Genomic DNA, 144,179 nt, shown 5'->3' on the forward strand with positions numbered 1-144,179 from the left:
TAAGATTTTGGTTTAGATTTAACATTTAGATATAATAGAGTTGACATTTCCTTTAAACTTAAATGTGATGAAATGAGTTAAGTCTTAGAAAAGTGAGTTAAATCTGCTGGAAAATTTTGACTGAACTTTTACATTTGTCACCCCATAACTTGTTTCTAAGTTTTCCCTTCGCTGCCACAAGATAAATTGATTATATTTGACTTTTCTTTTCTCACCTATTTTTTGACCCAAAATGTTGATGCTTCAATACAGGACTGTCTCAGGAAATTTGAATATTGTGATAAAGTCCTTTTATTTTCTGTAATGCAACTAAAAACATGAAAATGTCATACATTCTGTATTCATTACACATCAACTGAAATATTGCAAGCCTTTTATTATTTTAATATTGCTGATTATGGCATACAGCTTAAGAAAACTCAAAAATCCTATTTCAAAACATTAGAATATTTCCTCAGACCAAGTAAAAAAAGATTTATAACAGCAAAACAATATCAAACATTTGAAAATGTCAATTAATGCACTCAGTACTTGGTTGGGAATCCTTTTGCACGGATTACTGCATCAATACGGCGTGGCATGGAGGCAATCGGCCTGTGGCTGAGGTGTTATGGATGCCCAGGATGCTTCAAAAGCATTATTTGCATTATTGGGTCTGGTGTCTTTCAGCTTCTTCTTCACAATAACCCACAAATTCTCTATGAGGTTCAGGTCAGGGGAGTTGGCAGTAATGCCATGGTCAGTACACCACTTACTGCTGGTTTTGGCACTGTGGACAGGTGCCAGATCATGCTGGAAAACGAAATCATCTGCATAGAGCTACTGAGTGTATTAATTGACATTTTCAAATGTTTTAGTTTTGTTTTGCTGTTATAAATATATTGTTTTACTTGGTCTGAGGAAATGTTCAAATTTTTTGAGATGGGATTTTTGAGTTTTCATAAGCTGTATGCCATAATCAGCAATATTAAAATAATAAAAGGCTTGCAATATTTCAGTTGTGTAATGAATCCAGAATTTATGACGTTTTCATGTTTTTAGTTGCATTACAGAAAATAAAATGACTTTATAACAATATTCTAATTTTCTGAGACAGTCCTGTATTTTGCACCACACTGTCAGACAATTTTTTTAAATTTTAAATGAAAAAAGCCGTAATATCAAGCATTTTGTTTCGTTTTTTTACATGCAGAATTTTACTACAAGTAGTCTTAATCACAGACAAAAGGAAATAAAGCAACTAAAGTAAGACAGGGATTAATTAAGAGTCTTAAACGTGTAAAAAAATGGCTAAATTACTAATAATTTGCTGTCGTACCAAATTTGTCCACAAGAGGGCAGAGTTGTAGCTACAATAGATGAATGGTCCATAAAGGGCAGGGGTGTCCAAACTTTTTCCACTGGGGGCCGCACACTGAAAAATCAAAGCAAGTGGGGGCCATTTTCATAATTTTTATTTTAAAAACCAATACAATAAATGTATGAAAAATATACATTTAGGCTTCCATTCAGTTTTTGGTCCAAAAAAAAAATAAATTAAAATGTGTCATTATTCAGTATTATTATTTTTATTATTATTATGCAAGTTTTAAATCTCTAGATCAACATTAGAACAAAAAAAAAAAAGAAAAAAGAAAAAAAAACACAAAATATGCAATATTTTCACCCAATAACTTTTATAGGTGGAATATTTGGGATTCATTTTGGATTTGGATTCATTATTATTTGTTGAGCAATGACACTTAGAAACAAATCACACTAAAATAATTTGGGATCCAAAAGTTGTCCTACTCATTAAAGTGCTAAAAAATAAAATATACTTTTTTTTTATTGTTTACTTTTAGCACAATAATCTCGATATCAACTTCAGATATATCCGTCAATTTTAAGTTTTATTGTTTATGTTTTGTTTGTTTAAGGCCCTTCTTTAAAAAAAACAAAAAACAGCTCAGTTTTTTTATATGGCAAAACACAAAATATCCTACATTTTCCACAAAAAATATCTCAAAGTGGAATACTTAATGTGACGTAATTGAAGCCTTGAATAGGTCAATAATTCAAAATGACACTGACTTTGATTCATTATTATGTTTTAAAGAAAGAAACAGCCTGCATGGCAACTTTGTGTTATTAAAACATTGCAACATTTTCTTGTTACATTTCACCTGTTTGCACTTTTATACCACTTTTTATGTTTTTTATTTTTTTCCCAATTGTATTTTTAAAATGTGGGGCTGTTAAAGAATGACCTGCGGGCCCCAAATGGCCCCTGGGCCCGCACTTTGGACACCCCTGATAAAGGGCTATTGCCATTCATGCAAAAATCTTCAAATTATTTTTGCTACAGTTCTTTTACAACATGTAGTGTATTAAAGTATAAGCTTGAGAGTTAAATTTAAGTGCTGCACAATATAAAGAAAAAACAATATCCACACATTCACTGTACAAAACTGTTGTTTTTTTTATCGTTTTTACCTTTAACGACATACAACTAGCGACCCATGAAACAAAAACAAAACAAAAAAACAGGGGTCTCATTTGATACAAGCTAGAATGCAGTTCAAAAATATATAATAAACCAAATTATTATTAATAATAAAAAGCAGGTCTCTTATCCCTTGTAGTGAAGAGGAAATTGTTTGAATACAGTTTAATATGATGTACAAAGTATCACACAGTGATAAATTGCGAATAAAAAAATAAAAACACAAAAAGTTGAGTCCTTTAACTTGGCCTCTGACTGGTATTTTTTTTTTGTTTGTTGTTTTCTTGATTTTTTTTTTTTTGCATTTATGTTCATTTTACAAGTTGTACATTGTCATCAATCGCAAGCAAGTCCTATGCCGAGTAAAGGAGGAAAAAATTTTTTTTTATGCTTCTACGGAATTCTTACATCTTCATTTCAATCGAAACAGATGGAAAAGCAAAGAAAAACACTTTTTTTTTCTCCTCGGCGCTCAGTTGGCCTTCAGCAAATCTCGCTGGATAAATACTGAATTGTGTTTTAGACAGGAAGTCCAAACACTAAACAAATATCCTTTGCAAAAAAAATCTGAAAAAGGCTGCAATGTGCATGCCCGGCCAGTAGTTGGCGATGTGGCGCATGCATGGTAGGAGGGAGACCCTGTTTTAAAATGCTCTTGGGTCTTCTCGATGATTAGGAATTTTTCCGACCTCGGAGGTACCCTGTTCTCAAACTAGTCTCGTAAGGATGGGCTTGATATGATTGACAGCTTGAGTATTTGGTGTCGTAACCGAAAGGTGGCTGGTTCGATCTCCGCCTGAGCGTCCTCGAGCAAGACACAGAACCTGGAACTGCTCCTGACGGCTGGTGCAGGGCAGCTTCCACAATTCCGCAATTTTGTCTTTCCTAACGTGCAATGACGATAAAAGCCGATTCTTAATTCTAATCCTAGGAGTGCAGTACTTGGCTGCAACCAGCAGGGGCGCTGTCGTTCTGGCCTGACTAAACTGTGGCCTGAAGAAGAACATAACAATAACAGCGAGACTTCTCCATTGTAACTCTTCAGTTGATGTCATTATTCCGCTAAAACAAACAAAAAACGAGTCGATTAATGATAATGCCCATCCCGAGTCTATAGAACGCAATAAAAAGTCATCATATTTGTTTTTACAAAGTTTTTTTTCTTTAACTTTTTAACAAACCCTTAAAAACGAAGTTCCCTTCAAAAGGGGAACTGCACTAATTTTGGAATGTTGCCCATCAATCCACAACACTTCTAGAGACAAGAACAAACTAGCCTATCCATTTTCTGTGCATTTAGTAAAATAGTAAAAAAAAAAAACTGCTAGCAAGAGGCGGCTAACAATGTGGCTAATGTGCAATGACTATAAAAGCCGATTAAAAAAAGTCATCTATTCTGCCTATAGACCTTTTTCACCCTTGTGTGGTGTTCGGGTCTGTGGGACCCATTTTCATTTACTAATAAAAGAAAAATGCTATAATTGATTAATTTTTCAAACCGAGACTCACTGACTTTGGCTCATTTTCTGTAAAGAAAATATATCAGAATAAATATTTAATGAGTGAAGTGAATTATATTTATATAGCGCTTTTCTCTAGTGACTCAAAGCGCTTTACATAGTGAAACCCAATATCTAAGTTACATTTTAAACCAGTGTGGGTGGCACTGGGAGCAGGTGGGTAAAGTGTCTTGCCCAAGGACACAACGGCAGTGACTAGGATGGCGGAAGCGGGAATCGAACCTGCAACCCTCAAGTTGCTGGCACGGCCACTCTACCAACCGAGCTACGCTGCGATGAGGTCACGACTTGTCCAGGGTGTAGCCCGCCTTCCGCCCGATTGTAACTGAGATAAGCGCCAGCGCCCTCCCGCGACCCCAAAAGGGAGTAAGCGGTAGAAAATGGATGGATATTTAATGACCACACACACCATACACCCCCCCTACACGTTTCTATTACATATAAGATGTCAGGGTCCATTGGACCCGGAACTAATAGAAGTGTGGAAATTGATGGTCTGTGTAGCGCACACACACACACACACACACACACCTAGACAGGAGGAGGACAGAGTGTAGGTACAAACAACATCAGAGGGTCAAATGTGCGAGAAAAGGAGAGCAGACAGTGTTGACAAACAATGTCGCAACCGCAGGTGCAGAAACACAAAAGAAGAATCCCTGTGGGATGCAGAAACTGGCAGAGAAATTTTCCCTGCAACGTTCATATTGTTGTTACTTAGCCAGTGTTTGTGGGTCTGATGGACCCGTTGCATTTTGTGGCTTTTAATGCCTCCCAATCAAACACTTTTATGTTAAAATATTGGACAGATGTTTATTGGGATAAGGTAAACATCTGTTCAGTATTTTAACATAAAAGTGTTTGTTTATATTGTTGTTACTCAGCCAGCGTTTGTGGGTCTGATGGACCCGTTGCATTTTGTGGCTTTTAATGCCTCCCAATCAAACACTTTTATGTTAAAATATTGGACAGATGTTTATTGGGATAAGGTAAACATCTGTTCAGTATTTTAACATAAAAGTGTTTGTTTATATTGTTGTTACTCAGCCAGCGTTTGTGGGTCTGATGGACCCGTTGCATTTTGTGGCTTTTAATGCCTCCCAATCAAACACTTTTATGTTAAAATACTGAACAGATGTTTACCTTATCCCAATAAACATCTGTCCAGTCCATCAGACCCACAAACGCTGGCTGAGTAACAACAATATAAACAAAAAACAGCAACGATGCTCCATTTCCGGCACCTGCCTATTAAACTATCTATATCGCAAACAGCAAGGAACTACTTTCTTTGGCGTCGTGACACGTCGTTCTTCCGACTACCTCGCTAGCGCGTGTTGCTTCTGTGGTAATTAGGGGTTAGGAGAAGTTAATCACCAACTAGGGTTGTGTGATACAAACAATATAAATAGCATTTTGGCAGACAATAAAGCTCTTATTACTATAAACACGCATGTTGATGACACATTCTAGCTGTGTCACGCTAATCTGACAGTGATTCTAGCGTGGCTAACTCATCCTCGCCTCCTTGGTGGAAAATAACTGTTTCTTATACAGCAAGTATTATTATCACTGGAGGACTAATGCACATGCAATAGCTAAACATCCTACACTACACACTGGAGGATGCAAGAAGCCATGTTAATGACAGTTTGTTTGTGTTTTAGTTTTTCCTGTGTGTGTGTATTTAGTATTTCCGGTTTTTAGTTCCTGTCAGCGCTCTTATTTTGTCTGTTTCCTGTTTTTTTTTTCCTTGTGCCCTGTTTTTCCCTCAGGTACGGCTGATTGGCACCTGGCCACACCTGGTGTCCATCAGCCCGCTCCTATTTTACCTGCTTTGTTCCTCCAGTCAGTGCTAGATTATAGTCACGTATTGCATGTCGCTTCTGTATTGTATTGTCGCTTTTGTCGTTGCTACCTGTCGTGTCGTGTCATATCATATCGTGTCAATGCAGCGTTGTGGTAAGCTATATTTGATAGTGGTTTTGTAGCTTGTCTTTTGTTCTCTGCTTCCAAGTTTGTTTTCATATTATAAGTACGACTTCTGTTTTTTGCTCGATACCTGCTAGATTCCACGCTAGGCCTTTTTGTTTGTTATCTGCCCACGTGCGCGCTTTTTGTTTGTACCCTTTGTTTGTTTTTTGTCTTAGTGTTTTAAATTCAACCATGTTTTCTCACTCCATGCCTGCCTCCTTTTTTGCATCTTGGGGTTCGTCACCAACCAACTCTAACAGTTAACCCCTAATGTAAACAGAAGTGGGCAGATAATACATATATCCATCCATCCATTTTATACCGCTTGTCCCTTTTGGGGTGCTGGAGCCTATCTCAGCTGCATTCGGGCGGAAGGCGGCGTACACCCTGGACAAGTCGCCACCTCATCACAGGGCCAACACAGATAGACAGACAACATTCACACACTCGGGCCAATTTAGTGTTGCCAATCAACCTAATGTAAATAATTCAATGTAAATACTCTGATGATTAACTTGTGTGATGACTGTATTATGTTGATAGTATATATCTGTACCATGAATTGATTAATGTTGACCCCGACTTAAAACAATTTGATAGTGGTTTGTAGCTTGTCTTTTGTTCTCTGCTTCCAAGTTTGTTTTCATATTATAAGTACGACTTCTGTTTTTTGCTCGATACCTGCTAGATTCCACGCTAGGCCTTTTTGTTTGTTATCCGCCCACGTGCGCGCTTTTTGTTTGTACCCTTTGTTTGTTTTTTGTCTTAGTGTTTTAAATTCAACCATGTTTTCTCACTCCCTGCCTGCCTCCTTTTTTGCATCTTGGGGTTCGTCACCAACCAACTCTAACAGTTAACCCCTAAAGTAAACAGAAGTGGGCAGATAATACATATATCCATCCATCCATCCATTTTATACCGCTTGTCCCTTTTGGGGTGCTGGAGCCTATCTCAGCTGCATTCGGGCGGAAGGCGGCGTACACCCTGGACAAGTCGCCACCTCATCACAGGGCCAACACAGATAGACAGACAACATTCACACACTCGGGCCAATTTAGTGTTGCCAATCAACCTAATGTAAATAATTCAATGTAAATACTCTGATGATTAACTTGTGTGATGACTGTATTATGTTGATAGTATATATCTGTACCATGAATTGATTAATGTGGACCCCGACTTAAAACAATTTGATAGTGGTTTGTAGCTTGTCTTTTGTTCTCTGCTTCCAAGTTTGTTTTCATATTATAAGTACGACTTGTGTTTTTTGCTCGATACCTGCTAGATTCCACGCTAGGCCTTTTTGTTTGTTATCCGCCCAGGTGCGCGCTTTTTGTTTGTACCCTTTGTTTGTTTTTTTGTCTTAGTGTTTTAAATTCAACCATGTTTTCTCACTCCCTGCCTGCCTCCTTTTTTGCATCTTGGGGTTAAATAATTCAATGTACATACTATGATGATTAACTTGTGTGATGACAGTATTATGCTGATATTATATATTTGTATCATGAATTGATTAATGTGGACCCCGACTTAAAACATGTTGAAAAACTTATTGGGGTGTTACCATTTAGTGGTCAATCGTACGGAATATGTACTGTACTGTGCAATCTACTAATAAAAGTCTCAATCTATCAATCTTACGAGCAGTTTTTTCACTATTTAGCATGCACAGAAAAAGGGAAAGCAGTGTGTGTTCTTGTCTCACGTAAGGATTGTGGGGTGACTGGCAAAATGGCAAACTAAAGTGCAGATGAGTGCTGGGAACATACTTGCCAACCCTCCCGATTTTTCCCGGGAGACTCCCGATTTTCAGCGCCCCTCCTGAAAATCTTCCAGGGCAAACTATTCTCCTGAATTCCTCCCGGACAACAATATTTGGGTTCAATTTGGCGTCTTCTACAACCTGTCGTCACATCCACTTTTTCTCCATACAAAGCGTGTCGGCCCAGTCACATTATATATGGGGCGGGCGGGCGGGCGGGCACGCACGCACGCAGAGAAATTTTCCGTGCGACGTTCATATTGTTGTCACGCACGCACGCACACACACACGCTGCAGGCCTAGACAGGAGGAGGACAGAGTGTAGGTACACAGAACACCAGAGGGTCAAATGTGCGAGAAAATGAGAGCAGACAGTGTTGACAAACAATGTTGCAACCTTGTGTGGGAACCACAGGTGCAAAAACACAAAAGAAAAATCCCTGTGTGATGCAGAAACTGGCAGAGAAATTTTCCGTGCAACGTTCATATTGTTATCACGCACGCGCACACACAGCAGGCCTAGGTAGGAGGACAGAGTGTAGGTACACAGAACATCAGAAGGTCAAATGTGCGAGAAAATGAGAGCAGACAGTGTTGACAACAATGTTGCAACCTTGTGTGGGAACCACAAAAGAAGAATCCCTGTTTGATGCAGAAACTGGCAGAGAAATTTTCCGTGCAACGTTCATATTGTTGTCACGCACGCACGCACGCACGCACGCACGCACGCACGCACGCACGCACGCACGCACGCACGCACGCACGCACGCTGCAGGCCTAGACAGGAGAAAGACAGAGTGTAGGTACACAGAACACCAGAGGGTCAAATGTGCAAGAAAATGAGAGCAGACAGTGCTGACAAACAATGTTGCAACCTTGTGTGGGAACCGCAGGTGCAAAAACACAAAAGAAGAATTCCAGTGGAATGCAAAAACTGGCAAAGAAATTTTCCGTGCAACGTTCATATTGTTGTCACGCACGCACGCACACGCACACACACACACACACACACACACACACAAACACACGCTGCAGGCCTAGACAGGAGGAGGACAGAGTGTAGGTACACAGAACACCAGAGGATCAAATGTGCAAGAAAATGAGAGCAGACAGTGTCGACAAACAATGTTGCAACCTTGTGTGGGAACCGCAAAAGAAGAATCCCTGTGGGATGCAGAAACTGGCAGAGAAATATTCCATGCAACGTTCATACTGCGCACACACACCCACACACACAGCAGGCCTAAACAGGAGGAGGACAGAGTGTAGGTACACAGAACACCAGAGGGTCAAATGTGCGAGAAAATGAGAGCAAACATTGTTGACAAACAATGTTGCAACCTTGTGTGGGAACTGCAGGTGCAAAAACACAAAAGAAGAATCCCAGTGGGATGCAGAAACTGGCAGAGAAATTTTCCGTGCAATGTTCATATTGTTGTCACGCACACACACACACACACACACACACACACACACACACACACACACACACACACACACACACACACCAGGCCGAGACAGAAGAAGGACAGAGTGTAGGTACACAGAACACCAGAGGGTCAAATGTGCGAGAAAATGAGAGCAAACATTGTTGACAAACAATCATGCAACTTTGTGTGGGAACTGCAGGTGCAAAAACACAAAAGAAGAATCCCAGTGGGATGCAGAAACTGGCAGAGGAATTTTCCGTGCAACACACCCCATTATCACGCACGCATGCGCGCACACACACGCACGCACACACACACACAAGGAGGACAGAGTGTAGGTACACAGAACACCAGAGGGTCAAATGTGCGAGAAAATGAGAGCAGACAGTGTTGACAAACAATGTTGCAACCTCGTGTGGGAACCGCAGGTGCAGAAACACAAAAGAAGAATCCCAGTGGATGCAGAAACTGGCAGAGAAAATATCTTTGTAACGTTCATACTGTTGACACACACACACACAAGTGAATGCAAGCAGACTTGGTCAACAGCTATACAGGTCACACAGAGTGGCCGTATAAACAACTTTAACACTGTTACAAATATGCGCCACACTGCGAACCCACACCAAACAACAATGACAAACACATTTCGGGAGAACATCCGCACCGTAACACAACATATAACGCAACGGAACAAATACCCAGAACCCCTTGCAGCACTAACTCTTCCGGGACTCTTACCCCACATCTCCCGAATTCGGAGGTCTCAAGGTTGGCAAGTATGGCCGTGAACTGAGGCTCTTTCACCCATGACATTGCTTCCGGTGTGTGGTGACGGAAAGGACCGTGATGGAGCTATTAACCATTAGCATCCAGGGAGGCTAACGTGCTACTGTGCAACTCATGCACTACTAGCCAAGGTGATGACCAGCTTTTATTTACTATTTAATTTTTTTTTAAAGCCTGAACGCACCCACTGACACGGGCGCTAATGAACAGAACGCACAAGAATGTGAGGAAGCTACAGGTGTCTCTCACATATCCAACAGACAGGAAGGGATTTAGTTCAATATAAAAAAAAAAAATGTAAAAAAAAAAAAAAAAAAGAGCGGTGAATGAAATGATTCCACGGTGAAGTCTCTGCAAGAGAACACTCACCCAGGCTTCCATAGCACCATGAGTTCACAAGTGCAAATACAGATACACACTTCTGTACAGTAAAAGCGGCGCAATTTGCCGACACAACACACCCTCGCCCAGACACAGGCCTCACCCTGCGTTCTGCGCCCGACCTTAAACGCACCACGGGTGTGCCGAACATTCATGACACTCACACAGTGAACCTACGGGTCGTGGCAAAGCTGAAATTAAAGCTATTAAAGTCGAAACACCGGCATGTGGAACATTCTCGGACCGTGGGTAAGAAAACAACAAAACACACATACAGTGGGGCGAAAAAGTATTTAGTCAGCCAGCGGTTGTGCAAGTTCTCCCGCTTAAAATGATGACAGAGGTCTGTCATTTTCATCATAGGTACACTTCAACTGTGAGAGACAGAATGTGGGAAAAAAAATCCAGGAATTCACAGAATTTATTTGTAAATTATGGTGGAAAATAAGTATTTGGTCAACCATTCAAAGCTCTCGCTGATGGAAGGAGGTTTTGGCTCAAAATCTCACGATACATGGCCCCATTCATTATTTCCTTAACACGGATCAATCGTCCTGTCCCCTTTACAGAAAAACAGCCCCAAAGCATGATGTTTCCACCCCCATGTTTCACAGTAGGTATGGTGTTCTTGGGATGCAACTCAGTATTCCATCCATCCATCCATTTCTACCGCTTATTCCCTTTCGGAGTCGCGGGGGGCGCTGGCGCCTATCTCAGCTACAATCGGGCGGAAGGCAGGGTACACCCTGGACAAGTCGCCACACAGATAGACAACATTCACACTCACATTCACACACTAGGGCCAATTTAGTGTTGCCAATCAACCTATCCCCAGGTGCATGCCTTTGGAAGTGGGAGGAAGCCGGAGTACCCGGAGGGAACCCACGCAGTCACGGGGAGAACATGCAAACTCCACACAGAAAGATCCCGAGCCTGGATTTGAACCCAGGACTGCAGGAACTTCGTATTGTGAGGCAGACGCACTAACCCCTCTTCCACCGTGAAGCCCTCAACTCAGTATTCTTCTTCCTCCAAACACGACGAGTTGAGTTTATACCAAAAAGTTTTATTTTGGTTTCATCTGACCACAATACATTCTCCCAATCCTCTGCTGTATCATCCATGTATCCATTTTGGTATAAACTCAACTCCTCGTGTTTGGAGGAAGAAGAATACTGAGTTGCATGCCAAGAACACCATACCTACTGTGAAGCATGGGGGTGGAAACATCATGCTTTGGGGCTGTTTTTCTGCTAAGGGGACAGGACGACTGATTCGTGTTAAGGAAAGAATGAATGGGGCCATGTATCGTGAGATTTGGAGCCAAAACCTCTTTCCATCAGTGAGAGCTTTGAATGGTTGACCAAATACTTATTTTCCACCATTATTTACAAATAAATTATGTGAATTCCTGGATTTTTTTTTTCACATTCTGTCTCTCACAGTTGAAGTGTACCTATGATGAAAATGACAGACCTCTGTCATCATTTTAAGTGGGAGAACTTGCACAATCGGTGGCTGACTAAATACTTTTTTCGCCCCACTGTATTCACACACAGCTCCTTTAAAAGTCTTTGGAATGACTCCACCGTGTTTTGGATATGGCCGCTAGGCTGGCCGGTGGAACAATTGGACAGAAGTTTGTTGACGGATAAAATGACATGTGAGGTCACGTTTCTCCTGGTGGGCGGGGGGGGATTTTGAAATGAGTAGACCTGTAGAGTTGGGGTGGGAGGGGGGGAGCAGAATAGCGCACTGTAGTGTAGAAAAAAAGTGTTTTTTTTTCCTTAGGTGATTTTTATCAGAGGAGCTTCTAGCGTCATTTTAAAAAAACAAAGTAGAGTGGTTTGTATAACAACAAGTCACTGAGGCATAAAACTGTGAGGAAGTGAGGGGCGGGGACGTCCTGTGACAACAACCCAGCCAGTGGGGTGCAGGACAACCGTGTGTGTGTGTGTGTGTGTGTGTGTGTGTGTGTGTGTGAGGGCGGAAATAACGTCCTCTGTTGTCTCTTTCGGCCCAGTTGAGGGTGTCTGGAAAGATAAAAAAAAAAAAGAAGGCATAAAGCAGTGTTTTTCAAACTTTTCTGAGCCAAGGCACATTTTTTTCATTGAAAAAATCCCGAGGAAAACCACCAGCAAAAAGCATTAAAAAAATGAAACTCAGCGGCCGATATTGGCAGTAAAAAGTTGTCGTCATAATAGTTGGATAGGAATTCAAACCGTAACCAATAGGGGTGTGGGGGAAAAAATTGATTCGAATACGAATCGCGATTCAGAATCGATTCTCTTTTTTTTTTTTTAAATAGATTTTTTATTTATTATTTTTTATTTATTTTATCAATCCAACAATTCACAGCATTACCATAACATTGCAATCCCATTCCAAAACCAAACCTGACCCAGCAACACTCAGAACTGCAATAAACAGAGCAATTGAGAGGAGACACAAACACGACACAGAACGAAACAAAAGTAGTGAAACAAAAATGAATATTATCAACAACAGTATCAATATTAGTTATAATTTCAGCAAAGCAGTGATTAAAAATCCCTCATTGACATTATCATTAGACATTTATAAAAATAAAAATAAAAGAACAATAGTGTCACAGTGGCTTACACTTGCATCGCATCTCATAAGCTTGACAACACACTGTGTCCAATGTTTTCACAAAGATAAAATAAGTCATATTTTTGGTTCGTTTAATAGTTAAAACAAATTTACATTATTGCAATCAGTTGATAAAACATTGTCCTTTACAATTATAAAAGCTTTTTTTTTAAATCTACTACCTGCTAGCATGTCAGCAGACTGGGGTAGATCCTGCTGAAATCCTATGTATTGAATGAATACAGAATCGTTTTGAATCGGAAGAATACCGTTTTTGAATCGGGAATCGCGTTGAATCGAAAAAAATCGATATATAATCAAATCGCGAACCCAAGAATCGATATTGAATCGAATCGTGGGACACCCAAAGATTCGCAGCCCTGGTAACCAAGCATTCTACTATAGCTCTCGTCTCAAAGTAGGTGTACTGTCACCCTGTAGCAGTTTCATGTCATTCTTTGAACGCTATTCCCCACACATGCTTTGTTTTCGCAATCAAGGCTATTTAAGTTGTGCCGACGCTATCCTTCTTCGTGTTGATTGTCATGTCATGTACGGATGTACTTTGTGGACGCCGTCTGCTCCACACACTGTAAGTCTTTGCTGTGGTCCAGCATTCTGTTTTTTTTTTACCGTATTTTTCGCAGTTTTTTCATACTTATACTCAGGAGCGACTTATGTGTGAAATTATTAACACAATACTGTAAAATATCAAATAATATTATTCAGCTCATTCACCTAAGAGACAAGAAGTATAAGATTTCATCGGATTTATAGATTAGGAGTGACAGATTGTTTGGTAAACGTATAGCATGTTCTATATGTTATAGTTATTTGAATGACTGTTACAATAATATGTTACGTTAACATACCAGGTACCTTCTCAGTTGGTTATTTATGCCTCATATAACGTACACTTATTCAGACTGTTGTTCACTATTCCTTATTTATTTTAAATTGCCTTTCAAATGTCTATTCTTGGTGTTGGGTTTTATTAAATACATTTCCCCCAAAAATGCGACTTATGTATGTTTTTTCCCTTCTTTATTATGCATTTTCGACAGGTGCGACTTATACTCAGAAAAATACTGTACTTTGCAGCCAGTTCATTTTTAGTTTCGTTTTGCATAGCCATCCCTTAGCTTCAATGCCTTTTCTAAACGGCACCCGCATTTTGTTTATTTTTGGTTCAAGTGTTAGATACCTTTTTACCTGCACGCTGCCTCCCGCATATTGTGATCACGTTTGCAGTAACCTACCACATACACTATTTGATTTCCTATTATGCAGCTCATTTTTATTTGAGCGTTACTGAAATATCTTGTGTGACATCATGCACAAAAGTGCACATTTATTTGTTTTAAACTATTGTAGTGGTATTCTGCACAAAAAGTGCACTTTAATTTAGTGTTGTTTTGATATGTCATCTTAGTGACATCATGCACAAAAGTGCACTATTAGCTTGTTTTAAAATGTCTCTGACAATCTTGCACTTTCTGTTTTGGAAATGACATGAATGTTTGTGCCACTGCTTAATAACTGTTTTGGTCAATTGACTTAGTTGTGATTTCCCTCTCTGCATAAAAGCTTAAAATGAGCATATATTAATGCAGTATGAAGAAGAATGTTTCAATGTAGACACATGGAATCATTATACTGCTGTGTTTATATGCATCAAGTGTTCATTTAAGGCTAAGGCAAAATATAGAGATATATATGGTGTATCGTGACATGGCCTAAAAATATTGAGATATTATAAAAAAGGCCATATCGCCCAGCCCTACCCAGGTTTTTCCACTCATAGTAATGGTGTAAAGGACAATGCTTGTAGTTTTGATGTGTGTTTTTTTCTCTCAGGGACTCAGGCCAATGACTAAAACTTCAGTTTGGTCCTGGTTAAGCTGTAAAAAGTGATCTGCCACCCTAGATTTAATACCTAAAATACCATTAAAAAGAATATAAACTGGTCTTCTGTCTTCAGGACTTTTAACTTCAGCTGACTTCAATCACATATATAGACAAACAATTTAAAAGCAGACCTATGATGAATTTCATCTTTGACTTATAAAATGGTAAAAAGTTGGACAGTCCTGTTAAAAAATGTCAAAGCGTGAAATCATAATTGATGCTTTTTGGATTGGGCTTGCAAACAGTTCTTGGTGTTTCTGTCAACAGGGCTTTGGAGTCCGGCTATGTTGTGACATCACCAACGTTCTTATTTGGACATTTAGTGAAGGGCTCAGCCATGGAGGGGGGATCGAAGTGTGTGCAGGTGTACCTAATGTCGTGACCAGTGAATCTATGTAATGTTTATAAAATTCATTTTTGACCGTGTATGGGGGGGAAAAAAAACACCCCACTCCTCCCAAAATGAAATTAAACAATGGATGTCCGCTAACTTTTTGCAACTCAACGCCAAAAAAACGGAAATGCTGATTATCGGTCCTGCTAGACACCGAACTCTATTTAATAATACAACTCTAACATTTGACAACCAAACAATTAAACAAGGCGACACGGTAAAGAATCTGGGTATTATCTTCGACCCAACTCTCTCCTTTGAGGCACACATTAAAAGCGTTACTAAAACGGCCTTCTTTCATCTCCGTAACATCGCTAAAATTCGCTCCATTCTGTCCACTAAAGACGCTGAGATCATTATCCATGCGTTTGTTACGTCTCGTCTCGATTACTGTAACGTATTATTTTCGGGTCTCCCCATGTCTAGCATTAAAAGATTACAGTTGGTACAAAATGCGGCTGCTAGACTTTTGACAAGAACAAGAAAGTTTGATCACATTACGCCTGTACTGGCTCACCTGCACTGGCTTCCTGTGCACTTAAGATGTGACTTTAAGGTTTTACTACTTACGTATAAAATACTACACGGTCTAGCTCCATCCTATCTTGCCGATTGTATTGTACCATATGTCCCGGCAAGAAATCTGCGTTCAAAGGACTCCGGCTTGTTAGTGATTCCCAAAGCCCCAAAAAAGTCTGCGGGCTATAGAGCGTTTTCCGTTCGGGCTCCAGTACTCTGGAATGCCCTCCCGGTAACAGTTCGAGATGCCACCTCAGTAGAAGCATTTAAGTCTCACCTTAAAACTCATTTGTATACTGTAGCCTTTAAATAGACTCCCTTTTTAGACCAGTTGATCTGCTGTTTCTTTTCTTTTTCTTCTATGTCCCACTCTCCCCTGTGGAAGGGGTCCAGTCCGATCCGGTGGCCATGTACTGCTCGCCTGTGTATCGGCTGGGGACATCTCTGCGCTGCTGATCCGCCTCCGCTTGGGATGGTTTCCTGCTGGCTCCGCTGTGAACGGGACTCTCGCTGCTGTGTTGGATCCGCTTTGGACTGGACTCTCGCGACTGTGTTGGATCCATTGTGGATTGAACTTTCACAGTATCATGTTGGACCCACTCGACATCCATTGCTTTCCTCCTCTCTAAGGTTCTCATAGTCATCATTGTCACCGACGTCCCACTGGGTCATTATTGTCACCGATGTTCCACTGGGTGTGAGTTTTCCTTGCCCTTATGTGGGCCTACCGAGGATGTCGTGGTGGTTTGTGCAGCCCTTTGAGACACTAGTGATTTAGGGCTATATAAGTAAACATTGATTGATTGATGATTGAAAGTATCTTAATGAATGGTAATGTGTGTTTTTTTTTTTTTTTCCCAAGATGGCGCTGCTGTAGTGGCTGCTGTAGGCAGGAGCTCTGTGCTCTTGTATCATCCTTTTGTGTTTCCCTCTTGTTTTCATGTCTTATTATATTTTTTTGCCTTTTGGTCCGGGACCCTTTGGGACTGTGTGACAAGGGGTGGCACTTTCGTGACCTCTGTGGTGCTTTTTTTGTGGACTTTTGGATCTGCCTCCCGGGAGCCTTTTGGCCATGGAGACCAGCTGCTGGGTCTCTGCCACACCGGAGTCTCTTTGGAGGGACTGGAGGAGATGCGGATGAGGGGACAGGACTGTGGAGCTGGCACTGAGCGCTGGGACGGAGAGGCTTCGCGGAATCGGACACCTCAGTCTCCTTGGACGTATCCTCGCTCATCCATGCGGACTGGACACTGGCCGAGAGTGGAGTCGGCTGTCTTGGTTGCTTTGTTGGGTCTGCTCCTGTCTCTGGCCATTCTCCCTCCACCCCTGCGGCGTGTTTCTTTTACTTTTTATTCATAGCTGTATGTAGAAGTGTCTGGTTGTATCTGCTGCTTTAATGTCTTTAATGTCCTCTGTGTTCTTTGATGTTTGGTGTTTCCCTCTTACACACATGTAAGAGGGATGTGTACTATGGCTATGAGTTGTTGTTTTTTTCCCTTGGCCTCAGTCTGCACCCCCTCTCCAGGGCCCAGGCTATGACCGATTTTTTTATTTTATTTTAATCTTCTATTTTTTTCTCCCCCCCCCCTTGTTTACCTGTATCTCATCTTTTTTTGTAAGGGGCGCTGGAAGCCGGCAGACCCGTCAGCGATCCTGTTCTGTCTCCCTGTAATGTTTGTCTGATCTTGAATGGGATTGTGCTGAAAATTGTAATTTTCCTGAAGGAATGAATCAAGTACTATCTAATCTAATCTAATTGATTTTATGAGAATGCACTATGTTTAAATAAATCGTACCTGCTGTTTTTTTCCCCAGACATGGTCGAAAACAAACCTCAGAAACATTATATAGATTCACCCGGCCACAACATTAAGTAAACCTGTACACTCTCCAATAGAGTGCTGCATAGGGATTATATTCGTTGAGCCCATTATCGAATCCTCTTATCGAACAGATTCCTCATCGAATTTCTTATCGAATCCAGGAGAAGTCGGCTTTTATTGTTGTGCTAGATTGCTATGCTAATGGACAACGAGACTGACTTTGAAAATGAGGACAGGGAATCTTATGTGTTTGATGGAGAACTTGCCCAGCTGTTCACTTCGGACACAGAAAATGCGGACTTTGATGGATTTATGGATGAGGATTGATCAAAAAAAATAATGTGAGTACATTGATAAGTACGACCCAACTCAGCTTTGCTTCTTCTGCCTTTTTAAAATGAATGCTGGCGTATGTTCTAAGATTGCGTATGTTTAACCATGCCTGCAACCAAAAATATGCCGTGCCTTATTTGTGCGTTAGATACTGACATAGCACCCGTAAAAAATATGGTATAGTGCAGGGGTGTCAAACTCAAATACAGAGTGGGCCCAAATTTAAAACTGAACAAAGTCGCGGGCCAAGGTTGAACAAATGAACCTTTTAATAGGGACCCAAACAAGTTTTGCATTGAATATTGAACAAGCAAGGCCTATATAACTTTAAAGTCCATCCATCCATTTCCTACCGCTTATTCCCTTTCGGGGTCGCGGGGGGCGCTGGCGCCTATCTCAGCTACAATCGGGCGGAAGGCGGGGTACACCCTGGACAAGTCGCCACCTCATCGCAGGGCCATATATCGCAGGGCCACTTTAAAGTGACATGCAAAATCAAGTTTCCAATAATAATAATAATAATAAAATATCAATGGTATAATAAAAAAAAAATTGAAATAAAAATTCAATGCCTCTTTTGTATTTGCGGCCTTCTGAGGTAATGATCAAAATAACTTTTTCAACAGGCTAATAATACATTTGAAAATAAAATAAGGAATGTATCAAACATTCAAGCCTTGAAGTGGCAAGAGAAAGTGCATGGGGGGTTGAGGTGGGCGGGGTGTATATTGTTGCGCCCCAGAAGAGTTAGTGCTGCAAGGGCTTATGGTTATTTGTTCTGTTGTGTTTATCTTGTGTTTCGGATGTTCTCCTGAAATGTGTTTGTCATTCTTGTTTGGTGTGGGTTCACAGTGTGGCGCATATTTGTAACAGTGTTAAAAGTTGTTTATACGGCCACCCTCGGCTGTTGACCAAGTATGCCTTGCATTTACTTGTGTTTGTGTGTAAAAGCCGCGTATATTATGTGACTGGGCCGGCACGCTGTTGGTATGGAGGAAAAGCGGACGTGGACGACAGGTTGTGGAGGACGCTAAAGGCAGTGCCTTTAAGGCCCGCCCCCAATATTGTTGTCCGGGTGGAAATCGGGAGATATTGGGGAAAATGGATGGTTCGGGAGATTTTTAGGAGGGGCACTGAACTTCGGGAGTCTCCCGGGAAAATGGGGAGGGTTGGCAAGTATGAGAATTTGCGGTGTTACAGCGGGGGGGGGGGTGTATAATACCGGCGGGCCAGCTCAAATGTTAAATTGATATTGCCTCAAGGGCCAAAGGAAATTACACGGCGGGCCAAATTTGGCCCACGGGCCAGAGTTTGACGCCCATGGTAGAGTGGCTTCGATAACGGGAACCGGTTCTCAAAAAGGGATTTGAATCCATGGAATCGGTTCTTTTCTTATCAAACAATCGGGAGAACCGGTTTCGAACATCATCCCTAGTGCTGCATAAAAAAAAAAAAGCAGCATTTATGTCACTGCATATTGCACGAGTGGGAAGCGACTGGAATGAGAATCAGCACCTCCAAGTCCAAGGTTCTCACCTGGAAAAGAGTGGAGTGCCATCTACTGGTTGGGCAGGAGTTCAAGTACCTCAAAGTCTTGTTCACGATTGAGGGAAGAGTGGATCGTGAGATCGACAGGCGGATCGGTGTAGCGTCTGCAGTGATGTGGACCCTGTATTGATCTGTTGTAGTGAAGAAGGAGCTGAGCCGGAAGGCAAAGCTCTCACTTTACTGCTCGATCTACGTTCCCATCCTCGCCTATGGTCATGAGCTTTGGGTCATGACCAAAAGGATAAGATCACGGGTACAAGCGGCGGAAAAGAGTTTCCTTCTTCGGGTGGCGGGTCTCTCCCTTAGAGATAGGGTGAGAAGCTCTGTCATTCGTGAGGAACTCAAAAGTAAAGCCGCTGCTCCTCCACATCGAGAGGAGCCAGATGAGGTGGTTCGGGCATCCCCGGGGGTGTTTTTAGGGCATGTCCGACTGGTAGAAGGCCAAGGGGAAGACCCAGGACACGTTGGGAAGACTATGTCTCCTGGCTGGTATATATATCCGTTCGGCCACCGTGTTCAACGGAGAAGTCTGATTTACACAATTTGCAGGCAGCATACTCCTTCCCCTTCGAGCTGTCCTGGATGAACTGAGATTATTTTTTCCAATCATTTTGGAACTTGCAGGCGTACTTCTTCTTACTCGTCGTCGCCATGTCTCTTCTTCGTTCTTCTGCTTCGTCTGTATTATGTTTTTGGACATTACTACCTGCCGTAGTTTCGAAGCAATGCATGATGTTGTGTGTCAGTGTATTAAAGGGGAACATTATCATCAAACCTATGTAAGCGTCAATATATAGCTTGATTTTGCAAAAAAAGACCATGTATTTTTTTAACCGATTTCCGAACTCTAAATGGGTGAATTTTGGCAAATTAAACGCCTTTCTGTTTATCGGTCTTTTAGCGATGACGTCAGAACGTGACGTCACCGAGGTAACACACCCGCCATATTCATTTTCACATTACAAACACCGGGTCTCAGCTCTGTTATTTTCCGTTTTTTCGACTATTTTTTGGAACCTTGGAGACATCATGCCTCGTCGGTGTGTTGTCGGAGGTGTAACAACACTAACAGGGAGGGATTCAAGTTGCACCACTGGCAAGAAATCTGCCGCCAGACCCCCATTGAATGTGCCAGAGTGTCTGCACATTTTACCGGCGATGCTAAGACAGACATGGCACAGAGATGTATGGATAACATGCAGGTGCATTTGCAACGATTAAGTCAACGAAATCACAAAGGTGAGTTTTGTTGATGTTGTTGACTTATGTGCTAATCAAACATATTTGGTCACGGCATGACTGCCAGCTAATCGATGCTAACATGCTACGCTAATCGATGCTAACATGCTATTTATGCTAGCTGTATGTACATTTGAAACTAGATACCCACATTTAATGCGAAACAAACACTTACCAATCGACGGATTTAAGTTGCTCCAGTCTCACAAGATGCGAAAGTCCTGATCGTTTGGTCCGCACATTTTACCGGCGATGCTAATAAGGCAGCCATGCTATGGGCCACTTCATTAGGTACACCCACGCTATGGCCAAATAGCGTCAATAGCTATTCGCTCAATAGCTTCAATTTCTTCTTCAATTTCGTTTTCGCTATCTGCCTCCATACTCCGACCATCTGTTTCAACACATGCGTAATCTGTTGAATCGCTTAAGCCGCTGACATCCGAGTCTGAATCCGAGCTAATGTCGCTATATCTTGCTGTGGTAACCGCCATGTTGTTTGTATTGGCAGCACTGTATGACGTCACAGGGAAATGGATAGTGGTTTCGAAGATAGCGAAAATAGGGAACTTTAAAGCTTTATTTAGGGATATTCCGGGACCGGTAAAATTTGGAAAAAAAATTCAAAAAGTACAACAACATCCTGTTCGCTCTTTATCTCCTCCCTCTAGGAGATATTTTTAAGAAACATGGAATGTTTTATCACTTTTATGCAGATGACTGCCAAATTTATATGCCGATTTCAAAAAGCCACGGCCCCCTGACACCCCTTCTTAACTGTCTATGCGACGTCAAGGCTTGGTTAGCCCAGAATTTTTTAATAATGAATGAGGGAAAAGCAGAAATTTTAGTTTTTGGTCCGGACCTCACTGACTTGGGACCATTGCAAAATTATGTGCGTCCCAAAGTCACCAGCCTTGGCGTCACTATGGACAGCGATTTTAAACTAGACAAACAAGTCAATGGCGTTTTAAAATCGTGTTTTTATCACCTTCGTCTTTTAGTAAAGGTTAAACCGTTTTTATCTTTTAACCTTTTTGAACAAGTCGTGCATGCTTTTATTTCAAGTGGCCTGGACTACTGCACTGCACTTTATGCTGGCATTAGCCAAAAAGCTCTCTCCCGGTTGCAGTTAGTCCAGAACGCGGCAGCACGACTTTTAACAGGGGCCAGGAAACGCCAGCATATAACCCCAATTCTTCAGAGTTTGCACTGGCTCCCTGTTCATTTTAGAATTGATTTTAAAACATTGCTGTTTGTTTTTAAATCTTTACATGGACTGGCACCTCAATATATCTCGGACCTCATCCAAATTTACATCCCTGCGCGCGCTCTGAGGTCCGAAAGCCAGCTCCAGCTCGTGGTGCCCAAGACCAAACTTAAGACCAGGGGAGACAGGGCCTTCTCTGTGGTCGGCCCTAAGCTCTGGAACACTCTGCCCCTCCATGTTAGAACTGCTTCCACAGTGGAGTGTTTTAAGTCTCGTCTTAAGACCCACTTTTATTCTTTGGCTTTTAACACTACGTGAGTTGTGTGGTCCTCTGTCCTCTGTTGTCTCTCTGTTTTTTATACACTTTTATTTTTATTTTACTGTTTTAATTGATTTTACCCTTTAAAATAGTTTTTAATCATATTTGTTTTTACATTGTTTTTATTGGTTTTATTTTTATTCATTTTTTGTTTTATTCAGTCATTGGTGGAGCTTAATATTGTTTTTAACATGGCTGTGCAGCACTTTGGAAACGTTATTGTTGTTTAAATGTGCTATATAAATAAAGTGGATTGGATTGGATTGAACAAGCCACTGGGAACTGATTTTTATTGTTTTTAACCCTTTTGAAATTGTGACAATGTTCCCCTTTAACGTGCCGGCTGGAATGAACACACGCCGAGAAATAGCTCTGTGCCTACCTACTTTATGGGTTACAGATAAACCTATGGATAACTGAGACATATATAATGGTCTCCTTTTCAGGTGAGAGAGGACGCTAGAGGTAGTGCCTAAAGGCACGCCCCCAATATTGTTGTCCGGGTGGAAATCGGGAGAAATTTAGGAGACTGAGAGTTTTTCGGGAGGGGCACTGAAATTCGGGAGTCTCCCAGGAAAATCGGGAGGGTTGGCAAGTATGTCTCGCTGTGACGTCACAAGTTTGTACGCAGAAAGCCGAACCCCGCAGGCATTGGCATCAAAATGACTGAACATAATTGATTTGACGCTTTGGCTTTGTTTTAACACAGCTATTTCACATTGGAACAACATGAATAAGTCCGAAAAGACGAAAGTCCTCATAGGTCCATTTGAAATATTTGCAGCTGATTTCTAATTGTTCAAATAAAATTCAGCATCTCATACCCAGCAGTGTTGTCAGACAAAGATCTTGGCGAGTGCGTCGGCGCCGGCGCTGGCGATGAAGGGCTGCGAGCAGTGAAAGGCCACGTCGTGTATGGCCTCGTCGTGCTTCTTCCTGTGGGCGGTGAGCTCTTGCACGCACGTCCTGTTGTCCAGCATCCACAGGCGCACCGAGCAGTCGTGGCCTGCAGGAATTTAATTAATCAGTAATCACAACACAAACTATTCCTTTACTAAATTGGTTTTGTAGACAAGAGGGCTGCTGAGTAACTAAATGTCCTATAATATGTAATGCTGGTTAATAATGTCATACAATGCAAACATGCTCCTAGGGGCCGTGAGTGAGATTAGTAATGCTTGCATTATGTCATCTTTGTATTGATTACTTTTTCTGCCTTATCTTGTATTTTCTATTATTAGTATCATCATCTTAATAATATGTTTTTCCATCCATCCATCCATTTTCTACCGCCCATTCCCTTTCGGGGTCGCGGGGGGCGCTTGCGCCTATCTCAGCTACAATCGGGCGGAAGGCGGGGTACACCCTGGACAAGTCGCCACCTCATCGCAGGGCCAACACAGATAGACAGACAACATTCACACTCACATTCACACACTAGGGCCAATTTAGTGTTGCCAATCAACCTATCCCCAGGTGCATGTCTTTGGAGGTGGGAGGAAGCCGGAGTACCCGGAGGGAACCCACGCATTCACGGGGAGAACATGCAAACTCCACACAGAAAGATCCCGAGCCTGGATTTGAACCCAGGACTACAGGAACTTCGTATTGTGAGGCAGACGCACTAACCCCTCTCCCACCGTTTTGTTGGAGAAAATTTGCAATGCCATCCATCCATCCATTTTCTACCGCTTGTCTCTTTTGGTATCACAGGGGGGGTCGCTGGAGCCTATCTCAGCTGCATTCGGGCGTAAGGCGGGGTAGTACACCCTGGACAAGTCACCACCTCATCACAGGGCCAACACAGATAGACAGACAACATTCACACACTAGGGCCAATTTAGTGTTGCCAATCAACCTATCGCCAGGTGCATGTCTTTGGAAGTGGGAGGAAGCCAGAGAACCTGGAGAGAACCCACGCAGTCACGGGGAGAACATGCAAACTCCACACAGAAAAATCTCGAGCCCGGGATTGAACTCAGGACTACTCAGAACCTTCATATTGCATCCATCCATCCATTTTCTACCGCTTATTCCTTTTCTGGATCGCGGGGGGCGCTGGCGCCTATCTCAGCTACAATCGGGCGGAAGGCGGGGTACACCCTGGACAAGTCGCCACCTCATCGCAGACCTTCATATTGTGAAGCTAAAATATTTTATTGTGGTAGAGCAGGGGTCACCAACACGGTCGCCAATAAAGACCACATGAGTTACCCGCAAGCCTGTTCTAAAAATAGCACAACCCCTTAGTCCTGGGTCTAAAATTTTATTTTATTCTGGTTTTTTTTTAAATCACACTTATTTGTATGTATATATTTTACATATTTTTTGGACTATGAGTCGCAGTATTTTTCACAGTGTGACCTGGGGATGCGACTTATACTCAGGAGCGACTTATACTCTGAAAAATACGGTATTGATTTTCATATTACAATTACAACAGTAGTGAATAGCCATTATGTGTGAAATTATTAACACATTACCATTAAATATCAAATAATATTATTCATCTCATTCACGTAAGAGACTAGAAGTATAAGATTTCATGGGATTTATAGATTAGGAGTGACAGATTGTTTGGTAAACATATAGCATGTTCTATATGTTATAGTTATTTGAATGACTCTTACCATAATATGTTAGGTTAACATACCAGGCACCTTCTCAGTTGGTTATTTATGCCTCATATAACGTACACTTATTCAGCCTGTTGTTCACTATCCTTTATTTATTTATTGCCTTTCAAATGTCTATTCTTGGTGTTGGGTTTTATCAAATAAATTTCCCCAAAAAATGCGACTTATACTCCAGTGCGACTTATATATGATTTTTTCTTCTTTATTATGCATTTTCTTTATTATACTCCGGAGCGACTTATACTCCGAAAAATATGGTATTTATTTTTATTTATTATCACAATACCATATTACAATTACAACAGTAGTGAATATCCATTTAAGAATGGTGGTAAGTGAAAGGGTCCCCCAGATAAGCTAGAACGGGGGTCTGCAACCCGCGGCTCTTTAGCGCCGCCCTAGTGGCTCTCTGGAGCTTTTTCAAAAATATATGAAAAATGGAAAAAGATGAGGGGGAAAAAAACATTTTTGTTTTAATATGGTTTCTTTAGGAGGAAAAACATGATACAAACATCCCTAATTGCTATAAAGCTCACTGTTTGTATCAAAACATGCTTCACTGATTCGAGTATTTGGCGAGCACCGTTTTGTCCCACTAATTTTGGCGGTCCTTGAACTCACCGTAGTTTGTTTACATCAGGGGTGCCCATTACGTCGATCGCGAGCTACCAGTCGACCGCGGGGGGTGTGTCAGTCGATCTCGAGCCAGGCTTTTAAAAAAATAGACCTAAAAATTAGTGATCATCAATCTTCACCAAGACGTCACTTAAATGACATTCACGGTACCGGAGGGTCTTGTGAGATGACGCTGGCTGCTGCAAGATCATTATTATGAAAATATGACCGAGAGGAAGGCGAGAAACACTTTTTATTTCAACAGACTCTCGCGCCGTACCTTCCGTCAAAACTCTAAAGGCCGACTGCACATTTCCTATCTTCACAATAAAAGCCCTGCTTCATGCTGCCTGCGCTAACTAAATACAGAGTCTCGGAAAACTGGCGTGCACAAGCGATCCCTCAGAAAGCTGGCGTGCACATCACTTGTGCACGCCAGCTTTCCGAGACTCTAATTTTGTTAGCGCAGGGAGCATGTAGCAGGGCTTTTATTGTGAAGGTAGGAAATGTGCAGTCGGCCTTTAGAGTTTTGACGGAAGGGACGGCGCGAAAGTCTGTTGAAATAAAAAGTGTTTCTCGCCTTCCTCTCTGTCATTTTTTCATAATAATGAACTGGCAGCAGCCAGCGTCATCTCACAAGACCCTCGGGTGCCGTGAATGTCAATCAAGCAAGCTACGGAATTTGCCGCCAATGTTTTTCTTGTAAAGTGTATGGAAGCTGGATGAATTAGATGCCAAAAACAACCACTTTCATGTGGTATTGTACAGAAAGGACAACTTTTTTTCTCCTCCATTTGAAAATGTGGGCGTTATCATCATTACTGTCTGATTCCAATCAATGCAAGTCATCAGAATCAGGTAATACACCAACTTATATTCTTGTCTTCGTGAAAGAAAGACATCTATATGTGTTACACATGCTTGTATTATCATTAAACACATTTAACTTGTTTACAAAAATGTCTCTTTCATAAATAAATAAATATAAATGATATATATAAATGAGGTAGATCCCCTCGAGTTGGTCAATTGAAAAGTAGCTCGCCTGCAGAAAAAGTGTGGGCACCCCTGGTTTACATGTACAAGTTTCTCCGACTTTCGAAGACCTGTTTTATGCCACTTCTTTTTCTGTCTTATTTTGTCCACCAAACTTTTAACCTTGTGCATGAATGCACAAAGGTGAGTTTTGTTGATGTTATTGACTTGTGTGGAGTGCTAATCGGACGTATGTGGTCACTGCATGACTGCAAGCTAATCGATGCTAGCATGCTAATTAGGCTAGCTGTTTGTACATAAAGCATCATTAAGCCTCATTTGCAGCTATATTTGAGCTCATTTAGTTTCCTTTAAGTCCACATAATTCAATTTATATCTCATGACACACTATCTGTACGTGATATGGCTTTTATTTTTTTGCGGCTCCAGACGGATTTGTTTCTGTATTTTTGGTCCAATATGGCTCTTTCAACATTTTGGGTTGCCGAGCACCCTGAGCTAAAAGAAGCTTTTAGCAGGGGTCCAGAGGTCAGTATGTGCATTGAATGCTGAAACATGGTGGCAAACACAAAAACGCGATATGACAAACACAAAATAGGACTACAAAAGCAAGCATACACATACATACATACATTCATTCAACCCCGCATGAGGAATTAGAGATAGGTGGTTAATAGGTATGATTTCAGTTTCTTTTTGAAATTGGAGAATTAACACAGCATCCTGAGGCTCTCATCAAGCCAGTTCCAGATCTTTGGTCCCCTGCATACAATACTTCGAGCGGTGCAAGCCAGTAGACGACGTTTACCTGATATCAGGTCAAAGTAAGGAGTGTTATGGGCATGCTCGGGACGATAAATAGGAACCAAGCTACAGAGCCTGAGATTCATCCTGTGGATGACTTGATAGGTTAGACAAGCATTGTGATAAATATTGAACTCTGTTGGTCTTAAGAGATGATAATTATGGAATAGATGACGAGTTGGGGGCACTAAACTTGGACCATGACAGGGCCCGTATGATTTTCTTTTGCATGGATTCTAATTTGTGAAGTTTGCCGCCCGGAAAAGGGTGGAGTGCCATCTCCGGGTTGGGGAGGAGACCCTGCCCCAAGTGGAGGAGTTCTAGTACCTAGGAGTCTTGTTCACGAGTGAGGGAAGAGTGGATTGTGAGATCGACAGGCGGATCGGTGCGGCGTCTTCAGTAATGCGGACGTTGTACCGATCCGTTGTGGTGAAGAAGGAGCTGAGCCGGAAGGCAAAGCTCTCAATTTACCGGTCGATCTACGTTCCCATCCTCACCTATGGTCATGAGCTTTGGGTCATGACCGAAAGGATAAGATCACGGGTACAAGCGGCCGAAATGAGTTTTCCTCCGCCGTGTGGCGGGGCTCTCCCTTAGAGATAGGGTGAGAAGCTCTGCCATCCGGGAGGAACTCAAAGTAAAGCCGCTGATCCTCCACATCGAGAGGAGCCAGATGAGGTGGTTCGGGCATCTGGTCAGGATGCCACCCGAACGCCTCCCTAGGGAGGTGTTTAGGGCACGTCCAACCGGTAGGAGGCCACGGGGAAGACCCAGGACACGTTGGGAAGACTATGTCTCCCGGCTGGCCTGGGAACGCCTCGGGATCCCCCGGGAAGAGCTACACGAAGTGGCTGGGGAGAGGGAAGTCTGGGTTTCCCTGCTTAGGCTGTTGCCCCCGCGACCCGACCTCGGATAAGCGGAAGATGATGGATGGATGGATGGATGCTAGGGATGGTGTTACACCAGATTGATTGAAACTTTTATTAGTAGATTGCATTCCGTACAATTGACCACTAAATGGTAACACCCGAATAAGTTTTTCAACTTGTTTAAGTCGGGGTCCACGTTAATCAATTCATGGTAATGACATTACAGTAGTTTAGATGTGGTTTAAAGAGAGTTTTGTATAAAGTAAGTAGAGCATAAAGAGGAAGATAATGACAAAGGTGAAAGAACAGGCCAACATATTTGGATCATTTTTTTTAACAGATGGCTAATGTGAAATTTGAAATTGAGGTATTCGTCAAAGATGACCCCCAGGAATTTTGTGGAATATACTCTCTGTATTTTCCTGGCCATTGATGTTGATAAATTTTAGTCTGTTTTTTGTTAGAACGAAATGAAATTAAATTTGTTTAATTAACATTAAGTGAGAGCTTATTACATTTCAACCAGGAATCCACTTTCACAAGCTTTGAATTGAAGTGAAATTATATTTATATAGCGCTTTTCTCTAGTGACTCAAAGCGCTTTACATAGTGAAACCCAATACCTAAGTTACATTTAACCAGTGTGGGTGGTACTGGGAGCAGGAGGGTAAAGTGTGATTCCCAAAGCCCAAAAAAAGTCTGCGGGCTATAGAGCGTTTTCATTTCGGGCTCCAGTACTCTGGAATGCCCTCCCGGTAACAGTTCGAGATGCCACCTCAGTAGAAGCATTTAAGTCTCACCTTAAAACTCATTTGTATACTCTAGCCTTTAAATAGACTCCCTTTTTAGACCAGTTGATCTGCCGTTTCTTTTCTTTTTCTTCTATGTCCCACTCTCCTTTGTGGAGGGGGTCCGGTCCGATCCGGTGGCCATGTACTGCTTGCCTGTGTATCGGCTGGGGACATCTCTGCGCTGCTGATCCGCCTCCGCTTGGGATGGTTTCCTGCTGGCTCCGCTGTGAACGGGACTCTCGCTGCTGTGTTGGATCCGCTTTGGACTGGACTCTCGCGACTGTGTTGGATCCATTGTGGATTGAACTTTCACAGTATCATGTTAGACCCGCTCGACATCCATTGCTTTCCTCCTCTCCAAGGTTCTCATAGTCATTATTGTCACCGACGTCCCACTGGGTGTGAGTTTTCCTTGCCCTTATGTGGGCCTACCGAGGATGTCGTGGTGGTTTGTGCAGCCTTTTGAGACACTAGTGATTTAGGGCTATATAAGTAAACATTGATTGATTGATTGAGTGTTTTGCCCAATGACACAACGGCAGTGACTAGGATGGCGAAAGCGGGAATCGAACCTGCATCCCTCAAGTTGCTGGCACGGCCGCTCTACCAACAGTTTCTTGTAGATCGAGTAGGCTCCTGTGTCAGGTCAACAAATTTCTATAGTCAGGAAAATATTATTTCACGAAAAGTTTTCGGAGGAGTTTATAAAATCATTTATATATGAAAAGGAGAGGCCCCAAGATGGATCCCTGGGGAACCCCATCATTTAGTAGGTTTTCGTATGAGTCAGTAGCTTTGAGGTAGTTCTCAGTTTCATAGAGGTTGGTGACCCCTGCAATAAGCATGTTTTGTTTCTGGGTAAAGTGTAAAATAACTGTAAACGCACATAAAACATTTTTTCAGTGATGAACAACTGTGTGAAAGCAAATTTTAACTCTAATTATGAATGCAGCAATGTACAGAGAGGTCCTGGATGAAAACCAAATCTGATGGAGCTTGGGTTGGGTAAAAATGCCCAAAGATAGGTGTGGCAAGCTTGTGGCATTGTATTCAAAACAACTAGAGGCTGTAATTGCTGCCAAAGATGGATCAGAAAAGTATTGAGCAAAGGCTGTGAATACTTAAATACATGACTTTTTATTTATTTATTACTCACTGTAATAGATCTGCAAAATACAAAAAAAAAAAAAAAAATGTCACAATGTCATTATGGGGTATTGTGTGTAGAAGTTTGAGTATTCCATTTTGGAAAAAGTGGAGTGCTGTAAAAACTTTCCAGATGCACTACACTGCAAAAACTGAAATCTATGTAAGATTCCATCCATTTTCTACCGCTTATTCCCTTTTGGGGTGGCGGGGGGCGCTGGTGCCTATCTCAGCTACAATCGGGCGGAAGGCAGGGTACACCCTGGACAAGTCGCCACCTCATCGCAGGGCCAACACAGATAGACAGACAACATTCACACACTAGGGCCAATTTAGTGTTGCCAATCAACCTATCCCCAGGTGCATGTCTTTGGAAGTGGGAGGAAGCCGGAGTACCCGGAGGGAACCCACGCAGTCACGGGGAGAACATGCAAACTCCACACAGGAAGATCCCGAGCCTGGATTTGAACCCAGGACTGCAGGAACTTCGTATTGTGAGGCAGACGCACTAACCCCTCTGCCACCGTGAAGCCCTAAATATCTCAAATAAGGGTGATATTTGCTTATTTTCTGTCTGATAAGAATTTTTCTCACAAGGCAGATTTTATGTTAGTCTTTTACTTGTTTTAAGTGTTTTGGTCCTAAATGATCTCAGTAAGATATTACAACGTGTAGCTGAGATTTGATGACCTATATTGAGTAAAACATGCGTAAAACTAGAATATCAACTGTTGCAAAGTTGTGTCATCAACACTCACATGTATAAAACTAATTTTTTAAAAGTAATAATTTCTTATTTCAAGCATGAAAAAAAAAAAATCATGATTTTGACACAATTCCATCCATCCATCCATCATCTTCCGCTTATCCGAGGTCGGGTCGCGGGGGCAGCAGCCTAAGCAGGGAAGCCCAGACTTCCCTCTCCCCAGCCACTTCGTCTAGCTCTTCCCGGGGGATCCCGAGGCGTTCCCAGGCCAGCCGGGAGACATAGTCTTTCCAACGTGTCCTGGGTCTTCCCCGTGGCCTCCTACCAGCTGGACGTGCCCTAAACACATCCCTAGGGAGGCGTTCGGGTGGCATCCTGACCAGATGCCCGAACCACCTCATCTGGCTCCTCTCGATGTGAAGGAGCAGCGGCTTTACTTTGAGTTCCTCCCAGATGGCAGAGCTTCTCACCCTATCTCTAAGGGAGAGACCCGCCACACGGCGGAGGAAACTCATTTCGGCCGCTTGTACCCGTGATCTTATCCTTTCGGTCATGACCCAAAGCTCATGACCATAGGTGAGGATGGGAACGTAGATCGACCGGTAATTTGAGAGCTTTGCCTTCCGGCTCAGCTCCTTCTTCACCACAACGGATCGATACAACGTCCGCATTACTGAAGACGCCGCACCGATCCGCCTGTCGATCTCACGATCCACTCTTCCCTCACTCGTGAACAAGACTCCTAGGTACTCGAACTCCTCCACTTGGGGCAGGGTCTCCTCCCCAACCCGGAGATGGCACTCCACCCTTTTCCGGGCGAGAACCATGGACTCGGACTTGGAGGTGCTGATTCTCATTCCGGTCGCTTCACATTTTGACACAATTGTGTCTCGTAATTAAAACAACTGTTTTATTCTCGATGAAACAAGAGAAAAGATGTACTCATCGAGTAGTACAATTGGCACAGTACAGCAAATGGACAGTTAATATTTAAACATTTAACATGTGACATTTCAAACAGAAATAGTTCATGCACATTCAGGTAAATTCCTCAAAATTACAATTGAAAAATTTTTGTTCGGGGGCCGGGCTGTATACATGCGTGCTAATTGACTGAAAGAGCACGCACTTGGCGTGATGATGTCATGTTATCAATGGGAAAATGCATTTTTAGATATGATTTGCCTGAGCGGCTAGTAAACCCCGAGAGTAACAAGCGGTTGCCTTTCTATTCCATCCATCCATCCATTTCTACCGCTTATTCCCTTTCGGGGTCGCGGGGGGCGCTGGCGCCTATCTCAGCTTTCTATTAAGAACAATAAATTAGTTTTTAGTATAAGTTTGCTAGTTTCAAGAAATGTAATGTACATATCATCATCATATCCATGCGGACTGGACACAGGCCGAAAATGGAGTCGGCTGTCTTGGTTGCTTTGTTGGGTCTGCTCCTGTCTCTGACCATGCTCCCTTCACCCGAGCGGACGATGGCGTGGAACACCGCAGAGGCCACCACAGTGGATATGTTTCTTTTACTTTTTATTCATAGCTGTATGTAGAAGTGTCTGCTTGTATCTGCTGCTTTAATGTCTTTAATGTCCTCTGTGTTCTTTGATGTTTGATGTTTCCCTCTTACACACATGGAAGAGGGATGTGTACTATGGCTATGAGTTGTTGTTTTTTCCCTTGGCCTCAGTCTGCACCTCCTCTCCAGGGCCCAGGCTGAGACCGATTTTTTTTATTTTGTTTTAATCTTCTATTCCCCCTCCTTGTTTACCTGTATCTCATCTTTTTTGTAAGGGGCGCTGGAAGCCGGCAGACCCGTCAGCGATCCTGTTCTGTCTCCCTGTAATGTTTGTAGCGTTTTCCGTTCGGGCTCCAGTACTCTGGAATGCCCTCCCGGTAACAGTTCGAGATGCCACCTCAGTAGAAGCATTTAAGTCTCACCTTAAAACTCATCTGTATACTCTCGCCTTTAAATAGACCTCCTTTTTAGACCAGTTGATCTGCCGCTTCTTTTCTTTTCTTTCTCCTATGTCCCCCCCTCCCTTGTGGAGGGGGTCCAGTCCGATGACCATGGATGAAGTACTGGCTGTCCAGAGTCGAGACCCAGGATGGACCGCTCGTCGGGACCCAGGATGGACCGCTCGCCTGTATCGGTTGGGGACATCTCTACGCTGCTGATCCGCTTGAGATGGTTTCCTGTGGACGGGACTCTCGCTGCTGTCTTGGATCCGCTTGAACTGAACTCTCGCGGCTGTGTTGGAGCCACTATGGATTGAACTTTCACAGTATCATGTTAGACCCGCTCGACATCCATTGCTTTCGGTTCCCTAGAGGGGGGGGGTTGCCCACATCTGAGGTCCTCTCCAAGGTTTCTCATAGTCAGCATTGTCACTGGCGTCCCACTGGATGTGAATTCTCTCTGCCCACTGGGTGTGAGTTTTCCTTGCCCTTTTGTGGGTTCTTCCGAGGATGTTGTAGTCGTAATGATTTGTGCAGTCCTTTGAGACATTTGTGATTTGGGGCTATATAAATAAACATTGATTGATTGATTGTCTAAACTTGAATGGGATTGTGCTGAAAATTTAATTTTCCTGAAGGAATTTTCCTGACGGAATAAATAACGTACTATCTAATCTAATCTAATCTAATCTAATATCATTATGTCAAGATAATGACACTAGCATTTACTTAATTTAAATAAATAAATAAATGATAAATGGGTTGTACTTGTATAGCGCTTTTCTACCTTCAAGGTACTCAAAGCGCTTTGACACTACTTCCACATTTACCCATTCACACACACATTCACACACTGATGGAGGGAGCTGCCATGCAAGGCGCTAACCAGCACCCATCAGGAGCAAGGGTGAAGTGTCTTGCTCAGGACACAACGGACGTGAGGAGGTTGGTACTAGGTGGGAATTGAACCAGGGACCCTCGGGTTGCGCACGGCCACTCTCCCACTGCGCCACGCCGATATGTTGAATTAAAAAAAAAATTCAACATATTTACTAAAAAGATCAACACTAAATTGGCCCTAGTGTGTGAATGTGAGTGTGAATGTTGTCTGTCTATCTGTGTTGGCCCTGTGATGAGGTGGCGACTTGTCCAGGGTGTACCCCGCCTTCCGCCCGATTGTAGCTGAGATAGGCGCCAGCGCCCCCCGCGACCCCGAAAGGGAATAAGCGGTAGAAAATGGATGGATCTCTTTTTGTTTCTACCAAGAAAAGTGCACTTCTTATTAGTGAGAATATACTTATTTTAAGGTATTATTGGGTTCATTGACGTTAGCAATTTTACTTGATTTGGAAAGTCTTGACAAGCCAAATTTTCTTGTTCTACTGGCAGATAATTTTGCTTAGATCAAGTAAAATAACCCCAATTTTTGTATTTTTTTCTCTTGTTTTTTGAACACTGACTTTTTGCAGCTTACTCATTGTTTCTCATGGAGAAATATGCTTCGATATATGAACTTTTATATCTAAGAACCAAGTTCATACGTCGAAGAACAAAAGTTTTAGCAACTATTATGTAAAGGAATAATGGTGGGATTAAATTAGCTCTGCTTCATCCTCCTCCTTTTCAAACATGTTGAAAAGAGAAACTGGAATTTGTGATCCATCATGTTGTATGCTTGCATGTTCCAAATAAACTCAAACTCAAAAATACAAATATGTTGTTGTTACTTACTGCCGGAGATGAGGTAAGTGCCTTTAGGATCCGTGGTGAGACATGTGACCGCATCCAGGTGGGCCACCATTGAGTGGACCACTTTACCTGTTATAAAAAAAAAAAAAATAATAAGAAAAAAAAAATAAAGAGACTGTATATTCATAATTCTCGTTTCCATGTTTCACGAAGTAGTTGATCTGCGGTGGTAAAACAGAGACATTTGCATACCTGTTTTGTTGTCTAAGAAACGGATGGTGCGGTTCTCATGTGCGGTAATGGAGATGGGCTCAGAGGGGTGACTGACCACACGGTTAATTAACTCACTTCCTGCAAAAGAGGGAGGGTAAACATACAAAAAAATCATATCTCTATATGTATTACATCTCTACTTAAGCAGCACACGGCAAAAACTGAAATCTAAGTAAGGTTAAATATCTCAAATAAGGGTGATACAGTGGGGCAAAAAAGTATTTAGTCAGCCACCGGTTGTGCAAGTTCTCCCACTTAAAATGAGGACAGAGGTCTGTAATTTTCATCATAGGTACACTTCAACTGTGAGAGACAGAATGTGAAAACAAAATCCAGGAATTCACATTGTAGGAATTTTTAAGAATTTATTTGTAAATTATGGTGGAAAATAAGTATTTGGTCAACCATTCAAAGCTCTCACTGATAGGTTTTGGCTCAAAATCTCACGATACATGGCCCCATTCATTCTTTCCTTAACACGGATCAATCGTCCTGTCCCCTTAGCAGAAAAACAGCCCCAAAGCATGATGTTTCCACCCCCATGCTTCACAGTAGGTATGGTGTTCTTGGGATGCAACTCAGTATTCTTCTTCCTCCAAACACGACGAGTTGAGTTTATACCAAAATGGATAAATGGATGATACAGCAGAGGATTGGGAGAATGTCATGTGGTCAGATGAAACCAAAATAGAACTTTTTTTGGTATAAACTCAACTCGTTACAAATAAATTCTTTAAAATTCGTTCAATGTGAATTCCTGGATATTTTTTTTCACATTCTGTCTCTCACAGTTGAAGTGTACCTATGATGAAAATTACAGACCTCGGTCATCATTTTAAGTGGGAGAACTTGCACAATCGGTGGCTGACTAAATACTTTTTTGCCCCACTGTATTTGCTTATTTTCTGTCTGATAAGATAATTCTTCTCACTAAGCAGATTTTATGTTAGAGTGTTTTACTTGTTTTAAGGATTTTGTTCCTAAATTATCTCAGTAAGGTTCCCGACCCCTGTCCTATATTGAGTAAAACATGCTTGAAACTAGAATATCAACTGTTGCAAAGCTGTGTCATCAACACTCACAAGTATAAAACTGCTTTTTCAAAGTAAGAATTACTTCAAGCATGACAAAAAAATCATGATGCCGAGCACTCTCCTGAAGGAATCAATAATTGGGGTTGGAATTGGGAGTTAAATCACCAAAAATGATTCCCGGGCGCGGGCATTGCTGCTGCCCACTGCTCCCCTCACCTCCCAGGGGGTGAACAAGGGGTTGGGTCAAATGCAGAGGACAAATTTCACCAAACCTAGTGTGTGTGTGACAATCATTGGTACTTTCACTTTAACTTAATAAAATACTGTCTTTCTGTCTGTCTGTCTGTCTCTGTCTGTCTCTGTCTGTCTGTCCAAAGTGTTAATCGTTTATCGTTAATCGTTTACCGGCCCGCCACACATTCTGCAAAAATTGCAAAAAGAAAAAAAAAACATTTAAAAAAATCTAATGAGAAAATGTGGCAATGTTGACACAAAGCTGCCATGCAGGTAGTTTTTTTTCTTTTGTCTTTGTTTTCTTTTTTTTTCCATTGCTGGAAAAAAAAAAGGACAAAAAATCTGATAATGAATTATTACTCAAAAATCATCACTTTGAAATGTTTTATGTGAAAAAAATATTGCATATGTTGTGTGGTTGCCATATAAAAAAAGTTTTGACAAAAGAGCAAAAAACAAACAAAATAATAGCTCAAACTTAAAATCGACAAATATTTCGGAAATTGATCTTGAAATTTAAGTGTTAAAAGTAAAAAAAGATAATAAAAATGCATCACTTTATGAGTGGGGAACCTTTCGGATCCCAAATATATTTAGTGGGATTTTATTTAACTTTTCACTGTGATTACTCAAAAATATTAAATCATTAAAATCAATGGTGTCCTGCATTATTGATCTTTGAGGGCTTTAATTGCTAAATAAAGGAACTCTCCTGAAGGAATCAATAAAGTACTATCCATCCATCCATCCATCTTCTACCGCTCATTCCCTTTTTTTGGGGTCACGGGGGGCGCTGGCGCCTATCTCAGCTACAATCGGGCGGAAGGCGGGGTACACCCTGGACAAGTCGCCACCTCATCGCAGGGCCAACACAGATAGACAGACAACATTCACACACTAGGGCCAATTTAGTGTTGCCAATCAACCTATCCCCAGGTGCATGTCTTTGGAAGTGGGAGGAAGCCGGAGTACCCGGAGGGAACCCACGCATTCACGGGGAGAACATGCAAACTCCACACAGAAAGATCCCGAGCCTGGGATTGAACCCAGGACTGGAGGACCTTCGTATTGTGAGGCAGACGCACTAACCCCTCTGCATCTAAGTACTGCATATTTCAGTTTTACAACAAAAAACAAAGTTGTCTTTGACAGAAAAGGCATAAAACCTTATTTGTTTTACTTTATATCAACCTCTAGTTGATATAAAGATTTACTGTAAGCATTAAATAAAAAAATAATAATAATTTGACTTATTTTCAACATTTTAGTGACTGAGACCCTCTATGCTTCGCAGGAGCCCTGAGGATAAAAAAAAAATTCATATATTTTGTTAGGGTTTGAAAATTAAATATATCAAAATGTCCCCCGCATGCTTACATTTTTCCATGTGCGGCCCTCTCTGGAAATAGTTTGGACGCCCCGGATCTATATCATTATGTCAAGATAATGGCACTAGCATTTGCTTAATTTAAGAATATTTTTCAACATATTTAGCAAAAAGGTCTCATTTTTTTTCTACCAAGAAAAGTGCACTTGTTATTAGTGAGAATATACTTCCATCCATCCATCTTCTTCCGCTTATCCGAGGTCGGGTTGCGGGGGCAGCAGCCTAAGCAGGGAAGCCCAGACTTCCCTCTCCCCAGCCACTTCGTCTAGCTCTTCCCGGGGGATCCCGAGGCGTTCCCAGGCCAGCCGGGAGACATAGTCTTCCCAACGTGTCCTGGGTCTTCCCCGTGGCCTCCTACCGGTTGGATGTGCCCTAAACACCTCCCTAGGGAGGCGTTCGGGTGGCATCCTGACCAGATGCCCGAACCACCTAATCTGGCTCCTTTACTTTGAGTTCCTCCCGGATGGCAGAGCTTCTCACCCTATCTCTAAGGGCGGAGGAAACTCATTTGGGCCGCTTGTACCCGTGATCTTATCCTTTCGGTCATGACCCAAAGCTCATGACCATAGGTGAGGATGGGAACGTAGATCGACAGGTAAATTGAGAGCTTTGCCTTCCGGCTCAGCTCCTTCACCACAACGGATCGGTACAACGTCCGCATTACTGAAGACGCCGCACCGATCTGCCTGTCGATCTCACGATCCACTCTTCCCTCACTCGTGAACAAGACTCCTAGGTACTTGAACTCCTCCACTTGGGGCAGGGTCTCCTCCCCAACCCGGAGATGGCACTCCACCCTTTTCCGGGAGAGAACCATGGACTCTGACTTGGAGGTGCTGATTCTCATTCCGGTCGCTTCACACTCGGCTGCGAACCGATCCAGCGAGAGCTGAAGATCCCGGTCAGATGAAGCCATCAGGACCACATCGTCTGCAAAAAGCAGAGACCTAATCCTGCGGTCACCAAACCGGAACCCCTCAATGCCTTGACTGCGCCTAGAAATTCTGTCCATAAAAGTTATGAACAGAATCGGTGACAAAGGACAGCCTTGGCGGAGTCCAACCCTCACTGGAAACGTGTCCGACTTACTGCCAGCAATGCGGACCAAGCTCTGACACTGATCATACAGGGAGTGGACCGCCACAATAAGACAGTCCGATACCCCATACTCTCTGAGCACTCCCCACAGGACTTCCCGAGGGACACGGTCGAATGCCTTCTCCAAGTCCACAAAGCACATGTAGACTGGTTGGGCAAACTCCCAACCGTCTCATTTTTTTCTACCAAGAAAAGTGCACTTGTTATTAGTGAGAATATACTTATTTTAGGGTATTTTTTGAGTCCATTGAGGTTAGCTAATTTTACTTGTTTTGGAAAGTCTTGACAAGCCGAATTTTCTTGTTCCATTGGCAGATAATTTTACTTAGCTCAAATAAAATACCCCTCATTTTTGTATTTTTTTTTCTTCTTGTTTTTGAACAATTGACTTTGTGGACTTGGAGAAGGCATTCGACCGTGTCCCTCGGGAAGTCCTGTGGGGAGTGCTCAGAGAGTATGGGGTATCGGACTGTCTTATTGTGGCGGTCCGCTCCCTGTATGATCAGTGTCAGAGCTTGGTCCGCATTGCTGGCAGTAAGTCGGACACATTTCCAGTGAGGGTTGGACTCCGCCAAGGCTGTCCTTTGTCACCGATTCTGTTCATAACTTTTATGGACAGAATTTCTAGGCGCAGTCAAGGCGTTGAGGGGTTCCGGTTTGGTAACCGCAGGATTAGGTCTCTGCTTTTTGCAGATGAAGTAGTCCTGATGGCTTCATCTGACCGGGATCTTCAGCTCTCACTGGATCGGTTCGCAGCCGAGTGTGAAGCGACCGGAATGAGAATCAGCACCTCCAAGTCCGAGTCCATGGTTCTCGCCCGGAAAAGGGTGGAGTGCCATCCCCGGGTTGGGGAGGAGACCCTTCCCCAAGTGGAGGAGTTCAAGTACCTAGGAGTCTTGTTCACAAGTGGGGGAAGAGTGGATCGTGAGATCGACAGGCGGATCGGTGCGGCAGTGCCATCTCCGGGTTGGGAAGGAGACCCTGCCCCAAGTGGAGGAGTTCAAGTACCTAGGAGTCTTGTTCACGAGTGGGGGAAGAGTGGATCGTGAGATCGACAGGCGGATCGGTGCGGCGTCTTCAGTAATGCGGACGTTGTACCGATCCGTTGTGGTGAAGAAGGAGCTGAGCCGGAAGGCAAAGCTCTCAATTTACCGGTCGATCTACGTTCCCATCCTCACCTATGGTCATGAGCTTTGGGTCATGACCGAAAGGATAAGATCACGGGTACAAGCGGCCGAAATGAGTTTCCTCCGCCGTGTGGCGGGTCTCTCCCTTAGAGATAGGGTGAGAAGCTCTGCCATCCGGGAGGAACTCAAAGTAAAGCCGCTGCTCCTCCATATCGAGAGGAACCAGGTGAGGTGGTTCGGGCATCTGGTCAGGATGCCACCCGAACGCCTCCCTAGGGAGGTGTTTAGGGCACGTCCAACCGGTAGGAGGCCACGGGGAAGACCCAGGACACGTTGGGAAGACTATGTCTCCCGGCTGGCCTGGGAACGCCTCGGGATCCCCCGGGAAGAGCTAGACGAAGTGGCTGGGGAGAGGGAAGTCTGGGTTTCCCTGCTTAGGCTGTTGCCCCCGCGACCCGACCTCGGATAAGCGGAAGATGATGGATGGACTTTTTGCAGTGCACATACCATCCTTTGTCTGCGTCTCTAGTGCTATGATGCTCTGCTCGGTGTTAAGGTCATAGAGCAGCGTCCGGCCACCATCATACGACACCACCACCTGGTTGGGGTCAGAAGCCACAAAGGCCACGGAGGTGGGAATCCCGTTCTCTGTTGAGAAAGGCAAGAGCGTGACGTGTTAGACGTGTAAACAACAGAAGAGGAACCTCTAGCACGACACGTGCAGCCACCTCGCTCCTTGTTGAAGACCGACAGGCAGGGGGCGGAGTGCTGCGGGTCCCAGATGCGAACCGTGCCGTCGGCCGAGCACGAGGCCAGCCGTCGGTGGACCGCGGAGTACGTCAGACCCCACACAATGTCCTCGTGGCCTGCCAGCACGCTGCTCTCGATGCCAGGGTCTAATCAGGGAGATACGCATGCACTTTATAGAGCACGTAGGCTGCGCCAGCTGGCAACGGGATCACGCAGCTGCTGTTGACTCACTGACCGTAGTTGTCGTAGGGGTCTACGTTGAGGTCCGGCATCTTCCAACATCGCACGCTTCCATCCAGACCCCCGCTGTAGCAGGAATCTCCGTCTTCTCCCGTGGTTAGTGACAAAACAGCACCACTGGACGGAAAGAGTGTGTCAGATAAAGTGCACTCAATGAGGTGTTGCGACCAAAATGTCTTTAATTCACCAACGCTGGCATTGGCCAAAAAGCTCTCTCCCGGTTTGCAGTTGACTTTTAACAGAGGCCAGGAAACGCAAACATATAACTCCAATTCTTCAGACTTTGCACTGGCTCCCTGCTCATTTTAGAATTGATTTAAAAATATTGCGGTTTGGTTTTAAAGCTTTGCATGGACTGGCAAACTCATCCAAATGTACACTCCTGCGCACGCTGTGAGGTCCGAGAGCCAGCTCCAGCTCATGGTGCCCAAGAGGAGACTTAAAACCAGGGGAGACAGGGCCTTCTTTGTGGTCGGTCCTAAGGTCTGGAACACTCTGCACCTCCATGTTCCAACTGCTCCCACAGTGCAGCGTTTTAAGTCTCGTCTTAAGACCCACGTTTATTCTCTGGCTTTTAACACTACGTGAGTTGTGTAGTCCTCTGTTTCAAAATTGGTATTTCCAGTTATTGTTTTGATTGGTTTTACCCTTTAACATCATTTTTAATCATATTTCTTTTTATATTGTTTTTATATTTGGGGACCGAATGTCCCTTTGGGACAGAGGACCCTATTGTATTTCTAAGGTTTTATTATTATTATTATTATACCGCCGCCTCTTTGAGCTGTAATTTGACCCCCTTAACATACTTCAAAATTCACCAAATTTTACACACATCAGGACTGGCAAAAATTGCCGTCTAAAAAACCAAACCCCAAAACTCAAAATCTGCTCTAGCGCCCTCTAGGAATGTCGTAGAGACATGAAACAAAAACCTCTATGTAGGTCTGGCTTAGACCTAGATTTCAAAAAATGACATCCTTCAGTAAAAATCAACAGGAAGTTTGCAAAAACCCCTTCAAAACAAAAGTTTCCTAAAAAATTTCATTTTTGCCTCTTTGAGCTGTAATTTGACCCCCTTAAAATGCTTCAAAACTCACCAAACCGGACACACATCAGGACTGGCGAAAATTGCGATCTAATAAAAAAAACAAAACCCAAAACTCAATATTGTGCTCTAGCGCCCCCTAGGAATAAAAGACAAAACTGCTCATAGGAAGAAAACACACACAAAACTGCTTGTAATTTCCAGTAGGAATGTCATAGAGACATGAAACAAAAACCTCTATGTAGGTCTGACTTAGACCTAGATTTCCTAAAATGACATCCTTCAGTAAAAATCAACAGGAAGTTTGCAAAAACCCCTTCAAAACAAAAGTTTCCTAAAAAATTTCATTTTTGCCTCTTTGAGCTGTAATTTGACCCCCTTAAAATGCTTCAAAACTCACCAAACCGGACACACATCAGGACTGGCGAAAATTGCGATCTAATAAAAAAAAAACAAAAAAAAACTCAATATTGTGCTCTAGCGCCCCCTAGGAATAAAACAGACAAAACTGCTCCTAGGAAGAAAACACAGACAAAACTGCTTGTAATTTCCGGTAGGAATGTTGTAGAGACATGAAACAAAAACCTCTATGTAGGTCTCACTTAGACCTAGATTTCATAAAGTGACATCCTTCAGTAAAAATCCACAGGAAGTTGGCAAAAACCCTTCAAAACAAAAGTTTCCAAAAAAAATTTCATTTTTGCCTCTTTGAGCTGTAATTTGACCCCCTTAAAATGCTTCAAAACTCACCAAACCGGACACACACATCAGGACTGGCGAAAATTGCGATCTAATAAAAAACCAAACCCCAAAACTCAAAATTGTGCTCTAGCGTCCCCTAGGAATAAAACAGACAAAACTGCTCCTAGGAAGAAAACACTGACAAAACTGCTTGTAATTTCCAGTAGGAATGTCATAGAGACATGAAACAAAAACCTCTATGTAGGTCTGACTTAGACCTAGATTTCATAAAGTGACATCCTTCAGTAAAAATCCACAGGAAGTTGGCAAAAACCCTTCAAAACAAAAGTTTCCCAAAAAATTTTCATTTTTGCCTCTTTGAGCTGTAATTTGACCCCCTTAAAATGCTTCAAAACTCACCAAACCGGACACACACATCAGGACTGGCGAAAATTGCGATCTAATAAAAAACCAAACCCCAAAACTCAATATTGTGCTCTAGCGCCCCCTAGGAATAAAACAGACAAAACTGCTCCTAGGAAGAAAACACAGACAAAACTGCTTGTAATTTCCAGTAGGAATGTCATAGAGACATGAAACAAAAACCTCTATGTAGGTCTGACTTAGACCTAGAGTTCATAAAGTGACATCCTTCAGTAAAAATCTACAGGAAGTTTGCAAAAACCCCTTCAAAACAAAAGTTTCCTAAAAAATTTCATTTTTGCCTCTTTGAGCTGTAATTTGACCCCCTTAAAATGCTTCAAAACTCACCAAACCGGACACAATCAGGACTGGCGAAAACTGCGATCTAATAAAAAAAAAAACAACCCAAAACTCAAAATTGTGCTCTAGCGCCCCCTAGGAATAAAACAGACAAAACTGCTCATAGGAAGAAAACACACACAAAACTGCTTGCAATTTCCGGTAGGAATGTCGTAGAGACATGAAACAAAAACATCTACGTAGGTCTGACTTAGACCTAGATTTCAAAAACTGAAATCCTTCAGTAAAAATCAACAGGAAGTTTCCAAAAACCCCTTCAAAACAAAAGTTTCCTAAAAAAATTTAATTTTTGACTCTTTGAGCTGTAATTTGACCCCCTTAAATTGCTTCAAAACTCACCAAACCGGACACACACATCAGGACTGGCGAAAATTGCGATCTAATGAAAAAAAAAAAAAAAAAAAAAAACTCAAAATTGTGCTCTAGCTCCCCCTAGGAATAAAACAGACAAAACTGTTCCTAGAAAAAAAACTGACAAAACTGCTTGTAACTTCCAGTAGGAATGTCGTAGAGACATGAAACAAAAACGTCTATGTAGGTCTCACTTAGACCTACATTTCATTCATGTACAACCTTCAGCAAAAATCAACAGGAAGTTGGCAATTACCCCTTCAAAACAAAAGTTTTGTAAAACCCTGTCACCTTTTTTCAAATATTATCTCCTCTGAGCGTGTTTGTTGTGTCGGCTTCAAACTCGCACAGGAGAGAGAGTGACCGTTCTGATTAAAAGTTGCGAAAATAATTTTAATAACTGATCCGGTTTTGATTTCATGAGCCTTTAAAGAACTGCTGCGCTGATGCTGCTAGGCTGCTGTCGTCTCAAGATGGCCGTTAAAAGCAGGAAGCACCAGCGTGACCACACAATGCAGAAAAGGTAGGTACTGTGCGGGTAAAGATATCTTGACTGGGTGAAAGAAGGAGGCACCAGTTTGACTCCAGGATACAGAGAAGGTAGGTAATGTGCAGGTAAAGATATGTTGTCTGGGTGATGGCAGGAAGCACCATCGTGTATTGGTGACAGAAAGAAGCACCAGTGTGACCCCAGGATGCAGGGAAGGTAGGTAATGTGCAGGTAAAGATATGTTGAATGGGGAAAGGCAGGAAACACCAGCAAAAGTCGTTCCCGTCCAACGCTGCTTGCAGCTTTAATTATTTATTGTGTTTTTATTCAGTCCTTGATGGAGCTAAGGATAGTATTTGAATCTTGTTTTTAACATTTTTGTGCAGCATTTTGGAAACATTTGTGTTGTTTAAATATGCTATATAAATAAAGTAGATTGATAATGTAGTGTTTTTCAACCACTGTGCCGTGAGACACAGTCTGGTGTGCCATTGGAGATGATCTAATTTCACTTATTTGGGGTATAAAAAAATATTTTTTTGCAAACCAGTAATTATAGTTTGCAAAATATGTGTTGTTGTTGAGTGTCGGTGCTGTCTAGAGCTTGGCAGAGTGACCGTGTAATACTCTTCCATATCAGTAGGTGGCAGCAGGTAGACAATTGCTTTGTAGATTTCGGATACAGCGGGAAGCAGCGTGAAGGTAAAAAGGTACTTAATGCTTAAACCAAAAATAAACAAAAAGGTAATTGCCCCTAAGAAAAGGCATTGAAGCTACACAGAACGAAACCAAAACTGAACTGGCTACAAAATAAACAAAAACAGAATGCTGGACGACAGCAAAGACTTACTGGAGAGCAAAAATGGCATCCACAATGTACATCCGGACATGACGTGACAATCGACAAAGTCCCCACGAAGGATAAAAACAAAATAGCTGCGGGAAATATTGCTCAAAGGAAGACATGAAACTGCTTCAGGAAAATACCAAAAAAGAAGAGAAAAAGCCACCAAAATAGGAACGCAAGACAAGTAAAACACTACACAGGAAAACAGCAAAAGGTCAAAATAAGTCATGGCGTGATGCGACAGTACACCTACTTTGAGACAAGAGCTATAGTGATGCATGCTTGCTTATAGTTTAAAGTCATATCCAACAATTGCGACAACTTTTTACTGTCAACTGAGTTTAGTTTTTTTAATGATTTCCGCTGGTTGTGTGCCTCTGCATTTTTTCAACATAATTTAAATCTAGCATAAAAACATATTTTTACTCCCTGGCATTCAAATCCAGTTAGACAGGATATATTGGTTGTTTTTATTTCTTTTTCTATCCTTTTTTATTCATTTATTACATTTTAGTATTTTAGGTGATACATTCTGCACTTCTTTTAAGGTATATTTTACTATTGTATTCTATTCATCCTTCCATGTTACAATTTAAACGTGACTATGTGGCCCTTTTCTTATGTCTGTACGGCACTTTGGCCAACTGGGGTTGTTTTTAAATGTGCCATACAAGTAAATAAACTAAACTGAACATTTACACTGCAAAAGAGTCAGTGTTCAAAAACAAAAAACAAACAAAAATGAGGGGTATTTTATTTGAACTAAGCAAAATTATCTGCCAATAGAACAAGACATTTTGGCTTGTCAAGACTTTCCAAAACAAGTAAAAATAGCTAAGCTCAATGAACCCAAAAATAGCTTAATAAAAGGTATATTCTCACTACTAACAAGAGCACTTTTCTTGGTTGAAAAAAAGAGAACTTTTTGCTCAATATGTTGAAAAATATTCTTAAATTAAGTACATATTAGTGCCATTATCTTGACATAATGATATGCGCTCGGCATCATGATTTTTTTTCATGCTTGAAGAAATTATTACATTAAAAAAATAGTTTTATACTTGTGAGTGTTGATGACAGAGCTTTGCAACAGTTGATATTCTAGTTTCAAGCATGTTTTACTCAATATAGGTCATCAAATCTCAGCTACAAGCTGTAATATCTTACTGAGATCATTTAGGACCAAAACCCTTAAAACAAGTAAAAGACTGACATAAAATCTGCTTAGTGAGAAGAATTATCTTAGACAGAAAAGAAGCAAATATCACCCTTATTTGAGATATCTAATCTTACTTAGATTTCAGTTTTTGCAGTCTACATTTTTCCATTCATAAATGTTTAATTCTTTCTTAAGTGATATCGACAGTTTAACAAGTTCAACACAATTCTTGAAATAGTTCCTTATGCAATTGTTGGAGCAAAACAAATTTGATACCACACAATAGCTCAACAAAAATATCTGCTACTCTTTGAAAGTTTGATCACATTACGCCTGTACTGGCTCACCTGCACTGGCTTCCTGTGCACTTAAGATGTGACTTTAAGGTTTTACTACTTACGTATAAAATACTACACGGTCTAGCTCCATCCTATCTTGCCGATTGTATTGTACCATATGTCCCGGCAAGAAATCTGCGTTCAAAAGACTCCGGCTTATTAGTGATTCCTAGAGCTCAAAAAAAGTCTGCGGGCTATAGAGCGTTTTCCGTTCGGACTCCAGTACTCTGGAATGCCCTCCCGGTAACAGTTCGAGATGCCACCTCAGTAGAAGCATTTAAGTCTCACCTTAAAACTCATCTGTATACTCTAGCCTTTAAATAGACCTCCTTTTTAGACCAGTTGATCTGCCGCTTCTTTTCTTTCTCCTATGTCCCCCCCTCCCTTGTGGAGGGGGTCCGGTCCGATGACCATGGATGAAGTACTGACTGTCCAGAGTCGAGACCCAGGATGGACCGCTCCTCGGGACCCAGGATGGACCGCTCGCCTGTATCGGTTGGGGACATCTCTACGCTGCTGATCCGCTTGAGATGGTTTCCTGTGGACGGGACTCTCGCTGCTGTCTTGGAGCCACTATGGATTGAACTTTCACAGTATCATGTTAGACCCGCTCGACATCCATTGCTTTCGGTCCCCTAGAGGGGGGGGGGTTGCCCACATCTGAGGTCCTCTCCAAGGTTTCTCATAGTCAGCATTGTCACTGGCGTCCCACTGGATGTGAATTCTCCCTGCCCACTGGGTGTGAGCTTTCCTTGCCCTTTTGTGGGTTCTTCCGAGGATGTTGTAGTCGTAATGATTTGTGCAGTCCTTTGAGACATTTGTGATTTGGGGCTATATAAATAAACATTGATTGATTGATTGACTCTTTTAAATCTTTGGGTTTTTTTACCATCAAAGTCCTCTTGTGTCAAGGGAACTATTCCCCGAGTTTGCAAACGTGAACAAAAACAAAAATGATTTTGAATTTTTTTTTTCTATTAACCCGATCACTACCCTTGGTATCGACGCCACCAATGTATGTATTGACCCGCCCTTCTCTCACATGTCGCGTAGTGACTGTGACAATGAGGACACGCCAACAGTTGTTGGTATATTATCCTCTTTCTAGACCAGGACTGTCAAACCTAGGTCCCACGGCCTATGTGTGGCCCCCGAGACATCACAAGTTAAACAAGAAGATTGACCCGCGGAAAGTTTTTGCCGAAATTTCGTCTCATTTTAAGACCCATTTTTATTCTCTGGCTTTAACACTATGTGAGTTGTGTGGTCCTCTGTGTTTTAAAATTTTGATTTCTATATACTGTTTTAATTGATTTCACCCTTAAAATCGTTTTTAAATCATATTTATTTTATATTATTTTTATATTGGTTTTATATGTATTTATTTTTATTTTATTCAGGCATTGGTGGAGCTCAGGGTAGTATTTGAATGTTGTTTTTAATATTGTTGTGCAGCACTTTGGTAACATTTTGTTGTTTAAATGTGCTATATAAATAAAGTGGATTGGATACATTTGGTCACCTGTGGATTGAGTTGAGGTGAAATCGGCGCCCTCTTGTGGACGAAAAGAGAAGCAAAGGTAAATGACCATGCATCTCAGATAGTGACTAGAGCACAGCTTCAATTTAGATGAACTAATCGAAAAAAATTAATATTTAAAAAAAAAAAAAAAGTTCAAGTTAAAGTACCAACAGAGGTGGGTAGTAACGCGCTACATTTACTCCGTTACATCTACTTGAGTAACTTTTGGGATAAATTGTACTTCTGAGAGTCTCGTAGTGCGCGCCTTATTGTCTGGGACGAAACTTGCGTTCCCGTTCCTGTTCCCCCCTCTGCAATGTCCTGTTGTAGTTCCTCAGCTGTTACCACTGTACCCTTCAAATACCGGACAGCAGTTGCACACAGCATCCTCTTTCTACCACGCCCAGGTAGTGTTTCCACTGTGCCTTTAGCTTTAAACTTGCGAATTATGCTCCCAACTGTGTCTCTTGGAATGTGTAATGTCTTTGCTATTTTCTTATATCCATATCCTTTATTATGAAGAGAAATTACCTCCTCTCTTGACTTCTTTGACCACTCCCTGGACTTCACCATGTTGCAAATACACCATTGACCAATCTACAAGAAGCTGAGCGTCACAGTCTTTTTCAAATCAGTTTAATTGTTGCTCGTCATGGTTCTAATCACATCTACAGGTGTTTTCAACACCTGATTGAAAAGACCTTATTCACATTCTGTTCTTAAGAGTTATGATCTTCAAGGGGTTGAATCATTTTGTCAATTAGATATTAAGAGAAATGACACTGTTTGGTATGTTACAAAATATAATGTAATTCAAGTCGCATTTGTCTATTTAATGCATTTTTATTTGATATGACTATAAACAAAATACGGAATAAATGTCCAACTTGCTAAATCACCAAAATTGTGTGGGGGTTGAATCATTTTTATCACAACTGTATACTATTAAGTCAGACCTACACTGTTTCAATGTCCATTTCTCTGATGATGCAATTGTTGATGACTGAAGTGCTGATATCAACCAAACCCTCCTCATCCCATCCCCCAGATTGTAAATAATTAAAATAATTCAACGTATATACTCTGATGATTAACCTGTGTGATAACTGTATTATGCTGATAATATATATTTGTACCCAGAGGTGGGTAGTAACGCGCTACATTTACTCCGTTACATTTACTTGAGTAACTTTTGCGATAAATTGTACTTCTAAGAGTAGTTTTTATGCAACATACTTTTACTTTTACTTGAGTATATTTTAAGAGAAGAAACGCTACTTTTACTCCGTTCCATTAATCTACATTCAGCTTGCTACTTTTTTTTAATCGATCTATTAATGTTTGTTTTGGTTAATGACAGAGCTTCAAAGTAGAATCTACGCATGCCTGCGTTTCACCAATCACATGCAGTCACTGGTGACATTGGACCAATCAAACAGAGCCAGGCGGTCACATGACCCGACTTAAACAAGTTAAAAAACTTATTGGGGTGTTACCATTTAGTGGTCAATTGTACGGAATATGTACTGTACTGTGCAATCTAATAATACAGGTTTCAATCAATCAATCAAAAGCGTCAAAAGCCTAAAGACTGATCGCACAGTTCCTGTCTTCACAATAAAAGCGCCGCTCCATCGCGCCTGCGCTAACAAAATAAGAGTCTCCTAAAGCCAGAGCAAACAAGCTAGCAAGCTACGGAGTTTGCCGCCAATGTATTTCTTGTAAAGTGTACAAAAACGAATATGGAAGCTGGACAAATAAGATGCCAAAAACCAACGACTTTCATGTGGTATTAAGACAGAAAAGAGGAACTTTTTTTGTCCTCCATTTGAAAACGTGGACGTCTGATTCCAATCAATGCAAGTCATCAGAATCAGGTAATACACCAACTTATATTCTTGTCTTCATGAAAGATAGGAATCTATATGTTAAACATGCATGTATATTCATTAAAACACCTTCAACATGTCAACAAAAACGGCAAAATAAATAAATATAAATTATATACTGTATATATAAATGTATGTATATATATATATGTATATATACATATATATATATATATATATATATATGTGTGTGTATAAATGATTTGTGTGTGTATGTATGATATGTGTGTGTATAAATGATATGTGTGTGTATGTATATATGAGGTAGATCACCTCGACTTGGTCATTTACTAAGTAATTGATAAACAAGTTGAAAAACTTATTGGGGTGTTACCATTTAGTGGTCAATTGTACGGAATATGTACTGTACTGTGCAATCTACTAATACATGTTTTAATCAATCAATCAATCAATCAATCAAATCAATGAATGTCTACTGAGGCTATGGTGCTGTTAAGTTATTGTGGCTCAATGTGCCATTTTTTAAATTTTATTTTAATGTACTATTATTTAATATATATTATTGTTTTAGTTGCTTAAGAGATATTCCTGGCTCTGAATTTGCTCATTGCTATTTTTATTTTTTTGTGCATTATTTGTTGCTGTAATCAGGTTACTCATCAGTTACTCAGTACTTGAGTAGTTTTTTCACAACATACTTTTTACTTTTACTCAAGTAAATATTTGGGTGACTACTCCTTACTTTTACTTGAGTAATAAACCTCTAAAGTAACTGTACTCTTGAGTACAATTTCTGGCTACTCTACCCACCTCTGTTTGTACCATGAATTGATTTACAAGTTGAAAAAATTATTCGGGTGTTACATTTAGTGGTCAATTGTACGGAATATGTACTGAACTGTGAAATCTACTTATAAAAGTTTCAATCAATCAATCAAAAAAGCCAGCATATGCAGCGACAGTTGCCTTGATCCCTAAAATAAGGGCCACTTGTTTAACACATTTTTTTTTTCTTCACATAATCAATGACCTCACTAATTGAACTCTGCACTGCTATTTTTTTGAACACGCCCCTTTCAGTAAATGATTCAGTTTCACAGAATCAGCAGCATGCACGTCATGCCTGTTGGGTCTGTTGGTTTTTTATACCTTTACTTAACCTTCTAGAAACTTACTTGCAGTGCAGAAGTTGAAATTCTAACAAAAACAGTGATATATCTTGCTAGTGATGTGGGAATGCTATTATTTTGAACACAACTGTACATCTCTGGCATTACAGCATTTTTGTTTGTGGTTTGTGCATATTTAACTCACCTGTGCGCTCTAAATGTGTAGATGGGCTCGACATCTAAAGCTGCGTTCCTGCGGAGGAAAAATTTGCTTAACTTGTGTCAAAGTATTTGAAAACTCCAAATTAAGAGTAATTCTCTTCAAAAGGTGCGACGGTTCTTACTTCTTTGAGTGCATAGCCTTATTGAGGTTCCATAGCTTTAGTGTTCCGTCTTCAGAGGCCGTGAGCAAAACCGCTTGGGTCGGGTGAAAGGTCAAAGCCCGGATGGCGTCGAAGTGACTCCGTAGCGTGAAGCGAGGGTTCCAGGTCTTCTTAAACTCATCTCGGTTATCGTGCATCTGTAAACGCACACGTTTGCATCGTCAAAGAAGCTCGGTGCTTCAGTAAGGTGCCGAAAGAGAACGCGTTAATTACATCCATGGAGAGGTCGTTGTCATTGGCAACGGTGAGATCAGCCAGTTCACCCAAGTTCATGTCTCCACCTCCGACTGCGTCCATAATGAAGACGTCCGAGGAGAAACCCAAGGCGCCACCTGCAGGTTTGGAGGTAGAAATGCAGACGGTGAAAATACAGGAAGGGGTTCTTGTCGGTGTTGTTTTCCCCATTCCACCCTGAAGACCGGGACAGATTATTTATAGCTGGAGGAGCAACTCTACACTACCAGAGTCTAATTTGGGGATTCTACATCCAAGCTACAAGCAAGCAAGTATGGCAATACTGAGAAGGGACACTTAATTGGGAGCGGCTTTTCTTACCTTCCCCGGAGCGAGCCTGTCCAGACGCAGAAGGAGGCGGGGCGGGTTTTGAGGGGAAGTCCGACATCATGCCTTGCAACTTGTTCCTGCGGTTCTCTGAACGCGGCGACAGGAAAGAGACACAACACATCCAGTCATGCGGAGAGATGCCAAAAGCGGACACAAAAGACTTGATTCCTCACACGGAGGACAAAAGTATGACTTGTGGACATGTAAAGGCTGCATGCATGATACTCGTCCATCATGACACTCATGATGAAATGACCCCAGGGAGAGAGAGAGAGCACATCTAGAAACAGATGACTGCGACACAGTGCTAAGAGTGACGGACAGAGACAGAGAGACAAGCGGTTGGGAAAAGAGGTTGGTTTTATTGACAAGAAGAGATGCTGAGACACAATGAGAGGTAACTCTTAAAAAAAAAATGTGAGCGTGTGTGTGTGTGTGTGGGGGGGGGGGGGGGGGTGGGGAGGAGGAAGACAGATACAGTGGTGGGACAGGGATGTTGGAAGTGTGGATGGTGTTGCTATGGCAACAGCGTACCTAACTCCCGTCCGTCCCCAGAGATCCTGGCCTCTCCCGCCCCCTCCCCATCCTCCCCGGAGCCCAGAAAGTCAAATTCACTGAGGGCGTCTTCCGAGTCGTCCTCGTCGTCATCGTCCTCCGGGTCCAGGTCTGTGGTCATGGGCTCTGAACCCATCTGGAAGGAAAATATTAATTATTCATAAGCATAACATGATAGTGAAAAAAAAAAAAGTATATTTAAATGATAAATGGGTTGTACTTGTATAGCGCTTTTCTACCTTCAAGGTACTCAAAGCGCTTTGACACTACTTCCACATTTACCCATTCACACACACATTCACACACTGATGCAGGGAGCTGCCATGCAAGGCGCCAACCAGCACCCATCAGGAGCAAGGGTGAAGTGTCTTGCTCAGGACACAACGGACGTGACGAGGTTGGTTCTAGGTGGGATTTGAACCAGTGACCCTCGGGTTGCGCTCGGCCACTCTCCCACTGCGCCACGCCGTCCCTGATTTTAAAGGGGAACTACACTTTTTTTGGGGGAATTTTGTCTATCGTTCATAATAATTATGAGAGACAAGAACACATCTTTTTTTTTTTTTTGATTTATAGATTATAAGCAACGCTTGAAAGATGGGGCTAATGAGAGTCACTGTTGTAACTTTCAAAGTAGGGCTGGGCGATACACGACATATAACTTGAGATTTTTGCTTTAGCCTTAAATGAACACTTGATGCGTATAATCACAGCAGTATGATGATTCTATGTGTCTACATTAAAACATTCTTCTTCATACTGCATTAATATATGCTCATTTTAAACTTTCATGCAGAGAGGGAAATCACAACTAAGTCAATTGACCAAAACTGTATTTATTAAACAGTTATTAAGCAGTGGCACAAACATTCATGTCATTTCCAAAACAGAAAGTGCAAGATTGTCAGAGACATTTTCAAACAAGCTATTGGTGCACTTTTGTGCATGATGTCACTAAGATGACATAAAAACAACACTAAAATAAAGTGCACTTTCTGTACAGAACGCCACTACAATAGTTTAAAACAAATAAAGTGCACTTCTGTGCATGATGTCACACAAGATATTTCAATAACAGTCAAATAAAAATGAGCTTCATAATAGGAAATCAAATAGTGTATGTCCTTCGCTATGTGGTAGGTTCCTGCGGATGTTATCTCTTGTTGTGGACTATTTTTTTTCATACGGTGTTGATGTGGAAATGGTTGCTTCGGCATTTTGTTGGTGTGGCACCGAACGGAGATGTTGACATGCAGAGTTTCAAGCACTCTTCATTCTCTAGCGGGTGACTTTTCAAATGATGCTTCATTAGTAGAGCTGCTACTTTTTGTACGCTTTTGCCACATACTTGACATATTACGGTCGTACGTTCGACATATTACCGCTTTATGCCAAACCACCGCCACACGATGGACCCCCTGCTGTTTTTCTTGGAAATTAATTCTTCCTTCATTTTTTACCAGATTTTACCTTCTTTCTCTCGTATTACCAATCGCACCGCTCCGTTAGCACCACAGCTGCCCCTACGTCTCTGCTCTGCGAGGGTGTATACGTATGGGAAGTATGTAAGGTGCGCTTGTTTTATGTCTCTGTGAGAAGGAGAGATAAGAAAGAGTTGGAAGAGCCTGTAGTGTAATGCCTGCAGCTGAAATCACGATAGTCATTTTCTATATCGCACAGAGACAAACCCGCGATATATATTGAGTGTATCGATATATCGCCCAGCCCTACTTCAAAGTAGGGATGTCCCGATCCGATATTGATATCGGAAATCGGTCCGATATTAGCCAAAAAAGTGAATATCGGATTTTATCGGACTGAATCTAGAAACTCCGATATAAGCCCTCCGATATAAGCTGTCCATTTTCCGCTGCAGCACTTCTATAATAGGTGACTGGTTTGATCACACTCCAACACAGTAGGTGGCGGCAATGCCCCTTAATTAACGTTGGTGGCGGCCGCGGAAGAAGAGCGTCTCTGATCCAGCATGCAGCCCACGTGATCACAACAACGACAACGCGTGTGCTCAGCAAAGTGTAGTGATGTCGGCTGTGTGGAAGTATTTTAACTCACAGCATGCAGAAATGCTTATCTTCTTAAAAAAAAATCTCCACATTATGCTAGTACTGCAGAAAGTGGAGAAGGAAGAAGAGGAGTAGTAAGGGTAGTCAGCACTGACTGATTATTATTTGTTTTATGCTCTTGTTATTAGAGTGATATGCCCCCCGCGACCAGAAAGGGAATAAGCGGTAGAAAATGGATGGATGGATGGATGTTTATTGTGTTTACACTATTCTTCAGTGAAGACTAAGAGTAATTACTACATTGTTTTGGGCATAGTCAGTCAGTGAAACTGGAGCTGTGAACTCTTAATGTAGAGCAGTTGGACAGTGGACCATATTGTGTTGTTTTTGTGTTTTTTTTCCCTGCCCATAGTTGTTTCCAACATATGCTGACAGTAAAAAAATAACTGAAGTGAACTTGAATTGTTTGCACTTTAAAACGTTTTTTGTTTTTTTTATTGGATTTATTTAGGTTATTTTTCAGGGTCTTCTAATTTATTTTTAATTTATTCTTTTCAATTGTATAATTATGTTGGTATTAGTGGTTATTTTGCACTTTAAATATAACATTTTGTTCTTATTGGATTTGTTGAGGTAATACTCTTATGTTGAAGGTTAAAATTTATGTAACCAATTGGTTAATAATAAATGGGTCAGTTTTTCCAATACCTACTCTTGCTGACTATTGTTTTCTGTTTTAACACTACAACATCGGTAACAGTAACATCACTTTATCAAGCCTTTTCTAACATTCTACAAAACAAAATAAGGAATAAATATATGTATGATTCGTGCCTATATCGTATCGTATTGATATCGGTATCGGCAAATACTCAAGGCTACAATATCGGTATCGTATTATCGGAAGTGAAAAAGTTGTATCGGGACATCCCTACTTCAAAGCCCTCTAAAACAACTTCAAAGCCCTCCAGCAACCTTTTATACACACACTGCGTGTCTATATTCTCACGACGAAGGTCGACTTAAAGCGGTTCGTTCTCCCGGAATGCAACACTGACGGCTCCGGACGAAGGCGTGAAGGTAGTATTTGACTTATTTAACATAAATCACCCAAATACAGGCAAACAACAAAAAAGCAAGCGTGCCTAACACACTTGAAGCTAGGACTTAGCACAGGCCGTGGCATGGAACGAACGAAACTTACTTGGCATAAACGTGACGCGTGAAGCCAGGACGAGTGATCAACAAAGGCAGGCTTAAACAGTGTCTCTTGATTACAAACAGGTGTCCCGAACGCAAGCGGCAGGTGAAAATCATAGTTACCAAACTCAGGAAGTGCATAAACAGGAACATAAGGAGCCCAAAACAAACAGAAAATAACAAACACATATTCCAGAAAACCGATCATGACATATATATGTAGACATGATCATAAAAGTATGTAATATGTTCAATATTTATTGTATTTTGATCATTTTAATCATTGCTGGGTATGATTTTTTTTCTGCACATTGTCTCCTGCTTCAATAGCAGCGCACGTCTGACTTCTGGCAACATGTGTCTTCAATCAATCAATCAATCAATCGTTTACTTACATAGCATTAAACACAAATGTCTCAATGTACTGTGTTCCTATTTCCGGAATCAAACACCAGTGTGTTTGTAACCATGGCAGACTTGGCAACAGACAACAAAGACAACTATTTTTGGACAAATGAGGATTCACAAAAAAAAAACTTTTGAAGCTAAATATACTGCTGCTGATAGAAGCGAGCACGAAGGAAGAGTGAGTCGTCGGAGCAGACGGAAGCCGGGAGAGGTGGATGAAAGCCATTTTGACTCTAGAAATGTGGAACTTGGAGACAAGCTGGGGCTGGGCGATATATCGACATACTCGATATATCATGTGTTTGTCTCTGTGCGATATAGAAAATGACTATATCGCGATATATCGACATACTCAATATATCGCGGGTTTGTCTCTGTGCGATATAGAAAATGACTATATTGTGATATTCGAGTATATGTTCTCACGCAGTTGCTTTTAGCTGCGGGCATTACACTGCATGCGTTTCCCACTCTTTCTAGTCTCTCCTCCTCAAAAGAAGCGGCCCTTCTTACACACGTAACGTGTGCAACGTCACACGCCCCCGCGGAGCGGAGAGGTAGCGACATGGTAACGTTAGCTGTGATGCTAACGGTTCGAATGCAAGTGGTAATACGAGAGAGAGAAGGTGCAAATCTGGTAACAAATGGAGGAAGAATTAATTCCCATGAAAAACAGCACGGGATCCATCGTCTGGCGGTGGTTTGGCTTCAAGCGGGAACAATTATGCGGCAAAAGCGTTGCTACAAAAAGTAGCAGCACTGCTAATGTAGCATCATTTGAAAAGTCACCCGCTAGAGAATGAGTAGTGCTTGAAACTCTGCATGTCAACATCTAGGCCGGTGCCACACCAACAAAATGCCGAAGCAACTATTTCCAGATCAACACCGTATGAAAAAAAAATCAACAACAGAAGGAGATAACGTCCGCAGGAACCGATCACATAGTAAAGGACATTTCCTATTATGCAGCTCATTTTTATTTGACAGTTATTGAAATATCTTGTGTGACATCATGCACAAACGTGGACTTTGTTTTTAACTATTGTGGCATTCTGTACAAAAAGTGCAATTTAATTTAGTGTTTTGATATGTCATCTTAGTGACATCATGCACAAAAGTGCACTAATAGCATGTATCAATCTTGCACTGTTTTAAAATGACATGAATGTTTGTGCCACTGGTTAATAACTGTTTAATAAATACAGTTTTGGTAAGTTGACTCAATTGTGGTTTCCCTCTCTGCATGAAAGTTTAAAATGAGCATATAATAATGCAGTATGAAGAATGTTTTAATAGAATCATCATACTGCTGTGATTATATGCATCAAATGTTCATTCCAGGCTAAGGCAAAATATGGAGATATATATCGTGTATCGTGACATGGCCTGAAAATATCGATATATTATTAAAAGGCCATATCGCCCAGCCCTAAGGCAAGCTATTCAGATAAACGGATTGCTTATCCAAAATCAACAGGAAACGTCGCCGGCCTGCTGGACCAGACGAACAACTGTCCATCGAGTGAGTCACTTTATTGTTGATCATGATACACGCAGCACGACATGCGTGTTAATACAACTACAGTACGTACACAGATTGGTGCCTTATCGCAGTATTGCGCACTCCAAACTGAAACGTGTTTCGTGTTGTTGTGGACGTCATGACGTCGCACGCACTGCAGTGTTTGTGGAAGTAAACATGGCTTCCACTCCACAGTCTCAGCACTTGCACATTTGTGGCAATTTCAAGGATTTTGTGCAATCACAGTCATCATTTTCTTGGACTAAATTATTACATCCATCCATTTCCTACCGCTTGTCCCTTTTGGGGTCGCTGGAGCCTATCTCAGCTGCATTCGGGCGGAAGGCGGGGTACACCTTGGACAAGTCGCAACCTCATCGCAGGGCCAACACAGATAGACAGACAACATTCACACACTAGGGCCAATTTAGTGTTGCCAATCAACCTATCCCCAGGTGCATGTCTTTGGAAGTGGGAGGAAGCCGGAGTACCCGGAGGGAACCCACGCAGTCACGGGGAGGACATGCAAACTCCACACAGGAAGATCCCGAGCCCGGGATTGAACCCAGGACTACTCAGGACATACGTATTGTGAAGCAGATGCACTAACCCCTCTGTCACCGTGCTGCCGACTTAATTATTGCTCGTGTAAAATTAAGAAGAAAGAGGACCATACTAGCCAACCCTCCCGATTTTCCCGAGAGACTCCCGAATTTCAGTGCCCCACCCGAATATCTCCCGGAACAATCATTCTCTCAATTTCCACCCAGACAACAATATTGGGGGCGTGACTTAAAGGCGCTGCGTTTAGCGTCCTGTACAACCAGTTGTCAAGTCCGCTTCTCCTCCATATAAACTGCGTGCCGGCATGTCACATCACGAATGCGGCTTACAAGCACACACAAGTGAATGCAACACATTCTTTGTCAACAGCCATACAGGTCACACTGAGGGTGGCCGTATAAACAACATTAACACTGTTACAAATATGCGCCACTCTGTGAACCCACACCAAACAAGAATGACAAACACATTTCGGGAGAACATCCTCACAGTAAAACAAACAGAACAAATACCCAGAAACCCTTGCAGCACTAACTCTCCCGGGACGCTACAATATACACCCCCCGCTACCGTTATCCGAAAATCCGATATTGTCCAACTGTTAATTACCGATTCCGATATCAACCGATATCATTATTATGCCTAATTTTGTTGTGATGCCCCACCGGATGCATTAAACAATGTAACAAGGTTTTCCAAAATACATCAACTCAAGTTATGGAAAAAAATGCCAACATGGCACTGCCATATTTATTATTGAAGTCACAAAGTGCATTTTTTTTTAACATGCCTCAAAACAGCAGCTTGGAATTTGGGACATGCTCTCCCTGAGAAAGCATGAAGAGGTTGAGGTGGGGCGGTAGGGGGCAGCGGGGGGTGTATATGGTAGCGTCCCGAAATAGTTAGTGCTGCAAGGGATTCTGGGTTTTGTTCTGTTGTGTTACGGTGCGGATGTTGTCCCGAAATGTTTGTCATTCTTGTTTGCTGTGGGTTCACAGTGTGTATTTGTAACAGTGTTAAAGTTGTTCATACGGCCACCCTCAGTGTGACCTGTATGGCTGTTGACCAAGTATGCGTTGCATTCACTTGTTTGTGAAAAGCCGTTATTATGTGACTGAGCCGGCACACAAAGGCAGTGCCTTTAAAGTTTATTGGTGCTCTGTACTTCTCCCTACGTCCGTGTACCACTCCGTACAGCTGCGTTTTAAAAAGTCATACATTTTTTCCCGATAATTTTGAAACAGATACCTATAATTTCCGGTATTACATTTTAAAGCATTAATCGGCCGATCGGACATCCCTAATTACAACATACTTAATCATCAATATAGTAAAATATATCACATGTACGATGAAGTGTATATTGTCGTTAAAAATGACACTAACATGGAGCCTAGGATACTTCATGGAAAAGCCCCAAAAGGGACAAGCGGTAGAAAATGGATGGATGGATGGAAAAGTAATTCAAAGCAAAACTTTGAATTACCTTTAACATTTGTATTTATTGGTTTATTTCAAAATTAAAATAGTTAAAAAAAACAAAAACAAGCAAAGACACTGATAAGCTGTGTTTTGTGCTGTGGCGCGATCTTTTGGACGATATCTGCAGTGCCCTTCTGTTTAGAGCATTAAACCGGAGCCGTGCCGTCTTCATAATGGCTTATGTTGTGTTACGGTGCGGAAGTTCTACTGAAATGTGTTTCGTCCATAGTGTTTCTACTCGTAAAAAAAGTCTGCGGGCTACAGAGCGTTTTCCGTTCGGGCTCCAGTACTCTGGAATGCCCTCCCGGTAACAGTTCGAGATGCTACCTCAGTAGAAGCATTTAAGTCTCATCTTAAAACTCATCTGTATACTCTAGCCTTTAAATAGACCTCCTTTTTAGACCAGTTGATCTGCCGCTTCTTTTCTTTCTCCTATGTCCCCCCCTCCCTTGTGGAGGGGGTCCGGTCCGATGACCATGGATGAAGTACTGACTGTCCAGAGTCGAGACCCAGGATGGACCGCTCGTCGGGACCCAGGATGGACCGCTCGCCTGTATCGGTTGGGGACATCTCTACGCTGCTGATCCGCTTGAGATGGTTTCCTGTGGACGGGACTCTCGCTGCTGTCTTGGAGCCACTATGGATTGAACTTTCACAGTATCATGTTAGACCCGCTCGACATCCATTGCTTTCGGTCCCCTAGAGGGGGGGGGTTGCCCACATCTGAGGTCCTCTCCAAGGTTTCTCATAGTCAGCATTGTCACTGGCGTCCCACTGGATGTGAATTCTCCCTGCCCACTGGGTGTGAGTTTTCCTTGCCCTTTTGTGGGTTCTTCCAAGGATGTTGTACTCGTAATGATTTGTGCAGTCCTTTGAGACATTTGTGATTTGGGGCTATATAAATAAACATTGATTGATTGGTATAGATTTTTCATTCATCACTCCAAGCAACGTTTGTAAGCTTTACAATATAACTAAAACAAGTCATACTTAAACTGTCCCATGTGAGATGTCTGTAGGAGTGTTTTCATGCATATCTGGACGTGCTATCGTAGTTTAATGAAACTAGCATCGTTAACATTAGCTAATAAGCTAACATGTTTACAAGGGTCTGTGTTAGTATCATTAACTTAGAATGGCACTCTTTGTATTGTATCAGATTCGTAAATTTACCAAAACATCACCGTGGACTTATTGAGTTTGTTTAGCTGATTGGAGAGCTCGCTTCCGCAGCGAGTGGGTCAATTACTTTTTTTTTTTTTTTTGATCAGCTGTTTTACTGCCGCGAGACCGACAACGTTTGGATAAAATTAAGTTAAGTCAAAGTTCAAGTACCAATGATTGTCACACACACATCAAGTGTGGTGAAATTGCCATCAATCCATCCATCATCTTCCGCTTATCCGAGGTCGGGTCGCGGGGGCAACAGCCTAAGCAGGGAAACCCAGACTTCCCTCTCCCCAGCCACTTCGTCTAACTCTTCCCGGGGGATCCCGAGGCGTTCCCAGGCCAGCCGGGAGACATAGTCTTCCCAACGTGTCCTGGGTCTTCCCCGTGGCCTCCTACCGGTTGGACGTGCCCTAAACACCTCCCTAGGGAGGCGTTTGGGTAGCATCCTGACCAGATGCCCGAACCACCTCATCTGGCTCCTCTCGATGTGAAGGAGCAGCGGCTTTACTTTGAGTTCCTCCCGGATGGCAGAGCTTCTCACCCTATCTCTAAGGGAGAGGAAACTCATTTCGGGCGCTTGTACCCGTGATCTTATCCTTTCGGTCATGACCCAAAGCTCATGACCATAGGTGAAGACGGGAACGTAGATCGACCGGTAAATTGAGAGCTTTGCCTTCCGGCTCAGCTCCTTCTTCACCACAACGGATCGGTACAACGTCCGCATTACTGAAGACGCCGCACCGATCCGTCTGTCGATCTCACGATCCACTCTTCCCTCACTCGTGAACAAGACTCCTAGGTACTTGAACTCCTCCACTTGGGGCAGGGTCTCCTCCCCAACCCGGAGATGGCACTCCACCCTTTTCCGGGCGAGTGGAATTGCTCCTCTGCATTTGACCCATCCCCTTGTTCACCCCCTGGGAGGTGAGGGGAGCAGCGGGCAGCAGCAGTGGCCACGCCCGGGAATCATTTTTGGTGATTTAACCCCCAATTACAACCCTTAATGCTGAGTGCCAAGCAGGGAGGTAATGATAAATGGGTTGTACTTGTATAGCGCTTTTCTACCTTGAAGGTACTCAAAGCGCTTTGACACTACTTCCACATTTACCCATTCACACACTGATGGAGGGAGCTGCCATGCAAGGCGCCAACCAGCACCCATCAGGAGCAAGGGTGAAGTGTCTTGCTCAGGACACAACGGACGTGACGAGGTTGGTACTAGGTGGGATTTGAACCAGGGACCCTCGGGTTGCGCACGGCCACTCTCCCATTTTTATACTCTTTGGTATGTCTCGGCCGGGGTTTGAACTCACAACCTACCGATCTCAGGGCGGACACTCTAAGCACTTTGAAAACTTCCCCATGTTTGGCGCATTTTAGCTGCTTGATATTTCTGATTGATTACAAAACTTTCCAGAGTTCATCAGGGAACTAAACAAGGAAGGAGCCAAGAGGGGAGGTAATTATTACAGTCTTTGGTATGACTCGGCCGGGGGTTTGAACTCACAACCTATCGATCTCATGGCGGACATTCTAACCACTAGGCCACTGAGTAGGTTTACGGTACAAACATATTATATATATCATAATAAAATTACATATTGAAGTATGTAAATACACATTTAAGAAATATTTCTGTGTACATAACTCATTTAACAACGTATACATCTGCGGCTTATCTGTGGACAAAAATTAAGTATTTCTTAAAAACATTTAGAGGGTGTGTCTTATAAACTGTTGTGCTCTAAGTCTGGAAAATATGGTACGATACCCCTGTCCTAAATTAATTCATGAGTGTTTTTTATGCCCTTTATACTTTTTCACAAACTCTTTTTGAATACGTGAAACAGAAATGTTTTTAATACTTATTTCATCGCAATAAACTGAGAAAGCAAGTCGCAGAAGCCTTACGCTCGGTGTTGCTCGAGAGGAAAGGCTTTGACGCACCTTTACGCGGGACTTTTTGCTCTTGCGAGGACCATCGATGCAGTCCGTGGCCATGCCTTGGAAGTCGTCCTCCTCATCGCTGTCGTCTTCGTCGTCGTCCTCACAACCGTGCAAGAATGGGATCTTATCGAGCACTGAACCGCCGAGCCGTTCTTTGGAGCTTTCTTTGCCCGCATTCCTACAAAAGTGTATTCGGGTTATTATTAGGTACACCTGCACAATCCAAGGACATCAAGCTTCCTTTTTATGAGACGATAAACGGTCATAAAAGGAGCAATTTAACAATGTCTTGTGATGACACCTCTTGATCTGTTCTTCTATCTGTCTGACCAACAATGATTCTCCACCGGAACGGGTCTCAGGCTCTGGGGAGGACTCAGGTGGCGGCGGCCCGTTCGCCTCAGGGCTGCTTCGCCCGAGCAGACAGCGCACGCGTTTGGAGCGCATGTCCAGTATGGTGTCCGAGTAGCCCACCTCCTCCAGATATCTACATTAACAGGGAAGAACGTAAACGTCAGCCATTGTTTTAATACGACCAAAGGGAAGGAAGTAAATGCTTTGAGGCGATGACATCATTTCTACATCACACTGCTTTTGTTTATGTGATGCCGACTTCAAAGTTTTTGAAGAGGCAGGTTGAACATTTTGTGTAGCGTGGAACTGCACAGCCTTCATTTCCACAGAGGGACATTTAGGTAAGCATTGATGTTAACTAGGGATGTTCCCATCAGGGTTTGATGCTGCCGATTCCGATACCGTATGTATTTACTGGACGTTTTCCATTTATCTATGGTGAGTGCTATTGACAGTTTAAACAATATCAACACAATAATTAAAGGCCTTATTTTCTGTATTACATACAATGGTTTAAGCCAGGGGCGCTCACACTTTTTCTGTAGGTGAGCTACTTTTCAATTGACCAAGTCGAGGAGATCTACCTCATTCCTATTCATAATTTATATTTATTTATGAAAGAGACATTTTTGTTAACAAGTTAATGGTGTTTAATGATAATACAAGCATGTTTAACACACCTAGATTCATTTCTTTCATGAAGACAAGAATATAAGTTGGTGTATTACCTGATTCTGATGACTTGCATTGATTGGAATTAGACAGTGGTGCTGATAACGTCCGCATTTTCAAATAGAGGAAAAAAAAAGTCCTCCTTTCTGTCCAATACCACATGAAAGTGGTTGGATTTGGCATCTCATTTGTCCAACTTGCATACTCGTTTTTAAACACTTTGTTATGAGAGCAGCATATGTGTGTGGCCCTTTAATGTCTGGCAGCAGGTGAGTGACGTCAGTGAGTGTGCGGGTGGGCAAGCAAGTGAGAAAGCGGTCGCTGAGGGCGGGGGAGAAATACATTGGCATCAAACTCCATAGCTTGCTAGCTTTCTGAGACTCTTATTTTGTTAGCACAGGCAGGATGAAACAGGTCTTTTATGGTGAAGACAGGAACTGTGCAGTCGGTCTTTAGAGTTTTGACAGCAGGTACGGAGTCTCTAGAAATAAAATGTGTTTCTCTGCGTCCGCCCTGTTAGTGATTTTTTTCTTAAATATGAGCTCACAGCAGCCAGCGTCATCTCACAAGATCCTCGGGTGCCGAGAATGTCAAACAACTGACGAAAGTGAAGTCTTGGTATGATTGATGATTGCTCATTTTTATGTCTATTTTTTAATGCCTGGCTTGAGATCGACTGACACACCCTCCGAGATCGACTTAATGGGCACCCCTGGTTTAAGCAAAGCCAAGTCAATAGTATAGTTAAACAAAACTATTTACTACTGTTTTAAATCCTTTGGTTTTCCTGTGTTTGTTAAGGCAAATGATTTCCTGCGTTTTTCAACATTAACAAAAACTGTACGAGAAAATAAAAATGTCCATCTAATCCCTCTTGTATCACATATACGGATTCTACCTCTGGTATCAATGCCATCAGTTTATGGATCCACCCATCCACCCTCTTATTGTGACAATGCTGACACACCGACAATTGATGTTATTTCAACCTTTCACCTGACTCTTAATAATCTACTAATTAATTTCCGGGTAATAGCTGCTTACTTTCGGCTGTAAAACTTTCTTAGAACTTTATTGGGGTTGCTTAATGCGTAGGGCTGGGCGATATATCGCAGGTTTGTCTCTGTGCAATATAAAAATAACTACTGTATATTGCGATATTCGAGTATACAATCTCACAAAGTTGCTTTTAGCTGCGGTCATTACACTACATGCGTTACCCACTCTCTTATCTCTCCTTCTCACAGAGACGTAAACAAGCGCACCTTCTTACATACGTCACGCGTGCAACGTCAAACGCCCTCCCCGAGCAGAGAGGTAGCTACGTGGGTAACATTAGCTGTGGTGCTAAAGGTGCGTTGCGAGTGGTAATACGAGATAAAGAAGTTGCGAATCTGGTAACAAATGGAGGAAGAATTGATTCCCAAAAAAAACGGCACGGTGGTTAGGCTTCCAGCGGGAATATGTTGAACAATTATGCGGCAAAAGCGTTGCTACAAAAAGTAGCACCACTGCTAATTTGTAGCATCATTTAAAAAGTCCCCCGCTAGAGATTGAAAAGTACTCAAAACTCCGCATGTCAACATCTCTGTTCGGTGCCACACCCACAAAATGCCGAAGGAACAATTTCCAGATCAACACCGTATGAAAAAAAAAAATCAACAACAGAAGGAGATAACGTCCGCAGGAACCTACCACAGAACGAAGGACATACACTATTTGATTTACTATTATGCAGCTCATTTTTATTTGACGCTTATTGAAATATCATGTGTGACATCATGCACAAAAGTGCACTATTTGTTTTTAACTATTGTAGTGGTGTTGTGAATTAGTGAATTGTGAATTATATTTATATAGCACTTTTCTCAAGTGACTCAAAGCGCTTTACATAGTGACACCCAATATCTAAGTTACATTTAAACCAAAAATTGTTCTGTACAAAAAGTGCACTTTAATTTAGTGTTGTTTTGGTATGTCATCTTATTGACATCATGCACAAAAGTGCACTCATATTTTTTTTTTTTTTTTAAATGTCTCTGACAATCTTGCACTTTCTGTTTTGGAAATGACATGAATGTTTGTGCCACTGCTTAATAACTGTTTAATAAATACAGTTTTGGTAAATTGACTTGTGGTTTCCTTCTCTGCATGAAAGTTTAAAATGAGCACATATTAATGCAGTATGAAGAATAATGTTTAATAATGTTCAAGGCAAAATATCGCGATATATATCGTGTATCATGACATGGCCTAAAAATAGAGATAATAATAAAAGGCCATTTCGCCCCCCAGCCCTAACTTAGTGCAGTGTGTAACATGTTTAGCATCTTCCTCCAGTGATAATGTTATGTGATAATAAATAAGATAATAAGAAATGCTGTTTATATGCAGTAACGGAAACGATTAATAACTCAGGATAGCGGCTCCACACTGTGTATGGAGACCCAGAATTAGCTGCTTGTCAGCTTGAGGCCTAAAAATAAATACGTAGTCAGCCAGAGGGGATCGATTTTTATCATCGGCATTAAAAAGACATAAATCGGCAATGGCGATCACATACCTTTTCACAAAAATCGTCAAACACTGATCAGCACATCCCTAATGTGAATTGATGATTTTATATTGAAAATGTTTACTGGTAGCATAAAGTAAGCTGAGAGGAAACCATCTGTACATCACTGACTATACATCATTTACTTATGTCTAAACGTCACTTCATTGTGATGTTAGAGTTATTATTGCTGGTGTATTCATTCGCAATAAATGTATTGGGGGTTTTTTTACAATTCTGAAGCTATACTCCTGCTGCCTGGTGGTCTTTACATCTGCTTATATATCATTAATCTAGTAATGTACAGTTGCCATATACATCTGCTTAGTATGGATGTAACGGTACATGTTTCGGTGCGGAACTGTTAAGAGTCAAAGGACACATTCGATAGATGTTGTATATGTTTACATATCATACTAAATAAAACTAACTTTATGTTATTTGGAAATAAGAGAAATGATATAGATGTAAAATTATATATAGACAATGTTAGTATAGAAAGAGTAAACAAAATCAAATGTTTGCGTGTGATCTTGGACCACAGGATCTGCTGGAGGTCACACATTACATACATCAAAGGGAAGTTGGCGAGAAGTATTGCTGTCCTGGGTAAAACAAGGCACATTCTTCATCAAAAAACATTACACACTCTTTATTGTACACTTGTTTTACCATATTTGAGTTACTGTCTAGAAGTTTGGGGAAATACATACAGGACGAACATCCAACCACTATTCATAATGCAAAAAAGGGCCATCAGACTGATACATAACTCAGGACCCCGAGAACACACTAATGGATTATTTATAAAAACATTTGATTTAAAACTACCAGATCTCATCCAACTCAAGACTGCCCAAATGATTTATAAAGCAAGTAAAGATTCACTTCCAACAGGGTTACAGAGAAGATTTTTTACAAAGAGAAGGGAATTATAATTTAAGAGGAGAACTACTTTTTAAGATCCAATATTGTAGAACAACGCAGAAACGAATGAGTATAACAATAGCAGGGGTTAAAATATGGAACTGTTTAAAGGATGAAATAAAACACAGCACCAACATAGACCAGTTTAAAAAGCTTTTTAAATCATTTATCATTGTAAATATAAGAAGAGCAAACATTGTTTTAGAAAGACAATAATATATAATATGTATATATTACCACTTTATATGGAATTTAAATAAATTGTGTGTATAGCAATCGTGCTTGAAAACACACCTTCGTCGTTAAAAGTCTCCTGTTTTGGATCAATTCACCTACAGGACAGACCGGAAACGAGACTAGAAGCTAAAACAATAAATAATGCTGCACTTCAAGCAATAATTACCGTTAAATTCCTCAAAGATTTATAACTTTGACTGCTAAAACTGTTACATTGTTGTACTTCCCTAAAAGCTAGGGTTGCCCCGATACAATATTGATGTTAGATATCAGTTATATCAGTATAAGACAATCAGTCCTGCAGGGTGTTTACTTGTGCAAAACTGCCAGATAACATCTAAATGTCCTCCAGTAAGCACATAAGTTTGATATTTTCTTGTGATTTAATTAGAGATATCCGATAATATCGGACTGCCGATATTATCAGCCGATAAATGCTTTAAAAATGTAATATCGGAAATTATCGGTATTGGTTCAAAAAGTAAAATGTATTACTTTTTAAAACGCCGCTGTACGGAGCGGTACATATCCGAAGTACAGACCACCAATAAACCTTAAAAGGCACTGCCTTTGAGGGCCGGCCCAATCACATAATATCTACTCCTTTTCACATACACACAAGTGAACAGCCATACAGGTCACACTGAGGGTGGCCATATAAACAACTTTAACACTGTTAAAAATTATGTGCCACACTGTGAACCCACACCAAACAAGAATGACAAACACATTTCGGGAGAATATTGACACGGTAACACAACATAAACACAACGGAATAAATACCCAGAATCACTTGCAGCACTAACTCTTCCGGGACGCTACAATGTACACCCCTCCAACCCTGCCCACGCTCTCTCAGGAAGAGCATGTCCCAAATTCCAAGCTGCTGTTTTGAGGCATGTAGAAAAAAATAATGCACTTTGTGACTTCAATAGTAAATATTGCAGTGTTATGTTGGCATTTTTTTTCCATAATTTGAGTTGATTTATTTTGGAAAACCTTGTTACATTGTTTAATACATGCAGTAGGGCATCACAACAAAATTAGGCATAATATTGTGTTAATTCCACGACTGTATATATCTGTATCGGTTGATATCGGAATCGGTAATTAAGAGTATATATCGGAATATTGGATACCGGCAAAAAAACATTATCGGACATGTCTAGTTTTATTCTTTACTACCTTGTTCTATTTCATAATTTTACTACTTTTGAAATAGTAAACATTTCCAAATACCGTATTTCCTTGAATTGCCGCAGGACATAAAGTATGCGCCTATCTTGAATTACTGCCTGGTGAAACTAGCTTCGCAAAATAATTAGCGCATGCCTAGTATTACCGCCTGGTCAAACTCGTGACGTCACAAGTGACACGTCACTGTCATCAATTTCAAAATGGAGGAGGCTGATTTCAATACCGGTAATTTGAAATCGCATAAAGGGAAGAAGATTACGAGCTTTTCAGTAGGATTTAAAGTCCAAGCTTACATCACACTCAAATTTTTACTGCATGCCTTTGGTAAGCGCAGGAGTGAGAAGAGGTTTTAAATTTATTAGCGCCCCGGCGTCAATTTGAGGAAATACGGTAATCCATTTGAAGTAAATCCTTATCAGCTGGTTATGGCGCTGCACGCTGTCCTGTCACACAGGCACATGACCGCTTAATCCGGATGCTTCTGTAGCCTATACGGCCGTATAAAGAACTTTAACACTGTTACAAATAAGCGCCACACTGTGAACCCACACCAAACAAGAATGACAAACACATATAACCAGAAGCCCTTGCAGCACTAACTCTTCCGGGACGCTACAATATACATTCCCCGTTATCCCCCTCCCCACCTCAACCTCCTCATGCTCTCTCAGGGAGAGCATGTCCCCAATTCCAAGCTGCTGTTTTGAGGCTTGTTAAAAAACATAATGCACTTTGTGACTTCAATAATAAATATGGCAGTGCCATGTTGGCACACTTTTCCATAACTTGAGTTGATTTATTTTTGGAAAACCTTGTTACATTGTTTAATGCATCACAACAAAATTAGGCATAATAACGTGTTAGTTCCACAACTGTATGTATCGGTTGATATCGGAATCGGTAATTAAGAGTTGGACAACATCGAAATATTGGCAAAAAAGCCATTATCGGACATCTCTAATTGAAACACTTTTTATAGTTCAAGACTTACGGTCATTTAAAAGAAGTGCACGTGATAATGGCGGCTACAGTTTTGATGGCGGGCCAGATTGAAAATCATAAATGACCGCAGGTCTGTTATACTTGATCTTTCTGATTACGGGATAACTAAAGATTTATTCTTTTCTATTCTAAATGAGTGCAATAATAGGAAATGAATATAAATAATGTGAACGCTCGTCTCCCACCTGAAGGTCACATGAATACTAGATGAGATGAGCGATGACAAGGCTTACTTGCGTAGTAGCTGACGTCCCTCCTTCCATGACATCTGATTGGCTGGTTCCGAGTCTGACTCAGCTGGGCCATTGGGAACTATAAAAAGTGAGACGTTTCAATAAATAACAAAAAAGGTGGGGTTCGATAGAAATGGCCAAAAGCGCTGCTCCGACTGGCGAAGCATCATTTTTCTTAAAAGCCATGGAGAAAACAAAAGGCTGAAAACATACGTGGTTCTGCTTCAATCTCTGGTTTCTTGTCGCCAGGACTCGCGTCATTTCCAGTCTTCAGCTTCTGGTGTTTAGCCCTGCAAGACCGCACAGGGGGATAGGGGGGGGGGGGGCGCGTTACAAGACACTCTGAAGACTCTCTCAAAGATGGATTAGGTCAGGGGTGCCCATTACGTCGATCGCGAGCTACCAGTCGACCGCGGGGGGTGTGTCAGTCGATCTCGAGCCAGGGTTTTAAAAAAAAATAGACCTAAAAATTAGTGATCATCAATCTTCACCAAGACGTCACTTAAATGACATTCACGGTACCGGAGGGTCTTGTGAGATGACGCTGGCTGGTGCAAGATCATTATTATTAAAAATGACCGAGAGGAAGGCGAGAAACACTTTTTATTTCAACAGACTCTCGCGCCGTACCTTCCGTCAAAACTCTAAAGGCCGACAGCACATTTCCTATCTTCACAATAAAAGCCCTGCTTCATGCTGCCTGCGCTAACTAAATACAGAGTCTCGGAAAACTGGCGTGCACAAGCGATCCCTCAGAAAGCTGGCGTGCACATCACGGTTTAGCTCGGTTGGTAGAGTGGCCGTGCCAGCAACTTGAGGGTTGCAGGTTCGATTCCCGCTTCCGCCATCCTAGTCAATGCCGTTGTGTCCTTGAGCAAGACACTTTACCCACCTGCTCCCAGTGCCACAATATCCAATGTAACTTGGATATTGGGTTTCACTATGTAAAGCGCTTTGAGTCACTAGAGAAAAGCGCTATATAAAATATAATTCACTTCACTTCACTTGTGCACGCCAGCTTTCCGAGACTCTTATTTTGTTAGCGCAGGCAGCATTAAGCAGGGCTTCTATTGTGAAGATAGGAAATGTGCTGTCGGCCTTTAGAGTTTTGACGGAAGGGACGGCGCGAAAGTCTGTTGAAATAAAAAGTGTTTCTCGCCTTCCTCTCTGTCATTTTTTCATAATAATGAACTGGCAGCAGCCAGCGTCATCTCACAAGACCCTCGGGTGCCGTGAATGTCAATCAAGCAAGCTACGGAATTTGCCGCCAATGTTTTTCTTGTAAAGTGTATGGAAGCTGGATGAATTAGATGCTAAAAACCAACCACTTTCATGTGGTATTGTACAGAAAGGACAACTTTTTTTCTCCTCCATTTGAAAATGTGGGCGTTATCATCATTACTGTCTGATTCCAATCAATGCAAGTCATCAGAATCAGGTAATACACCAACTTATATTCTTGTCTCCGTGAAAGAAAGACATCTATATGTGTTACACATGCTTGTATTATCATTAAACACATTTAACTTGTTTACAAAAATGTCTCTTTCATAAATAAATTAATATAAATGATATATATAAATGAGGTAGATCCCCTCGAGTTGGTCAATTGAAAAGTAGCTCGCCTGCAGAAAAAGTGTGGGCACCCCTGGATTAGGTGGACATGGAGCGCATGGAAATGCCCTTGGTCTTACCTTTCTTGCTTGAGAGCGTATTCCAACATTTTAATCCGTCTTACGAGGTCCTGTTTCATGTTTTCCTGTCCTTTCCGCTCGCCTTGTAGGAATGCTACCTGAGCCTGACAACACACCAAAGGAACAAATTAATTAGCATGATGTTGCACAGCATTCGGTACACCCGAACAATCCAATGAGACTTAATACAAGAGTTGGAACTTTTTTAAATGCCCTGTTTAATAGTATATAACATGTTTAGAAGTACAGTATACAACAACATAATAGTATACATGTATAAAAAATGGTTAAAAGGTTAAGGTATTAGTTTATTTCAAACATGCATACTTACAATAGGGCTGGACGATCGAATATACTCTATATATCACAGGTTTTTCTCTGTGCGATATAGAAAATGACTATATTGTGATATTCGGGTATACGTTCTCATGCAGTTGCTTTAAGCTGCAGGCATTAAACTAAAGGCGTTTTATCAATCTTGTCTCTCCTTCTCACAGAGATATAAAACAAGTGCACAGTCTTACATACGTCACATACTGTCACATGTGCAACGTCATACGCCCTTGCTGAGCAGACAGGTAACGTTAGCTGAGGTGCTAGCGGAGCAAGTGGTAATACGAGAGAAAGAAGGTGCGAATCTGGTAACAAATGAAGGAAAAAGAATTAATTCCCAACAAAAACAGCACGGGGTCCATCATCTGGCAGTGGTTTGGCTACAAGCGGGAGTATGTTGAACAGACAAGAGTAATATGTCAAGTATGTGGCAAAAGCTTTGCTACAAAAAGTAGCAGCGCTGCTAATTTGTAGCATCATTTGAAATACGAAGGTCCTCCAATCCTGGGTTCAAATCCAGGTTCGGGATCTTTCTGTGTGGAGTTTGCATATTCTCCCCCTCCAAAGACATGCACCTGGGGATAGGTTGATTGGAAACATTAAAAATTGGCCCTAGTGTGTGAATGTGAGTGTGAATGTTGTCTGTCTATCTGTGTTGGCCCTGCGATGAGGTGGCGACTTGTCCAGGGTGTACCCCGCCTTCCGCCCGATTGTAGCTGAGATAGGCGCCAGCGCCCCCCGCGACCCCAAAAAAGGGAATAAGCGGTAGAAAATGGATGGATGGATGAAAAGTCACCCGCTAGAGAACGAAGAGTGCTTGAAACTCCGCATGTCAACATCTCGGCCGGTGCCACGGCCAAAAAATGCCCTAGAAATCATTTCCACAGCAACACTGTATGAAAAAAATAGTCAATCAATCAATCAATGTTTACTTATATAGCCCTAAATCACTAGTGTCTCAAAGGGCTGCACAAACCACCACGACATCCTCGGTAGGCCCACATAAGGGCAAGGAAAACTCACACCCAGTGGGACGTCGGTGACAATGATGACTATGAGAACCTTGGAGAGGAGGAAAGCAATGGATGTCGAGCGGGTCTAACATGATACTGTGAAAGTTCAATCCACAATGGATCCAACACAGTCGCGAAAGTCCAGTCCAAAGCGGATCCAACACAGCAGCGAGAGTCCCGTTCACAGCGGAGCCAGCAGGAAACCATCCCAAGCGGAGGCGGATCAGCAGCGCAGAGATGTCCCCAGCCGATACACAGGCAAGCAGTACATGGCCACCGGATCGGACCGGACCCCCTCCACAAGGGAGAGTGGGACATAGAAGAAAAAGAAAAGAAACGGCAGATCAACTGGTCTAAAAAGGGAGTCTATTTAAAGGCTAGAGTATACAAATTAGTTTTAAGGTGAGACTTAAATGCTTCTACTGAGGTGGCATCTCGAACTGTTACCGGGAGGGCATTCCAGAGTACTGGAGCCCGAACGGAAAACGCTCTATAGCCCGCAGACTTTTTTTGGGCTTTGGGAATCACTAACAAGCTGAAGTCCTTTGAACGCAGATTTCTTGCCGGGACATATGGTACAATACAATCGGCAAGATAGGATGGAGCTAGACCGTGTAGTATTTTATACGTAAGTAGTAAAACCTTAAAGTCACATCTTAAGTGCACAGGAAGCCAGTGCAGGTGAGCCAGTACAGGTGTAATGTGATCAAACTTAACAACAAAAAGTCAACAACAAAAATACATAATGTCCGCAGTAACCTACCACATAGTGAAGGACATACACTGTTTGATTTCCTATTATGCAGCTAATTTTTATTCGACAGTTATTGAAATATCTTTTGTGACATCATGCACAAAAGTGCACTTTATTTGTTTTAAACTATTATAGTGGCGTTCTGTACAAAAAGTGCACTTTATTTTAGTGTTGTTTTGATATGTCATCTTAGTGACATCATGCACAAAAGTGCACTCATAACTTGTTTTGAAACGTCTCTGACAATCTTGCACTTTCTGTTTGGAAATGACATGAATGTTTGTGTCACTGCTTAATAACTGTTTAATAAATACAGTTTTGGTAAATTGGCTTAGTTGTGATTTCCCGCTCTGCATGAAAGTTTAAAAGTAGCATAAATTAATGCAGTATGAAGAAGAATGTTTTAATGTAGACACATAGAATCATCATACTGCTGTGATTATATGCATCAAGTGTTCATTCAAGGCTAAGGCAAAATATTGAGATATATATGGTGTATCGTGACATGGCCTAAAAATATCGAGATATTAATAAAAGGCCATATCGCCCAGCCCTAAGTACATCACATATTTCATTACAGCGTGTCTGAAAAAAGTACAGTTTATTAAATCCTACCCCTTTTTATTTTATAGCAATTTCTAACACTATTCACTTCTTGTACTCAATCTGCAACACAAACAAATAAAAGTAGTTAAAATACGGATGTGTTGATCGATTGACTACCAACTACATGCTTTTCTTTGGTCATACTAGAATATGACGAAGCGTATGTAGCGGTGGGAGATGAGGAAAGACTTGTGTGTTGTTTTCTTTAATGTTAACAGGGATACAATGTTCAAAATTCTATATATGTCAGTGATTCCCAAACTGTGGTTACATACCACAAGTTCTTTGCAGGCTCTGTTTAATGGTATGCCAAATAATTACTTCAATATTGTAATTATTAAAGTAATTACAATATTAATTTTAATGAATATTCTAATTACTTGTATTTACTTATTGATTGTGTGGGGCGGTATAGCTCGGTTAGTAGAGTGTCCGTGCCAGCAACTTGAGGGGTTCCAGGTTCGATCCCCGCTTCCGCCACCCTAGTCACTCCCGTCCAAAGGCAAAACCTAGTAACTCACTTCTAGCTTGATTTTGAGAAAACAAAGGCTTTACGTTGAGTTCCTCCCGGATGGCAGAGCTTCTCACCCTATCTCTAAGGGAGAGCCCCGCCACACGGCGGAGGAAACTCATTTCGGCCGCTTGTACCCGTGATCTTATCCTTTCGGTCATGACCCAAAGCTCATAACCATAGGTGAGGATGGGAACGTAGATCGACTGGTAAATTGAGAGCTTTGCCTTCCGGCTCAGCTCCTTCTTCACCACAACGGATCGGTACAACGTCCGCATTACTGAAGACGCCGCACCGATCCCGCCTGTCGATCTCACGATCCACTCCTCTTGTTGACGATTGGGGGAGGAGTGGATCGTGAGATCGACAGGCGGATCGGTGCGGCGTCTTCAGTAAGAAGAAAATGAACCCACACCAAACAAAAATGACAAACACATTTCGGGAGAACATCCGCACCGTAACACAACATAAACACAACAGAACCAGAACCCCTTGCAGCACTAACTCCTCCGGGACGCAACAAAATACACCCCCTCCCCCCCAACCTCAACCACCTCATGCTCTCTCAGGGAGAGCACGTCTCCCGTCCAAAGGCAAAACCTAGTAACTCACTTCTAGCTTGATTTTGAGAAAACAAAGGAAAACCAATCTATCTTGATGCCGTCTTACAAAGATCTACAAAGTCATCAAAGGTATAGATGTCTTCTTGAGCTTTCGTTTTCTTGCCGATTGAGCCATGGATTGAATCCGCTCTCATGAACGTGTGTGCCCTTTTCTCCAGATATTTTATCACAATCTCAGATGGGCCCCATTCTGCGTTTGCACATTGGGCAAGAGCCGTGTACAGCGTCCAGTTTTTATTTTGACCTCCACAGTTATCTGCCCAAAAGAGTATGCAAGGGGAAGAATCAAGAACAATACATTTAATGAAGGTGCTTGCAACGTCCTGGGCCAATCTTCCAAATATCCCCTGGTGCCATAATATCACATAATCAGGTTGACCGTCGGCCCCCATTGGTGCAAATGTCTCATTAAAGACAATAAGGCGACTGACAAAGAAGCTCCGATTGGTCCCTTGAGATACTAGGTTTTTCTGTTGTATCCACGCGGTTGTGTGGTAGTTGCTAGGTCCTGCCATGCGCGTGACAGCTTACTTACGGAACAAATTACAATATCGCATACACTAATGTAAAGCATATCACCTAGGGCAGGGGTGTCAAACTCAAATTCTAAACTGAACAAAGCCGCGGGACAAAGTTTAACAACTTAAGCTTTTAATAGAAAACCAAACAAGTTTTGCATTGAATATTGAACAAGCAGGGCTTATATAACTTTATAGTGACATGCAAAATCCAGTTTTGTAGGTAGCGGGGGTGTATATTGTAGCGTCCCGGAAGAGTTAGTGCTGCAAGGGTTCTGGGTATTTGTTCTGTTGAGTTTATGTTGTGTCACGGTGCGAACGTTCTCCCGAAATGTGTTTGTCATTCTTGTTTGCTGTGGGTTCACAGGGTGGTGTAACAGTGTTAAAATGTTTATACGGCCTCCCTCAGTGTGACCTGTATGGCTGTTGACCAAGTATGCCTTGCATTCACTTGTGTGTGTGTAGAAGCCGCTTATATTATGGACCGGCACGCTGTGTGTATGGAGGAAAAGCGGACGTGACGACAGGTTGTAGAGGATGCTAAAAGCAGTACCTTTAAGGCACGCCCCCAATATTGTTGTCCGGGTGGAAATTTGGGAGAATGGTTGCCTCGGGAGATTTTCAGGGGAGGCACTGAAATTCGGGATTCTCCTGGAAAAATCGGGCGGGTTGGCAAGTATGACAATTAGCGTTGAATGCGGTGATACAGCGGCACCGCCACTGTATAATACCGGCGGGCCAGCTCTAATGTCATTTTATTATTGCCTCAAGGGCCAAATGAAATTACACGGCGGGCCAGAGTTTGACACCCATGACCTAGCCACTCCAAAATTATTATCAGCTCAGTTTTGACCAAAATTGAGTTACTGGGTTTTGCCTTTGGACGGGAGGTCACTGCCGTTGTGTCCTTGGGCAAGACACTTTACCCACCTGCTCCCAGTGCCACCCACACTGGTTTAAATGTAACTTAGATATCGGGTTTCACTACGTAAAGCGCTTTGAGTCCGTAGAGAAAAAGCGCTATATAAAAATAATTCATGTAACAGTTCTATTGTGCTATATTGAAACTGTTACCGTGCAATCTGTGTTAATGTTACAATATAGATGCTTAAACAAAACCTATACCTTGTTTTTAATGAATACTTAGGCCTACTACGATATATCTAAATGTTGGTTGTTATGGTTGTACTTGAATAGTTTTCTGAGGTGCTACTCAAGTTTGAAAATCAACGATATAAATAAATGATACTGATCTATTTATAGTCGCTGTGGAGAGTGAGGGAACCAAAATATTTTCTCCTTCCCAGTGGGCGTAACAGAAAATAATTGAGAAGCACTGATTTAGTCAACTCATCCATCCATCCATCCATCCATCTTCTTCCGCTTATCCGAGGTCGGGTCGCGGGGGAAACAGCCTAAGCAGGGAAACCCAGACTTCCCTCTCCCCAGCCACTTCGTCTAGCTCTTCCCGGGGGATCCCGAGGCGTTCCCAGGCCAGCCGGGAGACATAGTCTTCCCAACGTGTCCTGGGTCTTCCCCGTGGCCTCCTACCGGTTGGACGTGCCCTAAACACCTCCCTAGGGAGGCGTTCGGGTGGCATCCTGACCAGATGCCCGCCACCCGGCGGAGGAAACTCATTTCGGCCGCTTGTACTCGTGATCTTATCCTTTCGGTCATGACCCAAAGCTCATGACCATAGGTGAGGATGGGAACGTAGATCGACCGGTAAATTGCGAGCTTTGCCTTCCGGCTCAGCTCCTTCTTCACCACAACGGATCGGTTCAACGTCCGCATTACTGAAGACGCCGCACCGATCCGCCTGTCGATCTCACGATCCACTTTTCCCTAGGTACTTGAACTCCTCCACTTGGGGCAGGGTCTCCTCCCCAACCCGGTCAACTCAATATTACCAAAATATCAGGAACATCTCTCTCTTTGCTTTAGACTACTACAGTGCACCACAGACTGTATGCTGCCCATATCTATTTCTAAATATAGGAAGCATGAGTCAGTCATTACTGTAAAGAAACAAATACTGTATTAATTCTGCTGAAGCAGCACTGTACAGCGTTTGCTCTGAGCGAAGGGACGCTGTCAACACAAAAGGGCCCAAAGATGCAAGCGACAAGCGTAGCAAACAAGACGTATGGGAACCCAGTGGAGTACATGTTAAGTAGAGGGTTGTGGACGCTTGGCTTTTATTTTTAAACTTCTCCTAACCAAAGCCCTACAACGCGCAACTGCAGGAGAAGGGGAAAAAAACAAGACAGACCGGGGCCAGACCCCAAAAAAACGCCCAGTGGACGTGGAAGAGACATCCTTCCTCTCTAGTGCTTCCTTTCTCTTTTTCCCCTGCATTTCCTTCCTTAGACAGCAGATAAAATGATATGAGGAAAAAAGTGATCAAAGCCTCAAAACAACAACAAAAAAAAGCAAGGTTTGGTAAAACTAGGACGTCAGTACTGACCGTATCTGACAAAAGCCTCACTATTCAGCAACCATTTTCTTAAACCTTCTGAAAAGGTCACAAGTATAGACTGGAAGCCTGGGTTATCAAAAGCATCCATACTTTGCTATCAAGATGATACCAACATGCCAAAAATACACTTTTTTTTTTAGTACCATCAGTACCGAATACTGTAACATTTTTTACTCGATTAGCCGCATCAATTTTCGGTGCGTATGCGCTGAGTCAGCACCCAAGAAGACCGCCTGCCTCCTTATAAGAATTGATCCAGTGCTTCCCACTTACCGGTATTTCATTATTCGTGGAAGCCTGCCACTAGGAATGAAAAGATAAATGGTATTAATGATAACTGGAGATGTCCGATAAATGGCTTTTTTGCCGATATTCGATATTGCCCAACTCTTAATTACCGATTCCGATATCAACCGATACATACAGTCGTGAAATTAACACATTATGCCTAATTTTGTTGCGATGCCCCGCTGGATGCATTACACAATGTAACAAGGTTTTCCCAAATAAATCAACTCAAGTTATGGAAAAAAAATGCCAACACGGCACTGCCATATTTATTATTGAAGTCACAAAGTGCACTATTTTTTTTAACATGCCTCAAAACAGCAGCTTGGAGTGTGGGACATGCTCTCTCTAAGATAGGTGGGCAGGGTTCAGGTGAGGTGTAGGGTGTAGCGGGGGGTGTATATTGTGAAGTCCCGGTAGAGTTAGTGCTGCAAGGGGTTCTGGGTATTTGTTCTGTCGTGTTTATGGCGCAGATGTTCTCCCGAAATGTGTTTGTCATTCTTGTTTGGTGTGGGTTCACAGTTTGGCGCATATTTCTAACAATGTTAACAGTTATTTATACGGCCACCCTCAGTGTGACCTGTATGGTTGTTGACCAAGTATGCTTTGCATTCACTTTCAGTGTTTCCCACAGGTCAGGCATCTATTTGTGGTGGTGTGGTCGGGCGGCGATGACCAAGAACGCGGAGTTGGAATATAATTACAACACTTTATGTACATATTTATATAATATTTACATATTTATATAATATGTAACTACAAGTTCCATTCACAGACAGAGTCCCATTGCTTTTATGAGCAGTCGAGCGAGTCAAAAGCCGAAAAAAAATAAAAATGTAAATACATTTTTTTATCCTATTTATTTGTGGCGGCCGTAATTCTTTCGTGGCAGGCCGCCACAAATAAATGAATGTGTGGGAAACCCTGAGTCGTAAAAGTCATAAATTTTACTTTTTAAAACAGATACCAACAATTTTGAAACCGATAATTTGCGATATTACATTTTAAAGCATTTATCGGCCCAAAATATTGACAGTCCGTATTAAAAAAGTGTAAAGGTGACTGAAGGAATGTTATTTCATGTATTTCATATAACATTGAAACAATTATTTGGAAGGTTGTTAACAGGTTTTCATGCTTTAGCTTTGAAAATATTTGATTTATAAATAGGAATTCCTCAGTCACCAACTTGATTTACAGTCGTGACAAAATGTTTACACACACTTGGACATCACATGGACAAAGATAAGACCTTCTGGAGGAAAGTTCTGTCGTCAGATGAAACAAATGCCACAATACCAAGCAATATGTTTGGAGGAGAAAAGGTGAAGCCTTTAGTCCCAGAAACACCAAACCTACCGTCAAGCATGGTGGTGGCAGTATTATGCTCTGGGCCTGTTTTGCTGCCAATTGAACTGGTGCTTTACAGAGAGTAAATGGGACAATGAAAAAGGAGGATTACCTCCAAATTCTTCAGGACAACCTAGAATCATCAGGCTTGGGCGCAGTTGGGTGTTCCAACAGGACAGTGACCCCAAACACACATCAAAAGTGGTAAAGGACTGGCTAAATCAGGCTAGAATTAAGGTTTTAGAATGGCCTTCCCAAAGTCCTGACTTAATCAATCAATCAATCAATCAATGTTTACTTATATAGCCCTAAATCACTAGTGTCTCAAAGGGCTGCACAAACCACCACGACATCCTCGGTAGGCCCACATAAGGGCAAGGAAAACTCACACCCAGTGGGACGTCGGTGACAATGATGACTATGAGAACCTTAGAGAGGAGGAAAGCAATGGATGTCGAGCGGGTCTAACATGATACTGTGAAAGTTCAATCCACAATGGATCCAACACAGTCGCGAGAGTCCAGTCCAAAGCGGATCCAACACAGCAGCGAGAGTCCCGTTCACAGCGGAGCCAGCAGGAAACCATCACAAGCGGAGGCGGATCAGCAGCGCAGAGATGTCCCCAGCCGATACACAGGCGAGCAGTACATGGCCACCGGATCAGACCGGACCCCCTCCACAAGGGAGAGTGGGACATAGAAGAAAAAGAAAAGAAACGGCAGATCAACTGGTCTAAAAAGGGAGTCTATTTAAAGGCTAGAGTATACAAATGACTTTTAAGGTGAGACTTAAATGCTTCTACTGAGGTGGCATCTCGAACTGTTACCGGGAGGGCATTCCAGAGTACTGGAGCCCGAACGGAAAACGCTCTATAGCCCGCAGACTTTTTTTGGGCTCTGGGAATCACTAATAAGCCGGAGTCCTTTGAACGCAGATTTCTTGCCGGGACATATGGTGCAATACAATCGTGTGGAAAATGCTGTAGAAACAAGTCCATCTCAGAAAACCAACAAATATAGCTGAACTGCACCAATTTTGTCAAGAGTAGTGGTCAAAAATTCAACCAGAAGCTTGTGGATGGCTACCAAAAGCGCATTTTTGCAGGTAAACTTGCCAATGGACATGTAACCAAACCAACCATTACTGTATGTATACTTTTAACCCAGCAGATTCGGTCACATTTTCAGTAGACCCATAATAAATTCATGACTGTTTTTTGCAACCAACAAGTATGTGCTCCAATCACTCCATCACAAAAAAAAAGTAAGAGTTGTAGAAATTATTGGAAACTCCAGAAAGCCATGACATTATGTTCTTTACAAGTGAATGTAAACTTTTGACCACGACTGTATGTCCTGAACCAATTAACAGCAAAAAATGAAGGACGACTGTGGTGTGTTACAACCTTTTTCCAAAGGTAGAGTGAACAACCCTAACTTGAACAATCAAACAAAAGCTGCTTCCTTCAGCAAATGTTTACTTACATATTACATAAAATGTAATGTACATACAGCAGTGACTTTGACTATGAACATACTGTCTGCAGTACCTGGCTCAGGTGTATTTTTGCTCAGATGAAAAAAGCCGAAAAGGTCAAAACTAAGTGGCTAAAATACTGAACAGATGTTTACCTTATCCCAATAAACACTTGTTTATTGGGATAAGGTTTATCATTGTTGTTTATCCCAATAAACATTTTAACATAAAAGTGTTTGATTGTGCGGCATTAAAAGCCACAAAATGCAACGGTTCCATCAGACCCACAAACGCTGGCTGAGTAGGGGTGTAACGGTACACAAAAATTTCGGTTCGGTACGTACCTCGGTTTAGGGGTCACGGTTTGGTTCATTTTCGGTACAGTAAGAAAACAACAAAATGTAAATGTTTTGGTTATTTATTTACCAAATTTGTAAACAATGGCATAACATTCATATACACATAGGGTCCATCGCCAGGGTTAATACATAACATATAAAATAAAAACTAAATAAGTTAAGGCTCAGAATGGATTCTTAAAACGTTTCTACATATAAAGTGCTTTTTTTGATTGATTGATTGATTGAGACTTTTATTAGTAGATTGCACAGTATAGTACAGGGGTGCCCATTACGTCGATAGCGAGCTACCAGTCGACCGCGGGGGGTGTGTCAGTCGATCTCCAGCCAGGCTTTTAAAAAAAATAGACCTAAAAATTAGTGATCATCAATCTTCACCAAGACGTCACTTAAATGACATTCACGGTACCGGAGGGTCTTGTGAGATGACGCTGGCTGCTGCAAGATCATTATTATGAAAATATGACCGAGAGGAAGGCGAGAAACACTTTTTATTTCAACAGACTCTCGCGCCGTACCTTCCGTCAAAACTCTAAAGGCCGACTGCACATTTCCTATCTTCACAATAAAAGCCCTGCTTCATGCTGCCTGCGCTAACTAAATACAGAGTCTCGGAAAGCTGGCGTGCACAAGCGATCCCTTAGAAAGCTGGCGTGCACATCACTTGTGCACGCCAGCTTTCCGAGACTCTTATTTTGTTAGCGCAGGCCGCATGAAGCAGGGCTTTTATTGTGAAGATAGGAAATGTGCAGTCGGCCTTTAGAGTTTTGACGGAAGGGACGGCGCGAAAGTCTGCTGAAATAAAAAGTGTTTCTCGCCTTCCTCTCTGTCATTTTTTCATAATAATGAACTGGCAGCAGCCAGCGTCATCTCACAAGACCCTCGGGTGCCGTGAATGTCAATCAAGCAAGCTACGGAATTTGCCGCCAATGTTTTTCTTGTAAAGTGTATGGAAGCTGGATGAATTAGATGCCAAAAACCAACCACTTTCATGTGGTATTGTACAGAAAGGACAACTTTTTTTCTCCTCCATTTGAAAATGTGGGCGTTATCATCATTACTGTCTGATTCCAATCAATGCAAGTCATCAGAATCAGGTAATACACCAACTTATATTCTTGTCTTCGTGAAAGAAAGACATCTATATGTCTTACACATGCTTGTATTATCATTAAACACATTTAACTTGTTTACAAAAATGTCTCTTTCATAAATAAATAAATATAAATAATATATATAAATGAGGTAGATCCCCTCGAGTTGGTCAATTGAAAAGTAGCTCGCCTGCAGAAAAAGAGTGGGCACCCCTGCTATAGTACATATTCCGTACAATTGACCACTAAATGCTAACACCCCAATATGTTTTTCAACTTGTTTGAGTCGGGGTCCACGTTCATCAACACCGCCCGCCGTTTTTGTTGACATGTTCCATAAATCTTTTTTTGTGAAGAAATGTTTAGAATAAAGTTCATGAATCCAGATGGATCTCTATTACAATCCTCAAAGAGGGTACTTTAAGTTGATTATTACTTATATTTGTAGAAATTTTCATTTATAATTGAATCACTTGTTTATTTTTCAACACGTTTTTAGTTATTTGTACATCTTTCTTTCCAAATAGTTCAAGAAAGACCACTACAAATGAGCAATATTTTGCACTGTTATACAATTTAAGAAATCAGTAACTGATTACACAGTGCTTTATTTTACTTCTTTATCTCTTTTTTTTCAACCAAAAATGCTTAGCTCTGATTAAGGGGTACTTGAATTAAAAAAAATGTTCACAGGGGGTACATCACTGAAAAAAGGTTGAGAACCACTTTGTTATGACAGTAGCGTGTGTGTGTGTGTGTGTGTGCGTGTGTGGCCCTTTATTATGTGACGCGAGTGCGGCTGGTGTTTTGTTGGATTGGCTGTGTGCAAGACTTCAATAAAGCCACGATTTGCAACTAATAGCTGGACTCTTCATTTACCCTGGAGTCCGGAGCTGTGGAGACCCACTGCCGGGTAGAGTGAAGGGTTGTGCGCGCAAGGTAGACACTATGGGAGCCGGAAGCAGGAACGGTGCAACACATGTTTGACGTGTTGTCAGAAGCAGTTTTTGAACAATCTTAGCAAACCTCCGTCCTCCATTGTTGTATCGCGCAGCCAAAGTGTTCCCAAACGGGAGATCTTAACGAGGCAGGAGGGTCTTCCAGCTCCGGCTTTAACATGTTGTCCTAGCATGTACTCGTTCGATACACCTCTGAACCGAACCGAAACCCCCGTACCAAAACGGTTCGATACAAATACACGTACCGTTACACCACTATGGCTGAGTAACAACAATATGAACGTTGCACGGAAAATTCCTCTGCCAGTTTCTGCATCCCACAGGGGTTCTTTTTTTGTTCTTCTGCACCTGCGGTTCCCACACAAGGTTGCAACATTGTTTGTCAACACTGTCTGCTCTCATTTTCTCGCACATTTGACCCTCTGATCTGTGTACCTACACTCCCTCGTCCTCCTGTCTAGGCTTACAGTGTGTGTGCTTGTAGTACACAAAGCATCAATTTCCTCCTATGGACCCGGACATCTTATATGTAATTGTTAAGTTCCACTCTTTTACTCCAAAAAAAGACCCACGGAAAACTTACGATTTCCAATTGATCAACTTTTTATTTTCCAACTTGAAGCATTGTTGGTTTAATTTCAGTTGATCTTTTAAATCAGTAGGTTGTAAACCTTTAAACCACAGAAACAGGGATGTTAATCTAATTACACATATTTTCAAACAATGTTTTACAGATGCTTTTAAACCTCTGCATAATAATTTAAACTTTCTACATAATGTTTGAACTTTTAGCAAGAGTTACACATGACTATCCTTTAAACTTTGCATTAATCTTTTGTACTTTTAACATTTGCCATTTGCCATTTTAGCTTAAGCTTTAAACTTTTACATGTGCTTTAAAAACAACTTGCTTTTAACTGGTCAAACACAGTATGCAATCAAAGCTTAAAAAGGTAAATGCAGTAAAGCAGTGGTTCAACTTGAAGCCAGTTCAAACACATTAAGAAGTTCAGTAAACAAATTAACAAGCTTGCAGGTACAAGTTAAGCTTATCAAACAAAGCATTTCGATCGTCATCAAATGAAGTACCGTATTTTTCGGAGTATAAGTCACTCCGGAGTATAAGTCGCACCTGCCGAAAATGCATAATAAAGAAGGAAAAAAACATATACGTCGCACTGGAGTATAAGTCGCATTTTTGGGGGAAATTTATTTGATAAAACCCAACACTAGGAATAGACATTTGAAAGGCAATTTAAAATAAATAAAGAATAGTGAACAACAGGTTGAATAAGTGTACGTTATATGACGCATAAATAACCAACTGAGAAGGTGCCTGCTATGTTAACGGAACATATTATGGTAAGAGTCATTCAAATAACTATAACATATAGAACATGCTATACGTTTACCAAACAATCTGTCACTCCTAATCGCTAAATCCGATGAAATCTTCTTCCTCGATGTCGCTTTTAAACAACTCTGCTAACTCTAAAGGTATGCGCCGCTCCCTTTTGTCATTTTCTGCTGCATATTTCACTAAGTCCAGCTTGTAATCTGCAGTACATGATTTCCTTTTCGGTGCCATTTTTGTTCAGCCCTTCTCAGTTTTTATAAGTTACCGCCAAAGATGAAATGATCCATTTTAATTGCTACAGCAGTAGCAATTAAAATGGATCATTTGGCCCTTGAGGCAATATCAAATTATCTTTAGAGCTGGCCCGCAGGTATTATACAGTGGCGGTGCCGCTGTAACACCGCTTATACTCATTCTTGCCAACCCTCCTGATTTTCCCGGGAGACTTCCAAAGTTCAGTGCCCCTCCCGAAAATCTCCCGGGGCAACCATTCTCCCGAATTTCTCCCCGGAAAACAATATTGGGGTCGTGCCTTAAAGACACTGCCTTTAGCGTTCTCCACAACCTGTCGTTACGTTCGCGTTTCCTCTATACATACAGCGTGCCGGCCAAGTCACATAGTATAAGTGGCTTGTACACACACACACACATTTCATCAATAGCCATACAGGTCACGCTGAGGGTGGCCGTATAAACAACTTTAACACTGTTACAAATATGCGCCACACTGTGAACCCACACCAAACAAGAATGACAAACACATTTTGGGAGAACAACCGCACCGAAACACAACATGAACAAATACCCAGAAACCCTTGCGGCACTAACCCTTCTGGTACGCTACAACATATACCCCCGCTACCACCAAACCCCGCCACACCCCAACTCCGACCACCTCATTGTTATTTTATTTTCAAATGTATTAGCTTGTGGAAAAAGTTAATGTTGATATCTACCTCAGAAGGTTGCAAATAGAAAAGAGGCATTACAGGTTTTATTTAATTTTTATTTATGTTATGTTTTTTCATTTGTTTGTTGAAAGTTGATTTTGCACTACGAAATTATAAGCGTTGTTAAAGCAAATCAAAACGTTTTATTCATGCACTTTCTCTTGCTTCGTCAAGGCTTGAATGTTTGATTCATTCCTTATTGTTATTTTACTTTCAAATTTATTATTGGCCTGTGGAAAAAGTTTATTTTGATATTTACCCCAGAAGGCTGCAAATAGAAAAGTCATTCAATTTTTATTTAAATGTAATTTGACATGCATTGATATTTTTTAATGATTATTATTATTATTAGAAACTCTATTTTGTATGTAACTATAAAGTTACATAACATGTAACAACACTTGTTTGGGTCCCTATTAAAAGGTTAATTTGTTAAACCTTGGCCCGCGGCTTCTTTCAGTTTTACATTTCGGCCCACTCTGTATTTGAGTTTGACACCCCTGATATAGCAGTTAGCATTCCAAGACCCACAATGCACTTCTGCCATGACCCTCCCCCGCCGAATTCTTATTGGCTGACATGTATGTGACAATTGCTGACGTGTGTGTGACGATTGCAGTCATTTTCTTCGTCTCTTCAGAGAATGAGATAAATAATATTTTACGGTAGTGTGTTAATAATTTCACATAGCAGTCGCTCCTGAGTATTAAAAAAAAAAATGCGACTTATAGTCTGAAAAATACGGTATTTGTATTCAGTCTTAAAACATATTATATGGTTCTTACGGTAATACACTTTGAAATATTTGGCTTTCATGGCTCTTTCGGCCAAAAAGGTTCCCGACCCCTGATGTAGGGCATGGATTACTGACACTTCAGAGTTTTTAACGCCACAGTAATAGAAATGTGTACGGGGAGTGTATAATCATTAAATATGTATTCCGATATATGTTCTTCACAGAAAATGAGCCAAAGTCAGTGAGTCTCAGTTTGAAAAATTCATTAATTATATTATTTTTCTTTTAATAAAAAATGAAAAACAGGTCCCACAGACCCGAACACCACGCAATTTGTTTTGTTAGTTTTAAGCTTCGATTAATTGGCATTTGGGAGTAAACATGTTTAAAGGGGAACATTATCACAATTTCAAAAGGTTTAAAAACAATAAAAATCAGTTCCCAGTGGCTTGTTTTATTTTTCAAAGTTTTTTTCAAAATTGTACACCTCCCGGAATATCCCTAAAAAAAAGCTTGAAAATTCTTGATTTTCGCTATTTAGGATGCGGCTGTCCATTTCCCTGTGACGTCATACAGTGCTGCCAATACAAACAACATAGCGGTTACCACAGCAAGATATAGCGACATTAGCTCGGATTCAGACTCAGATTTCAGCGGCTTAAGCGATTCAACAGATTACGTATGTATTGAAACAGATGGTCGGCGTATGGAGGCAGATAGCGAAAACGAAATTGAAGAAGAAACTGAAGCTTTTGAGCGAATAGCTATTGACGCTATTCGGCCATAGCAAGGGTGTACGTAATGAAGTGACCCATAGCATGGCTACCTTATTAGCATCAGCGGTAAAATGTGCGGACCAAACGATCAGGACTTTCGCATCTTGTGACACTGAAGCAACTTAAATCCGTCGATTGGTAAGTGTTTGTTTCGCATTAGATGTGGGTATCTAGTTTCAAATGTACATACAGCTAGCGTAAATAGCATGTTGGCATCGATTAGCTGGCAGTCATGCCGCGACCAAATATGTCTGATTAGCACATAAGTCAACAACATCAACAAAACTCACCTTTGTGATTTCGTTGACTTAATCGTTGCAAATGCATCTGCAGGTTATCCATACATCTCTGTGCCATGTCTGTCTTAGCATCGCCGGTAAAATGTGCAGACACTCTGGCACATTCAATGGGGGTCTGGCGGCAGATTTCTTGCCAGTGGTGCAACTTGAATCCCTCCCTGTTAGTGTTGTTACACCCTCCGACAACACACCGACGAGGCATGATGTCTCCAAGGTTCCAAAAAATAGTCGAAAAAACGGAAAATAACAGAGCTGAGACAAAAATGGCGGGTGTATTACCTCGTTGACGTCACGTTCTGACATCATCGCTACAAGACCGATAAACAGAAAGGCGTTTAATTCGCCAAAATTCACCCATTTAGAGTTCGGAAATCGGTTAAAAAAAATACATGGTCTTTTGTCTGCAACATCAAGGTATATATTGACGCTTGCATAGCTTTGGTGATAATATTCCCCTTTAAGTTTGCTACACATTTTTATAAACTGAGCCTGATTATAGCTGAGATAGGCACCAGCGCCCCCCGCCACCCCAAAGGGAATAAGCGATAGAAAATGGATGGAGAAGAACATAATATGTGTTCCTCACAGAGAGCCATTAATATGCAGAAGCAGAAGTTATAGGTTTGTGCGTTTCAAAATCGGTGTTCTTCTTTTTCGCATTAGTCCACAAGTCGAGCCCCCACACGCATGGGCAGCTCAGGAAGAAGTAGACCGATCTAAAAACATTGTCTCATGAGACAGGCACTTGGTCTACTTGAAAGGGGCACGCACACACACACACACACACACACACACACACAGTGTCATGTAACTAGCCATGAGGTCTGCCGGATAAGTTGCCAAGCCAACCTGTCTGCTGTGGCCGCTGTGTAATCCCGATTAATGCGATGTGATTTTTACATGCTTATCGCAGACTTTGGGAGATAACGGCCCGAGCCGGCGTGTAAACACCGATCCGAAATGTCTTCAAATGTAGACAGCGACACGTTCGGGTTACATGAGACGTGTCCTGGGGGAGATTACGTAAAAGAACCCGGAGTACAAAAGGAGGTCGATGATAGAAGTTGGGCTAAAGTTAGCTGAGTTTATCTTATGTAGCTGACTGGCTTGTCACGTATGAGGACAAATAATACATTAATATTTTAGCAAATATTTGGTTAATAGTAGGTGGGTACCAATCAGGGTTTTATGTGGCTGATACCAAAAGTGATCACATGTATTAACAGTAGATTTTTCATTTTCTTATGATGAGTGGGATTGAGGCTTCACGGTGGCAGAGGGGTTAGTGCGTCTGCCTCACAATACGAAGGTCCTGCAGTCCTGGGTTCAAATCCAGGCTCGGGATCTTTCTGTGTGGAGTTTGCATGTTCTCCCCGTGAATGCGTGGGTTCCCTCCGGGTACTCCGGCTTCCTCCCACTTCCAAAGACATGCACCTGGGGATAGGTTGATTGGCAACACTAAATTGGCCCTAGTGTGTGAATGTTGTCTATCTGTGTTGGCCCTGGGATGAGGTGGCGACTTGTCCAGGGTGTACCCCGCCTTCCGCCCGATTGTAGCTGAGATAGGCGCCAGAGCCCCCCGCGACCCCAAAATGGAATAAGCGGTAGAAAATGGATGGATGGGAGTGGGATTGACAGTGTCGTAGTGTTATCCCGATACCGGTACCAAAATATTTCAGTGCTTTGGGGTACTTTTCTAAATAAAGAGGACCACAAAAACTGTAGTTATTGGCTATATTTTAACAAAAAAAATCTTAGGGTTCATTAAACATAGCGTATGTTTCTTATTGTAAATGTGTTTGGTCCTGGCTCTAGGCAGCAGCAGGAGACCACTCCCTGAGGTTTTCAGAATAAGAGATGTTTCACATGGTTCTTAAAACAAGGAGTGTACAAAAGACTGTCTCCGTTTTAAAGTCTGTTCTCCGAGCAACAGGAAGCAAGTGCAGTGACCCAAGACTAATATGGTCCTATCTCCTGGTTTTAGGCAGGACTCTAGCAGCAGCATTTTGGATGTACTGCAGCTGCTTTACTGCTGGTTTAGTGAGCCCAGTGAGAAGGCCATGACAGTAGTGAATTAGTGAAGTGAATTATATTTATATAGCACTTTTCTCTAGTGACTCAAAGCACTTTACATAGTGAAACCCAATATCAAAGTTACATTTAAACCAGTGTGGGTGGCACTGGGAGCAGGTGGGAAAAGTGTCTTGCCCAAGGACACAGCGGCAGTGACTAGGATGGCGGAAGCGGGAATCGAACCTGCAGCCCTCAAGTTGCTGGCACGGCCACTCTACCAACCGAGCTATACCGCCCCACGAAACTAAACTGCTGGAGACCAAGGCAAGGACTAGTCTTTCTAAGTTGGATTTAGACATTATTCGTCCGATTTAAAAAATATTTTTTAGCTGGTTAAAAGCTGCTGATGTTATTGACCTAATGTGGCTGGTAGTCCTACTGGGGTGAGTTTTCCTTGCCCTTATGTGGGCTCTACCAAGGATGTCGTTGTGGTTTGTGCAGCCCTTTGAGACACTAGTGATTTAGGGCTATATAAATAAACATTGATTGATTGATTGATTGATGTGTCCTTAAATAAAATAGTGAACATACAAGACAACGTATAACTTTTAGTAATAAGTAAACAAACAAAGGCTCCTAATTTAGCTGCTGGCATATGCAGTAACATATTGTCATTTTACATTCTATTATTTTGTCAAAATAATTAGGGACAAGTGGTAGAAAATTAATGATTAATGTACTTGTTAGTTAACTGTTAATATCGGCTTACTTTCTGTTTCAACATGTTCTGTCTACACTTCTGTTAAAATGTAATAATCACTTATTCAAATTTGAGTATCAATCCGATACCAAGTAGTTACAGGATAATACATTGGTCATATTCAAAGTCCTCATGGAGGCGGCGTAGCTCGGTTGGTAGAGTGGCCGTGCCAGCAACTTGAGGGTTCCAGGTTCGATTCCCGCTACCGCCTGCCTAGTCACTGCCGTTGTGTCCTTTGGGCAAGACACTTTACCCACCTGCTCCCAGTGCCACCCACACTGGTTTAAATGTAACTTAGATATTGGGTTTCACTATGTAAAGCGCTTTGAGTCACTAGAGAAAAGCGCTATATAAATATAATTCACTTCACTTCATGTGGCTAGGGACATATTTCCTGAGTTTATAAACATAATATATTTTTTTACAAAATGAAAGAAGATTTTGTGATGCTAAAAAATATCGATGTATTGACTAGATACGCTATTGTACTTGGTATCATTACAGTGGATGTTAGGTGTAGATATACCAATTCCATTTTTTTAATTTTTATATTATAGCGTCCCAGAGGAGTTGGTGCCGCACGGAATTCTGGGAATTTGTTCTGTAGTGTTTATGTTGTGTTGCAGTGCACATATCCTACCAAAATGTGTTTGTCACTGTTGTTTAGTATGGTTTCACTATATGGCACGTTTATGACAGTGTTGGCTTTGTTCATACGGCCACCCTTAGTGTGACATGTATGGCTGTTAGAATAGAACAGAATAGAATCAAATAAAATGCACTTTATTGTCATCATATTTACATATAACGAGATTAAGGACTCCAATTTAATGTGCAGTAGTGGGAACAAATATGGGGTAAAAATAAATTATACAAGGACGTATTAAAGATAAAACTAAAAATGGAAATAAACAGACTACTCTAAAAATAATAATAAGCAGTCCTGTAAAATATATAAAACACTATTTAAAATACAAAATACTATACAATATACAGAACAAGAGTACCGGAGTACTAAATTGATCGCACCCTACGGTGTTGTAACAAGATCTACATAATATTTTAATCAGTTTCTTATCTTAGTTCATTGGATACAATTGATAAATATTAAGCAAATAGTATGCAATAACTAAACAAAAACTACTATTTTAAAATGTTTGGTTTTTGCCTCTCAAAACCCTTCTGTGTACAAGGAAATTTCCAAAAAATGAAAACATATTTGGAGACAACAAAAACATTGACCTAATCACTCTAATATTATATAATAATAATGGATTCGATTTATATCTCGGTTTTCTATCATTAGATACTCAAAGCGCTCACAGAGAAGTGGGAGAATATACTGAAACTACTCTTGGTATCAACACCACCAATTCATGGATGATCCACCCTCTTACGTGTCATATTTTGACTGTGACAATACTGACACAACAGTTGTTATATTATCCCCTCTCGACTTTGATTTTGGTTATTTGCGGTTATTATCTGCTTACTTTCTCCTGTAACGCACATCTATATGCACTTCTTAAAGTTTACTAAGCACCTATTCTTGACGTTTCAAACTAGCTGTAATAATGATCCATCCATCCATCTTCTTCCGCTTATCTGAGGTCGGGTCGCGGGGGCAACAGCCTAAGCAGGGAAACCCAGACTTCCCTTTCCCCAGCCACTTCATCTAGCTCTTCCCGGGGGATCCCGAGGCGTTCCCAGGCCAGCCGGGAGACATAGTCTTCCCAACGTGTCCTGGGTCTTCCCCGTGGCCTCCTACCGGTTGGACGTGCCTTAAACACCTCCCTAGGGAGGCGTTCGGGTGGCATCCTGACCAGATGCCCGAACCACCTCACCTGGCTCCTCTCGATGTGGAGGAGCAGCAGCTTTACTTTGAGTTCCTCCCGGATGACAGAGCTTCTCACCCTATCTCTAAGGGAGAGCCCCGCCACACGGCGGAGGAAACTCATTTCGGCCGCCTGTACCCGTGATCTTATCCTTTCGGTCATGACTCAAAGCTCATGACCAGAGGTGAGGATGGGAACGTAGATCGACCGGTAAATTGAGAGCTTTGCCTTCCGGCTCAGCTCCTTCTTCACCACAACGGATCGGTACAACGTCCGCATTACTGAAGACGCCGCACCGATCCGCCTGTCGATCTCACGATCCACTCTTCCCTCACTCGTGAACAAGACTCCTAGGTACTTGAACTCCTCCACTTGGGGCAGGGTCTCCTCCCCAACCCGGAGATGGCACTCCACCCTTTTCCGGGCGAGAACCATGGACTCGGACTTGGAGGTGCTGATTCTCATTCCGGTCGCTTCACACTCGGCTGCAAACCGATCCAGTGAGAGCTGAAGATCCCGGTCAGATGAAGCCATCAGGACTACATCATCTGCAAAAAGCAGAGACCTAATCCTGCGGTCAACAAACCGGAACCCCTCAACGCCTTGACTGCGCCTAGAAATTCTGTCCATAAAAGTTATGAACAGAATCGGTGACAAAGGACAGCCTTGGCGGAGTCCAACCCTCACTGGAAATGTGTTCGACTTACTGCCGGCAATGCGGACCAAGCTCTGGCACTGATCATACAGGGAGCGGACCGCCAAAATAAGACAGTCCGATACCCCATACTCTATGAGCACTCCCCACAGGACTTCCCGAGGGACACGGTCGAATGCCTTCTCCAAGTCCACAAAGCACATGTAGACTGGTTGGGCAAACTCCCATGCACCCTCAAGAACCCTGCCGAGAGTATAGAGCTGGTCCACAGTTCCACGACCAGGACGAAAACCACACAGTTCCTCCTGAATCCGAGGTTTGACTATCCGGCGTAATGATACTTCAGATATTATTAAATGCATTTTTTTTTTACTGTAACGGAGGTGATTATTATTGGCTGACAAAGCTGCTAGCCGCTTTGTCAGCCAGGGGAATAAAAAAAATAAAAAATAAACTGTCAGAGGGAATTGGCGTTTGTGATTGGCATTAAAAAAAGGCATAAATCGGCATTTGCCGATTACATACTTTTTAATGAAAATCGTCCGATGCCTATCAGTGGCCGATCGCTCGGCAAATCCCTAGTTAAAACATTTGTACTTGAACAATGTAGTGTTGACGTTAGCGCACATTTTGTGTCTTTTTACTTTTTGAAATCAGAAAAGACGCACATTTTCGGAAGTCCGCAAAATATGAGATTGAATCAAAATCAATGTTTTTATGAATTATTGACCTATGCAAGGCTCCGATTACTTCACATCAAATATTCCACTTTGAAAAATATTTTTTTCCGGAAGATTTTGCGTATTTAGTGTGTTTGCAATAAAAGGAACGTTTTTCTTTTACAAACAGGGCAGAAAAAAAACAAACAAAAAAAACAACTAGATATGAAGTTGATGTAGACTCTAGAGCAGGCCTGGGCAATTATTTTGTCTCGGGGGCCACATTTAGAGAAAAAAAATGTGTCTGTACATCTATTTTTTCTGAACACTAATACAAAACCTCACAATAATGTCTGATTGAATGCTAAAAACGTTATGACAGACCGCCTTAAAAAAAACTATCATGGAATTTTAAATTTTTCTATGAACGATAAAACACTGAATATTGGCAAAATATGAACATCACACCCCCCTTCGATCGACATATTTTACAATCAAGTGAAATGCGACACAAATGAAACAAACAGTGAAATAGGAACGCTAAGGGTACAAAATAAACCCACCTACAATCTGATATATATGATATATCACTAAGCTTTAGAACTTTGTTGTGAAAATCTCCTTCCGCGTCCGTGGAAACGCTTCCCGCCCACACTGCTTGGTGCCTCATCTGAGCTGCTGTGACATAGATGACCATAGTAACTAATTAGATGACCATAGTACCTGGTATATCATCCATAAGCGCAGATTCCAACCATTGAAATACTTTGTATAGTTCAAGACGTACGGTCATTAGAAAACATCACTGCACTTTCCATCTTAAAGAAGTAAAAAAAAATATTTGGGAATGTCCGGCGGGCCAGATTGAAAAGCTTAACGGGGCCTTAATTTGCCCAGGGCTGCTCTAGAGATTTAAGTGTTAAATAAATAACGTATGTATGCCCTGGCACACTATTATCATCATTTCATGACCGAAGCAAAAAACTTTAGACTTTTATACTGAAATAAATACACTTACAACTTCCATTCATCCATCCATCCATCCTTTTTCTACCGCTTGTACCTTCCTAGGGTCGCGGAGGGTGTTGGAGCCTATCTCAGCTGCATTCGGGCGGAAGGCGGTGTACACCCTGGACAAGCCGCCACCTCATCACAGGGCCAACACAGACAGACAACATTCACACTCACATTCACACACTAGGGACTATTTAGTGTTGCCAATCAACCTATCCCCAGGTGCATGATACACATGACGTAAAACTTATTAAATAAAAATATTTTTTTAAAAATACCTGCAGCGATAAAGTTTAGATCCATGAAGAAGAATGTTTTTAACTGAATAAATGTACGTATGCATAAAAAATTGTTTTCTTTTGTATTATTTTTTAAATTAAGTAACGTTTGACAACCTCTTTCCGAAACACTATATAGAATGTGAGCTATAACAGGAATAATGCATACATTTATCATTTGTTTTCAAAACGATTACAAAAAAGTGTAACCCCCAAAATTTTGTGTGGGACCCCATTTTCATGACTTAATGGGGTCCCCGGGACAACACTGAATGTATTTATTTTTAAATATCTGGTGTTCTTGAGTACAGATGGAACCTGTGTGTACCAACTGTGGTATTCGTACTTAAGGATGTATATTGTTTTATTTTAAACAATTAGGGGTGTAATGATTGCAGACATAAACAATAAATTATGTCAAGACTCCCGACAATTAGTATTGCGGTTTTAAATTAAAATGACTGTAAAACCGTGATTGATAACCGCAATTCGATAAACTCACAGACGGGAGATACAGCTCATTACCTCATATCTCTGCTGATCGCTGGCTAACCTTTTATAAACACAAAGGGTGCAACGGTACGTGCCTTTGTTTAGAGGTCACGGTTCGGTTCATTTTCGGTAAGAAAACAACAAAATATAAATTTTTGGGTTATTTACCAAATGTGTAAACAATGGCTTTATCCTTTTAATATTGGGAACACTATAATAATTCTGCCCACGTTAATGAACATTAAACTGTCTCAAATTGTTGCTCAGATTAAATAAAATGACAAAACTTTTCTTCTACATACAAAAAGTGCAACAACCAGTTTCAAGTCAACTCATCATGCTTAATTTATTACAGCATTTGGGAAGCCTTTAGTTGATTTTTATTATGCAAATGTTATATTTTGAGAGCAGGGACCCTGCCATTCGAAGCTTTTCTGTCCGTAAAGCACGCACACCGCAAAATGAGCCAACGTTACGCTTAAAGCTAATTAGCCTTCACCTCAAGCCAGAACTGCGAGCGAGCTGAGCTGCAGTTTAAGTTTCTAACAGGTCAATGGGCTCATAGTGATGTTAGTAGTAGTTGACTGGGAGGTGTTTATTATAATTTGGGGAGAGTATGCTGCCTAATGCTCACCTGCTAAACACCTATCTGCTCGACGCTGAAGCATTTACTACATGCGCTCTGAATACGCACTGCTGATTGGCTGTTACCGCTACATATATAACCAATCAGATGGTTGTGTGGGTGGGACAGAGGCAGAAAAAGCAAAGCAGCTTGTTAAGACTTTAGCTTAGAAACTCGTACCGAAACGGTTCAATACAAATACAGGTACCATTACACCCCTAATAAACACTTTTGTCTGTGCAACTAAGCTATTCCATTGTGCACATTGAACCTACAGACTGTGCTTTTATTTTAATTTTATTTTTTTTTAAATTAAAGTTGGTCAAGGTCTGGTTACTAGCATTTACGTCAACATCGGTGTCGGATTGTGTCATATAGATGGTATTCTATACAAATGAAATTAATTGGATAAATGATGACATATTGTGATAATAGCATGTTGATGACACATCGTAGCTGTGTCCCGTACATTTACTAGGTTGAATATCATACCAAGAGGACAAGGAATAGGTAAACGTGCTACACTACACACTGTAGGGGGATATGCGAACCGCTAAGATATAGTTCTTGAATGTAAACAAAAGGTGGGCCGATCTATACGTCCTCAATAACAATGTTATTTCGCGTCAACAAGGTGCACTGACTCAACAATTTTCATCTTCATTTACTCAATGGCTGCCAAAAATGATAATGGACTAAAACGTCCTACCTAAAATGGAATGAATCATGCCTTGGGGTGCAGGTCCTGAGCTGCTATCTACCCACACAGCAACTAGTCAACACCTGCTGGTGCACACAGCGTCACAACACCACTTAAACTGAGCTCAAAGTTGCCTTGTGGGGTCAAAGAACAGGGAAATATTAGAGATGTGCCGATCGATCGGCCACCAATCGTATCGGCCGATTTTAGCCATTGCAGATCAGCTCATCCATCCGTTTTTCTACCACTTGTCCCCTTCTAAAGCCGATTGAAAACGTCAACCCTCTCTGGCTTTATTTACTTTTGGTCACCCGGCTGACAAGCGACAAGCTTGGTCAACAAAAGCGCCACAAAGATTCTAGCGGGAACTCTCATTCAACCCTTTTTCGATTGCGCATGCACCTCCAAAACCCTCAAATCTAGACCAGAACAACCTAGTCAGGTTACTTCTAGACTTCCACCCCAGATCACACCTCACTCCTACCCACTTCTCCAAAGTGGGCTGGCTCAAGGGTGAGGACGGAGTAAAACAACTTGCACCGAGCCTAGTCTATAAAATTTGCTACACCTCCCTGATACCAAAGTACATGTCAACCGACTTCCATAACCACAACACCAGGGGGAGCTCCACAAACCACGTTAAACCCAGATTCCAATCTTAACAAAGGTCTTAACTCATTCTCTTTCTATGCCACATCAATGTGGAATGCACTCCCAACAGGTGTAAAAGAAAGTGCATCTCTATCCTCCTTCAAAACCGCACTAAAAGACCACCTCCAGGCAACTACAACCCTACACCAGCACCCTCACCCCCCCAGATTGTAATTAATCAAATGTAAATACTTGTTGTTATACTTTCTGAGCTCACTATGTTCACTGCTCGCTGTACATATCCTACCAAGTCAAACATACACTGTTACAATGTCCATTTCTCAGATGATATTATTGTTGATAACTGAAGTGCTGATATCAACATAACCTAGCCCCAACCCCCTCCCGGATTGTAAATAATTCAATGTATATACTCTGATGATTAAATTGTGTGATGACTGTATAATGCTGATAGTATGTATGTGTACCATGAATTGATTAACGTGGACCCCGACTTAAACAAGTACAAAAACTTATTGGGGTGTTACCATTTAGTGGTCAACTGTACGGAATATATACTGTACTGTGCAATCTACTAATAAATGTATCAATCAATCAATCCAAAATCAGCTAATTATGTGTCTCCACTCTCTATACATAGTGTTAAACTGCTCCCCTGAGCTAATAATTATCACCTCAATTACAACAAATAAACTGAAATTCGTAGTATCTCGAGAATCAACAATGTATTATTATCACTCTAGGGTGAGGCTTAACAAATTAACCACTAAGCTAGCTTTGAACACCAATTAAACAAATGCTTAGTAAACTATAAGAAGTGCACATTAAAGTATAATATAGCACAAAGTAAGCAGATTTGAACAGGAATTTAAGACTTAAATGAATAGGAGTCGGGAGCGAGGATAATATAACTGATGGTGTGTCAGCATTGATGCAGTCAGTACAGAACTTGTAAGAGGAGGATCGAGGCAATCCATAAATTGGTGATACCAATGGTAGTATCAGTATATGAGCGATACTAGAGTAATATTTTTCTTAAAGTCAATTTGTTTTTTGCTAATATTTATGAACTTAGGAAAAAATTCCCTGGACACATGAGGACTTTGAGTTAGGGCTGGGCGATATGTATTGATATACTCGATATATCGCGGGTTTGTCTCTGTGCGATATAGAAAATGACTATATCGTGATATTCAAGTAGACGTTGCAGTTGCTTTTAGCTGCAGGCATTACACTTCAGGCTTTTATCACTCTTGTCTTTGGGTTGCTTTGTTGGGTCTGCTCCTGTCTCTGGCCATCCCCCCCCCCACCCCAGCGGACGATGGCGTGGAACACCGCAGAGGCCACCACAGTGGATAGGTTTCTTTTACTTTTTATTCATAGCTGTATGTAGAAGTAGCTGGTTGTATCCGCTGCTTTAATGTCTTTAATGTTCTTTGTCATCTTTGATGTTTCATGTTTCTCTCTTACACACATGTGAGAGGGATGTGTACTATGGCTATGAGTTGTTGTTGTTTTTTTCCCTTGGCCTCAGTCTGGACCCCCTGTCCAGGGCTCAGGCTTAGACCGATTTATTTTATTTTAATCCTCTATTTTTTTTCTCTCCCATCCCCCCCCCCACTTGTTTACCTGTATCGCACCTTTTTTGTAAGGTGCGCTGGAAGCCGGCAGGCCCGTCAGCGATCCTGTTCTGTCCCCCTGTAATTTTTGTCTGATCTTGAATGGGATTGTGCTGAAAATTTAAATTTTCCTGAAGGAACTCTCCTGAAGTAATAAATAAAGTACTATCTAATCGAATCTAATCTCCTTCTCACAGAGACGTAAAACAAGCGCAATTTCTTATATATGTCACTTAAGTTTACGCCCTCGCGGAGTAGAGAGATAGCGGCATGGTATCTTTAGCTGTGGTACTAACGGAGCGGTGAGAGTGGCAATACAAGAGAAAGAAGGTGCGAATCTGGTAACACATGAAGGAAGAATTAATTCCCAAGAAAAACAGCACAGTGTCAATCGTGTGGCGATGGCTTGGCTTCAAGCGGGAAGATATACATACAACCATAAAACCGTAATATATCAAGTATGTGGCAAAAGCGTACAAAAAGTAGCAGCTCTACTAATGTAGCATCATTTGAAAAGGTCACCCGCTAGAGAATGAAGAGTGCTTGAAACTCCGCATGTCAACATCTCCGTTCGGTGCCACGCCAACAAAATGCCCAAGCAACCATTTCCACATAAACACTGTATGGGGAAAAAAAAAAAAAAAGGTCAACAACAGGTGATAACGTCCGCAGGAACCTACCACATAGCGAAGGACATTCCTATTATGCAGCTCTTTTTTTATGTGACAGTTTTTTTAAATATCTCGTGTGACATCATGCACAAAAGTGCACTTTGTTTTGAACTATTGTAGTGGCGTTCTGTACAAAAAGTGCACTTTAATTTAGTGTCGTTTTGATACGTCATCTTAGTGACATCATGCACAAAAGTGCACTCATAGCTTGTTTTAAAATGTCTCTGACAATCTTGCTCTTTCTGTTTTGGAAATGACATGAATGTTTGTGCCACTGCTTGATAACTGTTTAGTAAATACAGTTTTGGTAAATTGACTTAGTTGTGATTTCCCTCTCTGCATGAAAGTTTAAGCATATCTTAATGCAGTATGAACAAGAATGTTTTAATGTAGACACACAGAATCATCATACTGCTGTGATTACCGTATTTCCTTGAATTGCCGCCGGATATATAGTATGTGCCTGCCTTGAATTACTACCGGGTCAAACCCGCTTCGCAAAATAACTAGCGCATGCTTAGTATTACCGCCGGGTCAAACTCGTGACGTTATATTTTCAAAATGGAGGAGGCTGATTTCTAATGCATAAAGGGAAGAAGATTAAGAGCTATTCAGTAGGATTTAAGGTCCAAGCTATTGAACACCGGTATGCTAAAAAGAGCAGTAAGCAGTTATGTTTTATTAATATACCGTAGCTGCGTGTGTCAAATATGAGTCATTAAATGACTCCCGCCTCCTGGTGGTAGAGGGCGCTAGTGATCTTTCTTGATATTACTCGGCTGCAGAAGAAGTGACGAGTGACGTGATATTTGCTGGGAACGGATATGACGCGGTGAGGTGCACGACGGACCTTTTAGGATGTGACACCACTACTCCTATGCTGGCTATGTAAACAACCGGGCTGAAATAAAACATGTTCCAGTCCTAAATACCAAGTGTATTATTTATACAATAACATTTCATGGTGGGATAAAGAGATCACGCACGGAGCAGAACGGGAGGGGGAGTTGTACGAGGATATTTTTGTCGTCGCCCGTACGTAAGGAGCCGAGCTAACTGATAGCAGCGGTCTGATAGTTTTCTAAACTGGACTTTCAATCGAAGCAGGAGGTAATAAAGGAAGATCTCCATCGAGACAGAGAGACTTTTAAAACTGAAGAAAGATAAGCTATGTAAACAACCGGGATGAAATAAAACACGTTCCTGTCCTAAATACCAAGTGTATTATTTATACGATAACACTTCATGGTGGCAGAACGGGAGGGGGAGTTCCCGAGGATATTTTTGTCGTCGCCCGTACGTAAGGAGCCGAGCTAACTGATAGCAGCGGTCTGATAGTTTTCTAAACTGGACTTTCAATCGAAGCAGGAGGTAATAAAGGAAGATCTCCATCGAGACAGAGAGACTTTTAAAACTGAAGAAAGATAAGGAAGACTTCTATAAACAAGTCATCGATGCTTTTGATCAGAAGGACCTGGCATGGACTTAATTTATAAGTAAAAGGTAAGACCATAACTTTTTTATTAAATGTGCTTTTCATTATGGTATCCTTACATCACACTCTAATTTTTACTGCATGCCTTTGGTAAGTGCCGGAGTGAGAAGAGGTTTTAAAATAATTAGCACATGCTTACTTTTGCCGCATGCCTTTGGTAAGCGCAGGAGTGAGAAGAGGTTTTACATTATTTAGTGGCAATTCAAGGCAATAACATGCATCAAGTGTTCATTCAAGGCTAAGGCAAAAATATGGAGATGTATATGGTGTATCGTGACGTGGCCTAAAAATATTGAGATATTAAAAAAAATGCCATATCGCCCAGCCCTGCTACGAAGCAAAACTCAACGGTTCAAAAATGAAAAAAACAAAAAACAATTTGCAGTACAATTCCAAGGCAAAGAAATGGACGACGTCATCTTGTTTTTGCCCAGATTGGGACTTGTCTGTTCTTGCTAATGTGTGGGACACTTCATTGCTGGTTGATTCAAGAGAAAAAAAAGAAAAAAAAAAAAGAGTTGTTGCATCAAATGATCATGTGCGCTAACAAGAACCAACAAGGAGGTAAATTATGACCTCTCTGTACCCTAGGAGCCTTGTTTGAGCCTTCGGGCCATTTTCCTTTGTGTCATGGCAGTAAACAAACTAAAGTACAAACGGAACTGATGCCAGCAAACCCGCACTGCCACCTGATCTCGCCTTCCTGCACGTGACTTACAGATTCTGCATTATTTGGAAGTAAGCATGTCTCGGTGTCTCCGCCAATAGCGGACTTGCTACTGTACAAGCTGCAGAAAAAAAAAGGGTCAAGGGCAGATTCCCTCTTCCACTGGCCACGCTCCATCTCCTCATTCTCCGATCCCTGAGTGGGCCACAAAAATAGCGCGCTAACCTTTTTTCTGGGACATTGTGCGTCACATTGCGCACACTAATATGTGGTGACGGGAAGAAAAATAATTATAACAATAAAATCTATCGAAGAGGAGGCGGGAGGCACGCAGTACATATGGCGGCGACATGTGTGTCATGGCTCAGAGCACAACGCTGTTAATTAGTGATGTGCGCCAAGGGACCCCCTGAGCCATGCTAAACAGGAAATGATGTCATCTCAGTTGCCGGCGGTCTATCCTACGCTTCCATTAAGAAAAATACTAAAAAGAGGAGCAGTTGTCCTTCTCAAGTTTATAGGGAGGGCTTGAACAATACATGACCCACACAGTTGACCTGTGTATTAATTATACTCAAAAGGTTCTACTATAGTATTTTAATCTTGTTTTAAGATCTGAAGATACTGTTTTGGTATTGATGCACAGGTCAAAATCTAGTTTAGACAGTTTAAAGGCCTACTGAAATGAGATTTTCTCATTTAAACGGGGATAGCAGGTCCATTCTATGTGTCATACTTGATCATTTCGCAATATTGCCATATTTTTGCTGAAAGGATTTAGTAGAGAACATCCACGATAATGTTCGCAACTGGAGAAAAGCCCTGCCTCTACCGGAAGTGGCAGACGATGACGTCACATGTTTGATGGCTCCTCACATATTCACATTGATTTTAATGGGAGCCTCCAACAAAAAGTGCTATTCGGACCGAGAAAACGACAATTTCCACATTAATTTGAGCGAGGATGAAAGATTTGTGTTTGAGCATATTGATACCGACGGACTAGAAAATTTTTTTTTTTTAAAAATTAAAAAAAAAAAAAACGCGATTGCATTGGGACGTATTCCGATGTTTTTAAACACATTTACTAGAATAATTCTGGGAAATCCCTTATCTTTCTATTGTGTTGCTAGTGTTTTAGTGAGTTTAACAGTTTAACGACCCAAGCTCAGCTTTTTTCCGGTAAGAAGCGACGTTTTAACCACAATTTTCTCACCGAAACCTGCGTGTTGACATTTGGTCTTGTTTCATGTTCGCTTGATCCATAGTAAATTTTCACCTCCGGGGAATTTTAAACAAGGAATCACCGTGTGTTTGTGTGGCTAAAAGGCTAAAGCGTCCCACCTCCATCGTTCTACTGTGACTTCTCCAATATCCATCCATCCATCCATTTTCTACCGCTTATTCCCTTCCAGGGGTCGCGGGGGGCACTTGCGCCTATCTCAGCTACAATCGGGCGGAAGGCAAAGGTACACCCTGGACAAGTCGCCACCTCATCGCAGGGCCAACACAGATAGACAGACAACATTCACACTCACATTCACACACTAGGGCCAATTTAGTGTTGCCAATCAACCTATCCCCAGGTGCATGTCTTTGGAAGTGGGAGGAAGCCGGAGTACCCGGAGGGAACCCACGCATTCACGGGGAGAACATGCAAACTCCACACAGAAAGATCCCGAGCCTGGATTTGAACCCAGGACTGCAGGAACTTCGTATTGTGAGGCAGACGCACTAACCCCTCTGCCACCGTGAAACCCGACTTCTCCAATATTAATTTACCAAATTGCAAAAGACTCAGCAACACATATGTCCAAAATACTGTGTAATTATGCGGTTAAAGCAGACGACATTTAGCTGTGTGTGTGTGTAGCGCTCACACTTCCTAAAAACGCGTGACGTCTTGCGTACACGTCATTACACAAAAGTTTCCAAGACGAAACTCCCCAGAAATTTAGAATTTTAATTTAGTAAACTAAAAAAGCCGTATTGGCATGTGTTGCAATGTTAATATTTCATCATTGATATATAAACTATCAGACTGCGTGATGGGTAGTAGTGGCTTTCAGTAGGCCTTTAAATATTCTTGTATTAAGCGGACAACATGCGTCTGTAGCTTTAATGCTACAGACGCCAAGCCTGGGCAATTATTTTGACTTGGGGGGCCAAATTTAGAGAAAAAAAATTTGTCTGGACCGTAACACTAGGGGTGTAACGCTACGTGTATTTGTATTAACCCGTTTCGGTTCGGTACGGGGGGGTACCGAACAAGTTTCTAAGCCAGTGGTTCTTAACCTTGTTGGAGGCATCGAACCACACCAGTTTCATATGCGCATTCACCGAACCCTTCTTTGGTGAAAAATAAAAAAAAAATTTTTTTTTAATTCAAGACAAAGTTGTATGTTTTTGGTAACACTTTAGTATGGGGAACATATTCTAAGTAACAAAGACTTAAATTTAGAGTTATTTGGACACTAGGGGAACGTATTCTAAGTAATAAAGACTTAATTTAGAGTTATTTGGTTAGGGTGTACCTGGCCTTCCAACAGATTGTAGCTGAGATAGGCACCAGCGCCCTCCGCGACCCCAAAGGGAATAAGCGGTACAAAATGGATGGTTGGATGAATGGTTAGGGTCAGGGTTAGAGTTCTAATAAGGCCATGCCAAATAAGGCATTAATTAGTACCTAATGACTAGTTAAGAGCCAATATTACTAATGTGCATGTTAATAAGCAACTATCCATCCATCCATCTTCTACCGCTTATTCCCTTTTGGGGTCGCGGGGGGCGCTGGCGCCTATCTCAGCTACAATCGGGCGGAAGGCAGGGTACACCCTGGACAAGTCGCCACCTCATCGCAGGGCCAACACAGATAGACAGACAACATTCACACTCACATTCACACACTAGGGCCAATTTTAGTGTTGCCAATCAACCTATCCCCAGGTGCATGTCTTTGGAAGTGGGAGGAAGCCGGAGTACCCGGAGGGAACCCACGCAGTCACGGGGAGAACATGCAAACTCCACACAGAAAGATCCCGAGCCTGGATTTGAACCCAGGACTGCAGGAACTTCGTATTGTGAGGCAGACGCACTAACCCCTCTGCCACCGTGAAGCCCAATAAGCAACTAATTAATGGTAAATATGTTCCCTATACTAAAGTGTTACCATATTTTTTTTACCGGTGCACAAACTGAACCGTGCATGAACATCACCTTGTTCAAACAAAAAAACTAAGACCGTGCATAAACTCACAACAAATTACACACCTGCAAATCAATCAGCTGTTGCCGTATCCGAAATATGCCAACAGGGAGAAGTTTGTATTTACATGGAGAGTCGAGTGTTTTGACCTCGGCCGAACCCCTGAGGTCGACTCACCGAACCCCTAGGGCTCGATCGAACCCTGGTTAAGAACCACTGTTCTAAGCTAAAGTCTTAACAAGCTGCTTTGCTTCTTCTGCCTCTGTCTCATCACCAAGCATTGTCCCACCCACACAACCATCTGATTGGTTACATATATAGCGGTAACAGCCAATCAGCAGTGCGTATTCAGAGCGGTAACACCCAATCAGCAGTGCGTATTCAGAGCGCATGTAGTAAATGCTTCAGCGTCGAGCAGATAGGTGTTTAGCAGGTGAGCATAAGGCAGCGTACTCTCCCCAAATGATAATAAACACCTCCCAGTCAACTACTACGGACATCACTATTAACCCGTTGACCTTTTAGAAACTTAAATTGCAGCTCAGCTCGCTCGCAGTTCTGGCTTGAGGTGAAGGCTAATTGGCTTTTAGCGTAACGTTAGCTCATTTTGCGGTATGCGGTGTGTGTTTTATGGACAGAAAAGCTTTGAATGGCAGGGTCTCTGCTATCACATGTTGATAAAAATATAACATTTACATAATAACACTCAACTACAGGCTTTCCAAATGCTGTGATAAATTCAGCATAATGAGTTGACTTGAAACTGTTTAATGTTGCACTTTTTATATGTAGAAGAAAAGTTTTGTCATTTTATTTCATCTGAGCAACAATTTGAGGCAGTTTAATGTGGATTAACGTGGGCAGAATTATTATAGTGTTCCCGATGTTAAAAGGATAAAGACATTGTTTACAAATTTTGTAAATAAACAACCAAAAAAAAATGTATATTTTGTTGTTTTCTTAATGTACCAAAAATGAACCCAACAGTGACCTCTAAGCCGAGGTATGTACCGAACCAAAATTTTTGTGTACCGTTACACCCCTACGCAACCAATACCCAGAACCCCTTGCAGCAAAAACTCTGCCGGGACGCTACAATATACACCCCCCGCCCACCTCAACCTCCTCATGCTGTCTCAGGGAGCGCATGTCCCAAATTCGAAGCTGCTGTTTTGAGGCAGGTTAAAAAAAATAATGCACTTTGTGACTTCAATAATAATTTTGGCAGTGCCATTATGGAAATTTTTTTCCATAACTTGAGTTGATTTATTCTGGAAAACCTTGTTACATGGTTTAATGCATCCAGCGGGGCATCACAACAAAATTAGGCATTATAATGTGTTAATTCCACGACTGTATATATCGGTATAGGTTGATATCGGAATCAGTAATTAAGAATTGGGGAATATCAGCAAAAAAGCCATTATCGGACATTTCTATATCGGGACAACATTACCTTGTTGTAATTATAATTTTAACTTTGTTTGTGCCACCCTTTTTGTCAGATCGCTCTTGAAAAAGAGATTTTAAAAAGAGATTTTAATCTCTTTTTCAAGAGAAAAAGAGATTAAAATCATCTCCAAGGTTTTTCATAGTCACTGTCACCGACGTCCCACTGGGGTGAGTTTTTCCTTGCCCTTATATGGGCCTTACCGAGGATGCCGTTGTGGTTTGTCCAGCCCTTTGAGACACTTGTGATTTAGGGCTATATAAATACACATTGATTGATTGATTGATTGATACCTGGTTAAATAAAGGAAATTGATTTATATCCCGTCTATACAAAAACTAAAACGTCATCACCATCTAGAGCGTGTACCCCAAATGCACGCTCAGGGATGCTTGATGAAATAGTAGAAGACAACTTTCTTGAGGAAGACAGAAAATGCCACTGCCACCTGTTCCTGTGGGACATCCCACCTGCCCCTGAGAAAGGGGAGTGGGGGTGATGTCATCCCTGTCTTGACATACTAACACAGGTGGTCGTTCGCTTGTACGAAAAAGAAAAAAAAAACCACAGTGAGTCCCTTCTTAGCCTCACAGATGATAGATAGCGCCGACATAAAATGGGAAGCAAAGATTATTTAGTATTTCACATGGCATTAATGTCGTGTGGATGTGACTGCACAAGGCCAAAGAGCAGACCTGGGCACATTAAGACCTGGGGGCCACATGCAGCTCGTTGAGCTTTTCAATCAGTCCTAAATACAAACCCCATTTCCATATGAGTTGGCAAATTGTGTTAGATGTAAATATTAACGGAATACAATGATTTGCGAATCCTTTTCAACCCATATTCAGTTGAATGCACTACAAAAACAAGATATTTGATGCTCAAACTAGTAAAACATTTTTTTTTTTGCAAATAATAATTAACTTAGAATTTCATGGCTGCAACACGTGCCAAAGTAGTTGGGAAAGGGCATGTTCACCACTGTGTTACATCACCTTTACTTTTAACAACACTCAAACGTTTGGGAACTGAGGAAACTAAATGTTGAAGCTTTGAAAGTGGAATTCTTTCCCATTCTTGTTTTATGTAGAGCTTCAGTCGTTCAACAGTCCGGGGTCTCCGCTGTCGTATTTTACGCTTCATAATGCGCCACACATTTTCGATATGAGACAGGTCTGGATTGCAGGCGGGCCAGGAAAGTACGCGCACTCTTTTTTTTTTCACGAAGCCACGCTGTTGTAACATGATCTGAATGTGGCTTGGCATTGTCTTGCTGAAATAAGCAGGGGCGCCCATGAAAAAGACGGCGCTTAGATGGCAGCATATGTTGTTCCAAAACCTGTATGTACCTTTCAGCACTAATGGTGCCTTCACAGATGTGTCAGTTACCCATTGATTGGGCACTAATACACCCCCAAACCATCAGATGCTGGCTTTTGAACTTTGCGTCGATAACAGTCTGGATGGTTCGCTTCTCCTTTGGTCCGGTTGACACAATGTCGAATATTTCCAAAAACAAATTGAAATGTGGACTCGTCAGACCACAGAACACTTTTCCACTTTGCATCAGTCCATCTTAGAGGATCTCGGGCCCAGAGAAGCCGGCGGCGTTTCTGGTTGTTGTTGATGAATGGCTTTCGCTTTCCATAGTAGAGCTTTAACTTGCACTTACAGATGTGTTTAGAGACAGTGGTTTTCTAAAGTGTTCCTGAGCCCATGTGGTGTTATCCTTTACAGATTGATGTCGCTTTTTGATACAGTGCCGTCTGAGGGATCGAAGGTCACGGTCATTCAATGTTGGTTTCCGGCCATGCCGCTTACATGGAGTGATTTCTCCAGATGCTCTGAACCTTTTGATGATATTATGGACCGTAGATGTTGAAATCCCTAAAATTTCTTGCAAATGCGCTTTGAGAAACGTTGTTCTTAAACTGTTTGACTATTTGCTCACGCAGTTGTGGACAAAGGGGTGTACCTCGCCCCATCCTTTCTTGTGAAAGACTGAGCATTTTTTGGGAAGCTGTTTTTATACCCAATCATGTCACCCGCCTGTTCCCAAATAGCCTGCACACCTGTGGGATGTTCCAAATAAGTGTTTGATGAGCATTCCTCAACTTTATCAGTTTTTATTGCCACCTTTCCCAACTTTTTTGTCACGTGTTGCTGGCATCAAATTCTAAAGTTAATGATTATTTGAAAAAAAACGTTTATCAGTTTGAACATCAAATATGTTGTCTTTGTAGCATATTCAAATGAATATGGGTTGAAAAGGATTGTATTTCATTTGTATTTACATCTAACACAATTTCCCAACTCATATGGAAACAATGTGCAGTGATGTTTTCTAACGACCGTTAAGTCTGCAACAATACAAAGTATTTCAATGGTTGGAATCTGTGCTTAAGGATGATATACCAGTTACTATGGTCATCTAATTAGTTACTATGGTAACGTAAGTCACAGCAGCTCAGACGAGGCACCAAGCAGAGAGGGTGGGAAGCGTTTCCACAGACGCGGAAGGGATATTTTCACAACAAAGTTCTAAAGCTTAGTGATGTATCAGATTGTAGGCGGGTTTATTTTGTAACCTTCGCGTTCATATTTCACTGTTTGTTGCATTTGTTTTGCGTTGTAAAATATATCGATCGAAAGAGGATGTGACGTTCATATTTTGTCAATAGTCAGTGTTTTATCCTTCATAGAAAAATGTCAAATTCCATTATGTTTTTTTAAGGCGGTCTGTCATAACGTTTTTAGCATTCAATCAGACATTATTGTGAGGTTTTGTATTAGTGTTCATAAAAATAGATATATCGGCCCCTCCGGACACATTTTTTTCTCTAAATGTGGCCCCCGAGTCAAAATAATGGCCTAGGGCTGCCAAAGAGAGTACACGCTAACAACATGTTGAGCGCTCCAAAGCCAGACCGTGTGTGGCTCATTAAACGCAGTCGAGGTCATTCTTATTCTGCTTCCATGAGTCACAATTAAAAAGTTTCGTAACAAGCCGAGTGGGACACTGCGAGTTTCGGACTCCTATTCTGGCGTCCGTAAGAGCAGCTGGACCGGCTTTATTGTTCATTCATATTTTATCAGGCTTCTATTTTTAAACACGGAGATGGGAGCGCAGGGCAAGAAGGAAGGGTGAGTAAAGGGTGTTAAGTAACAGCCTGTTTTCACGTGTACGGGTTATGTCGTATTTATGAGCGACACATCGCAATGAGAATGGAAAAATGGGCTGCGTTTTATTCGCAGACATTACGATTTTTTTGGTGCGGCTGGTAGCAATGCTCCAACTCTCCAGATTACAAGTCAGGGATATTCAACTAAATTATTTTAGAGGACTTGTCCCCTGGTTATCAGTCTGGTTTTAATTATTCCTATGATTCAGTGTCCCCTACAGCAGTGTTTTTCAACCACTGTGACGCGGCACACTAGTGTGCCGTGGGAGATAAGCTAATTTCATCTATTTGGGTTAAAAATATTATTTGTAAAACCAGTAATAAGTCTGCAAATGATGTCGGTGCTGTCTAGAGCTCGGCAGAGTAACCGTGTAATACTCGTCCACATCAGTAGGGTAGCTAATTGCTTTGTAGATGTCGGGAACAGCGGGAGGCAGTGTGCAGGTAAAATGGTGTCTAATGCTTTAACCAAAAATAAAAGGTGAGTGCCCCTAAGAGAAGGAATGGAAGTTTAGGGAAGGCTATGCAGAACAAAACTAAAACTGAACTGGCTACAAAGTAAACAAAAAAACGAATGCTGGACGACAGCAAAGACTTACTGTGGAGCAAAGACGGCGTTCACATTGTACATGACAATAAACAATGTCGCCACAAAGAAGGATAAAAACAACTGAAATATTCCTGATTGCTAAAACAAAGTAGATGCGGGAAATATCGCTCAAAGGAAGACATGAAGACCAGCAGAAATCTTAAACAGTAAAAATTTGTTGTCGCAATTGTTGGATATGAATTTAAACCATAACCAACCATGCATCACTACTGTGTAGCTGTTGTCCCAAAAGTAGTCTACTGTCAGAACCTCTCACATCACGTCCTTACTTGTTTTGAGTTGTTTGCTGTTTTCCTGTGTGTAGTGTTTTAGGTCTTGTCTTGCGCTCCTATTTTGGTGGCTCTCTGCTCCGCACCACACACGTAACACACGGTAATGTGTTAATAATTTCACACATAAGTCGCTCCTGAGTATAAGTCGCACCCCTGGCCAAACTATGAAAAAAAAACTGCGACTTATAGTCTGAAAAATACGGTACTTGAATTTATTTAGTCAACGGTCAGCTGAAAGACTTTGGCTTAAATGATAGTTGAAGTAATTTTTCACACAACTTAGTCTTTTTAGCCAGCAATCAAGGTAAAAAGTGAACTATTTTATCAAGTTGAGACCGCATCCTCGTGAGATACAGTCTGGTGTGTCGTGGGAGATTACGTAGTATCGCCTACTTGGGTTAAAAATATTTTTCGCAAACCAGTAATTATAGTCGGCAAATGATGTGTTGTTGTTGAGTGTTGGTGCTATCTAGAGCTCGGCAGAGTAACCTTGTTCTACCATACCATATCAGTAGGTGGAAGCCGGTAGCTAATTGTTTTGTAGATGTCTGGAACACGATGTGTGAGACAGGCGACAGCGGGAGGCAGTGTGCAGGTAAAAAGGTATCTATTGCTTGAACCAAAAATAAACAAAAGTTGACTGCCTCTAAGAAAAGGCATTAAAGCTCAGGGAAGGCTATGCAGAACAAAACTAAAACTGAACTGGCTACAAAGTAAAAAAAAAACAGAATTCTGGACGACAGCAAAAACTTACGTGTGTGGTGCGGAGCAGAGACGGCGTCCAAAAAGTACATCCGTACATGACACGACAACAATGTCCACACAAAAAACGATAGCGACAACTTAAATATTCTCGATTGCTGAAACAAAGCAGGTGCGGGGAATAGTGCTCAAAGGAAGACATTAAACTGCAACAGGAAAAGCCACCAAAATAGGAGCGCAAGACAAGACCTAAAACACTACACACAGGAAAACAGCAAACAACTCAAAACAAGTCAGGGCGTGATGTGAGAGGTTCTGACAGTAGACTACTTTGGGACAAGAGCTATACAGTAGTGATGCATGGTTGGTTATGGTTTAAATTCATATCCAACAATTGCGACGACAAATTTTTACTGTTTAAGATTTCTGCTGGTCTACATGTCTTCCTTTGAGCGATATTTCCCGCATCTACTTTGTTTTAGCAATCAGGAATATTTCAGTTGTTTTTATCCTTCTTTGTGGCGACATTGTTGATTGTCATGTCATGTACATTGTGAACGCCGTCTTTGCTCCACAGTAAGTCTTTGCTGTCGTCCAGCATTCTGTTTTTGTTTACTTTGTAGCCAGTTCAGTTTTAGTTTTGTTCTGCATAGCCTTCCCTGAGCTTTAATGCCTTTTCTTAGAGGCAGTCAACTTTTGTTTATTTTTGGTTCAAGCAATAGATACCTTTTTACCTGCACACTGCCTCCCGCTGTCGCCTGTCTCACATGACATGTTCCAGACATCTACAAAGCAATTAGCTACCGGCTTCCACCTACTGATATGGTATGGTAGAACAAGGTTACTCTGCTGAGCTCTAAGTAGCACCGACACTCAACAACAACACATCATTTGCCGACTATAATTACTGGTTTGCGAAAAATATTTTTAACCCAAGTAGGCGATACTACGTAATCTCCCACGACACACCAGACTGTATCTCACGAGGATGCGGTCTCAACTTGGTAAGATAGTTCGCTTTTTACCTTGATTGCTGGCTAAAAAGACTAAGTTGTGTGAAAAATTACTTCAACTATCATTTAAGCCAAAGTCTTTCAGCTGACCGTTGACTAAATAAATTCAAGTACCGTATTTTTCGGACTATAAGTCGCAGTTTTTTTTCATAGTTTGGCCAGGGGTGCGACTTATACTCAGGAGCGACTTATGTGTGAAATTAACACATTACCGTAAAATATTAAATAATATTTAGCTCGTTCACGTAAGAGACTAGACGTATAAGATTTCATCGGATTTAGCAATTAGGAGTGTATAATTAGTATATGTTATAGTTATTTGAACGACTCTTACCATAATATGTTACATTAACATTAACTCAGTTGGTTATTTATGCGTCATATAACGTACACTTATTCAGCCTGTTCACTATTCTTTATTTATTTCAAATTGCCTTTCAAATGTCTATTCTTGGTGTTGGGTTTTATCAAATACATTTCCCCAAAAATGCGACTTATACTCCAGTGCGACTTATGTATGTTTTTTTCCTTCTTCATTATGCATTTTCGGCAGGTGCAACTTATACTTCGGAGCGACTTATACTCCAAAAAATACGGTACTTTATTTTTCCGGAAACTTCAGATCTAAACAGAGTTAATTTGCGGTGCAATGAAGAAAGGCACAATAACAAACATCCATCACAATCACACACACACACACACAATTTGTTGATATAAATAAAATATTAAACATACAATATATTACATAACTAATTTGTTAGGAGTGTTAAATCAATGAAATAATTCTATACACTGACTCTATTAGATTGGTAAAAATGCCAGGAGGTAACCGATGAATAATTTACCAATGTGCAGTTTTTTAAACCAATCGTAAAAGGTTGTTTTTTTTTGGAGGAAGTTCGATTGTTTGGTGTTTTGTTTGGTATTACTGCTGCTATGTTAATTGTACTTTAACATAAAAAAAATATTTAGTGTTTATTAGCACATTGCTTGTCCTTGCTTTTAAATAGAAACAAGTTTAATAATTATTTGTATATATTATATTGTAACAGCCGAATGAGCAGCATAGTTACAGTAAAAATGCATATTTATGAATGAATTAGTACGTTACAGCAGTAATGTTTTTTCACGCTGCCACGGTTACCATGATTTTCTTTTTGTAATCTTTATTTGAATAACAATGTCATATAAACAGCGGTGGGTGGTAACGCGCTACATTTACTCCGTTACATCTACTTGAGTAACTTCTGGGATAAATTGTACTTCTAAGAGTAGTTTTTACGCAACATACTTTTACTTGAGTATAGAAGAAACACTACTTTTACTCCGCTCCATTTATCTACATTCAGCTCACTACTTTTTTTTAATCAATCTATTAATGTTTGTTTTGGTTTTTCAAAGTAGGATCTAAGCATTCCTGCGTTTCACCAATCACATTTAGTCACTGGTGACGTTGGACCAATCAAACAGAGCCAGGCGGTCACATAACCATCACACGTAAAACCCGACTCAAACCAGTTGAAAAACTTATTGGGGTGTTACCATTTAGTGGTCAAGTGTACGGAATATGTACTGTACTGTGCAATCTACTAATAAAAGTTTCTATCAATCAAAAGTGTAAAGGAAAAAAGGCACTTTTTATTTCAACCGTACCTCCCGTCAAAAGCCTAAAGACTGATCGCACAGTTCCTGTCTTCACAATAAAAGTGCCGCTCCATCGCGCCTGCGCTAACAAAATAAGAGTCTCCGAAAGCCAGCGCAAACAAGCTAGCAAGCTACGGAATTTGCCGCCAATGTATTTCTTGTAAAGTATATAAAAACAAATACGGAAGCAGGACAAATAAGATGCCAAAAACCAACGACTTTCATGTGGTATTAGACAGAAAGGAGGAAAAAAAATTCTCCTCCGTTTGAAAACGTGGACGTTATCAGCACTACTGTCTGATTCCAATCAATGCAAGTCATCAGAATCAGGTAATACACCAACTTATATTCTTGTCTCCATGAAAGATAGGAATCTATATGTTAAAAATGCATGTATATTCATTAAAACACCTTTAACATGTGAACAAAAACGGTAAAATACATAAATATAAATTATATACTGTATAGATATATATATATATATATATAGATATGTTTGTGTACGTATATGTGAGGTAGATCACCTCGACTTGGTCATTTATTAAGTATATGATTAACGTTGAAAAACCTATTGGGGTGTTACAATTTAGTGGTCAATTGTACGGAATAAGTACTGTACTGTGCAATCTAATAATAAAAGTTTCAATCAGTCAATCAATCAATGCCTACTGAGCCGATGGTGCTGTTAAGTTATTGTGGCTCAATGTGCCTTAATTGTTTTATTTTAATGTACTATTATTTAATATATATTATTGTTTTAGTTGCTTAAGAGATATTCCTGGCTCTGAATTTGCTCGTTGCTATTTTTATGTTTTTGTGCATTATTTGTTGCTGTAATCACTAAACGAACAGGTTACTCATCAGTTACTCAGTACTTGAGTAGTTTTTCACAACATACTTTTTACTTTTACTCAAGTAAATATTTGGGTGACTACTCCTTACTTTTACTTGAGTAATACATCTCTAAAGTAACAGTACTCTTACTTGAGTACAATTTCTGGCTACTCTACCCACCTCTGCATATAAAAGATTACATACAAAACAAACATTACATAAGAATACAGTATTTATTTTGAGACCGTACAGATTTGTACAGAAACAGCCTTAAATGGCAAAGAAATCAATCCTTTTTTTTTTTTTAATTCACAATACTGATAAATTAAGTCTAAGGCCGAACATTTAGATTAAGCGACCACAATTGCCTTGTTTAATAACAACTGTGAATTTTGAATTGTGTTTACATTTATTGTTTAAATACTTTCCATGGTCGTGTTAACATTTCCTTTCTTCGAGGGGATTATAAAAGGAGAAAGGTTGTATTTTAAATAAACCTTTTCTCGTGGTCCATATTTTCATGGGTCATAAACAATATCAATAATTAACAATATTGACCAATACAAAACAACGTATATTGCGATACGGTTTTCAGCCATATCGCCCAGCCCTATAATGCACTGTTTAAGTTTACCTTATTGAAGAGATCTTATTAGGAAAACAGCTTAATTGCTATTTGTTTACAATGGATAAACACTCTGCTAACACTATAATGGTGGTATTAATGTGTGCATTATTGTAATGCACAGTGGTGTAGACCTAACCACATCATACTCAGAGGTGTGTCAACACAGTGTTACTATTATTAGCACCCGTCTTGCACAACAGAGCCAATAATCACCTAATTTGCTGCTTTAAGATGGAAACATGGTGATGTACTGGATGTGTTATTTTAATCAATTTACATTTATACATACATACATGCATATCCACGTTAGGTCAGGGAAAAAACTGGTTAGTTTATCCCTACAAGCCTGTTTTGCAGTTGGTTGTTACATATATAAAAAAGTTAAACTACCACCTATCATCACACACACACACTAGGTGTGGTGAAATTACTCTCTGCATTTGACCCATCCCTTTGTTCCACCACCTGGGAGGTGAGGGGAGCAGTGAGCAGCAGCAGTGGCCACGCTCTGAAATCATTTTGGTGATTTAACCCCCAATTGCAACCCTTGATGCTGAGTGCCAGGCTCGGAGGTAATGGGTCCCATTTTAATAGTCTTTGGTATGACTCGGCCAGGGTTTGAACTTGGTACATGGGGATGTGGCCTTGTGTAACGATGGCAACACCCTTATGTAATGTACCCTATATGTAACAACCAAAGACACTTTAATAAAATCCCATGAAGAGCAGAGAGACCTGCGAAACAAGCTTGTAGGGATGAAATAGCCTCTGTGTTTTTTCCTGACCTAACGTACATTCCGCTTTACCCCGGCATTGAGCACTTTATAACGGATAAACCACAGAAACCTCAACGATACAAACCTACATACATACATTTGTGTGTGTATATGTATGTATGTATGTACAAACCCCGTTTCCATATGAGTTGGGAAATTGTGTTAGATGTAAATATAAACGAAATACAATTATTTGCAAATCTTTTTCAACCCATATTCAGTTGAATATGCTACAAAAGACAAGACATCTGATGTTTAAACTGATAAACATTTTTTTTTTTGCAAATAATTAACTTTAGAATATGACGCCAGCAACACATGACAAAGAAGTTGGGAAAGGCGGCAATAAATACTGATTAAGTTGAGGAATGCTCATCAAACACTTATTTGGAACATCCCACAGGTGTGCAGGCTAATTGGGAACAGGTAGGTGCCATGAATGGGTAAAAAAACAGCTTCCCAAAAAATGCTCAGTCTTTCACAAGAAAGGATGGGGTGAGGTACATCCCTTTGTCCACAACTGCGTGAGCAAATAGTCAAAACAGTTTAACAACAACGTTTCTCAAAGTGCAATTGCATGAAATTTAGGGATTTCAACATCTTCAGTCCATAACATCACCAAAAGGTTCAGAGAACCTGGAGAAATCACTCCACAAAAGCGGCATGGCCGAAACCAACATTGAAGGGCCGTGACCTTCGATCCCTCAGACGGCATTGTATCAAAAACCGACATCAATCTCTAAAGGATATCACCACATGGGCTCAGGCACACTTCGGAAAACCACTGTCACTAGAAACAGTTGGTCGCTACATCTGTAAGTGCAAGTTAAAGCTCCAGTATGCAAAGCAAAAGCCATTTATCAACAACATCCAGAAACGCCGCTGGCTTCTCTGGGCCTGAGATCATCTAAGATGGACTGATGCAAAGTGGAAAAGTGTTCTGTGGTCTGACGAGTCCACATTTCAAATTGTTTTTGGAAATATTCGACATCGTGTCATCCGGACCAAAGGAGAAGCGAACCATCCAGACTGTTATCGATGCAAAGTTCAAAAGCCAGCATCTGGGATGGTATGGGGGTGCATTAGTGCCCAAGGCATGGGTAACTTACACATCTGTGAAGGCACCATTAATGCTGAAAGGTACATACAGGTTTTGGAACAACATATGCTGCCATCTAAGCGCCATCTTTTCATGGATGCCCCAGCTTATTTCAGCAAGACAATGCCGAGCCACATTCAGCACGTGTTACAACAACGTGATTTCGTAAAAAAAAAAGAGTGCAGGTACTTTCCTGGCCCGCCTGCAATCCAGACCTGTCTCCCATCGAAAATGTGTGGCGCATTATGAAGTGTAAAATACAACAGCGGAGACCCTGGACTGTTGAACGACTGAAGCTCTACATCAGGGGTGCCCATTACGTCGATCGCGATCGACTGGTCGATCTCGGAGGGTGTGTCAGTCGATCTCAAGCCAGGCATTAAAAAATGTACATAAAAATGAGCAATCATCAATCATACCAAGACTTCACTTTCGTCAGTTGTTTGACATTCTCGGCACCCGAGGATCTTGTGAGATGACGCTGGCTGCTGCGAGCTCATATTTACGAAAAAAATCACTAACAGGGCGGACGCAGAGAAACACATTTTATTTCTAGAGACTCCGTACCTACTGTCAAAACTCTAAAGACCGACTGCACAGTTCCTGTCTTCACCATAAAAGACCTGTTTCATCCTGCCTGTGCTAACAAAATAAGAGTCTCAGAAAGCTAGCAAGCTACAGAGTTTGATGCCAATGTATTTCTCCCCCGCCCTCAGCGACCGCTTTCTCACTTGCTTGCCCACCCGCACAGTCACTGACGTCACTCACCTGCTGCCAGACATTAAAGGGCCACACACATATGCTACTCTCATAACAAAGTGTTTAAAAACGAGTATGCAAGTTGGACAAATGAGATGCCAAATCCAACCACTTTCATGTGGTATTGGACAGAAAGGAGGACTTTTTTTTTTCCTCCATTTGAAAATGCGGACGTTATCATCACCACTGTCTGATTCCAATCAATGCAAGTCATCAGAATCAGGTAATACACCAACTTATATTCTTGTCTTCATGAAAGAAAGGAATCTATGTGTGTTAAACATGCTTGTATTATCCTTAAACACCATTAACTTGTTAACAAAAATGTCTCTTTCATAAATAAATACATATAAATTATAAATAGGAATGAGGTAGATCTCCTCGACTTGGTCAATTGAAAAGTAGCTCGCCTGCAGAAAAAGTGTGAGCGCCCCTGCTCTACATAAAATACGAATGAGAAAGAATTCCACTTTAGAAGCTTCAACAATTAGTTTCCTCAGTTCGCAATTGTTAATTCAATCCAATCCAATCCACTTTATTTATATAGCACATTTAAACAACAATAAAGTTTCCAAAGTGCTGCACAGCCATGTTAAAAACAATATTATGCTCCACCAATGACTGAATAAAACAAAAAATTAATAAAAATAAAACCAATAAAAACAATATAAAAACAAATATGATTAAAAACTATTTTAAAGAGTAAAATCAATTAAAACAGTAAAATAAAAAAGTGTATAAAAAACACAGAGAACAGAGGACCACACAACTCACGTAGTGTTAAAAGCCAAAGAATAAAAGTGGGTCTTAAGACGAGACTTAAAACACTCCACTGTGGAAGCAGTTCTAACATGGAGCGGCAGAGTGTTCCAGAGCTTAGGGCCGACCACAGAGAAGGCCCTGTCTCCCCTGGTCTTAAGTCTGGTCTTGGGCACCACGAGTAGGAACTGGCTCTCGGACCTCAGAGCGCGCGCAGGAATGTAAATTTGGATGAGGTCCGAGATATATTGAGGTGCCAGTCCATGTAAAGATTTAAAAACAAAACAGCAATGTTTTAAAATCAATTCTAAAATGAACAGGGAGCCAGTGCAAACTCTGAAGAATTGGGGTTATATGCTGGCGTTTCCTGGCCCCTGTTAAAAGTCGTGCTGCCGCGTTCTGGACTAACTGCAACCGGGAGAGAGCTTTTTGGCTAATGCCAGCATAAAGTGCATTGCAGTAGTCCAGGCCACTTGAAATAAAAGCATGCACGACTTGTTCAAAAAGGTTAAAAGATAAAAACGGTTTAAAAGACGAAGGTGATAAAAACACGATTTTAACAACACTGAGTGTTGTTAAAAGAAAAGGTGATGTAACAAAGTGGGTGAACATGCCCTTTCCCAACTACTTTGGCACGTGTTGCAACCATGAAATTCTGTTAATTATTATTTGCCAAAAAAAAAAAAAGTTTATGAGTTTGAACATCAAATATCTTATCTTTGTAGTGTATTCAACTGACTATGGGTTGAAAAGGATTTGCAAATCATTGTATTCCGTTTATATTTACATCTAACACAATTTCCCAACTTATATGGAAACGGGGTTTGTGTATATATATATTTAAACACACACACACATTCATTTAATTAAATGGTTAATGTTTTAAAAAATTTAACACGTTTATTTCCCTTAAATGTGTCATATATGCATACAGTTAAATAGTCTAAATAGCGGTTTTAGCAGCAGTGTTAGCCTAGCATGTTGTCATTCTGCGTGAATAAAACGGATAGTTTGTTCCGCTACTCAACAAATTAAAAAGCAGGGTTTTGTGTTCCCTTGTGCAGGATCTAATTATTTAATTAATAAAGCGTCTGCGTTAGGAATGCAAGGTAAACAATAAAAACATCTACCCGAAGTTCGTCCCTCTCCGCCTCCCAGCGGTATTTCTCGGCCTGGAAGCGTCCCCACTCGTACTGGATGAAGTGCAGGATCCCGGGAAGATTCATTCCCGAGTCGCCGTCCTGCTGGGATTCCCGACAATGCGACGACCCCGGCATGACTCCGATGGCTGCGGCGGCGGCGGCTGCTGCTGCGGCCCCGGTGGCCGCCGCTGGTGTCGCCTGGCCCGGTGCTGCTTTGGGCCCGTTTGGGTTGCGCCCAGCTCCGCCGCCGCCGCCTCCAAAGTTCGGGTTTGGTCCGCCGCCGGATCTGTCCGCCTCCATTTTTAACCGTTCAACCTTTCGCCAGGTTAAGAAGGCGGAAACGGGCTACAAGTGCGGGCAATAATGGTGACAAAGCGCCGGTGTCCTCCTCAAGCCGCCGTGAAGCCTTCAGTCCTTTCTTCCTTTTCTCACTCTTCCAGAGCTAAATACTATGCGCTCTGTAAAATACTACACATCCGCTTACGGCCCTTCAAAATACAATGCCAATTAACACACTAATGCTTAACACGTGTGTTATTTAGGCTGCGTTATCTAACTTAACAACCTTAATTTATTTTTACCCTTACTAACTGCAAAATAAGCAAAAATATTTAATTACAACAAAATAACAACATCCACATTTGTACATTACTTTTATTTATGTAGTCTCCAATCTACACTTCCTCCTCCTTGTGTTTGCCACAGGAAACCATAGATATATAGACAGAAGACTATCTACCTAGTGACATGCTTATGTGACGGCCATCTTGGTGGGGGCAAAGTTGCCATTCAAGGCATTGCATGTATATCAAAAAATCAATCATGACGTGCACATTTTCTAAGCAATTGATGCAGTTTACTTTTACTACCAACGTCAAAATATGTCCTATTAATACACACCAATTTTATTTATTTTCCTAGAATGTTTGCAGTTGAAAGTTTATTCCCAGTGTCCTTATTTTGAACCTTACATGCGCAACTACCGTATTTCCTTGAATTGCCGCCAGGGCGCTAATTAATTTAAAACCTCTTCTCACTCCTGCGCTTACCAACGGCATGTGGTAAAAGTAATTATGCGCTAATTATTTTAAAACCTCTTCTCACTCCGACACTTACCAAAGGCATGCAGTAAAAATTTGAGTGTGATGTAAGCTTGGACCTTAAATCCTACTGAATAGCTCTTATTCCCTTTATGCGATTTGAAATTACCGGTATTGAAATCAGCCTCCTTCATTTTGAAAATGATGACAGGGGTTACCAACGGCATGTGGTAAAAGTAATTAAGCGCTAATTATTTTAAAACCTGATTGATTGATTGATTGATACTTTTATTAGTAGATTGCACAGTACAGTACATATTCCGTACAATTGACCACTAAATGGTAACACCCGAATAAGTTTTTCAACTTGTTTAAGTCGGGGTCCACGTTAATCACTCCGACACTTACCAAAGGCCTGCAGTAAAAATTTGAGTGTGATGTAAGCTTGGACCTTAAATCCTACTGAATAGCTCTTATTCTTCTTCCCTTTATGCGATTTGAAATTACCGGTATTGAAATCAGCCTCCTTCATTTTGAAAATGACAGGGGTTAGTGTCACTTGTGACGTCACGAGTTTGACCAGGCAGTAATACCAATTATTTTGCGAAGCAAGTTTTACCTGGCAGTAATTCAAGCCAGGCGCATACTATATGCCCTGCGGCAATTCAAAGAAATACGGAATATGGATTTTGTTTGTTGTTTTACCTTTAGGGCTCCCGGGGACCATAAAGGGTCCAAGTCATTAAAATGTTAAAAACAAGTCAAATTTTTATTTTCTCTTTTTTTTTTCAACGCTTACAGTAAATCGCTACAGTGTATCAACTTAAGGTTGATAAAAAGTTAAAAAAAATAAAATAAAATAAAAATGTTATGGCTTTTTTGTCACAGACAACTTTGTTTTTGATCCGAGTCGAGGATGTCGGTGTGGCTTGTGCAGCCCTTTGAGACACCCGTTATTTAGGGCCATACAAATATCCATCCATCCATTTCTACCGCTTATTCCCTTTTGGGGTCGCGGCGGCGCTGGCACCTATCTCAGCTACAATCGGGCGGAAGGCAGGGTACACCCTGGACAAGTTGCCACCTCATCGCAGGGCCAACGCAGATAGACAGACAACATTCACACTCACAAAATTGATTAATTGATTTTCATAATAAAACTGAGATATGCAGTATTTCCCCAAATTTCCCTATTTGATGTGAAGTAGAGCCTTGATAATAATGCAGGACACCACTTATTTTACTTTATTATTATTTTTGAGGTATTACAGTGAAAAAATAAATAAAATCCCATTAAATATATTTGGGATCCCAAAGGTGCCCCACTCATAAAGTGATACATTTTTATTAGTTTTTTGTTTTGTTTTTACTTTCAACACTTAAGTGACGAGATCAACTTCGGATATATCTGTCGATTTTACGTTTGAACTATAATTTTGCTTGTTTTATGCTCTTTTGTCAAAAAAAAAACAACGATGTATTTGTCTGGCAAACACACAATATATGCAATATTTTCCACAGAAAACATTTCAAAGTGAAATATTTGAAATAATTGGAGCTTTGAATAAGTCAATAATTCATTACAACATTGTTTTCTATGTTGTTTTTTTTAACAACGGCAATAAAAGAAAAATATACAAAAGAAAAAAAAACTGCCGCTTTGTGTCAAAATTGCTACTTTTTCTCGTAAGATTTCACTTCAATCCACTTTTTTTTAATGTTGTATTATTGTATACAGCAGGGGTCACCAATATTTTTGAAACCAAGAGCTACTTCTTGGGTACTGATTAATGCGAAGGGCTACCAGTTTGATACACACTTAAATAAATTGCCAGAAATAGCCAATTTGCTCAATATACTTTTAATAAATAAATCTATATATATATATAAAAAAATGGGTATTTCTGTCTGTCATTCCGTCGTACATTTTTTTCCTTTTATGGAAGGTTTTTTGTAGAGAATAAATGATGAAAAAAACACTTAATTGAACGGTTTAAAAGAGGAGAAAAGACGAAAAAAATGAAAATTAAATTTTGAAACAGTTTATCTTCAATTTAAACTCTTTAAAATTCAAAATTCAACCGAAAAATAAGAGAAAAACTAGTTAATTCGAATCTTTTTGAAAACAATTTTTAAATAATTTATGCAACATTAGTAATTTTTCTTGATTAACATGAATTGTAGAAGTTAGAATATTATATATTCTAACAAAGACAAATCATTATTTCCTCTAGATTTTCCAGAACAAAATTTTTAAAAAGAAATTTAAAAGACTTTGAAATAAGATTTAAATTTGATTCTACAGATTTTCTGGGTTTGCCAGGATAATTTTTGGGAATTTTAATCATAATAAGTTTGAAGAAATATTTCACAATTATTCTTCGTCGAAAAAACAGAAACTAAAATAAAGAATTAAATTAAAATGTATTTATTATTCTTTACAAAAAAACAAAAAAAAATACTTGAACATTGATTTAAATTGTCAGGAAAGAAGAGGAAGGAATTTAAAAGGTAAAAAGGTATATGTGTTTAAAAATCCTAAAATCATTTTTAAGGTTGTATTTTTTCTCTAAAATTGTCTTTCTGAAAGTTATAAGAAGCAAAGTAAAAAAAATAAATGAATTCATTTAAACAAGTGAATACCAAGTCTTTAAAATATTTTCTTGGATTTTCAAATTCTATGAGTTTTGTCTCTCTTAAAATTAAAAATGTCGAGCAAAGCCAGACCAGCTCGCTAGTAAATAAATACAATTTAAAAAATTGAGGCAGCTCACTGGTAAGTGCTGCTATTTGAGCTATTTTTAGAACAGGCCAGCGGGCGACTCATCTGGTTCTTACGGGCACCGCCTTGGTGACCCCTGGTCTACAGTGTCCTATCTACCTATTAATATCTATGCTGGAAATACCCAAATTAAATGGAAAAAGTCTGCACGTCGCTCGGGGAGATTGTTTCCTGCTGTTTTGTAAACGGGGAAGTTTTATACTGAATATAATTAAAAACAGCTAGCCACGACATGATAAGCTAATGTTTTTTCCATCTACTAAATCAAGCTGGGATGACATTCAGATCCAACAAGAGACTTTGCACCACTCATCCCCCTATTAAACTGTTTTAGCATTCAGTGATGACATTTTTACAACCATTAACGGTGTTGGCCAATGGCCATAGACATCTTATAAGTAGACGCAGCATTGGCTGCTGTCCCGCGAGAAATTCGGCCGCCATCTTGAAGTGGTGATGAGGAGCTGGCGAGCAGTGTTAACTGACAGTTGACAGGTAGAAAACCAAGATGCCGGGCTGATGTTCAATGTTTTCCTGCTAATGAGCGGACTGTTGAAAATAGGAATGGGGGGGATTAGTTGTCACAAGTAAGATTTAGCATTAACATACTATTGGTTTTATTTTGTGAAAAGAATATTACCACAGAGTTGAGAAGGAGCAAAGATCTTCAATAGTACTTAAATCGTAGCCGCTAGCAAACAAGAGTATGACTATACTTTAATTCCATCCATCCATCCATTTTCTACCGCTTATTCCCTTTCGGGGTCGCTGGCGCCTATCTCAGCTACACTCGGGCGGAAGGCGGGGTACACCCTGGACAAGTCGCCATCTAATCGCAAGGCGTGAATGTTGTCTGTCTGTCTGTGTTGGCCCTGCGATGAGGTGGCGACTTGTCCAGGGTGTACACCGCCTTCCGCCCGATTGCAGCTGAGATAGGCTCCGGCACCGCCCCGCGACCCAGTAAGGGAGAAGCGGTAGGAAATGGACGGATGGAAATAATTCTAGTTACTTTAATTCCTTGTCAATGAAATTAATTACATTTAAAAAGATCATACTTGATAACAAAGTTGAAATTAAAGCTGCAAGCAGCGATGGACGGGACCGACTTTTGCTGGTGTTTCCTGCCTTTACCCATTCAACATATCTTTACCTTCACGTTACCTACCTTCCCTGCATCCTGGGGTCACGCTGGTGCTTCTTTCTGTCACCCATGATAATGTTTGAAAAAAGGTGACAGGCTTTTACAAAACTTTTGTTTTGAAGGGGTAATTGCCAACTTCCTGTTGATTTTTGCTGAGGGATGTCAAATATTAAAATATAGGTCTAAGTGAGACCTACATAGAGGTTTGTGTTTCATGTCTCTCCGACATTCCCACCGGAAGGTACAAGCAGTTTTGTCAGTGTTTTCTTCCTAAGAGCCGTTTTGTCCGTGTTTTATTCCTAGGGGGAGCTTGAGCGCAATTTTAAGTTTTGGGTTTTGTTTTTTTATTAGGTCGCAATTTTGGCCAGTCCTGATGTGTGTGTCCAGTTTGGTGAGTTTTGAAGCATTTTAAGGGGGTCAAATTACAACTGAAAGAGGCAAAAATGACGTTTTTTAGGAAAATTTTGTTTTGAAGGGGTTTTTGCCAACTTCCTGTTGATTTTTGCTGAAGGAAGTTAGTTTATGAAATTTAGGTCTAAGTCAGACCTACATAGAGGTTTTTGTTTCATGTCTCTACGACATTTCTACCAGAAGTTACAAGCAGTTTTGTTGTGTTTTTTCCTAGGGGGTGCTAGAGCGCAATTTTGATTTTTGGGGTTTGGTTTACCGATGTGTGTGTAAAATTTGGTGAGTTTTGAAGCATGTTAAGGGGGTCAAATTACTGCGCGAAAAGTCGGAATAATAATAATGATAATAATAATAAAGAATAATAAAACCTTAGAAATACAATAGGGTCCTCTGTCCCAAAAGGGACATTCGGTCCCTAATAAATGACAAAGATAAGGAATGTAAAAGCCAACAAAAAATCAATACAAAGTGTCAAGACAGGATAAACTGTCTATAGTTCCCTAAGATATAGTTTTGTAATGTATTCATACATTGTTTATGTGGGTTATACGCATATATATATATATATATATATATATATATATATATATATATATATATATATATATATAATCATATTGTTTCTTCAATTTAAAAATAGTGGACTGTTTTTTTTCCTCCTTCTCTGGGATTATATTCCCAGTTTTGATCTCAGACGTCAGGTCACTTATAGCATATAAGAATATATTCTATTACTGTTAAAGGCCTACTGAAAGCCACTACTAGCGACCACGCAGTCTGATAGTTTATATATCAATGATGAAATATTAACATTGCAACACATGCCAATACGGCCTTTTTAGTTTACAAAATTGCAATTTTAAATTTCGCACAAAGTATCCTGTTGAAAACGTCGCGGAATGATGACGCGTACGCGTGACGTCACGGATTGTAGCAGACTTGTTCTTCCAGTCCGATCCAAACTTTAAGTCGTCTGCTTTAATCGCATAATTACACAGTATTCTGGACATCTGTGTTGCTGAATCTTTTGCAATTTGTTCAATTAATAAAGGAGACGTCAAAGAAGAAAGATGTTGGTGGAAAGCGGTGGATTGCGGCTGTAGCAACACAAACACAGCCGGTGTTTCTTTGTTTACATTCCCTAAAGACGACGGTGAAGCTTTAATATGGAACAGAGCGGTCAAGCGAACACTGTTCCCTATACCACATGTCAACCGGCAGGTTTCGGTGAGAAAATTGTGGTTATAAGTCGGCTCTTACCGTAGACATGAGCGGAGCTTGTGTCGTTCATCCTGCAGCTGTCAAAGAGGCAGCTGTGGACTCTCTTGGCTTCCCTCAGAGACACTGGCTGTCACTACACCCCTTTGACTTTCAGGTATGACTATATAATCTCACTAAAACACTAGTAACACAATAAGCAGATAAGGGATTTTCCCGATTTATCCGAGTAAATGTGTCTAATAACACCTGAATCGCTCCCACTGCCCCTCGTCTTTTTTTATTTATTTTATTGTCCTTCACTCTCACTATCCTCAACCACGAATCTTTCATCCTCGCTCAAATTAATGGGGAAATTGTCGCTTTCTCGGTCCGAATCGCTCTAGCTGCTGGTGGCCAATAATTGTAAACAATGTGAGGATGTGAGGAGCTCCACAACCAATAACGTCACGCGCACATCGTCTGCTACTTCCAGTACAGGAGAGGCTTTTTTGTTAGTGACCGAAAGTTGCGAACTTTATCGTCGATGTTCTCTACTAAATCCTTTCAGCAAAAATATGGCAATATCGCAAAATGATCAAGTATGACATATAGAATGGACCTGCTATCCCCGTTTAAATAAGAACATCTCATTTCAGTAGGCCTTTAAACAAACTATGAATAATAAAACATGACAAAACATGTGTTCTTTATCATAGCTACACGTGTGACAAAAAAAAGAGGGTGGAAATCATAGGTATTCAGTGAGGCAAGATTAATTAAATGCGCTGACAGTTCATTGCTCTTACCAAATGAATTGCACTGAGTGGAGCGGATCACCACTCCAAGATGGCGGCCCCGCGTCTCGTCAGCGCCAATAGACAGCAGCGATCGATGCTGCGTCTGTTTATAAGACGTCTATGGCGCTGGCTCAGGCCTGAGCCTTTATTTTGACGGGCTCGCGCCGGAAGTTACTGCCTCGACCCGGATGTGGTCTTGTTCGCTGCATCCAGGCGAGCAGCCTGTGAGCGTAGTGCGCAGCGCGATCAAAAGATCCCAGTTTGATTCCCAACATATTTGACCACATGTTACACTTATGTATTCGGCATTATTTGTCCACGATGCAGTTTCACTTTTTACCGGATTAAAAATGACGAGATGGAAGACCAAACGTAGTGCAGTGGTGATGCTGATCTATATGAACACGGGATGACGTCAGCAAATATGATTTGGTGAGTTATAATCGATTTGCTCCCATTAAAATGTATGATTGTACATACAGTACATCGTGTATTTTCAGTGTGCTAATATTATCCATCAAAACAACGAGATGTCCGATAATGTTTTTTTTGTGTGCCGATATTCCGATATTGTCCAACTGTAATTACCGATACCGATATATACAGTCGTGGAATTTTTGTGATGTCCTGCTGAACGCATTAAACAATATAACAATGTTTTCAAAATTAAATCAACACAAGTTATGGAAAAAAAAAATGCCAACATAGCACTGGCATATTATTGAAGTCACAAAGTGCATTTTTCCCCCCTAACATGCCTCAAAAAAGCAGCTTGGAATTTGGGACACGCTCTCCCGGAGAGAGCATGAGGTGGTTGAGATTGGGGGGAGGTGGCAGGGGAGTGTATAGTGTAGCTTCCCGGAAGAGTTAGTGCTGCAAGGGGTTCTGGTTCTGTTGTGTTACTGTTATGTTACGGTGCGCATGTTTTCCCGAATTGTTTGGTGTGGGTTCACAATGTGGCGCATATTTGGAACAGTGTTAAAGTTGTTTATACGGCCACCCTCAGTGTGACCTGTATGGCTGTTGACCAAGTATGAGTGTGTGTGTGTGTGTGTGTGTGACCGGGCTAGCACGCAAAGGCAGTGCCTTTTAACATGGGTTCGATCGAACCCAAGGGGGTTCGGCAGAGCTCAAGACACACCCGACTCATTGTGTAAACAAAAACTTCTCCCTATCGGCGTATTATGGATACCCTCAAAAAATGTTCCCTCTTATTTTCGTGAGAAAACGCAAAAATTCCTTGAGCATTCAGTGCTTGAGCACACCTGTCCCAAAGTCCCAAACCTGACTAAATAAAAAATTCAATGTTTTATTCTTACAATCAAATGACAGCTGTCATTTCCATGAGATTATTTTGCAATATAAATGTTTTTGGGCCCACTCTGTTGTGTTTATGTTGTGTTACGGTGCGGATGTTCTGCCGAAATGTGTTTGTCATTCTTTTTTGGTGTGGAACGGTCTTTGCTGTGAAAATAAATAATTATATTCTATCATTTATCATTTAAAATGATAACCGGCATAGCTCGGTTGGTAGAGTGGCCGTGCCAGCAACTTGAGAGTTGCAGGTTCGATTCCCGCTTGTGCTGTCTTAGTTACTGCCGTTGTGTCCTTGGGCAAGACATTTTACCCACCTGCTCCCAGTGCCACCCACACTGGTATAAATGTAACTTAGATATTGGGTGTCACTATGTAAAAAGCGCTTTGAGTCACTTGAGAAAAGCGCTATATAAATATAATTCACAATTCACAATATGTGGCACTTGCCAAAGTGAAGCCACGCATATCTGAACTGGTCTGTCAAAGACAACAGCGGAAGTCACACTTTAGTTGTGGGTGTGTCATTTTGCACTGTGTTGATTAAATATAATATCGTAGTAGGCTTAAGTAATCATTAAAAACAAGGTATAGGTTTTGTTTAAGCATGTATATTGTCACATTCACAGATTGCACGGTAACAGTTTCAATATAGCACAATAGAACGGTTACATGAATTGTATTTATATAGCGCTTTTTCTCTACTGACTCAAAGCGCTTTACATAGTGAAACCCGATATCTAAGTTACATTTAAACCAGTGTGGGTGGCACTGGGAGCAGGTGGGTAAAGTGTCTTGCCCAAGGACACAACGGCAGTGACCTCCCGTCCAAGGGCAAAACCCAGTAACTCACTTTTGGTCAAAACTGAGCTGATTATTAATTTAGTGTATGCGATATTGTAATTTGTTCCGTAAGTAAGCTGTCACGCGCATGGCAGGACCTAGCAACTACCACATAACCGCGTAGATACAACAGAAAAACCTAGTATCTCAAGGGATCAATCGGAGCTTCTTTGTCAGTCGCCTTATTGTCTTTAATGAGACATTTGCACCAATGGGTAGCGTCCCGGAGGAGTTAGTGCTGCAAGGGGTTCTGGTTCTGTTGTGTTTACGTTGTGTTACGGTGCGGACATGTGTTTGTCATTCTTGTTTGGTGTGGGTTCTTTTTGTGCACCAGTAAAAAAACATATTGTCTTGAATTTGGAAGGTGGTTGAGGTTGGGGGGGGGTGTATTTTGTAGCGTCCCAGAGGAGTTAGTTCTGCAAGGGGTTCTGGTTCTGTTGTGTTTACGTTGTGTTACAGTGCGGATGTTCTCCCGAAATGTGTTTGTCATTTTTGTTTGGTGTGGGTTCATTTTGTGCACCAGTAAAAAAAACTTTGTCTTGAATTTGGAAAACTTTTTTTTCCCACTAAAAAGAATGGTTCGGTGAATGCGCATATGAAACCGGTGGGGTTCGGTACCTCCAACAAGGTTAAGAACCACTACTTTAAGGTTTATTGGCGCTCTGTACTGTGCTGCAAGGGGTTCTGGTTCCGTTGTGTTTACGTTGTTACAGTGCGGATGTTCTCCCGAAATGTGTTTGTCATTCTTGTTTGGTGTGGGTTCATTTTGTGCACCAGTAAAAAAACTTTGTCTTGAATTTGGAAGGTGGTTGAGGTTGGGGGGGAGGGGGCGTATTTTGTAGCGTCCCGGAAGAGTTAGTGCTGCAAGGGGTTCTGGTTCTGTTGTGTTTATGTTGTTACGGTGCGGATGTTCTCCCGAAATGTGTTTGTCATTCTTGTTTGGTGTGGGTTCATTTTGTGCACCAGTAAAAAATCATATTGTCTTGAATTTGGAAGGTGGTTGAGGTTGGGGGGGTAGGGTGTATTTTGGAGCATCCCGGAGGAGTTAGTGCTGCAAGGGGTTCCGGTTCTGTTGTGTTTACGTTGTGTTACGGTGCGGATGTTCTCCCGAAATGTGTTTGCCATTCTTGTTTGGTGTGGGTTCATTTTGTGCACCAGTAAAAAAACATATTGTCTTGAATTTGGAAAACTTTTTTTTTCCACTAAAAAGAATGGTTCGGTGAATGCGCATATGAAACCGGTGGGGTTCGGTACCTCCAACAAGGTTAAGAACCACTACTTTAAGGTTTATTGGCGCTCTGTACTGTGCTGCAAGGGGTTCTGGTTCTGTTGTGTTTACGTTGTTACAGTGCGGATGTCCTCCCGAAATGTGTTTGTCATTCTTGTTTGGTGTGGGTTCATTTTGTGCACCAGTAAAAAAAACTTTGTCTTGAATTTGGAAAACTTTTTTTTTTTCCACTAAAAAGAATGGTTCGGTGAATGCGCATATGAAACCAGGTGGGGTTTGGTACCTCCTACAAGGTTAAGAACCACTACTTTAAGGTTTATTGGCGCTCTGTACTTCTCCCCAAGTCTGTGTACCACTTAGAAAGTGATACATTTTACTTTTTGAAACCGATCATTTCTGATATCACATTTTAAAGCATTTATCGGCCGTTATTAATATCATAGGTTGTATCTTTAAAATAACCCTTGCTATTTTTCCTCCTTTACAGCACTGACCTCACTTCCGGCCGTGTGTCGCCAGCGGGGTGAGGTTTGATTTCCTGTATCCAAAGGCATTCTCCTCACCCGAGTGGACCATGCGCGTCACTTTATGCCAAGGCGTGTTAACCGGAGCCATCCTGGTCAACCTCCTGATCCTCTACTATGTGTCCCGGGCCCAGCAGCAGATGATTGAGAAGAGGAAGGAGCAGGGCAGGGGCACCAGGAAGGCTGCCCTACTGGAGGCGGGCATGGGGCTCGGAGGTGAGCCCGTGGGTCCCCCGGTTGCAGGACGCAGCCGCGCCCCTCGCGTGACGGTGCTGCTGAGGGAGTTTGAGAACTTCGAGAATTATGTTCGAGATGCGGCGACTTCCTTTTTAAGACAGAGGCCGGAAGTTCCTTTCCTGGTGGTGGCTGACGCGCCGCCGTACCCGCCTCTGGTGCTCCCCGATGGCGCTCGGCTTCTCGTGCTCTCGCCGAGCCCGGACCAGCCGCCGCAAGCCCACAGGCCCGAGTTCCACGTCCAGACGGAGTTCGTGCTCCTACTTCCGGACGGGGTGGAGCTGGATCCGCCCCGGGTCATCGAAAGGCTGATTAAGGAGCTGGAAGGCGAGGGCGGCGGGCCGGTGAGGCTGGTGGCGTCGCCCGTGCTGACTCGCTCGGCCGTGCAGTGTCTCCACCTGCGGGTGAACCTGCGAGAGTGGACGGCGTCGTACTCGGCAGCGGCGTCGGGAAGCAGCGGGAGCGTGTGCACGGCCTTGCAAGGCGACGCCGCGGTCCTCATCCGCGCCGAGGATCTTTTTAACCTCTCCGTGCCGCTCGGGAGGCCGCTCTTCTCCTCGCTCTTCATCCAGACCGCTCTCCGGGGCTGGAAGGTGAAGCTTCTGGAGGGTCCGTGTTTCTCCTCCAACCGCCGGCCCCTCTTCAGCTCCGCCCACAACCAGTGGAAGGCCGACACCCGCCTGAAGGAGGCCACGGGGAGGATGATGAGGAGCTTCGGCGTGAAGCGCGTCCTGCTGCCGGACGGGAAGGAGCAGTGGCACGGCTGCGGCAAAGAGACGCCGCGCTGCTTCGGCACGGTGCAGGACGACACCCCGGATTACCTCTACCTGGATCGATGGACGCCGCCCTGTTGTCTGCGGGCTCTGCGGGAAACCGCCAAGTACGTCATCAGCATCCTGGAGAGCTCCGGGGTGCGCTACTGGCTGGAAGGCGGGACCCTGCTGGGGGCCGTGCGCCACCAGGACATCATCCCGTGGGACTACGACGTGGACCTGGGCATCTACCTGGAGGACATCCCCAACTGTGACCACCTGAAGAACCTGGACTCCGGCTCCCTGGTGGACGCCAACGGCTACGTGTGGGAACGGGCGGTGGAGGGCGACTTCTACCGGGTGCAGTACAGCGAGGCCAACCACCTGCACGTGGACCTGTGGCCCTTCTACCCCCGCGACGGCGTCATGACCAAGGACACGTGGACCGAGCACAAGCAGGACGTGGAGTTCCCCGAGCACTTCCTGCAGCCGCTCGTCCCCATGCTGTTCGCCGGCGCCGCCGCCTACGTGCCCAACAACCACCGCGCCTTCTTGGAACTCAAGTTCGGAGAGGGGGTCATCGAGAACCCCCAGTATCCTAACCCTGCCAAGAAAGGCCTGGACAGAGCCAAAATATGAGAGGGAGACATTTGTTGACATGAAACTGTTAAAACTCAGTAGAAGCATTTAAGTCTCACCTTAAAACTCATCTGTATACTCTAGCCTTTAAATAGACCTCCTTTTTAGACCAGTTGATCTGCCGCTTCTTTTCTTTCTCCTATGTCCCCCCCTCCCTTGTGGAGGGGGTCCGGTCCGATGACCATGGATGAAGTACTGGCTGTCCAGAGTCGAGACCCAGGATGGACCGTTCGTCGGGACCCAGGATGGACCGCTCGCCTGTATCGGTTGGGGACATCTCTACGCTGCTGATACGCCTCCGCTTGAGATGGTTTCCTGTGGACGGGACTCTCGCTGCTGTCTTGGATCCGCTTGAACTGAACTCTCGCGGCTGTGTTGGAGCCACTATGGATTGAACTTTCACAGTATCATGTTAGACCCGCTCGACATCCATTGCTTTCGGTCCCCTAGAGGGGGGGGGGGTTGCCCACATCTGAGGTCCTCTCCAAAGTTTCTCATAGTCAGCATTGTCACCGGCGTCCCACTGGATGTGAATTCTCCCTGCCCACTGGGTGTGAGTTTTCCTTGCCCTTTTGTGGGTTCTTCCGAGGATGTTGTAGTCGTAATGATTTGTGCAGTCCTTTGAGACATTTGTGATTTGGGGCTATATAAATAAACATTGATTGATTGATTGATAAAAAAGGACACATCTTAAAGGCCTACTGAAATGAGATTTTCTTATAGCAGGTCTTTTCTATGTGTCATACTTGCATATATTTGCAGAAAGGATTTACTAGAGAACATCCACGATAAAGTTTGCAACTTTTGGTCGCTAATAAAAAAGCCTTGCCTGTACCAGAAGTAGCAGACGATGTGCGCGTGACGTCACGGGTTGTGGAGCTCCTCACATCTGAACATTGTTTACAATCATGGCCACCAGCAGCTAGAGCAATTGGGACCGAGAAAGCGACGATTTCCCCATTAATTTGAGCGAGGATGAAAGATTTGTGGATGAGGAAAGTGAATGTGAAAGTCTAGAAAAAAAAAAAAAGGCCAGGCCGTGGGAGTGATTCAGATGTTATTAGACACATTTACTAGGATAATTCTGGAAAATCCCTTATCGTGTTACTAGTGTTGTAGTGAGCTTATACTCACATCTGAACATTGTTTACAATCATGGCCACCAGCAGCTAGAGCGATTCGGACCGAGAAAGCGACGATTTCCCCATTAATTTGAGCGAGGATGAAAGATTTGTGGATGAGGAAAGTGAAAGTGAAGGTCTAGAAGAAAAAAAAAAAAAGGCCGGGCCGTGGGAGTGATTCAGATGTTATTAGACACATTTACTAGGATAATTCTGGAAAATCCCATATCGTGTTACTAGTGTTGTAGTGAGATTATACTCACATCTGAACATTGTTTACAATCATGGCCACCGGCAGCTAGAGCGATTTGGACCGAGAAAGCGACGATTTCCCCATTAATTTGAGCGAGGATGAAAGATTTGTGGATGAGGAAAGTGAATGTGAAGGTCTAGAAAAAAAAAAAAAAGGCCGGGCCGTGGGAGTGATTCAGATGTTATTAGACACATTTACTAGGATAATTCTGGAAAATCCCTTATCGTGTTACTAGTGTTGTAGTGAGATTATACTCACATCTGAACATTGTTTACAATCATGGCCACCAGCAGCTAGAGCGATTTGGACCGAGAAAGCGACGATTTCCCCATTAATTTGAGCGAGGATGAAAGATTTGTGGATGAGGAAAGTGAATGTGAAGGTCTAGAAAAAAAAAGGCCAGGCCGTGGGAGTGATTCAGATGTTATTAGACACATTTACTAGGATAATTCTGGAAAATCCCATATCGTGTTACTAGTGTTGTAGTGAGATTATACTGTCGTACCTGAAAGTCGGATGGGTGTGGGGACTGCCAGTGTCTCTGAGGGAAGCCACGTTTCTCGACGAGGCGAAACGAAGGCAGCTTTTTTTCCCACCCGATGGAAGCATCCCACGTTCGGGGGCGGCCGGTCGGAGGAGGCAAGACAGTCCGCAGCTGCCTCTTTGACAGGCGCACGAGGAACGACCCAAGCTCTGCTCATGTCTACGGTATGGGCCGACTTATTACCACAGTTTTCTCACCGAAACCTGCCGGTTGACATGTGGTAGGGAACCATGTTGACCGCTCTTCCATAGTAAAGCTTCCCCTTCGGGAATGTAAACAAGGAAACACCGGCTGTGTTTGTGTGGCTAAAGGCAGCCGCAACCACCGCTTCCCACCTACAGCTTTCTTCTTTGACGTCTCTATTATTCATTGAACAAATTGCAAAAGATTCAGCAACACAGATGTCCAGAATACTGTGTAATTATGCGATTAAAGCAGACGACTTATAGCCGGGATCAGGCTCAAACAAAATGTCCGCTACAATCCGTGACGTCACGCGCACGCATCATCATACCGCGACGTTTTCAACATACTTCGCGCAAAATTTAAAATTGCAATTTAGTAAACTAAAGCGGCCGTATTGGCATGTGTTGCAATGTTAATATTTCATCATTGATATATAAACTATCAGACTGTGTGGTCGCTAGTAGTGGCTTTCAGTAGGCCTTTAATGAGCGCAGTGACATCATCTTGAGCACACATTACATCATCTTGAGCACACATTACATCATCTTAATGAGCACAGTGACATCGTTTGTCAGTCAGTATTTTAACACCAAATTGTTGTTAAAAGTGTCTTGTGCAATAAACCGTCTCTTGAATCAGATTTGACTAAAGGCACTGTGTGTGTAAGGCAGTCCTTCTCAAATATGGGAGGGGGCACGATATGATACCGGGGGGGTGCGTGCGACTTCAAGGAACATATTTTTGCCATAGCAGAATATGATGAAGCGCATTTAGCACCTGTTACTGTAACCGTGCTGGGTTTCCTTCATTGTTAATTAACTGTAATGCAGAGGTGTACTTATTACAACTGTATACACAAATGATACTATTTACAGTCACAGTAGAGAATAACGGGGCGTAACAAAATATTTGAGAAGTACTGGTGTAAGGTGTGTTTATTATAGGGTCGCGCAATACAGACGATGTAAATGATATCAATTTGGCCGACAGTAGATTGCAGAGGTGTGCTTATAACGACAAATGATACCATTTTTAGTCACGGTGGAGAATAGGGGGGCGTAACAAAAATATTTGAGAAGTATAGGTGTAAAGTGTGTTTGCGCAACTGACGATGTAAATGATATCAATTTGGTCGACAATAGTATAGACAAATGATACTATTTATAGTCACAGTGGAGAATAGGGGGGCGTAACAAAAATATTTGAGAAGTATAGGTGTAAAGTGTGTTTGCGCAACAGACGATGTAAATGATATCAATTTGGTTGACAATAGATGCAGAGGTGTACTTATAACAACTGTATAGACAAATGATACTATTTATAGTCACAGTGGAGAATAGGGGGGCGTAACAAAATATTTGAAAAGTACTGGTGTAAGGTGTTTGCGCAACATCGACGATGTAAATGATATCAATTTGGTCGACAATAGATGCAGAGGTGTACTTATAACAACTTTATATATAGACAAATGATACTTTTTATAGTCACAGTGGAGAACAGGGGGGCGTAACAAAATATTTGAGAAGTACTGGTGTAAGGTGTGTTTATTCTAGGGTCGCGCAATACAGACAATGTAAATGATATCAATTTGGCCGACAATAGATGCAAAGGTGTACTTATAACAATTTTATAGACATTGTACTATTTATAGTCAAGGTACAGAATAGGGGGGTCTAACAAAATGTTTGAGAAGTACTGATGTAGGGTGTGTGTTTGCAAAATACAGATGATGTAAATGATATCAATTTGGCCGACAATAGATTGCAGAGGTGTACTTATAACAACGACAAATTATACCATTTATAGTCAAGGCGGAGAATAGGGGGGCGTAACAAAATATTTGAGAAGTACTGGTGTAAGGTGTGTTTGCGCAACAGATGATGTAAATGATATCAATTTGGTTGACAATAGATGCAGAGGTGTACTTACAACAACTTTATAGACAAATTGTACTATTTATAGTCAAGGTACAGAATAGGGGGGCGTAAGAGAAAATATTTGAGAAGTACTGGTAAAAGATGTGTTTGCGCAATACAGACGATGTAAATGATATCAATTTGGTCGACTATAAATGCAGAGGTGTACTTATAACAACTTTATAGACAAATGATACTATTTATAGTCACAGTGGAGAATAGGGGGGGCGTAACAAAATATTCGAGAAGTACTAGTGTAAGGTGTGTTTGCACTATGGTCGCGCAATACAGATGATGTAAATTATATCAATTTGGCCGACAATAGATGCAGAGGTGTACTTCTAACAACTGTATAGACAAATGATACTATTTATAGTCACAGTGGAGAATAGGGGGGCGTAACAAAATATTTGAAAAGTACTGGTATAAGGTGTTTGCGCAACATCGACAATGTAAATGATATCAATTTGGTCGACAATAGATGCAGAGGTGTACTTATAACAACTTTATAGACAAATGATACCATTTGTAGTCACGGTGGAGAATAGGGGGGCGTAACAAAATATTTGAGAAGTACTGGTGTAAGGTGTTTGCGCAACATCGACAATGTAAATGATATCAATTTGGTCGACAATAGATGCAGAGGTGTACTTATAACAACTTTATATATAGACAAATGATACTATTTATAGTCACAGTGGAGAATAGGGGGGGCGTAACAAAATATTTGAGAAGTACTGGTGTAAGGTGTGTTTGCACTAGGGTCGCGCAATACAGATGATGTAAATTATATCAATTTGGCCGACAATAGATGCAGAGGTGTACTTATAACAATTTTATAGACATTGTACTATTTATAGTCAAGGTACAGAATAGGGGGGTCTAACTAAATTTTTGAGAAGTACTGATGTAAGGTGTGTGTTTGCAAAATACAGACAATGTAAATGATATTAATTTGGCCGACAATAGATTGCAGAGGTGTACTTATAACGACAAATGATACCATTTATAGTCACGGTGTAGAATAGGGGGGCGTAACAAAATACTTGAGAAGTAGATGCAGAGGTGTACTTATAACAATTTTATAGACATTGTACTATTTATAGTCAAGGTACAGAATAGGGGGGTCTAACTAAATTTTTGAGAAGTACTGATGTAAGGTGTGTGTTTGCAAAATACAGACAATGTAAATGATATTAATTTGGCCGACAATAGATTGCAGAGGTGTACTTATAACGACAAATGATACCATTTATAGTCACGGTGTAGAATAGGGGGGCGTAACAAAATACTTGAGAAGTACTGGTGTAAGGTGTGTTTGCGCAACAGATGATGTAAATGATATCAATTTGGTTGACAATAGATGCAGAGGTGTACTTATAACAACTTTATAGACAAATGATACCATTTGTAGTCACGGTGGAGAATAGGGGGGCGTAACAAAATACTTGAGAAGTATTGGTTTAAGTGTTTGCACTAGGGTGGCACAATACAAATGATGTAAATGATATAAATTTGGCCGACAATAGATGCAGAGGTGTACTTAACAATTTCATAGACAAATTGTACAATTTATAGTCAAGGTACAGAAAATATTTGAGAAGTACTGGTAAAAGATGTGTTTGCGCAATACAGACGATGTAAATATCAATTTGGTCGACTATAAATGCAGAGGTGTACTTATAACAACTTTATAGACAAATGATACTATTTATAGTCACAGTGGAGAATAGGGGGGCGTAACAAAATATTTGAGAAGTACTGGTGTAAGGTGTGTTTGCACTAGGGTCGTGCAATACAGACAATGTAAATTATATCAATTTGGCCGACAATAGGTGCAGAGGTGTACTTTAAATGATACTATTTATAGTCAGTGGAGAATAGGGGGGCGTAACAAAATATTTGAGAAGTACTGGTAATAGATGTGTTTGCGCAACAGACGATGCAAATGATATTAATTTGATCGACTATAGATGCAGAGGTGTACTTATAACGACAAATGATACCATTTATAGTCACGGTGTAGAATAGGGGGGCGTAACAAAATATTTGAGAAGTACTGGTGTAAGGTGTGTTTGCGCAATACAGACAATGTAAATGATATCAATTTGGCCGACAATAGATTGCAGAGGTGTACTTATAACAACAAATGATACCATTTATAGTCACGGTGTAGAATAGGGGGGCGTAACAAAATATTTGAGAAGTACTGGTGTAAGGTTTGTTTGCGCAACAGACGATGTAAATGATATCAATTTGGTTGACAATAGATGCAGAGGTGTACTTATAACAACTGTATAGACAAATGATATGATTTGTAGTCACGGTGGAGAATAGGGGAGCGTAACAAAATATTTGAGAAGTACTGGTGTCAGGTGTCTTTTCACTCGGGTCGCGCAATACAGCTGATGTAAATGATATCACTTTGGCTGACAATAGATGCAGAGGTGTACTTGTAACATATAGTCAAGGTACAGAATAGGGGGGCGTAACAAAATATTTGAGAAGTACTGGTGTAAGGTGTGTGATTGCAAAATACAGACGATGTCACTATATATATATACATATATATATCTATATATATATACATACATACATATATATATATACATTTACATATATATATATATATACATTTACATATATACATACATATACACATATATACATATATATATATATATACATACATATATATATACATTTACATATACACATATATACATATATATATATATACATACATATATATATACATTTACATATATATATATATACATACATATAATATATATATGTATATATATATATATGTATATATATGTATATATATGGTGAAAGAAGTCCTCGACCGTGGAGCATGACCACTGTTCCTGGAAAAAAAAATACAACTTAGGACATTTGTGAAGAATGTGTGCACTTACACTGAGCTGCCACTAGATGGTGCAGCACATCTACAGTAGAGCCTGTGGAGTACAGTATATTGTATGACACTGTGTCTGGCCAAGTGTGTGGGTGTGGGAGGGGGGTGTGAGTCCTAATTCCATTAAGCAGCCTTGCACCTGTCACCCTATATACCAGGGGCACCAACCTTTTTGAAACCAGGAGCTACTTCTTGGGTACTGATTAATGCAAAGGGCTACCAGTTTGATACACACTTAAATTTTTTTTGCCAGAAATAGCCAATTTGCTCAATTTAACTTTAATGAATAAATCTATATATATATATATATATATATATATATTTTTTTTAAATTGGGTTTTCTGTCTGTCATTCCGTCGTACATTTTTTTTCCTTTTAAGGAAGGTTTTTTGTAGAGAATAAATGATGAAAAAAAAACATTTAATTGAACGGTTTAAAAGGAGAAAACAGGAAAAAAATTCAAATAAAATTTGGAAACATAGTTTATCTTCAATTTCGACTCTTTAAAATTCGAAAAACCGAAAAAAAGAAGAGAAGAACTTTGCTAATTCGAATCTTTTTGAAAAAATATAAAAAAATTATTTATGGAACATCATTAGTCATTTTTCCTAATTAAGATTAATTTTAGAATTTTGATGACATGTTTTAAATAGGTTAAAATCCAGTCTGCATTTTGTTAGAATATATAACAAATTGGACCAAGCTATATTTCTAACAAAGACAAATCATTATTTCTTGTAGATTTTCCAGAACAAAAAATTTAAAAGAATTTGAAATAAGATTTAAATTTGATTATAAAAATTTACTAGATTTGCTAGAATATATATTTTTATTTTAATCATAATAAGTTTGAAAACATTTTTTCACAAATATTCTTCATAGAAAAAACAGAAGCTAAAATGAAGAATTAAATTATAATTGATTATTCTTTACAACAACAAAAAATTAATTTACTTGAACATTGATTTAAATTGTCAGGAAAGGAGAGGAAGGAATTTAAAAGGTAAAAAGGTATATGTGTTTAAAAATCCTAAAATCATTTTTAAGGTTGTATTTTGTCTCTAAAATTGTCTTTCTGAAAGTTATAAGCAAAGAAAAAAAATAAAGGGATTTATTTAAACAAGTGAAGACCAAATCTTTAAAATATTTTCTTGGATTTTCAAATTCTATTTGAGTTTTGTCTCTTAGAATTAAAAATGTCGAGCAAAGCGAGACCAGCTTGCTAGTTAATAAAATAAATAAAAAATAGAGGCAGCTCACTGGTAAGTGCTGCTATTTGAGCTATTTTTAGAACAGGCCAGCGGGCGACTCATCTGGTCCTTACGGGCTACCTGGGGCCCACGGGCACCGCGTTGGTGACCCCTGCTATATACCGTATCCTGTTCCATTGCATCATATGTATAAACAGCAGTGTGCACATGACTAACTACACTTTAATATAGCCTACTGTAAGTAGTCTATGATAGTGAACATATTTCCTTTGAAAAAAAAAAACAAGTCTGAGGCATTGATTAGTCATAAAAAAAAATGTATTGTTGAGAACCCGGCGGCCCCCCCACCTCACCGCAGACATATAAACATTCAACTTAACGGAACCATTTAACTTTAACGAAACCCATTTAATGGCAGCAGTATCGCATTTCAACGTTCGTGCCGTGTCATTTGGCTCGTAACCCACTTTTGTATGATTGTCTACGATAAAACCAGGCGAGATGAAAAGTAGTGCTCCCCTCCTAAGATATTAGAAAAACAAAATTGGGGAAAATAAATGACAGGAAAGTGGAAAGCACCTTATAGACTCAAACAGACAAGTTGAAAGTTAATCCCCATAATTACAATATGGGATAAAATCAAGATCTTCTCATTAAACCTAAACAGCAAACATTTTGGGATTTAGCAAAATACAAACACTACAACCTTTGAGGTCAATAAAGTTTCTATATTTTCACAAAGCACCCGAGTGATTTTCCAAAAAAAGTTGTCATCCTAACATCCCCGAGTTGAGCCCTTGCTGGATAAAATTTGTGCTTTCTAACTCATGTGCTATAAAATGCTAGAGCAGGGGTGTCCAAACTTTTTCCACTGATGTTTTTATTTAAAAAAACAATACAATATATGTGTAAAAATATACATTTAGGCCTCAAGCCTACTCAGGCTTGATCCCAGGGACCCCGAAGGATTTTGGTCCAAAAAAATATTTAAAATGTGTCATTATTTTGTATTATTTTTATTCAAGGTTCAACATTAGGTCTATCTGTCAATATAACGTTTTTAAAGATTTAAGTTAGATGCCCTTTTTGTCAATGAAAACCCTGTTTTGTTATGGAAAAAAACCCACAAAATATGCAATAGTTTCCTCCAATAGAATTTTAAAGTGGAATATTTGAGATTATAGAATAATTGGAGCCTTAAAAATGTCACCATTGATTTTAATTTGGTAATATTTTTTTTTAGCAATGACACACAAAAAAAATAAAATAAAAAATATAAATCGCAGTAAAATTCTTTGAGATCCAAATAAATATTTTTTAAAAAATTTTTTTTACATTTGACTTTAAACACAATCGTGTCGAGATCAACTTCAGATCCATCTGTCAATTATAACTTTTATGGTTGTTTATGTTTGTTTGTTTTTATTAGGCCCTTCTTTAGAAAAAAAGAACAATTTGGTTTTTTTATGGCAAAAATAAAATAAAAAAAATAAATCACAGTAAAAATCTTTGGGATCCAAATAAATATTTAAAAAAATTTTTTTTTACATTTGACTTTAAACAATCGTGTTGAGATCAACCTCGGATCCATCCGTCAATTATAATTTTTATGGTTGTTTATGTTTGTTTGTTTTTATTACGCCTTTCTTTAGAAAAAAAAAAACAATTTAGTTTTTTTATGGCAAAAATAAAATATGCAACATTTTCCCCCCAAAATATCTCAAAGTGGAATATTTAATGTGACATTGATTTTGATTATTATTTTTTTAAAGAAAAATAACAGCCTGCATGGCAGCTTTGTGTTATTAAAAAAAACATTGCAACATTTTCTTGTCAAATTTCACCTGTTTTACTCTTTTATACCACTTTTTCGTTTTTTTATTTTTTAAATCGTATTTTTAGAATGTGCTTACCACTGATGTTTTTATTTAAAAAAACAATACAACATATGTGTAAAAATATACATTTAGGCCTCAAGCCTACTCAGGCTTGATCCCAGGGACCCCAAAGGATTTTGGTCAAAAAAAATATTTAAAATGTGTCAATATTTTGTATTATTTTTATTCAAGGTTCAAATCTGTAGATCAACATTAGGTCTATCTGTCAATATAACGTTTTTAAAGATTTAAGTTAGATGCCCTTTTTGTCAATGAAAACCCTGTTTTGTTATGGAAAAAAAAAAAAATATGCAATAGTTTCCTCCAATAGAATTTTAAAGTGGAATATTTGAGATTATAGAATAATTGGAGCCTTAAAAATGTCAACACATAACACCATTGATTTTAATTTGGTAATATTTTTTTTTAGCAATGACGCACAAAAAAAAATAAAATAAAAAAAATAAAATCGCAGTAAAATTCTTTGGGATCCAAATAAATATTTTTAAATTTTTTTTTTTACATTTGACTTTAAACACAATCGTGTTGAGATCAACTTCAGATCCATCCGTCAATTATTACTTTTATGGTTGTTTGTTTTTATTAGGCCCTTCTTTAGAAAAAAAAACAATTTAGTTTTTTTATGGCAAAAATAAAATAAAATAAATAAATCGCAGTAAAATTCTTTGGGATCCAAATAAATATTTAAAAAAAATTTTTTTTACATTTGACTTTAAACAATCGTGTTGAGATCAACTTCAGATCCATCCGTCAATTATAACTTTTATGGTTGTTTATGTTTGTTTGTTTTTATTAGGCCCTTTAGAAAAAAAAAAAACAATTTTGTTTTTTATGGCAAAAATAAAATATGCAACATTTTCCCCCCAAAATATCTCAAAGTGGAATATTTAATGTGACATTGATTTTGATTATTATTTTTTTAAAGTAAAATAACAGCCTGCATGGCAGCTTTGTGTTATTAAAAAAAACATTGCAACATTTTCTTGTCAAATTTCACCTGTTTTACTCTTTTATACCACTTTTTCGTTTTTTTTATTTTTTAAATCGTATTTTTAGAATGTGCTTACCACTGATGTTTTTATTTAAAAAAACAATACAAC

At 41.1% G+C, this 144,179-nt stretch overlaps 3 protein-coding genes and 1 long non-coding RNA gene across 4 annotated transcripts in view; 1 reads left to right on the forward strand and 3 right to left on the reverse strand.

Moving 5' to 3' along the window:
* Positions 1–2,436: 2,436 nt before the first annotated feature.
* Positions 2,437–10,886, reverse strand: LOC133537523 (uncharacterized). The gene is made up of 2 exons (XR_009802714.1): positions 8,355–10,886; positions 2,437–8,138 (listed from the first exon to the last, which is right to left on the reverse strand). It is a non-coding gene; the product is annotated as an uncharacterized LOC133537523 (long non-coding RNA).
* Positions 10,887–11,843: 957 nt separating this feature from the next.
* strn4 (striatin, calmodulin binding protein 4) lies at positions 11,844–120,642 on the reverse strand. Its single transcript, XM_061878615.1, has 18 exons — positions 120,114–120,642; positions 71,472–71,575; positions 69,991–70,067; positions 69,778–69,856; positions 62,903–63,088; positions 62,602–62,779; positions 52,264–52,420; positions 51,721–51,816; positions 51,379–51,497; positions 51,127–51,302; positions 50,988–51,035; positions 40,600–40,721; positions 40,343–40,510; positions 40,122–40,262; positions 34,714–34,812; positions 34,504–34,590; positions 23,072–23,253; positions 11,844–12,374 (listed from the first exon to the last, which is right to left on the reverse strand). Exons 1-17 carry the CDS (start codon positions 120,423–120,425, stop codon positions 23,084–23,086), a joined length of 2,319 nt encoding a protein of 772 aa, XP_061734599.1. The 5' UTR covers positions 120,426–120,642; the 3' UTR covers positions 11,844–12,374; positions 23,072–23,083.
* A 7,022-nt stretch (positions 120,643–127,664) lies between these two features.
* fkrp (fukutin related protein) lies at positions 127,665–136,203 on the forward strand. The gene is made up of 2 exons (XM_061878616.1): positions 127,665–127,925; positions 131,366–136,203. The coding sequence occupies exon 2, from the start codon at positions 131,453–131,455 to the stop codon at positions 133,025–133,027; it is 1,575 nt and encodes a 524-aa protein (XP_061734600.1). The 5' UTR covers positions 127,665–127,925; positions 131,366–131,452; the 3' UTR covers positions 133,028–136,203.
* A 5,278-nt stretch (positions 136,204–141,481) lies between these two features.
* The window catches only part of slc1a5 (solute carrier family 1 member 5), a 98,295-nt gene continuing 95,597 nt past the window's right edge, over positions 141,482–144,179 (reverse strand). The window contains exon 9 of the mRNA XM_061878619.1: positions 141,482–144,179. This exon is cut by the window's right edge and continues 2,460 nt beyond it. The gene's annotated coding sequence lies outside the window, so the exon portion shown is untranslated.

This window comes from Nerophis ophidion, linkage group LG18 (genome assembly GCF_033978795.1).
Source record: "Nerophis ophidion isolate RoL-2023_Sa linkage group LG18, RoL_Noph_v1.0, whole genome shotgun sequence".
Classification (NCBI taxonomy): Eukaryota; Metazoa; Chordata; class Actinopteri; order Syngnathiformes; family Syngnathidae; genus Nerophis; species Nerophis ophidion.

What these genes read in the sequence shown, in the direction of transcription:
- strn4 (XM_061878615.1), bottom strand. Translation starts at nt 120,425, where the DNA reads ATGGAGGCGGACAGATCCGGCGGCGGACCAAACCCGAACTTTGGAGGC. An exon ending in TGGGGACGGACGGGAGTTAG is followed by an intron (nt 51,817 to 52,263) that starts GTACGCTGTTGC and finishes CGCCGCGTTCAG; the next exon opens with AGAACCGCAGGAACAAGTTG. An exon ending in TTTCTTAGACAACAAAACAG is followed by an intron (nt 34,591 to 34,713) that starts GTATGCAAATGT and finishes TTTTTATAACAG; the next exon opens with GTAAAGTGGTCCACTCAATG.
- fkrp (XM_061878616.1), top strand. Translation starts at nt 131,453, where the DNA reads ATGCGCGTCACTTTATGCCAAGGCGTGTTAACCGGAGCCATCCTGGTC.